This window comes from Rutilus rutilus (genome assembly GCF_951802725.1).
Source record: "Rutilus rutilus genome assembly, chromosome: 17".
In the NCBI taxonomy this organism is placed as follows: domain Eukaryota; kingdom Metazoa; phylum Chordata; class Actinopteri; order Cypriniformes; family Leuciscidae; genus Rutilus; species Rutilus rutilus.
Window position 1 is genome coordinate 19435095 of NC_140230.1, and position 121896 is coordinate 19556990.

Here is a 121896-nt window from a genome sequence, read left to right on the forward strand (position 1 = left end):
TGATTCTCTAAACAATGACTATAGTTCAGCTCAGAGGATGATCCAGCATCCCTCTGTCTGCCTTTTTGTTCCTGTTATATCCTCTGTTCTTGTGTTTGAACATCTTAGAGAGCCAAATATACACACACAGTGATGTGTGATCATGAGTGTGTGTAAATTGTCACCCGTCGTGTCTCGCCTCCACAATAAAATCAGCCCATCTGGGATGCTTGAATATGTGTCTTTCACTGCTGATGAATTGAGTGCAAACACCTGTTGAGTTGCTGAGACAAAGAGACCTGAGGACAGAAGCTGACGTGAACAGCGCCAGAGACTGATACAGAAGAGAAGAGAAGTTGTTAAAGGAGAACTTGGTAACTTTTTTAACTTAATAAAACTGCCTAGAAATCATTTGGATGGTTAAACAACCTGTTCTGGTGATATTGGTGACTTTCCCCGCTCCCCCCAGCATTCCCAGGCGGAAAACCAACCTTGCAACTTGGGGACTAACGTCCCGGCAGCGATATTTTTTTTCACAGGATGGTAGGGGAAGACTCATGAATATTCATTAGGGAAGTCATCCCTGATTGGTCTGATGACCTACCCCTAAACCTACCCGCCACTGGGGGTCTGATGACCTACCCCTAACCCCGCCCTAAACCTACCCGTCACTGGGGTTAAGACCAATCAGGGATGACTTCCCTAATGAATATTCATGAGTCTTCCCCTACCATCCTGTGAAAAAAAAATCGCGTCCCGGCAAGATAGAAATTGGAAGTCTCGTGAGAAGCGAGAACGAGAACGAGCGCGAAACACGAATTTCTTTACAGCAATTCGACATAAACACAAACGCATGTATGATGTATTACCCATAGTTACCCACCTCGGTAAACATAGCTCCACACGATACAGTTGGCTTGCTCCGATCAAAACAAACGCACATGAGCAGCGGTAGAGAGGGGGAGGAGGCCGCCGCAAGTGAGTTTTTTACGACCGTGTTGTGAAATATACGCCCCCCCCCACAGCTGTAGGGGGAGCTCGTGGGGAAAACATGCGACAACAAAAGGGAAAATCAGCGCAGAAGTGACTAGAGTTCGCTAGAGTTGCCGAGTTCTCCTTTAAATAATGTTTGTTTGTTTTTCGCACAAAAAGTATTCTCGTCGCTTCATAACATTAAGGTTGACCCACTGTAGTCACATGGACTTTAAAAAATCTTACGCCAAACTTTTGAACTGTAGTGTAAATGAGACATGTTATTATAAATTATAAACATACAGGTTTTCTTCACATTCAGCATCTCATATATATATATACCATCTGTTTAGACAGGAATCACAACCACATGAACAATACTCAGCGTATCTGCCGCTTGTCTATTCTCATGCGCAGCCGACAGAAACAAGAATGTCATGACAACAGCACAGCCAGTGATCTGTGTTTCTCTAGTCACCCACTTTCACAAATCAGTCAGTCAGAGAATTGTTAATGTGAAAGATTTTTATTATGTGCTACTATACTGAGCAAAGCAGCAGTCAAGGAGTATTTTGTCTATTTAGGAGTTGTTATTCCTTATAAAGTGTTATAGCTTAAATTTAGAAAATTTACAATGAATATTCCTTTTTTGAACATTGCTTTTGGAAGTTGTGGTTGTTCAGACTGGAAGAAATGTAAAGACTGGACATGGAATATTCTTGTTTAAACAGTTGGGGTGTTTTTTTATTTTATTAAAATTTTACAGTCTAACATTTACAAATCAACTGTTCAGCTTTTTTATATATATATAAAATGGTTTAAGAACCTTCCCCAGAAGTCTAAGTGTGTTTATGTGAGTGTAATTGAAGAAATACGGGAAACAGAAGCAAAATAACTGCTCAGTAAGAACAGAATGAGGAAAACAGACACCTGATGAAGCAAGGAGATTAGACAACAGAGATTAGATATGGATGATAATTGGAGGTGTGTGTACGTGCACGCGTGTGTGTATGTGTGTGTTGGAGGAGGTGCTGAAGAAGAAAGAGAGAGAAATAAAGAGAAACTGTGGCAGCCGACTTGCATATATATAGACCAGTCTTTTATCTGCTGCTTTTAATCCTGACATGGTCCACATTCATGATAAAGCTTGAGCTTGCATAACCAAAACAAGAAAATTCATAATCATAACACTAAGCCTTCTGACCACCTCTAAATGTAGAGAGGCTTTGTGCAAACTGAGAGTGAGCAAGAGAAACATGCTTAGCCAAACAAGAATGTGCCAGAAAAATAGAGATCAGGTGTTAAAACACCAAAGCAGACTTTGAATTAATAAGCTAAATGTGTCGTGCCTTTTTTAATGGGGCACCATGTGAGGCAGGACTGCCATTGTTGCCCCCTTAAAAAATGACACATGCCACTTTATTTTCTAAATAAGATATGACAAGAAAAAAAAACTTAAGTTCATGATATAAATGTAAAATGTCATTTTGATAATCTCCATGCATTTCTTCACATGAGTTGCGAATGACATAAAGGTGGGATGTGATGATCAAATTTTCAAAAGTTAGTTTGTGAATGCAAAACACTTTTACCTACAATAATTGTGCAACTTTACATAAATAAATAAGTATATAAAATGAGAAGGGTAAAATTAGATCAAAAAACAAATCTTTCTTTTCATTAGAGGAGAAGAAAAGTTCAAGCATAAGAGAGTAAATGATATATGGTTGAAAAGAACATATGGCTTAAACAAGCTTGAGGACAGTAATAGGTTATGAAAGGAATGAGGTGGAAAACATTAAGAGTGCTTCAAGAACCAAAGAAAGGACACGTGGAGAAAAGATGGAGATAAATGATTTGGAAGAGGCAGAGAAAATGACTGAACGTCTGTGCAGAGAATAGTTCAGTTAACAATTGGCCTAAGAGTTGAAACAGAAGTGTGCGAGTATGTGTGAACATCAGCTTTTGAACGGATTCGTGGTCCTTCATTTGCCCCCCTGTGGAGTAACAGGAGCTCCATTGTGTAGGAGTGTGCCTTCAACCAGAGCCGGGTCCACAATGCAGACCACCTGTATGCTAATGAGGGATCATCCCATTGTCTCCGCAAGAAGAGAACAGCTTGGTGGAGTGTGCCGCAATGAGACCAAGCAGGGAGTTAAATAGGGCGACAGAAGTGTGTATGTGTGCCATAGGGTCAGACTGCTGCGTTTCTAATTGATGACCTCAGATGGAGGTCATAGAAAACAGGCTTTGATTTCAATACAGCTTGCCAGATTTATTTTAAAATAGCTTCTCAGTACATGTGTCCACATGCATGAAACAATGAAGAAATATTCTCATACATTCAGTGAAGATCAAAAGTCTGAGATAACGTTGAAAATCTGTAAAACTGGAATTTGTTGGATTTAAAAAAAAAATCTTTCATTTAATCTCTTAATTCATTTAAATTAAGGATTTTACACCAACTATCATGTTATTAACATGATTCGTATTCTAGAAAATAAAGTGCAAAATTATTTAATTGCAAAATTTAAATACACAGACAGAAACAGAGAGAATATATTTGCAAATGTTGTGTTCACAAAAGGAATATATTCAAAAGTTTCCTTAAAGATTCAGTAGGGCTGCATTAAATTGATCAAAAGTGACAGAAAATACATTTATATTGTTACAAAATATTTTAAATAAATTCTGTTCTAATGACCTTTATATTCATAAAAAATCCTTAAACATTTTTCCAAAAATATTTAGCAACACAACTGTTTTCAACAATGATAAATAATAATACGGAAAGTTTGTTGAGCACCAAATCATCATATTAGAATGATTTCTGAAGGATCATGTGACACTGATGCTGAAAATTCAACTTTGCAATTACAGGAATAAGTCACACTTTACAATAAATGAAAATATTTTAAATTGTAATAATATTTAATATAGTACTGTTAGTAATATATAATAGAACTGCTTGATGATATGGGGAGTGCCAGGCTTTTTCCTTTTCTCTATTTTTGCACTCTGATTATTTAGTTCTCTGTTGATTTTCTCCTACATGAACACCTACTCCGTTCTCCAGGTCATCCATCACTTTTGTTCATTTATATTATGCAACTTCCAAAGTAAATCTATTTTGCTCTCCATTTCTCTCCATCTTTTCATCTCTCCCTCTCAGTGTTTCGCAATAGCAGGTTCTCTGTATGCCCCTGGGTGTATCTTAACGCAACGAAACAGAGATACACTCCCCATTTCCAACCAAACCCCCAACGGCGCTTACACCCATCTTCACCTTTTATCATATTAACCACATAACCATCTTTTCCATATTTGATCATCATTAACCCACCCACTCCAACCATTTCTCCATTTTAGGAGCAAGTGTTACATGCTATTAACAAAAAAGTAATTATATCTTAGTAATTATTGACTTAGGTGGGGCATAGAAACCAAAACATATAAATAGTGTCTGCTGGTGCCCAAAGGGCAGACACAGCTTGAAGCATGTAAAGGTTGACCAAAGTTTGTCAATGTTATTATTGTTGCCAGTTCTTTTGTTGCATAATTATGGAGGTAATTTTGCATTTCAGGCAACTAACAAACAAAGTAAGTGTTCCATGGAGACTCATTCAGCTCAGGATAACAGCTATGGGCTTGTTTCACAATGAGGAATAAATCAATTTTTCATGAGATATTTCATCATTCCCATTTGAAGTTAGAAGCTAATCAAAGCTGGGAATAAATGTCTTTGTTGCACAGACGAGATCTCCTGAGCCCATGAGGATACGCATTAGCAACTTGACAGCTTAAACGCTAAATTAACTCTAAACAGCACTTCATAAGATGTTGTTATTAAATTATCCTTCTTCTCATTTTTCACCGTGAATGCTTTTTTGGGATATCCTGCAAGCAGTTACCTCAAAGTTGCCCTCGCTGAATCACCCCGAGGGCCATTGAAATGGTCACAATGAAGGAGCACTTTTACATACTATAACATTAACAGGACATTAGAGAATTTGTGTTGTACTGGATGCAGGGTTTCCAAGCTGAATGGTGAAGTCGTTTACACCTTGATCTCTTTGTAAACCTGCAGTCCGTTATTCAAATGCGGCCTTTGTTCAGCCACCGCTCTGAACGCTGGATAACTGCCCATTCATACGCATACACACACACACATACACACAAGTGGACAGTATGGCCCAACAAATGCTAAACAGTCTTACACAGATCTATCCACACTTTATAGACAACATCGGCTACTGTGTAGGAGGGAAGTGAGAGAACAAAAAAGACAGTGTGTACTCTAGAGCAAAGAAAAGAGAGAATAAGACTGAGAGGAATTTCAGCTCCTGTCCTAGACTGTGATAGGGCTCAGTGCTCGATGCCAAGCCCGACTGTAAAGGAAAGCCTGCTGTGGGTAGATCTGTTCCTGAACATTTGCTCCGAGCTCTACCTCCTACGCCGATGGAGCTCATAAGCATACTTTATTCTGCAATAAAAACTGTATATCCATAATGTCCCTGTTCACCTGGGCGAAGGTGACGCATTGCTCTCAAAGCAGACGGAAAAGCACCCTCACTCATATACACTCAGCTTTGACTAATCGTCCCAAACTGAAGCCTTCAACAACATGGAGCATGTATGAGCCTGCCCAGCCCTGCCTAGCCCAGCCCAAAATAGTCCGCAGGTAGACACGCTTTCCACCTTATACCCTCAAGTCAAAAAGACCTGGGCAAAAGAGAGGAAAATTGCTTTCCTCTGTGACCCTAATATGAGTATTTAAGGCCTGGATTAGAGGGACCCTCCTGAGGAGGTGGGATGAGGGGGAAAAGCCCTGATGACTGTTAGTGCTGATGACATAATAAGGTTATCAGGTGTAAAAGGGGATTTTGGAGATTACAGTTTTTTTGATTGATACCCAGGAAAAGCGTGCTTTGTTTGTTATTCTACACAATGCATCGTTATGTTTCCAGATTTAATATTTCATAACTGAAAAACACTGCCCACGGTAAATTACTCAACTTGCTGTCATAATGATTAATGCGGAACAGGGTTATATCCAGTAAACAGGTTCACTAGAAATATAGCCATTTCAGACTTGCATTCAGGAAAACCTGAAGAAAAAAAAAAGGCATATAGATTAAAAATATTATTATTAAAAATAAATAAAAGTAAAATGACCAATAAAAAAATGAACAAAATAAGAAATTGGGTTACTTTATAATAAAAACAAATATTTGTATATTTACTTATAATATAAAAAGTTTAGGTATATGCATATAAAGGATGTCAGTTATAGTCAGACAACTAAATTTGAATATTTAAAAATGCTGATTTATTTCAGGTTTTTTTTGTGTTATTATACAGTTGTTGTTATTGTATTGTTGTGGTATATTTTGGTCAACTGAAATAAAGCTGAAATAATACACACACACACACACACACACACACACATATAATGTTGCCTTGGCAATCAGTTAAAGCTCTAAATTACTAACTGGAAATAAATAAACTGAAGCTGAACAAAAAACTGGTAATACAAAAATAACGAAAAAGACAAAGCACAAAATGACAAAAAATAACATCAGAATAGGCTTTCAATAAAAACTACAGTGTATAAATGATACTAAAATAGCACTGATTTACAGTAATTGTCATAATCTGTTCACTTCAATTGACAGCCTGTGCGTAGAGGCGTGTCGACATAAAAAGCCTCCATGTTTTCATTGGCTGCTTGCACTTGAAGGCGTGGCTTATGTAGCTTATTGATAAAGAGGACTGAGCGCACATTTCTTCAGACTTTACCGCGACTGTTTCTGCTTGAGACTCGTATACAAACCTGTTATTCAAGTAAACCGAATCAATAGTGTTTCAACGATTCTTGCACTGCAGTAGTGCACATTTATATTTTCATCTTCAACGTGCAAAACAATCCTTTGCACTCGTATATATTCCTTTGAAGAGCATTAAATCCCGGACTCAATGGATTTTCTGTATCTGGTGTGTGTTGCGGTGAGCGTCAGCGCCTGGTACGCGTCTGCGGAGCGACACAGTGTTTACTGGAACAGCTCGAACGCAAAGTAAGTATTTTACTGCATTCTCCTTTATTTGTGTGAAACCTAGATCCGCTGTTTTCCACCTTTATGTAAATAATTTCCCCTTTATATTATGTAGCTCTTGTTAGTATTCTTCTGTGATATCTGAAATCTCTGTATAGCTATCACAAGTTGTAAAAGCTTGGAGCCTATGTAAACTATAGCCATAAAGTACGCAGTATTATTAAATGAATTACGCAGGCTATATGCACTGCATTAACAGTCTACATAGTTTAAAGTCGGCTATATCTTATTTTATCTGGTGTAGCCTATGCAATGTTTTGTTGCAGTTTCTCGTTATTTGCTCCTACTGTTTTCATTCTGTTAATGAAACGCATAACTCTGACTTTTAACTTGGCAAATCATTACCCTGGTTCGCAAGTTATGTTAGTTCAAGTTGTTTACGCTTTCAGGTTAGTTATCACACACTTCATTGCTTGGATTATTATCTCTGCCTCTAGTCTAACCTTTAATATGTACAGTATTAGTGAATGACATGATAATTACTGTATAAGAGACAGCAGCTGGGAAGAAACCAGACAGATGGACAGACAGATCAGCCTAAATATACATGCACACATGTTAGTTTTACTATTTGTGTGGGCATTTTATTGACAGGGTGTCTTACTAGATGATATTTACCATACTTTATCCTTCACACAAACCTGTAGATGTACATGAAAACGTGCCAAATCTAGCCAAAATTGTACAGATACATACACAAAGCAATAAATAAACAGACATGAGCACACTGGACTAAAATATCTAGTAGTAGCTTGCGCTTTTTATGGGAGGGATCTTGTTACTCTTAGTATGATATTAAGTTGTTACTGATACAGATTACACCGTTACAGCACTTTGATGTGTGTTTCATCAAATGATTGCATTTGTAATCTCTCCTCGTAGTGAAGAAGGACCCCATCAGGAACCTTCCAGAGATCAATATGAATGACAGCAATCAGAGTGATTTATTAGGCTTTTAGCAGGAAACTCAAGAAAATGGGCTTTTGTGGATATCAGAAGCTTGTTGACCGTAAAACAGAACCTTTGGCCATGTGCTGGCATCTTTTTTCCCGCTTCTCAATTGTCATTGGCTTGACTGGATTTTTCACGTACACCATGATAAACCTGTTGTCATAAAAGTTAATTGGTGATAACTGAACTGAATCCGTGCTCACGGTCATGACCCGATTGGAAGTTTTCATGATGTCACAGGTGATTCACACCGTCTGTTGTGATTCAGACGGCTTTCAGTGAGTAATTTATCAGTGTCGTAGTTGCGCAACATGAGTGTACCAGTCTTAACCAGACACGGTCTCAGAAGAGCCTGGCTCAATATCAGCCAGCAGAGAGAGAGATCAAGAGAGAGAAGCAGCAGCTGTTCCTGAAGACAGACAGAAGGAGGAATAGCTTCAAGAAATCATGTAATAGAGACCAAACTCTTTTTAGGTCCTGCTGTGAAAAGAATGAGGTGGAAGAGACAGGGATGGAGTAATAGGAGCTGCTTGGATCTGGGTATAAAAAAGAAGGATTGGTAATTTGAGTTAGAGACTTCTATGGAGATGGAGAAAAAGAGGTGGAGGGGATTATGTGGCAGCAGTCTGGTGCGTTGTCCGGTCCCTAATCCCGACATGGACCACATCCACGGAAAGGGTTGCGTAAGCACAACAAGAAAATTTGTAATAACGAAACGCTAAGCCCTCAGAAAATCTCTACATTAAAAATCTGTGCGGATCTCTACTTTTAAAGCTCTCAGTCTTGCACACATACACAGAGACCATGGCAATGTTGCTCTATTAGCATCGAAAAGGTTAGAAACAAACACCTACACATCAAAACTAGAATTGTAAATATAATCCCTTCTTGTGCTAGTCATAATCTGGCAGGTGTGGTGGGAACTGTGTTTTGTATTTATCCAAGTTAAATCTTTCTCATTAATCTTACATTCTAAGAAAAAGGAAACAATTGCCATTAATCAGGTTTTCGGGTTTCTCCGTTTGCTTTTCTTTCCTTTTAACGACTTCCATCAAAGCCAGTGATTGTTCAATCAGTCTGTGAAACTCAATCAGTTAGTATGTAAGTGCACTAGTCAGGCTCGACTAATCAATGCCAGATAGGTGTTAAATATTAATTGGCGTGATCATCTAATTCTGCCTGTTGTTGCGTAAAAGCGTTTGCACGCAAACAAACACAAACGCACACTAGACTGTTTTTGTACCTGAATGGGTGTGAGTGAACAGTAATGATTTAATCTTCTGCATGTGGCCTTTGGCGAGCTGATGCTCTGGTTTGACGGGTATGTGCGTGAGTCTGCGCCCCGAGGAGACTGGATTTTCAGGTCCGGATTGACATATGGACGTTGTTTTCGCCGATCTGTTTTTGTGCTCGACTCATGCCTACGCTTGCACGCTGAAGGGGAAGTGTACAGTCTCGTCACGTTAGCATCATCAAATCATTACTCTCGACCTGAATCATGTGTTTATTTTCGCATATGTGTTGTCATATGCATTTGTGTTCCCTCGTCAAAGTTTTGCTGGCTCGCATGCAATGTGCGATTAGGGTATATTTAGTAGACTGGGATTCCTTCCAACAAACATGTTGCTATACTTGACCTTTCAGCTGTCCACTCATTGTCCACTGCATTTCCTCTTTGTCCATCCCTTCCTTGCCAGATTCACTTTGTTTGATCTTTTACATGTATCTGAGCATTTAGTGTTGTGTTGTCTTGAGGAGGAGGAGGGGAGCAGACAGATCAGCATTCGTATCCAGACAGATTCCACAGACAGGCTATAAATCTATCTTCTTTACACACACACACACACACACACCCCTGTTCTTTGTTTCTGGCTCATAGATGCACGCAAAAACAGCCGGCTACGTAGGCAGGGCTGTAATCTGTAAAACGGACGGTTCAGCCTCAGATTATACGCAGATGTGTGTAATCTGGCTGAATGACCCATTCACACAGAAATCACTGTATATATTTATAGACCCCAGTGTAATCCAGTGCTGTATAATCCCGATTTACACAGAAATGGATGTGTATGGAAAATATAATCCATAATTCCACAAAGCATTATAGAACGTTTTACCATATACGTAGTTGATTGATTACGAAACCGTAGCTCTTTCCGGATCATATCTGTTGAGTTTTTCCACAGATTAGAGTTCCATTTTAGGGTTTCAACTGGTTAAGTAAGGATGATTAAAAATCGCCAGAAATAATCTGATGTTCCAGTTAAAGTTTTTATGTATATAAATGACCCTGGGCCTGTTTTAACATTTCTTGCTGTGTTTTCCACTCATTTTAACCCTTTAAGCCCCTTATTCTGAGCTCTTCCTCTCTTCTCCTTATCTCCAGCCCAGACTTCCTTACTATTTCTCTTTATATGTCCTTATACCCTCCCTGCTCCATCTTTCCGTCCACTCTTTTTTCCCACACAGCCCCCTTTGTCTATCTTGTTCAGTCCCTGATTACTATTTTGATTATCACTGCCCTGTTGAGTTGGAGTTTTCCTGTTTTTCTGTCTGTAGTCTGCTAGATTGTGTAATTGTCAGTGTAGTAAAGTGTGTGACCTCACAAATGTAAACAAAAGAACCAGAAACTTGTTTCCTGGTGTTACTTATTTACCTCAAGTCAAGTGTTTGCCTTCAGCGTCTTCAGCAGCTCACTGTCGCCACCTACAGAATGCTTACATCACTTAATGATCATTTTTATGTCTCTCAGTGACTATATTGCTTTCAGTTTATTATTTCACAGGTACTTTTTTGTGATAAAGGTGCTGCTGACTTTGAATAAAACTCACAGTATGCTACCAAACAACAAGCTAGTGTATCAACAGGCAATTAGCATCCATTTAAAAGTGAAAGACAAAGGGAGGAGGGGGAAATCAGGCATTTGTAAGGAACGGACTGAGAAAGATAGGACGGGGGATGGGTGACGGGTTAGAGGTCAGATAGAAAGAAAGGAATGTTTCTCCAAAAAATTAGCCTGAATGAAGAGGCCCAGGTTTATAATGTGATTTTAAACAGAATGGGAATAGAAAGAGGGTGGAGAAGATGGAGGAAGGGGGGGTGGAAGATAGAAAGATATATATAAAATATAAATAGATAGGGGTGGAGCAAAAGGACAGTGATGGATTGGGTGAAATTTTGGTTGTCTGCTCTAAACTCACACAAAATGTCACTGAAATAGCCTATATCTGTGTAATCACTGAAGAAAAATGTGAAATCCAGTTACTTGTTAAAACAATGTAATATGGGTTCAATAATTAAAAAAATCTCTAGAAAATGGAAAAGGTAGGCCTACTGGTCATTTGGATATCTGTTAAGTTTACAGACATTTCCTTTAACCCTAAAACACAACATAAAGCAGAGTATAATTCAAAATATAGGTAAAACAGCTGTGATAAAATAGTATGGACAATTCCTTATTAACACAATAAAATGGACCCTAAAGACTAGAGTGTATGTCTATGTGAGACCATCATTATTCTCTGTTGACCTAAAACTTTATTTTTTCATAACTCTAAGTATTAAAACATTGTAACCTCAAGACTTTGTCATATGCAAATCATGATTTGCACATCTGCGATATTTCAATAAATATATTGTGCAGCCCTACCCCCACTCCATCTTGACTTGAAACATGTATCTGTAAACCCCCACCCCCACTTTAACCCCCGCAAACGGGCCGTATTGGATAAGTCCGGTGCTGGTGAATAGCAGCGCTGTGATCCGTGTGCTCAGTGTGATAATCCCTGGTTTGGAAGAGCGGATTAGCTGGCTGGCATTCCGACCCGTTCCGCTACGTCTGGGGTAATTACCAGCATGTAATCGACGGGAATGACAATACGAGAACATACTGCTCGGAAAGAAAGTGAGAGAGCGGTGAGGTTAAAAGGACTTAGTGGTGACTTAGCACCTTGAACCTGTCAGACTTTAACGGGACGAAGGCGCAAGACTGAGACGTCTCTGTATATTATACTTGTAGTGGAGAAAGAAAGCCAGACAGACAAACATAGGCTTGAACAGACAGGTTTTATTACTTGATAGTGTGAGAACAAGCCACTAAAATAGGATCATAATACTTGTCATGACAAGCAGCAGGTCTTAAAGGTTTTCGGTAACCGAGCCCTCAACTCTGTTTGTGTGTGTGTGTGTGTGTGTGTGTGTGTGTCAACTGCTGACAGCGAGCATAGTGCAGTTGGCAGTGAGTACATCTGCTATGAAGCACACAGTTCTGACCGTCTCTCAGTGTGTGTGTGTGTGTGTATGTGTGTCCTGCTGACTGTGTAAGGGTGTGTCTGAAAAATATGACCCTGAACTTTGACATTACTGACCCGCCTGACAGCTTGAAACATTCAGCCAAAAGTGAAAGAGGGGGAGTGCAGACAAACTATTGAGGGGAAAGGGTACAAACGCGTATCTGAGAGCAAGTTAAGCTTTAGTTTTACATATAAAGTAGTTCTTTATGTATTTGAAACTCTGTTATGCTCACCATGGCTGCATTTATTTGACCACAAATGCTTACTTGAGTTATTTCAATTTAAAATAACTGTTTTCTGTTTTAATATATTTTCAGCATCATTACTCCAGTCTTCAGTGTCACATGATCCTTCAGAAATCGTTATAATATGTGGATTTGGTGAACAAGAAAATGTTCTTAATATTATCAATATGCGTTTTCACAGGATTCTTTTAATATGAAGGTCAAAGGAACAGAATTTATTTGAAACACATTTTTTTGTGTAATAGTGTAAAAGTCTTTACAGGTTTTTTTTTTTTTTTAAAGACTGACACTTGCATAAGATGAAGACTCCAAACATATTAGTAGCCTAAAAATGCTCTACATAGAGGAGGCCGGCTCATTCGACCAACCTAATTAGTCTGCGTAAACAAATTACTGAGTGCAACTTTAAACTCAAACTCTTTAAGCCCACACGCAAACATTTAAACACAGGCTCCTCTGTGTCTTGTGATAAACAGATGAGTGATGTGGCCCCCAGGGGCCGCAGGTATAGACACTCCCCTGAAATGTGTGCTGTTTACATGGATCCGTGCCCCTCTTACAACACAGCGTCACTCTCACGCTCGGCCCTTCACAGAGCCAAGTGTCACACGGGAAACAGTGGCCACTGCGGCGTTTGAAGTGACCGCTCGCCAGGAGGAAAAGCATAACAGAGCTGCTCTGGGATTGTTTGAGCTATCAGCGGCTGGCCTTGGATCAGCTCAGAGAGATTAGACAGGCATGGGAATCATAGTGTGAGGGCCCACCAGACCCTTTCAGTATGAAATTAAACTTAGAGATGCACAGATAATCCAATTATATTCTTATAAATGGCCAATTAATGTTCTATACTATTTTGTCAAAATAAATTAAAAATAAAACACTACAAACTAAGTCATTTTAAGTGCTATAAAGAGTATTTTGGCATTACAGCATTATAATGTACAGAAAAAAAATAAAATATATTTGATATTCTTTATTATATTTAAAGAAAACATCACAACATGATATAAAATTAGCTGAATTGGTTAAATATTACATTTAACGTTTCTATAATTATCATAATAAAATCTAACAATATAATAGACCTAATGTTTAGTAATACAATTATTTTCCCCATACATAAATATAATGACGTTTCATGACATTCATCAGGAATATGTTTTATATAGCCAATAACCGATATGGTACCAATATATTGTGCATCTCAAGGCAAACACCTTGTTGACCCCCCCAAAAAAAGAAGAGATTAGACCCGTGCCTTAGGCTGATGTGTGGGGGATGAGTTAATGACACCCAATTTGTGGTGTTGTCTTGATCTTGCCACCAGGTTTCAAACAGCTCCAGATCAGCTGCTTCAAAGAGACTTCAGAGGAAGTGAGACAGGGCAATCAACCACACAGTCTAGTTCCCAAGAAAAACAGAGCGAAACTAAAACCGCCGAAACCGTTCACACTGATTTCTGTTTGAGAATCACTTTGACCATTTATCCACACCATCATGTGTTGATTGGCATATTGAATACACATTAAAAAAACACCGCTTTCCCACACACAGAAAAGTCAGCTGGCTTAGCAAGGCGTACACCCTGTCTTTTGAACACACTGCTGATTAGAAGCCGTGCGAGACTGACTCTAATCTCTGCATTAAGCGGGGCTAATGAGCGCAGTGATGTGTATGTTTACCCCCCGTCTGAATAGACCGCCAGGCTGTTTAGACAGGTCGGCCAATGCTTACTGCAGAGGCACAGTGGGAAAGAGACAGAGATGAAGGGGGTTGAAGTGGACAACAGGGGGCCCGTCAGGAGCCTGTGTGTCTGTCCGTCATTTAACCACGGCTCCTGATGGCAACAACAACAAATACATGTGCCAAAAGGGAGAAAGTAATAGAGCAAAGGGCAAGACGGGGGGGAAAGAGGCCGCCTTGTGTTTTGATGGCGGTTCACGTGAGGGCCGTGTGAGTAAATGTTATGGTAAAGTGATTGGGTTTGATGATATTGGGTATATGGAAATGTATCATTTATAACAGTCACAAAGCTAATCAGCCAATCAGATACTTTATGTGGTTTGAACAGGGGCACTGTATGGTCAAAGCGGGGGTGAGTGACGTTGTGATTTATTCAGATATGTTGCGTTATTCAGAAATGTGAGACAAAATTCACAATAATAAATCAATGACAACATGAAAGCACAACATACTGAAAGGCCTGTGGATTTGTCATTTGTACATCTGGTAACAGCAGCAGGGAAGCTCAGATCAGACGAAAATGAGAAAAGCAAATGAGACGACAATAAAAGGAGAGACAGACAGAGAGGAGGCTGTGAAAACATGTAGAGCCAATTCAGAGAGCCAGTCAGTCTAAGCGGCTCCATCTCTGTTACCAAGAGAACAAGGAAGAGGATTTTAAGATTTTCACAGAAAAAAAAGTTTTAACAAAAAGTATTTTAGAGCTGTCAAAGTAAACATGTTAACATAAAATATGTTATATGTATATATATATTTATAACCCCCTATATGAGGTTTCCCTCAATCATATTTGTGTGACAAAATAAAAAGGGAGATTCAAGTTCATTCTAAAATGTCAAGTGAAATACGTGAGCAGAATAATTTGTAGAATTTTTTAAAACAAAGCAAAATGCTTATGGAAATCTTTAAGAAAAACACAGTTGAACAATTTCCCTAAACACTCCTTCACCCAACGTGACACAAAAATGCAGAGTAGAAAGAAAAGAAACAGAAAAAGGGATTGTACAGGGTGTTTCACCCAAATAAAAGCAGCAGGTGAAGGGTGAACACACGTTACTCACACACGTGCATCAGGGTGTAGCTCTCGCTTTTGCTTTGCACTGATGACGCTTGCCTGGGGCCTTTCGTGTCACTGTTTCTGTTTGTTTGTGAACATCAAGTTTCTTTTTGGAGCCATTTTATTCCTGAGGTGTGTCTGTGTTTTGAAGGTTGACAGCCATTCATGGATTTCTTTTCACTTTTCTTCCAGCTTCCTATGGGATGATTACACCGTGGATGTCCGCATTAATGACTACCTAGACATCATCTGCCCTCACTACGCGCGGGGCGAGATCCCATCCCAGGAGGCCGAGCGGTACGTGCTCTATATGGTGGAGCTGGAGGACTATGAGAACTGCAAGCCGCAGTCCTTCGACCAGCTGCGCTGGGAGTGTTCCAGACCTTTCGCTCCTCACGCTCCAGAGAAGTTCTCGGAGAAGTTCCAGCGCTTCACTCCCTTCACTCTGGGCAAGGAGTTCCGCCAGGGAGAGAGTTACTACTATATTTGTAAGTATCCACGTCTGTATTTGTGAGAGTATGCAAGACTAAAAAGTTAAAATTAAACACACAAAGTGCATGTTGTGTGACCAACAAGTCAAAAAAAAAAAAAAAACATAATGTGCATCATCATGTCATGTGGTGTGACTCCCCAAAACCTAAAAGATATTTATGCATTAATAATTCAGGATATTTGTGAAACAATATTTGTAACCTTTTAAAAACAAATTTAAAAATTTCAATATTTATATGTGCACTAAGCTATTACTTTTTACGCCATATGTCATTAAATTGTACTTTTCCTTGAATTTCAAAACCTTATGAAACCAACGTAAATACAAAATGCTTGTTTTAGCATTTAATAACACATTCAATTATTTATTATTATTTCAATTATGGTACTGCAGATTCCGATTCTAAATTTTCACTCTGTTTTCCACAGCCAAACCTCTTCACCATCATGGACAGGAGTGTTTGAGACTGAAGGTGGATGTTGTTGGACCTCATGGTAAGTCAAATCAGTTCTTGCATTACCAGCTAGACATTTCTGCAATCTTTACTGAATTACAAGGACAACCAAAGCCTTACTTACAGTCCAACTATATCATTTAATGTTCTAGGCTCCAAGAACAAGAAAAAGATAGTTGAGAAGGATGATGAAATGGAAATAAAGGCTGCTGGAGGAGTACACAACCCATCAAACAGGCTTCCAGCAGGTGAGAACTTCTTTTCCTCGCTTTTGGCAGCGTGTCCATTTGCTTTAGAAAAAGATGTGGAATTTTTTTACTTTTCAAGTCGAGGTGTTATAGTGACTTTACGCAAGTTACACGGTCATGAAATGTACTCATCATGCTTCTCCTCTACTTTCAGATGACCCTATTGCCATGATCCCAGTTGTTCAGAGGAGCGTGGGCAGTTCGGGTGTTCGTGTGTCTCCCGTCTCAAGTTTCGTCACGTTGATCTCTATACTCATCTTCCTGCTCCTCCACTGAGCCTGATATAAGAAGACTTTATGGACGCTGGTCCGTTAGGACGCAACAGACTTTAATGCCGGTGCTGGTTACCGGCTCTGAAAGTGGATTTTCTATGAAGAATTTTTATACAAACTGAAGTTTTGGTGCTGGTGTGCAAGTTGCTGAGTGACGTGTTTGCATTTGTGTTCGTGAGAGTGATGTGACCAGAGAAAGGTGTTTTTGAAGAACCTTTTCTCTTTCTTTTTTTTAAGAGTATTTACCGTTCTATAATTCTGTTCCTCCATCAGCTCTTTTTATTTGACTTTTGTAGACCGTATGTGCTCATTTTTCCTGAAAATTCTTCACACATCTATTTACCAATGTGATTCAGAACAAACCTTAAAGTCGGGAGAGCTTGTTTTGTAACCATCAGCTGTAGAACTGGAATTGTGATGACAAGGCAGAACAATAGGCTAGATATTGTGTTTGATAGAGACCTTTGCTCTACTGTACTGATTTGAGCCAAAAGATCACAGGATTTCTCTTAAAGCTGACCCTGACCTGGCACCTTATAAAGAATTGATGTTCGTGCATATAACAGTGTTTGTAAATCTAGAACAGCTATCGAACAGTTTCCTGTGTTTTGGATCTCGTGTTGCTGTAGTTTCAGTTGGTTTCTGTGATGTAATGTGAACACACCCTACAAAATGTACTGGAATTATGTTATAGATGAGATCAGATTTGTTTTCTTTCATAACACAACATTTGGTGTTGAACAGGAATGATCGGTTGTGCTGTTTGTGAGTGAGTGAGCGAGAGAGAGAGAGAGAGAGAGAGAAGCTGGCCTTCTGACAGAGAGCACGACATGCACAAACAATTTAAAGCGGTTCAATGAATTCTTTCAAATAAGTTAAAAGAACAATTTCTTTTTGTAAAAAGTTATTTTGTACTGTATTGGTTTATAAACTTGTAAATAGTTGTGTAAAAATGTACATATTAAGAGTTATATAAAATAAAGACATTTGTTAATTATGAAATTGTGTGGAATGTTTATTTTTAATAAATATTGTTCAATTGATTTAAAGAAAACAAAGTTTTGGAGCAGCACAGAGAGATTCTCTGTGCAATTTGTTTAAAGTTTAACACTGTCAAAACACCCCCATCAAACTTTCTTCCTGTCCTCTTTCGTTCCCTTTTCATCTCTTTTTCATGGTCAGGACTTCACAGCTTTTAACCAAACATTCAGATGGAGTTGAGATGAATGAAAGAAAAGTGGCACTTGGGTGCCAGGACGTAACTGGCACATTTTTCTTGGCACTCTCAATTTTTTTTTTTTTTTTTTTTGACATTTGAAAACATTCAACAGAAGATACATTGGACATCTTTCTCAGCTTTGCCCATTTTTGCACCCCTGGACTTTTAGAACATTTTTTTTTATAATTCTGATAGGAGAATTTTGTCTTTGAAATAAAATAACAATCTCCTTTGTCTTGTTTTGTATTACTCTTTGGTGTTTTTCATAGTTTGCATTTTATATATCCTAAATACAATTAATATTTTCACACGTTTTGCACATTTTGACTAAATGACATAATACATAAAAAATATAAAAATAGATATTTAATTTATTTGATTTTATATACAGTATGTTTCATTTAATCTCAGGCATGCTCAACCATCTTAAAATTACTCCGTTGGAATCCCCTACGCCTCTTATTTCACTACATAACCGGACTCTGGAAGAATGATTTGAAGCTATTTGCAAAATCTCTTCAATGGATGACAGACAAAAATGCCATGAAACTTTACACTTTGGGCTGGACCATCACCCTTACCTTGTGTGTGTGTGTGTGTGTGTGTGTGTGTGTGTGTTGTTCTGTTTTGTTTTTTCTTCAGAATTTTGTATCAACACGAAAAATATATCATCGTTGAAGTATGCCATAAATGTTTGTACTTGAATTCTTTTTAATAAAAAGAAAAAAAAGAAAAGAAAAGAGAAAAAAATAAAATAATAATAAATAAACTACACAACCGGACTACAAAATGACGATCAGGAGCATCGTCCTGAGAATAACCAATCAGAGTGAAGGAAGCTGTTCCACACTGATTACAAACACGGAAACAGAGAAGTGGACGTCAGCGTTGCATGAGTGCTGGATTCATAGGTTTTGTAAATATAATTTATTTGCTTGATTGCACAGCGGTACAGAAGCACAGCTCAGTTTTCGATTTTTCAGTCTATGGATTTTCTGCAGCTGCTATCATGTGCGTGCATCATATTCACCGTCGGGATGTTCACGACGGGATTGTAAGTTACTTCAATTTCTACTACTTCAGGACTTGATATGACAAATCATATTTGACAGTTACCACGTAGCTGAGCAAAAATGTGCACGCATACAGATTTAATAATGTTCGTGTCTAGTGGCATTTCGTGCCTGCCTCTGGTTTTCTGTAAATACTTTGATTAAACAAAGTTCTATATTAAACTTTTATTTATCAACTGTAGTGGTTGCAACTATAATGTTGTCGCGCCTAACAGCTGTTGCCTGCCTTCACCCAAATTCAATAAACGTCTGCGAACATACTATAATTTTTGGTACAACAGCAAACCTTTAGTAACTTGATATTAGCCAACACTGTTATTAGCAAGAAGAGCTCACAATATTAAGATTTTACAATATTAACAATAACTAGTAAATATAGTATTTTGCCTGAAACTATAGTGCATTTTTAACATCTTTATTATGTATATGTTTGTAAGTTGAGCATATAAACATTTTGAGGCTGTGCGGGGCAAATTAATTTCACTATCTGGATAAATTGACAGTGCAAAATATGAAGCATTTAAATAGAATTTGCATAACCTGTTGTATCTGCTATGCCAGGAAGTTATGCTGTCTTCCAAGAAAATATTTCTCACACCGTTTCTGTGTTTGCAGGACAGACTTGAAGAAAATGAAGGCCACACAGTCTTCAGATAACGTTCAGTTTCTGCCCTTCCTTACCACATGCTTAAAGTATGTATTTGCTATTTGACATCAGCCGTTCTTGTTAGTTAGTACAACTTCATGTATGCAATGGTCATCATGCATTGAAATCCATATGCAAGTCCATTCAGTCTGAATGATCATTTTGTGTGTGTGTTTTTAGTAATCTAGGTTGGCTTTACTATGGATTACTGAAGGAAGATGGAACGGTGATCATTGTAAACGTCATTGGGGCATCTTTACAGACCTTATACATCATCACCTACTGTCATTATACCAAAGAGAAGGTTTGTCATTTAGTCATTGTCACGGAATTTAAGACCTCTAGCTTCTTTTTAGCTTCTTCTTTTTCTAATTTAATACAATATTTTAAATAACAGTTTGATTAAAAAGGTGAAATGTAATAATATTGTCTATTACATTAGCAGAATAACAGTTTGACTTTATTTAATATTTTCAATTGCACGATATCAACTGTATATACAACAAACATGATGAATATTTTTCAATGGTATGCTGTACCTGTGTGTGTTTCAGAGGCGAGTGTTCCCACAGACGCTGGCGATGGTGATTGTGCTGTGTGTGGGCTGGGTGTATTTTACTATGGTGATTCCTCCTGGAGAAGCTCAACTCTCTCAGCTGGGTCTCGCTTGCAGTGTGTTCACCATCAGCATGTACCTCTCTCCGCTCACTGATCTTGTGAGTACACACACACACACACACACCTATGCCTATAACCAGCATTAATCATGTTTAAACCACAGTCAGCATGTACCTGCATGCATTTAAAGATAGGGTAGGCAATGTTTTTTATATACACTTTTTATTAAACAGGTTGAAACCTTCTTCACATCCTGATAGCAATCAATAATAGAAGTGGTCTAAATATAAAAAAATTTACATATATCTTCTGAGGAAGTCTCAGGACCAAAACATGTTCGTCCAATCATTGCATTCCGTCTGAATGCAATAATAGGATGTCATACCTGTCTGTCAATGTACACTGGATTTACAATGTATGTACTGACTATACTTTATACTTTACATAAAACTTTACGTAGTGCAGTGGTACATCAGTTAGAGCCAAAGAGACATTCAGGCAAAACAATGCAAACAGGGACAGTGCAAGATGAAAGATAAAAAATATAAAATGTCCAGTGCACATAGAAATACATTGCCTTAAAGCACATAAAGATGAAAAGAACGTATTTAGAAGTCTGATAGCGTATTACCAGGACTGTCAATGACGTGCACGACAGAGTAAATGACAGATTACATTTATGTAAATCTTTACTTATATAGAGTGTTAATTATGTTTTATGTAAATTATTTACTTACGGTATATAAACAATATAACAAAAATAAAAACAAAATATGTGATAAAATAACAAAAAGAATGATAATGAAGAATAAGTCCAGAGAAAAATATAAAAATGACAGGAATACCACCACATAATAATTTTTAAACACTGTTACATAACATTTACTTATAATATTAATAATGAAAAGTTAATAAAGAAACAAACAAACAAAAAAGTGAATAAAAAATACAAACAAAAACAAAAAACAACAATGAATAAGAAAATGAAAATGAAAGAAAATACAAAGTAAAAATAAATACAAAAGTCCCTGACAGCACTTCAGTAAATAAATATACCACATACCAGTACATTATCTTCCTTCAAGCAAAAATGTTTCAATAAGTGCCCACTTCTGTCGAAAAAGGTCTGATTTCAACTGCAAATCTGCTGTAATTTTCTCAAAAAAAAAAAAAAATATATATATATATATATATATATATATATACAACAAAAGGTTGATTTATTTCAAGAATTCAACTTAAAGGTGCTGTATGTAGGATCCAGCGGCCTCTAGCGGTGATGTTTCAGATTGCAACAACAGCGCTCGTGCTCGTGAAAAGCAATAAAGTTACAACTGTAGTCTTTCACATCAGATAACGTTAGAAAATGGTCGGCGTTAGCTGGCGAACTAATGATGTCTAACTTGAGCCAACTAAAGCACAAAATCACAATATATTTTACATGCTTTGAAGTATTGTTAGCTTACCTGTCCAAAAGGATGAAAGCCAACTAGGGTCTGTTTTTATAACTGTTACCTAAAACAAAGCGGAGGTCTCTCCATAATTCAAACGCTCTGCCAATGTTGATCCGTGTTTTCGTCCTGAGTCGATCCGATTGACGTTTGGCCTGACGAGCTTCAGCAGAGACATTTTTTTTTTTTTTTGGAGTTTGTGTTGGAGTCTGTGTTGTGCTGGAGGCAGGTCGTTTTTTGGTGTTATCAGACTCCATGTCGTTAGCTGCAGTGCCGTCGCAATAAACTGTATATATAAAACGGAGAGGCTCGGGAGCGCGCATGCACGTCAGAAAATCCGACCCGGAGACTTCACATAAAAATAGGAATACTGGCCTTCAGAGGTAATAGCAAAACGCGAAAAGTGGATCATTGTAATGTGTGATTACAACCCCTTCACAGACGGGCAATAAAATAAGGATTCATTTTATAAAAAAAGTTACATACAGCACCTTTAACAGGTGAAACTAATATATAGACTCATTACATGCAAAGTGAGATATTTCAAGCCTTTATTTGTTATAATGTTGATGATTATGGCTTACAGCTTATGAAACCCACAAAATAAAAATCCCAGAAAATTAGAATATTACTTGAAATCACACAGTAATTACACAGTAATACCATGGTCATTGAACCAGGTTTTGATTATTTTGGCAGTGTGGGCAGGTGCAAATCCTTCTGGAAAATGAAGTCAGCATCTCCATAAAGCTTGTCTGCTGAAGGAAGCATGAAGCGCTCTGAAAATGTCCTGGTAGACGGCTGCGTTGAGTGGACAGCACAGTGGACCAACACCAAACCAACACAGACTGTGGAAACTTCACACTGGACTTCAAGCATCTTGGATTGTGTGCCTCTTCATTGTGTGACTTTGGTCCACTGTGCTTTATTAAATCCAGAGTCAACGCAGCCGTCTGCCAGGACATTTTCAGAGCACTTCATGCTTCCTTCATTTTCCAGAAGGATTTCCACCTGCCCACACTGCCAAAAGAACCAAAACCTGGTTCAATGACCATGGTATTACTGTGTAATTACTGTGTGATTTCATGTAATATTCTAATTTTCTGGCATTTTGATTTTGTGGGTTTCATAAGCTGTAAGCCATAATCATCAAAATTATAACAAATAAAGGCTTGAAATATCTCAGTTTGCATGTAATTAGTTTCACCTGTTAAGCTGAATTCTTGAAATAAATCAACTTTTTGACGATATTCTAATTTTATGACCAGCACCTGTGTGTGTGTGTGTATATATATATATATATATATATATATATATATATATATATATACTGTATCAGTTTCAGTCTTTGTGTCAATTCTGTCACAGTGGGTTCATGCACCTTCATCCAGTTCACAGTGATTATCTTCCTGGCTGCCATTAATAATATGTAATACAAATAAGTGGGATTTACTAAACTGATCCAAGGGGAAAGCATCAAGCAAAAAAAAAAGATATTGGGTGCATTGATATATCTCTTCCTAAAACATTACTAATTTCCTTTTTAATCCTCATCCAATACACCCAGAATATTCCCAGAATATATGCACATAGTCCCCCACCATCCCTCCAACATTGTGATAATGGCGAATAATAAAACATTTAAACTTATGTAACTGCATGCATCAACAAATATTACATATTAAAAGGTAAACGTTATTGCATACATTTATGTCATCTGTGACACCATGACATATTTCATCAACTCTAAAATAATTGTACATTTGTCCTTATCTTGTTTTTTTGTTTTGTTTTTTTTCAGTAAAATGGTGTGAAGTCTTGTAGTAACATTCCAGCATTCCATCTTTTGTTTATCACTCCATCCATCCTTCTTTTCTGTGCCCTCTCGCAGTCTCCATCTTCCTGTTTTGGATCTTTCCCTCTTCCATATTTATCAGTCCAGCTCTGTCTATCTGTCCTGTGCCCTGTGGTGTATTTCCTGTCATTCTCGTACCTCCTTTTGTTGCTTCCTGTTTTTCCCTCCATCATTCCCTCCTGTCTGCGAGTGTCAATAGCAGCTTGTTATAGGAGAGACAATGCGTGAGTGTAAATAACAAGGTCTGGTTGGAGCTTTGACGCAGTGGTGAGCACATGTGCTCCAGATTTACTGATCCCTGCTGCTGAAGTGGAAGACACCAGTTTGAGTCCTGCCTGCATCATGTTTCAATTCTCTGTGCTTTCTATCAGTAAAAAGTAGCAAAAACATCTTTCTCCTCTCTCAAATTTTTTTCTAAAAACCCATTTGTGTTCTTCATTTCCACTAGTTGGAAATTGTGCGAACGAGGTCTGTGGAGCGCTTGTCTTTTTCCCTGACTGTCGCTACGTTCTTCACATCGACATCATGGACGCTGTATGGCCTCGAGCTCCAAGACTATTATATCATGGTAAGACGATGAAGAGACTGTCCTGAGACAGTGGTTTGAGGTAAAGGAAAAAGTGTCATATTTTTTTGGTTTGTTTTTCAGGTACCCAACACCCCTGGCATCTTTACTAGCCTCATCCGCTTCTTCCTTTTCTGGTGGTTCGGAGCTGTCATTTCAAACAAGCCCTCCTATAAACTCATCCAAATCTGAGAGGAACTCAAACATCTAGTGAAACTGCCACCGTAAATTCAGTGAAGTCAAGACTATTTTCACTTTATCTTTGTCTTTAGTTAAAGGGATAGTTTGGCCAAACATTATATTGCTTTTACCATTTACTCTCATGTTGTTCCAAATCTTTCTTTCATCAGTGGAACATAAAAGAAGAAATAGACATTGGATCTGGCTACCAACATTCTTCAGAATATATTCTTTTGTGTTCCACAGACAAAATAAAGTAATACAGGCTTGGAACAACATGAGGGTAAGTAACTGATGACTTGAACGATGAGAACTTAATTTTTTTTTTATAAAGTGAAATATCTCTTTAATTAAAGGAATGTTACTCCCCGCCCCAAAATAAAAATCTGAATGTACGTATTATTCCAATCCCGTATGACTTTATTTCTTACGGAAGAGGATTAGGGCCAAGCAATAATAAAAAAATAAAACCATCTCGAGATTAAAGTCATTATAATGCGAGATTAAACTCGTTAAAATTCGAGAAAAAAAGTCGAAATACAATCTTGAGAATAAATTCATTACATTTCGAGAATAAAGTCGTTGTGTTTCGAGAAAAAACTCGTTAAATTTCAAGAAAAAAGTCGAAATACAATCTTGAGAATAAACTCGTTACATTTCGAGAATAAAGTCGTTGTGTTTCAAGAAAAAACTCGTTAAATTTCGAGAAAATAACTCGAAATACAATCCTGAGAATAAAGTCGTTGTGTTTCGAGAAAAAAACGAATAATCGTGAGAATAAACTCATTAAATTTCGAGAATAAAGTCTAAATAAAATGTAGAGAATAACGCATTCGATCAGTGTTCATTGCATAGCCTACTGATATCAACCTCATCGAGGTTTCGTGGTTTCCAGGATACCATAAGACGCATTATTAATCGTTGTTGGTTGTGTACGCCTCCATCCACAGAATGTAACGACCGTAACCATCTATACAACCATATAATGGCAATGCCGTACGGTTTTAATTTATCATAGCTGTCCATATGCCAGAGTGCATTTGGGCCAGTCTCCTTCGTCGAAATTCCACACCTTGAGGATCAACAAGTTTAATAATGCGTCTTATGGTATCCTGGGAAACCACGAAACCTCGATGAATTTCATGTTGGACAAAAGCGAGTACATCACGCAAATTGGACAGATTTTTTCTTCTAAAAAGACCTAAAGTTAGCCGACCTAGACCTAAGAATGTTCTCATTGTTACTGAAAGAAAGTCTCAAATATAGCTTGACTAAGTGATCCAACTCTGCCATGTCCTCTATCAGTAGGCTATGCAATGAACACTGATCGAATGCGTTATTCTGTACATTTCATTTCGACTTTTTTTCTCGAAACACAACGACTTTATTCTCGAAATTTAATGAGTTTATTCTCACGATTACTTCGACTTTTTTTCTCGAAATGTAACGAGTTTTTCTCGAAACACAACGACTTTATTCTCGAAATTTAATGAGTTTATTCTCACGATTACTTCGACTTTTTTTCTCGAAATGTAACGAGTTTTTCTCGAAACACAACAACTTTATTCTCGAAATTTAATGAGTTTATTCTCACGATTACTTCGACTTTTTTTCTCGAAATGTAACGAGTTTTTTCTCGAAACACAGCGACTTTATTCTCGAAATTTATTGAGTTTATTCTCAAGATTGTATTTCGAGTTTTTTTTTTTTATTTAACGAGTTTTTTCTCTAAACACAACGACTTTATTCTCGACATTTAATGAGTTTATTCTCAAGATTGTATTTCGAGTTTTTTTTTTTTTTTTTTAACGAGTTTTTTCTCGAAACACAACGACTTTATTCTCGATATTTAATGAGTTTATTCTCAAGATTGTATTTCGACTTTTTTTCTCGAAATTTAACGATTTTAATCTCGCATTATAATGACTTTAATCTCGAGATGGTTTTATTATTTTTATTATTGCTTGGCCCTAATCCTCTTCTGTAATTTCTGCTCACAAAAGAGGACAATGTTTTTCCCCTGCAATTTCAAAGAATTGGGACTGGAGGTTTTAGTTTTTAAAAAGCACCATCTAAGGATCATACTATATAAGTCATCATATCACACACTTTGTTCCAGGTTTTCTGAAGCCATAAGTTTTGTGTTACATTTTAAGACATTGTTACCTAAACTTATTGATCTTAGCTCTTTTTGGGACCTGTTTTTTGAACAGAATGAGTGATCTTTTAATGAATCTAATGATTCGTCTGAATGAGTCATTCTCAAATATGATGGAGCTCACTGGTGTGGAAGATTATCAGACTATCTTATGTATTTTAGATCTATTTTATGATACTTTTATGGCTTGAAAGTTCCTGTACCTATTCTTGGTAGTTGGATGGAAAAGAATTTCCTCAGAATTTCTTTGTCCTGCCTGGAAGAGTCCTCAGAGTTTGAAAGAAAAGAAAGTCATACAGGTTTGGAACAACATGAGGATGAGTAAATAATGACAGACAGTACAGTAATTTCTGGTACATTTTTAAATTCTGTGTGAGTGACAGTTTTCATTTTTTTTGCTTGGTTGATCCTTATTGGGATGAGGATTCTCTAAGTTTGTTTGGCAGTTATTTCTTAGTTAATAAGTGTTGAAATCTGCAAACATGACACACCCCAAACCAAGAGCTCAAACATTTCCTGGTTCAGTCCTTTCTTTTGAAACGATGTGTTAATATTAAGCAGGTGTCTTTTTTATCTTGGGTAGGCTACTTACAGTTCCGAGTGGCCTTTAGGAAAGTGTGGCATTCTGTTACTTAAGTAATACATGTAGTGTTTACAGAATCGCTAATTACTCACAGACTACATTCTTATAGTATCATTCTTAATTGTGTCCAAATGGCAGTTTGGCAGCTATTTAATTTCCTCCAACTCCAAATGAAACTTTATGTGTAGAAACAGACAATTAGTTTGACTGAATGACGTTGGATTAAGAATATCTGTCTCTGAGATTATAGGAAATCTTGCACACATCTGTTTACAGTTCTTGTTTTGTAGTTGAAAGCTCCTTTTCTCTAATCATTCTCACTGTCAGAACACCATATACTTTACAATAAGCCGATGAAAATAAGTATTTAAATAAACAATAACTTTAACACATTCCCCTCCCTCAGAGAACACCAAAGTCACACAAAATCTGATGGCTTTAATCATGCGAGTTGAGGTGACAGGCAGGATATGGAGAAGAATAATTGTCAAATTCACTCAATTACATATTCATAACCCATAAGCTGGTGAGATGAAAATCTTAAGCAGTCGTTGGCTGTTAATGTTGTTTTGCATATTCTCTGGGTCTTACTGTACATCATTCGGTACTTTATTCACAGAAGTCTTTTCAAGTCTCCAAGACTTGGCTTTGTGAATAAAAATGGCCAATATGTTGATTTAAAACATTTAAGCTTTGTTTTATTGTTGTATTGTTTATTGCTTCTGTGTTGTATGATTATGTTTTGTGTTTTACATTAAGCTTAAATGTCTTTGTTTCTTTGTACTATTTTATATGCTATGCAACATTGTATATTATATCAGAGGGGATTTAGAGGGATGTTCTTTCTGGAGTTTCTGGAAAAAAAAAAATATTTGCTCAAATAAATCTTTATATAACATAGCCTTCAATGTTTGGCTGAGACTGAGAGAAGAAGTTATGAGAGCTTAGCAGGGGAATGTGAGAGGATTTTGTTCTGGTCTCAAAGAGGATCAGCACTGATTGTGAGCAATGAAAACTAAAATACGCCGAAAAGCCGAGGCGTAACGCGTACTGACAGACATTTTAATTTCTGTGGGAAATAACAGCACTTTTATCTCCCGCTATTAGGTGTTTGGTTTTGCAGAGCTCTCTGTGTTTTTGAGTGTGTGTGTTGTTTGCTTGTTTGTAGTTTGCCTTGGTTAACATGAGCGAGTGGGAATCGTGTGTTCGCCGTTTCTCAGTGCCTATGGAGTCTTTACATGCTTTTCCTGCCTGCCTCTCAGAGAAAGACATGAAAGGGGAAAAGGATTGGTGATTGTTCATCAGGAGAGTGTGTTTTTGAAAGAATTAGTGATTGGCAAAACTTCTTTTGTGAGAGAAACAATGATGACTATGGCAGTCTCACGCATGAAGACAAAAGCACTTTTTAGTCTTCAGCCATGTTTGTGTAAATGTTAACATGTAAGGAGATTAGTGGTTCTCAAACCAAACTGGGTCACATGTCCATTCTGCTGTGATAGTGAGAGGGTCACAGACAGCAGGGAAAATGAAACAAACCATTTAATCATGTATAGTTTTGACTGTAAATATAAATAAGCTTGTCAAACCTTACAGTAGGTGTGTAGGTGTTTAATGTTTTTGATACCATCTCTTAATTTCACCAAGGCTGCGTTTATTTGATCAAAAGTACATTAAGAACAGTAATACTGTGAAATATTACAATTTAAATGAACTGGTTTCTGTTGTAATATATGCAAAATGCAGTTTATTCCTGTGATCAAAGCATGTATTTTCAGCATCATTACTCCAGTCTTCAGTGTCACATGATCCTCCGGAAATCATTTTTAGATAATTTCTTATTATCAATGTTGAAAACAGTTTTAGCTGATTAAAAAAAAAAAAATCATGATACACTGCCATTCAAAAGTTAAGGGTAATACAGTACTGTTTTTACTGTATTTTTGTACATAAACAGGCTTGGTGAGATTAAGAGACTACTTAAAAAAAAAACTTAATGTGTCCAAACTTTTGGCTGGTAGGCTACTGTATATAATCTATATATTTTAGGAATGGAGAAGGTGCATTTTTTTTAAATAAAATAAAACTTCAATAAAACTGAGTTTTATATAATAATATTTCACATGATTACTGTTTTTACTGTATTTATTTGTAAAGAAAAAAAAAGGGATAGTTCACCCAAAAATGAATAATTCTGTCTTCATTTTTACACACCCTCTTCTAAACCTGTATTGACTTCCATAGTATGAAAACAAAAATACTATGGATGTCATTGGGGACTGAAAACTGTTAGGTTACAAACATTCTTCATAATATCTTCTTTTAATTTAACTTCTTAACATAATAAACTTCTTTTAAACATTCTTCATAATATCTTCTTTCGGACACCCCCTGTTTGAACTGTTAATGCGCATGCGTCGCGTCTGAACGCGTTGTTGTCTTTGGAGCTCCATCGATTTGATTTATAAATCTTGATTTTATTCTTTAAACTTACAACAAACATTTTCTACTTTACCTCACTGAGAAGCACTACTGCTCAACCCTCATAGTTACAACGCGGACTGTTGAGCAGACGCGTCTCAAGCCTATTAGTGATCCAACGCTGGATACTCCTATAGGTTACTCCCGTGGATCACGGCTGAACGCGTCTTCTCAACACTCACTTACAAACATTTTTCGCCTATCGTGCGTCTACTCTACACCCGTACCACTAAAAAGACGGATTATATCTAAAACTTCAGTCATAAATTAGTATTAATATTGATAGCATCACTGGTAGCTTCGTTGCTAACTTACTGTCCATCTGTTAAAATGGCGAATATATCAGATGAAAGTAGTCTACCTTTTGGTGCAGGTGAGGACACATTTGAGCTGCACGCACTGCAGTCTGAGCTGGAAGCTGTTGAGAAACAGATCCACGACCTTTTATTGAGACAAGCCGAGCTGATAGACCGGCGGTTAGCTCTTGAAACATCACGCGCCGATGCACACAAATCAGAGATTAACGTTACTAACCCGCTGACTCCGACTTCGTCTACTCCGTGCGTTTCTCAACATAGGTCCCGAGCGCCGAGGTCGCGATCAGCCATGGTCTCGTTCACTCCGGCTCCAACACGCCACCACGAAGCCTGGGTGGTTCCGCAGCGGAAGACGCGAGTCAGGTCTAGACCAAGACTCTCTCCGACCCTCCCGGTTTTCGAGTTATCCACACAAAACCGCTTCTCCCCTCTTCGCGAAACAGAACGCGATGCTGTGATCATCGGCGATTCCATCATTCGGCACGTACGCGCAACGTTAGGTAAAAGTAAGGTGCACAGTCACTGCTTTCCTGGTGCTCGTGTTTCTGAAATCGCTACTCACGTTCCCGAGATTCTGAACGGTGACGAGCGCGTCGGAACTGTTGTCCTCCACGCGGGAGTGAACGACATCAGGATGCGCCAGACAGAGATTCTGAAGAAAGACTTCAGGAATCTGATCGATACGGTACGCAGCACATCGCCTGAAACAACGATCATAGTGTCAGGACCGCTTCCCACGTACCGACTAGGACATGAAAAGTTTAGCAGATTATTTGCGCTAAATGAATGGTTAATGTCATGGTGCAATGAGCAGAAACTGCTCTTTGTAAATAATTGGAATCTGTTTTGGGAGCGTCCTAGGCTTTTCCGTGCCGATGGCTTACACCCAAGCAGATTCGGAGCAGATCTTCTGTCGGATAACATCTCCAAAATGTTAAATACCTTTTGACTAGTAACCAAAAGTCCAAATCATAGTCTCTGCTGCACCAATTTAACTGATATAAATACTAGTGTAGAATATTGCATAGAAACCGTGTCTATTCCTCGTTTAGTGAGATCAAATAATATATCTACTGCAGGATCTAGGAAAAATCTAATTGTTATTAAAACAGAAAATGTTGCTATTAGTAAACAAAAACAATTTCTAAAGCTAGGTCTTCTAAACATTAGATCACTCACACCTAAGGCAGTTATTGTAAATGAAATAGTCACAGATAATAGCTTCGATGTACTTTGCCTAACTGAAACCTGGCTTAAACCAAATGATTATTTCGGTCTAAATGAGTCTGCTCCTCCTGGATACTCCTATAAGCATGAGCCCCGTCTAATTGGTCGTGGCGGTGGTGTTGCGACAATTTATAGAGATATTCTCAATGTTACTCAGAAAGCGGGTTATAAGTTTATTTCGTTTGAAGTACTTGTACTAAATGTTACGCTCTTAGATGTTAGAAAAACATCCCTATTATCTCTAGCCTTGGCTACCGTATATAGACCGCCTGGGCCTTACGCTGATTTCCTAAAAGAGTTTGCAGATTTTCTCTCAGACCTATTAGTCAATGTCGATAAAGCATTAATTGTTGGAGATTTTAACATACACGTAGATAATCCAAATGATGCGTTAGGGGCTGCGTTTACAGATTTATTAAATTCATTTGGGGTCAAGCAAAACGTCACCGGACCAACTCATCGTCTTAATCATACACTCGATTTAATTATATCACATGGAACCGATCCAACCGATATAGATATTATACCGCAAAGTGATGAAGTCACTGACCATTACATGGTAACTTGCATATTACGTACTGCTGTAATATGTCATGCAGCGCCGCGTTATCAACCAGGCAGAACAATCCTTCCATCCACCATAGATAATTTCTCAAATTGCTTATCCGATCTGTCTCAGCTGCTGCCTGAACCCAAACAAACAGATGAACTAGAAGAACTAACTAGCACTATGAGCACTATTCTCTCTAGAACATTGGATGTTGTTGCACCTATTAGATTAAAAAAGGTCAGAGAGAAAATTAAAGCACCGTGGTACAACAATACCACGCATGTTCTAAAGAGAGAAACCCGTATTTTAGAGCGTAAATGGAAACAAACTAATTTAGAGGTCTTTAGAATCGCGTGGAAAGACAGTATGTCACGTTATAAAAAGGCCCTAAAAGCAGCCAGGGCTGAGCACCTCCGCAAACTAATAGAAAATAACCAAAATAATCCAAGGTTTTTATTTAACACCGTGGCTAGACTAACAAATAAACAGACATCACCCGAACAAAATATCCCATTACAGTTTAGTAGTAATGATTTTATGAAGTTCTTCACTGAGAAAATAGAAAACATCAGAACCACAATTGTAAACGTTCAATCTTCAGTTGCGCCTTATAATTCAGCCTTAATTATCACCCCGCAAGAACAATTACAGTGCTTTACAACTATAGAACAAATAGAGTTAAATAAACTTATCACTTCCTCTAAAACAACAACATGTTTATTAGATCCGATACCAACTAAACTACTGAAAGAAGTGTTACCTGTAGTGGAAGAGCCTCTCCTTAATATTATTAACTCGTCTTTATCTTTAGGTCATGTTCCAAGAACATTTAAACTGGCAGTTATAAAACCTCTCATTAAGAAACCACAATTAGATCATAATAACCTAGCAAATTATAGACCCATTTCAAATCTTCCATTTATGTCTAAAATATTAGAAAAAGTGGTGTCCGCTCAATTGTGTTCTTTCTTGCAAGAAAATGATATCTATGAGAAGTTTCAGTCTGGTTTCAGGCCGCACCATAGCACTGAAACTGCGCTCGTTAAAATCACAAATGATTTACTTTTAGCTTCTGACCAAGGCTGTATCTCAATACTAGTTTTACTTGATCTTAGTGCTGCGTTCGATACTATAGATCACACAATACTCTTAGATCGACTACAAAATTATACTGGTGTTCAAGGACAAGCATTAAGCTGGTTTAGATCATACTTATCTGACCGCTACCATTTTGTCTATTTAAATGGAGAAAAATCGATCATAACTCCAGTAAACTATGGAGTGCCGCAGGGATCTGTGTTAGGCCCTCTATTATTCTCAGTATATATGATGCCACTTGGAAATATTATAAGGAAACATGGAATTAGTTTCCATTGTTATGCTGATGACACTCAAATATATATTTCATCACGGCCAGATGAAAACGATAAATTATCCAAATTGACAGAGTGTGTTAAAGATATAAAAGATTGGATGACGCGTAATTTTCTTTTATTAAATCCAGACAAAACAGAGGTACTACTTATCGGTTCAAAAAACCGCCCACAAAACCTCTCGCAATACAACTTTAATATAGTAGGATGTCCTGTTACTTTATCCTCTACAGTAAAAGACCTGGGTGTTATACTCGATTGCAACCTGTCTTTCAAAAATCATATTTCATATGTTACAAAAACCGCCTTTTTCCACCTTAGAAACATTGCTAAGCTACGTAATATGCTATCAGTTTCTGATGCAGAAAAGTTAGTTCATGCATTCATGACCTCGAGACTAGATTACTGTAATGCTTTATTAGCCGGTTGTCCTGCATCCTCAATTAACAAGCTACAGTTAGTCCAAAATGCCGCCGCTAGAGTTCTTACTAGATCAAGAAAATATGATCATATAACACCGATTTTATCATCACTGCATTGGTTACCTATAAAGTTCCGTATTAATTACAAGGTATTGCTACTGACTTATAAAGCCCTAAACGGCTTAGCTCCAGTCTATTTAACGGATCTTCTATCGCCCTATAATCCATCGCGCTCTTTAAGATCACTAAATTCAAGGCTTTTGGTCATACCTAGGATATCCAGAACCACCAAAGGAGGGAGAGCATTTTCACATTTAGCTCCAAAACTCTGGAATAGCCTTCCTGATACTGTTCGTTGCTCAGACTCGCTCTCCCAGTTTAAAACTAGATTAAAGTCGCATCTCTTCAGCCAGGCATTCATATAATATTTTTAATCTTACAGTCCAAATTACAATCCGGCCTCTAGTTAATAAACGCCAGAGGAGAACTGGCCCCCGACTGAGCCTGGGTTCTCCCAAGGTTTTTTTTTCTCCATTGGGTCACCTGATGGAGTTTTAGGACACTATTAGGTCACTTGATGGAGTTTTTCGGTTCCTTGCCACTGTTGCCTTTGGCTTGCTCAGTTGGGGATATTCTGGATATCTAATTTGATTTTATCAATAAATTCCACTAGAAACAAACCTTGTTGTATTATTTTAATTTAATACTGTGAAGCTGCTTTGATACAATCTGTATTGTGAAAAGCGCTATACAAATATACTTGACTTGACTTGACTTGACTTAATTTCCGCAGAACAAAGAAACTTATATAGGTTTGGAACAGCTTGAGGGTGAAATTAATTTTCATTTTTGGGTGAACTATTTGTTTAAAAAAAGATCTTGCTGACCTTTTGAATGGTATGATCATTTTTTCTATTCAACCGATGACGTTAAAATTGTTGCATATTATAAACAGATTAAACTATTGATTTAAGGGGCATTTTTCTTTTCTTCTCTACGCTTTTGATGCTCTTACACCACTTAATGAAATATCTGGGTCCTGAAGCAAAACCATTTGTGTGTGTGTGTGTGTGTTATACAAATCCATTATTAATTGTTAATAATTATGCCATCAGCATATTTTTTTAATGATACCAATAATTGAAACAAACTTTAAAATAAAAATACATATTTGAGTTGAAAACAGAAAGCAACTTTCATGCACGAACCTGTTGAAATAATCAATTTCCTTATATCAAGGAGATAAAGGAGAAGTCCATAATTTGCAAGAAAATAAATATTGTACCGTCGTCATTTCCCAATATGAAAAATTACGCCCACACCACGACAAGCTCCTCAGGCTGAAACAATTTAGTGTAATTACAGTGTAAACCGTCTCTGTTACACAATAGACAGATACATAAACAGACGGGGGGATGGACGGTCAGGAGTAATGGATGGCCATGTGGAGACGGAAAGACTAGACAACACTCACAATGCTCAAATGTGTGTGTGTGTTGCTGCATGGTGTCCAGTGTTTCTTGATGGGACACTTGTGTGACGGCATCCAGGCAAACGCGTTTATTATGAATCACATCTGATTGATCTCGGACACTTCGCTCCGTTCTCATCACTAACAGCGCAGTAGCTGTGGTGTGGTGTGTACGTGTGGGAGTGTGTATTAGTGTATGTTTAATCAGCGCAACAATGGGAGTCTACTGCAAAACAGGATACCCCTGTTTCCTGCAGCAGAGACTGTCTCTGGGATACACACACAAACATACACACCACCTTAAACCTGTCTAGGTTGCTAACTATGCATTTCCTCAGTGACTTTTTCAGTCATTCAGATGAACACATGATCAATGATTAGTTTTTATGCATGTCAGAACGCATCATAAATTCTGCTCATGAATGAGAATGTCTGATTCTTGAGTACGGAGACAACAGAGACTCTAGAACTAAAAAAAGATGCAAACCATTTTATGTTTCTGGTGTTTCTACCCTGGAAAAGCAATTGTTTAAGCATGTTTCTACTTGATCTAACCCTAAAAGGGACTTTTGTAGGTTTAAACTAGTCAGGTTTAGTCATATTAAAATCCCCAAAACATTTGTTTTTTTGACAATTTGGATGATGGAGTTGAGGAATCATGGCAGTAACACCGACAATATAATTACAATAAAAAAATAAATGATAAAACTGTGTGCTGAGCTTGTGATGAAGGCTGAATTTGATTCTGCCTGTTTAAATTAACCAATGTTTTCAAAAATAAATGATGGTGTAAACCAAAAACAGATGAAACCTTTTGAAAGAGTTGCATTTCATTACATTTTATTGAGGGACATTATTTTGGCATTATTTTTAATTATATGACATTACATTGCATTATATGAAATCTGCAGAAGAAGAAGAAACCTCAGAGAAGTGAAGATAGTTCCAGCATCATGTGTTTGCAGAATTTTGTCCGACATTTTGTAAAACATACATTTTGAAGTGTGACTTAAGATACATCGTGTCGTCTGTGCATCTCAGTGATGATACAAATAAATGTTATAAATGTGCAGAAGGAGCACTTTCAACTTTTGTTTGCTGAACTCTTGAAAAACAGTAGTGTGTGTTTGCTGCATCAGCATGCTGGCGTGTGTCTGTGTGTGTCTGTGTGTGTGCGTGCAAAGTCAGCTCATATGTTTCAGCTTTCAGCAAGTAAAACACACCTGTGAGAGCTCCAGCTGTTGTTTTGAAGAGCCTGAACAAGGGAAGCAGAGACAGAGGAAGAGGAATGTGCTGCTCACCCCTTTTTTCCTTCAGCCCTTCTCCTGTATCACGTTTGTTGTTTACTTTCATCTCATTCACATCTCTTTTTTCCTAACAGCCTTAAGTCTCCTCGTACTTGTTTGCATTTGTCTGCTTCTGTCTTTACGGCAGCACTATAGATGAGTTAACAAAGACGCCAAAAGCACCACAAGTTGTATCAACATGTTTTTAATAGATAGACTCCATTCATCAAATCTTAATAAACATGAAACAGAGAGCAGAAGACAGGCACAGACAGGCAGCACCCCTCTGGCACCTGCTGACCTCTGTCACAGATTTCAGTTTAAACTGAAAGTCTGCTAGTAAAACAGGTTAGGTCAAAGGTCACAGACTGTAATGGTGACCTTGTTTTTCTCCTGTCCAACTGTCTCACCATCTTCTCTGTCTCTCTGTTTCATGTGCAGTTGCTTTAGGCAGGCATTTATGATCAACAGTATGCAGACTCAAGGCATTCAAGCTGCTATTTCAAGCTTTAGCACTCCATCTCCTGAATTCCGCTCTCAAAGCGACTCAACTCTCACTTAGAGCATTTGAGGTGTTTCTCCCAATGCTTCATTTGGTTTCTGAGACCAAGAATGTCTATAGCCTACTTAATATCTGATAGCGTTCCCATTCATTTCAACAGCAGTCGCTCAACACTGTTATACGTTAGGGGGCGCTATTACACACCTTCTGAAAGAGTAACTGAAACGAGCGATCCCATTAAGTAAGCAGATGCATAATGCGAACATCAACATTAAACAGCATCTAAATCAAAACTGATAATGTTACCGAATGAAATGTGGACCCAGGACGAGCTATAGGACTGTGCAAGCTTTGGGAGTGTTGATGGACTCGATCTACTCCATATACGGTAGGCTATGTTTTGATCATCGTACTGAATCCGATTTGGATGTAGGCCTAGTCCTTGACAAAAACGCGATTTTCAGCTTTCTGCTTAAAATGTTGCTTTTTTAATGAAACTTATCCATATTCAAGTGTTGATAAAAAAATAAATAAAAAAATGCATTAAGCTAGAATAAAAAGTTATTTTATTTTTTTAAGACCGGAAATTCATACAGCAAAATATTTTGGGGGCCATGAAAACTGTGAAAATTATTAAAAATGCTGGCGCTGGTGGTGGCTGGCATATTTTTAGAAAAATGCTGGTGGGGAAAGAGTTATAGGCGCTCTCCGAAAATAATTGGGCACCAGTAACATATCTACTATAATATGATTTATATGTTGCCTGCAAAAAAAAAAAAAAGTTCTGTCTTTACAGATGGGCCTAACTTTGAATGGAGAATGGATGCATTTTGCAGCCAGATGGTGTAGTTACGACATCCAGGGCCTGATTTAGGTCACGTTAACCAGCCAAACCTCCACACTTCGGCCTTCATTGGAGTCTTTGAGTCCAGAAAGTTTGACACATTAAGGGTGTTACACCTTTGTACAATGAAATTCTGCAGTTGAAATGCAATCATTTCAAAAGGAATCCCTGCAATCTCATGCGAAGGAACATTTCCCCACTGAAGACAGTAGGCCTGTTTTTTGTTTGTTTTAGTGTTTTAACCCTTTCACGCATAGAGGTCACTACAGTGTACAGTTAATTCAAAAAGCCATTTTCTTGTTTGCATGGGTGTTATTTGCATAGTTGCACATCAACCACTACAATGGGCACACTAGTGCATCCTCCTATACACTGCCACCAAGTGGCGAGTCGTTGTATGGCCCGTAATGTTTCACTAAGCATTCGAGAGAGAATGGCTCCCGTCTCTGTAGATACACTAGTAGCGTAGTGTTGATTGGTGATGCAAAGAGCAAAAATTGACATGAATTGCTTTAGCAGCGGAGTACCTGTACAGCCAAAGAAGCAGAATAGGTCTGAAGGTAGATGTCAGAAAGACTGACAGAAAAATCAAGCAAGAAAAGTGCTCAAGTAATGCCCAAGTTGCTTCTTTTTTCATTGGCCCGGTGGCAAAAGGTGTCCAAATCACCCTGAATTCACCCCTGTACTTCAACCCCTATGGTGTGGGTGGTAGTAAGGAGAAGATCATTTATTATCATTGCCATCCACTGCCAAACCTGTGTACAAAAGTACAAAATAGCTGTACCAGTCGAACGTCATAGATCACAACAGTGTTTCAGACAGATTTTATTTCTTAATTTTCCAAAGATACATTTAATCCTGGTTTTAAAGTTATTCCTCAAACAATAAATTGCTTTATTTAAATGTCGAGTGTTACATCACAGTGTTTATTAAAGATTAGCCTTATATGAGATGAAGCTATTGGCCTATATACTAAATAAGCGAGATCTTTTTTTTTTTCAAAGATCAACTTCAATCAGTCGACAGGACTTGTTTACTGAGGAGGAGGCCTCTGAATGGAGTCAGAGACTCTCTGGACGAGTTTGGCACACTCTGCCATGTTGAGACGTTTGTCATGATCCTCATCTACATCGTCCATCCATTGCTGAGTCACCATTGGGGTTAAGGTCTACCAAGAGAGTGAGAGAGAATTTTCCGTAAGCCCCATATCTCGATTTACATAAATATCATATAATCATGTTTGCTGATTTATCTATGATTTGAGAAAACGTATACAGACCTGGATTGCCCTTCCAAACTCGATCAGCATCATTTCAAAGACCTTCGGCCCGTCCAGAAGGAGGGTCCCACCCTGAGTGTAGAATGTGCAGATCTCATTTCCAATGCTAGGAGGAGGTGGAGGAGTTGCTTCTATAATATCAGAAAGAGAAAGCCAATTAAAATGTTTTAGATCCATAGGAAAAAGAGATCATGACTAAATGACAAGGCAAAGCACTGAAATAAAATGAATTGTGATTAAGACTAGAAAGTAATAGTTCAGTATGATTAGATTAGAGACTCACCCTGAGCGTGGACCACAACAGCCAGCACACACAGGCTCAACACTGCCACCAGCTGGACATAATTTGCCATTGCTGCAGATGCTTTACAAGAACGGGTCTGTCAGTTGAAGAGAGGCTGTAAAAGAAAAGAGAAGAAAATGAGGAATTATTGAGAGCAGCGAGTCATTATGTGGATTTAATTTATATGTGGAAATGTTAGTACATTGCTTTTGCTAGTACATTGGTCCATGAATAATTTTTTTTAAACATTTATTGTAGCTTATGGCTTTTAAATCTCTGTTAACTTACGGTATTAATTAAATAAACACTTCTTTTATTAATTAATTTGATATTGATGTGTAATTCCGCTTTATAAAAAATAATAATTTGTAAATAAATAAATACATTTAACTGATTTTATTTTTTGCATCATGTTTATGTACAACTTTAAAAGTGTGTAGAAAAAAGATAGGCCTACATAAAATTAAATGTTCTCCAGGCAATATTATACTAATTTGAGGTGTTTAATTCATGTCAATTTTTTTATCATAGTGCTTTTCACAATACACATTGTCAAAAATGTGAACATTTTAAAAGATAGTTCACCTTTTTTCTGTCATCACTTATTGTTTCTAACCCATGTTAACTCCTTTTTACTCAGTGGAACATGAAAGGAGAAGTTTGGCAGAATGACAGTCACCATTCTCTTTCTGTATGGAAAAAGATTCTGTCATTCTTCCTAACATCCTTTGTGTTCTACAGAACAGAAGAATGTCTGAAACCTCATGAAGGCGAGGAAATTATAGCCTAACATTTTGAGGTTCATCACCTATAAATATGTAGATATTCATCAGTTTACTTCAATCCTGAACTAGTCAGTGATGATGTTGTAGACATTTAAATTCTATTTTTAAAACAACGCCGATGACAAATTCTTAAAGTGTTACAGTTTAACACAATACTTCTGCAAACTGACCTAACAGGTTAATACAATTATGATATTGTGCAGTGATATGTTATTAATATCTTAAACCAGCATGCAAATGTTAGAGAAATATTATGTTGTTATAGAGTTGATCAAAAAGAAGAAAAAAAAATCAAATAAGCAATAAGGTCACAAATAATTTTCAGAAACGACAAGCATGAGATAAAAAGCTTAAATAAAAAATAACTCTCAGGAGAATGTTCAAATGTATGGCTTGCAGACAACACTGGAGTTTGAAAAGACACCAGAAGGAAACGAACGGTGAAAATGGAAAGAGAGAACAGTTTGTGTTGAGAAAAGTAGACGAGTGCGGGTGCTTCTTACCTGTATCAAGTCTGAAGAGATACTGCCAGCTCTCTGAACAAGGAAATTATAAAAACTAGGCATGTGTGATTTACATATGACCACCTATTTTCACATTTCATAGGAAGAGTGGACACCAAGAGTGGGAGGGAAGAAAAAAAAACAAGTTATGGAGGTGTGGCGTGACTTACTGGTTTGTTGATAGGTTCTTCTTTGTTCCTGATGAATGTCATGGAACATAATGATCTATATCTACACTGTAAAATTTTTGCTGTAGTTATGCAGCTGTTTGCCAGTAACTTACTGTAGATTTAAATTGATGTTATTCACTGGCAACAGTTTGTTCAAAGTTAAATGAACATTAAACATTAACAAGTCTTTGTCTTTACAGAATAAAATGATAAAATAACAATCTAATGCAAAGCATTCTGGGAACCAGAAATCTTCATCAACCTTTTTCTGTTTTTTTCCTTCAGATTTTGGTTCCCAGAATGCTTTGCATGAGGCTGTTATTTTAGTTTTATTCTGTAAAGATAAAGACTTGTTAATGTTTAATGTTCATTTAATTTTGAACAAATTGTTGCCAGTAAATAACATCAATTTAAATCGACAGTAAGTTACTGGCAAGTAGCTGCCAGTAATACTCTAATTTCTACAGATTTTTCTAACAGTGTATCTATCTATATATATATATATATATTTATTTGTTTTTTATTTACTTTTGATGCCAGTGTGAAGGTCATTTTTGAGGACTGCCACATTCATATACATAATGTTGTTGTATGCTGTATGCTTTATGTACTCACACTGGCAGACACACTCTCACATGTAAGTTTCCACTACTGCAGTGCATGAAAATAAACATTGAAATGAGTGAGTTGTACATGTAACCTTAGATCACCTGTGGATTAAACAAAAACTGGACTAACAAGCAGCTTTTTTTACTTTCACTTTAATAACTGACAACAGCCACTATCTATGTGGGACTTTCTGAGTGCCAAACAATTCACATCATACGAAAGAACCTGCTAATAAATGAGAAACTACAGAAATCACAATAAGTGATTTTACCACTATTTAATTTGTTTACGGTTTGCAATTGCCCAGATATGTAGCACACAATTGACTGGGCCTGACCTGATTATATAACTGAATATCTGAGCATAATTTGAAATCCTTGTCAGTTTTGAGTGCAATAGGTTGTAAAGATCACAGGTTTATGTGAGGAATAACTATTTGTTTATCAATAAGTTATGACAACATATGTTTTGACATTGCTTTAACTCATCAAAAAAATTGGTTAAGCAATTTTTTACTTTCAACTATATATAATGCTGTAAACTTCCTTAGGACAGATTCACACAGAATGTGTTTTTGCATTTAAAAACATGAGACGCAGGGCAGTGGAATGGGGAAAAGGCAAGATCTCAAGACGGGGTTTTTTTTTTTTTTTTTATCTTGATTGCTTAACTCTGTGTCATATGCAGGCGCAACAGTCAAACACGTCCATAGAAAGACAATGGAAAAGCAGCACAGTGGAATGCAGAAACGTGTTCTGTGTGAACGGCCCCTTATTCAGAATAAAAATCACGGGGCATGAAAATAATACAAGTGAGAAACATTGATGCTTTATTTCACTTCTGCCATTAGTGTATTTTACAAACATTTTGCCTGTTTTCAAAGGGCCATTTTAAGAAATGCTACATAATATCATCAACATCAATATAAATTCACACAACGAGACCTGAATCTGCAACACTGCACTCAAGTAGCGGAAAACATGGCCAAAACCAGAGCTTTCAGCAACTGTCTTTCTTTATTGCAATAACATATCACGCACTCACACACACGCGCAATAAATACATTTGACGCTCAGCATACAATTCAAAAATGCCCTCTCACATCGACACACACCGACTCACAACTGACAGTTGCACTGTCATAAGCAGCATACACTTCTGAAAAGCAAATTTACCCGCTAAATTGTTGTTGCCATACCCATTCTGCAAAAAAAATTCATAATAATAATAATAATTGATTATGAAAAAAGCCTAAAAAAGTATGAGATGTGTCAAGACTGTTGTGTTTTGAAGATTATTATTTAGGACATTCAAATGGGAGTCGGTTGTATAACATTTGAGCAGGCACCTGTAGGGATCTCACAAAAGCAGGTTTTTTTCACTTTAACTGTCAACCCTGTTTTGGCCCAAACAAACCAAACAGACAAGGTCTCTATGCACAGAACGTGGACTGATACCAATACAGCATGTCCAACCAAGGTTTGACATCTTGGTCGAGTCTCAAAGTAGCAACACAATTCAACGACATCGGGAACTACTTAGAAACATGACACGGTCTCAAATGGATAAGAACTGCAACAGGATCACATGTCAAGACATTTTAACATTCCTGTAAAGAGCACATACATTGTTAATGAATAAATCAAGGTGTATTACTAACTATTAGCACACCCATTTTGGGCGGTTTGCATGCTAACAATGCTGGAAAAGGAGTTTGTAAATAGCGAGGAATCATTTGTTTTCTATAAGAACGTTCTGTCATGAGTGGACCTGAATCATACATGGACTATATTTCCATTGTTTTTGATTTTGTAGCCATGAAAATGAACAATTCCTCATTATTTAATGCTGACCCACATGTTGTTAGCATGCTACATGTTGTTAGCATCCATAACCTTTTTTTAAAGTGTATACTTTGAAATTAAATTTAATCTTAATATAAAATATCATCAGTCAATGCATCATTAGCTATGAAATAAGCTCGTAAACAAAGTCGATAGAAAACGATAAAAGAATATTTGCCTAAAGGTGCTAATTTGGCTAGTTTTAAAGCGATCAGATGTTTCAGTGACTGGCATCGGTGGCACGTGTTTGGATGGTCACTCTTCTTGGCGGGTTCTGCTCTGTACTGCGAATGGCTATTAGCTCCTGTAGCTGCAGAGCCCCTCCGCCAATGAAACAGAAGGCTGGGCAAACAGGGGCGGAGCAATCGACAGTCCCCTCCCACAGCACTCGCAGAGAGTGTGCGTCGTAGAAAGTGAGCCGCCCCTTCTCAAAGTCCAGACACAGTCCGAGGCGAGGTGGCAGGGGGGCGGTGAGAGGGCCAGTAGAAGTGTTAGATGACTTGGGTAGTAAAATCTTGCCCATGCCCATTGTGAGGAAACAGAATGGAGGAGGGGAGTCCTGGGCGTCCTCTGCGCCGCTGTCGTGACCACTGTCTGGATCATACCTAAAGTGAAAATAAAAATAAAAATCATCAATAACATTGCCTTCCTCAGTCAGCTCTAAAGCGTTTAAAAATTCTCTGTTTCTCCTCACCGTGGACTTGCCATGTCTTGTGGAAGATGGAACCACTCCTGCAGTTTTGCTTCAACACCCACTCCCACCTACACACAATGCTTTAAAGGGTTAAGTTCACCCAAAAATAAAAATTGTCCCACAATTTCCTCACCCTCAAGCCATCCTAGGTGTACATTACTTTCTTTACTCTTCCGCCAGAATTTGACTCGTACGGCCGTTAATGGAAGCCAGTGATTATAGTTTATAAAGTTATAAATATGGATATTTTTAATATACACCTAGGATGGCTTGAAGGTGAGTAAATTATGCGATAATTTAAATTTTGGGGTGAAATAACCCTTTAAGGCATAGACATTTTAAAGTTTTTTTGTTTTGTTTTTTTGTATGAATCTATTATTTTTAATATATATATATATATATATATATGAAGAGTTCAGATGCAAAAGCCTCTAAGTGCCATCTGAAATTTTCTTCTAGAATTATCATTTTTATAAAGCTTGTATATTTAAGTTAAGTAATTTCACTTAAATGACAATTAATAGGTAATCTTCATTGCCATTTAAGTGAAATTATTGAACTTAAATATACGAGCTTGATAAAAATGATCATTCTAGAAGAAAATTTCAGATGGCACTTGGAGGCTTTTGCATCTGAATTCTTCATATATATATATATCCAAAAACTTCAGGAAATGGAAAAAAAAAACTATTTTCTTAAAATAATAAAACACTGTGTTGTCAAAGTTGATACTGTGGACTCATGTAGGGTCAGACAAACACAGAGGTGTAAAGTACAGGTTCAGAAAGTCAAAGTCCTCCTCAGTGTTTTGTCCCAATCACCTGGATTTGCTAATAGAGATCGCTAAGACATGTGACCAAATGGGCGGCAACCTCTTCAGAACGCAAAGAATTATGGGTATGTTTGGCCAGGCTGGCATAGCAGGCAAGTGTTCTGGCATGAAAATAATGAAAAATTAGCGTGAAAAACAGAATATAATCCTACAAAATGCAGGCATCTTGAACACTGCGTTCTTCCCTCCATGCAATGAAGTTTGGCGCCTTATGTTTGTGCCGCGGATTCCCAAAATGCTTTGCGTTCACCACTGGGAATATGTCATGATGACGTCACATTAGCAATCCTTATTAGCAGTTTTTCAGCCAGGAGATAGAACTAATTAGTGAAATCAGCTGGTTGAGTTCATGGGTGGAATAAACATATGGCAGGACTTTTACTTTCTTACCCCTGGACTTTACACCTCTGGACATACGAGGTTTGGTCACAAGTTATTTTTTTAATTCTTTTCATTGGTTAAATATTTGCAAAAACCACAGAGAGGTGTACAGGGTGACAAATAGTAATTATTTATAAAAGTAATAATAAAAAAAAGACAAAATATGGAGATTAGAGGTTTCCACCCACCCGACAGTAACGATATTTTATTTTATTAATATATATATAAAGGATTAAAGGATATATAAATAAAGGATATATAAATATATTTAAAGGATTAAAGGTTGAAAAAGTTTAATTCTTGAAAAAAAAGTGAGTAAATTGTATTATTTAATATAACAAAAACATTCAATATTAAAGACAAATATAAAAAAAATATTACAACTGTTTGCAAAATTAGCTGTACACTGCTCAGACATTTGGGGTTGGTAAGATTGTTAATGGTTTTGTTGGAAGTATTTTATGCTCACCAAAGCTGCATTTATTTGATAAAAAAAAACAGTAAAAACAGTCATAGACAGTTAATTACTGTTATAAACAGTAATTCATTCCTGTGATGGCAAAGCTTAATTTTTTTGGCATCATTACTCCAGTCTTCAGTGTCACATGATGCTTCAGAGATCATTCTAATATGCTGATTTGCCTCTCAAGAAAAATGGTTCTTATTATCAATGTTGAAAACACTTGTGCTGCTTAATATTTTTGTGATATGATACATTTTGGGATTCTTTGATAAATAGAAAGAATTTATTTGAAATAGAATGTTTTTGTAACATTATAAATGTATTTAATGTCAATTTTGATCATTTTAATGCATCCTTGCTGAATTAAAAGCAGACCTGCAAACTCCTCAGACTAAAAAAGGTGACAGTGTCTGTCCGGGGGGGGGGGGGATGATGGCATGTTTTTTTTTGCTACATGCCATGGGATTAATCAATGCATGCTGATGAATAATGTATAATAATAATAATAATTAATCTGCATACCCTAGTTTTGCACTGATGTAAAAAGACTGACAGTGACACAATAAGACCTCATGTTAGCAAAATGTTTTAATCTTTTAACTCTTAAAAAAAATAAAAAAAACCTCTTAAAAAAACATGTATGTTCTTTAATGTTTGATTATAATTTTACGGTCTTCACATAGGGATGGGAATTGATAAGATTTTATCAATAATAATGCCACTGACGATTCTGATTATCGATCCAATTCTTTATCGATTCTCTTATCGATTCTTGATAGCACTGTGTGGAAAAATGTGGTCATATGCTTTTTTTTTTTTTTAAACAAGTGGTTTTCTTTATTTTGAAGTTTAAGCTTGAGTTAGCAAACTGTACTTTTTTATATAATTTATGTAATAAATATAACCTTATTGTAAAGTGTTACTGATTAGTTACACCGATTCAGACGTCTCCTGAGTTCACTGTTGGAAAGATTAGTTGTTTTAACCATTCATTAAAATGAATCGGTTCAAAGGAGTCATTAGTTCGCGAATTGGACGTGTCGTGCGCGTTGTGTGATTATGCCAGCAGTTAGGACACTGACATCCAAGATTTGTGTCAACATAAAAACATTTCATCACTGTATAGTTTTATTTCGTTTAATTAAAGTGTTGTTTAAGTCAGCTGAATGTCCAGAACGCTTTTCAGAGAAGATAAGGAAACTTATTTAGCAAAATTCACACCCAGCAGTAATTCAGAAAAAAAGGTCTTTCGACCTTTTACCACGGTGTCGATTTATTTTTGATTAATATGTGCGTGCGAGGGAGAGAGAGCAACACAGCGCCTAGTTTGGAGACGGTGAAGTCGTTTACACAGAGAGTGCGCGCGCGCGACCGGCTCTCTCTCTCTCTCTCTCTCTGCTCGTTCTTTCAGTTAAACATACACCCTGTCACAAACGCAGCCGTTCATCTACATTACTCACCGATCAAATAAGACTTTGGCGGGACAAAAAATCATTTTGGTGGGCGCTAAAATGCAGGAAAATTCATGCGCGAGTTTCCATTAGACTCGCACGGTAGCCAGCCGTCTCATCAAATTGTGAGCTCAGCTCAGTTGACGCTGTGTGCTTCAAGATTCGGACACAAGTCCTAAGATTCCAATTGGTCAAGAGAAAAAGTGCTAAGATTCCGATTGGCCCAGAGAAATGTCAATTATAAGAATTATCCAATAATGTTTCGCAATTCTAGCCTGCATGGCAGTTACTGTGAGAAACAATATACCCCCCCCCCCCCCCCCCCCCCCCGAAAAAAAAACTCTCCGGTTCTACGCGATTCACGTAAATGACCCAATTGACCAAGAAAACGGCGATTGTCGCCGAAAAGCGACAAGTTTGCAGGTATGTAAAAGGATTCATTTTCTGCTGAATGGTAGTGTATGTTCACCTTAACCAGGTAGGATCCAGGCTCCACTGAGCATGCCCAGTAGTGTCGTCCCTGTGTGATAGAAACATCGGCCACAAGGAGGTCAGAGGTGAGGTGACATGAGGTAAGGACCCGATCAGCTGCCTGCAACAGGGTCATCCCAGGGACACTCCGGGCATACGTCTGCCCTTTCCCCAGCGCCACCCGCTCCGCATGCAGGCCCCAGCGCGAATCCAGGCAGAACGACAACACTGAGATTGAGGTTTTCAGGAGGAGAGGAGTGGAGGATAGGGTTGGAAAGGTCAGGTCATAGGGTTAGGGCAGAACACAAAGCGAAAAGAGGATGAGGGAGTGAAACAACATATAAATAGAAGATAGAAAGAAACAGAGAGGGGGGATATGTATGGATAAGCATAAAAGGGAAGAAATGGGATAGGAAATTTGGAGAAAAGAGGGGAAACAAAGAGGACAGCAGGAACATTGTACATATTCCAGGACTCTAGGATTCAGAGGAGATTGAGCAGCTGATATTCCAGTTAAATAGGAATACAAGTCAAAGAGATAACAGCGGAGATAATAGGAACAAAGGCAGGTGGAGAATAACAGGAAGTACAAGGAGAAATAATAAAGAGAGAAGAGCAAAAAAAGAGATGTGTCAAAGAGTTGTGGATAAGCACTGAGAAATATACTAGTGATAAGCAACAGAATTAACTATGAGAGAAAACAAAAAAGAGAATATGATATGCATAAAATACCACAAAACAAGAACAGGTTCAGTTTGATGTAATAGAACTGTGATATGAATGGATCAATTAATGATAGATAGATATACAGTGAATGAATGGATGGATAGATAGATAAATAAATGGATGGATAAATATAGGAATAGAGGATGTAAATTCCAAGTCAACAAAGTAGAATGACTGGAAAAGATGCTAAACAAAAACGAAGCATTCAATATGTGAGAAACTGGGGAGCTTGAGGAAAAACAAATGTCTCTGAATAACTCATATTTTGAAGTGGTTCAAATGCAAGTGTGTTTGTATATTTGTGAGTGGATGTGTCTTACCAGGTGCAGGAGGTGTGTGTAGATACACCTCCTCACTGTACTCCCCAAACCCTGCCTTATTACAGCCTCGAACTCTCAGGACATACACACTGTCCATCTCTAGCTTGTCAATCACTGCACTGGTCCCGCCCACATCATCAAGACGCTGCCAAGTACAGTGTGTGCCATTACTTCCTGAGCTTCCGTCAGACCAGACTCTGCCCCATAATGCTCCAGCTCCGCCCACTTTCCTCTGATACTCCACTGAGTAGTGCCAGGCGGGGGCGGAGTCCTGTGGGAGGCGCCAGCACAAATAGAGCTCGTTATAGGCCAGGGTCTTTTGAGTGTCAATCACAGGAGCCAATGGGGCTGCAGAAGGAAAAAGAGCGGTCGAGTCAAGTAAGACGTGAATTCAGATTGTTACCTTGTTAACCTAGAAAACCAACTCAAGGTATTTACGGATTTTGAAAATGGAGTTTTTATGAAAACCTTGTATAAAGTCCATGCTGCTAAGTGCTGTGAGTTCTCTGGAGACGTCTATTTGAAAGTGTCGAAACGAGGGATCAGCAGATAGAGAGAAATGCTGAAGATGTTCTATTGCTTTTACCAGTCTGAGAAGAAGAAAGATAAAAAATCAAGTAAAACTTAAATGAATATAAAGAAGCTCTCTGTAAACCAATTGACTATGTGTAACATAATCTTCCAACGTTTGTGTGCCTTCAATGGAAACGCACAATAGGCTATTGTGGGTTTCGTATTTCATAAATGAACCGATTCACGCAATCCCGGCAACAAACACCCTCAAACACAGTCTAACCTGTTGTGCGTGACTCTGGCGGCCTGCACAAAGCACGGCTGGTCGGGTTCCTTAAGAAGCTCCTGTGTGTATGTGAGCAGCCCTGCATTTTCCAAAAGACTCTGTTTTTCTGAGAGTTGTGCATTCAGAGCCCCTGCCCGCTGCGCACGAGCCCCCTCCATCAACATGGCCAAAGCCCCCTGACGCTCCGCCAGCACACCACGCAACTCACTCACACACTGATTCAACTGCTCCTTAGCCACTACGCTGTTCACCTGAGCACAGAGGGAAAGAGATTGAGCAGGACAGAAAAAGGGAAGAGCGAAGCTTGACATATCTTTTTAAACATCATAAATATATATATATAAAAAATATATATTTATTTTATAATTAATATATTAAAATGTTTACATAAAATAATATAAATATTACATTAAATCATATTTTAAAATAAATTATTATCATTATTTAATTTTGCATATTTTTCACAATGAATCTTGATCATGCCCCACCATCACATTTGGTCATCATTATTTTTCACAAATAAATTTACACTATAACACCACTGAAAAAACACAGGATACTCCTGGAGAGATAGTGAACTATTATCCGTCTTTAGATTTAATTTCCATATATAAAATAAACATGAAGGCTGCACCAGAAATCGCATACTTCCCTACTATATAGTAGACGAAAAACTGTATGTGACAAACTCATAAAAGAGTAGGCAAAAAGCACCCGGATGACCAACTACTTCCGGCGGGATTCTTAAATGTGCATACTGTGGGCACTTTACTATCCCATGAGGCCACGGAAAAGGATTACATCGCAGTGAAGCGACATACCTGACGCTGATAATGACAACATAGCGAATGTAGTATGTCCAGATGACATTCATACTATATAGAACACACCTTATTAGCGGCCGTGAAGTAATCACTTATTCAAAAGAAGTACCTACTCAAGAGAGTATGCGATTTCGGATGCAGCCTATGTCTTTTTAAATGTAATACATATTTTAATAATTTAATATCTAAATATTTAATTTATTTTAATTTATATTTAAAATATTTACATAAAAATGTATATTAAATCTAAATAAATAATAATAATTTAAAAATAAAGTATTAATATAAATAGTAATAATAATTTGATAATAATTACTTTCCAGAATGAATCTTGGTCAACCCCACCATCACATTTTTTTAAATCACATATTTCAGTTATTATGATATTCAATATTTTGCAATTTCTTCAATTTTTTCATTCTGACTGTTAAAAGTCTATAACACCAAAAAACCACACAAAAAAAACACAGGACATTGACAAAACAACTGCTGGATCCGGTTGAAATCCTGCAACTTCATCCTCGCTCTGTTTTCACACCATTCGTATACTCTAGGGTGAAGTATTTGTCTCATAAACACTCAAAGTATAATTAAAACACCAATGCTGTGTACCTCTGTCTGAGCAATGCCGCTTTCTACTTGGGTGATCTGTGCCTGTATAGAATCCTGATTGCCCAAGATGTAGTTCATTTCCTTGGTGATCTTCTCCTGTGATTTCACAACATGGAGAAAGATGAGTTACGTTAAACACCGACAACACTGTAGAGCTTCTGCTAGCTGCCTAGTCATTGAGGAAATCCTTTCCCTTCTACCCTTGATCACTTAGAGATGTGCAGGGCTAGAGCTTAGAAAGATTAGCCCAAATAACCATTTTATACAGGAAAGAAGGGCATGTTGGGCATTATTACGTTGTTTATAGTCTAAAGATTCAGCTCTATAGAGCATACAAGGAACGGATACCTTTAGAGTTTGGTAAGCCAACGCAATAGGAATGATCTTGTGTCCACTGTGGGCCCGACGGAGTTTACAAAGCGGACACAACAGATGCTGACATGACCTGCAGTAAAACTGTAACCTCTCCTGCTCATGTTCCACACAAACTAATACCTGCAAGTGAGTGAGAGAGAGAGAGAAGATAAATGGACAGGGGAAAAGCCCGAGAGGGGGGGAAATGAGATTAAGGAGAACTTTGGAGACTAATATGTTTATCAAAAATCCTCTGTGTTGACTGCTGTGGAAAAGGACAATATTTTAATGTTATTTGCATGTGGTTGATCTATTTAGTCACTACTCACTATATACTCAATACTTTAGTCAGTGTTTTGTGCTATTTAAAGGACATTTATGTCAAAACAAACTTGTATGTCTTCATGTTTTTGTGACAGACTAGGCCTATATAATGGACAAAAATGTTCTACATAAATATTAATAATGCAAAATAGTGTTTTATTGTTTTGTAATGATGAAATGTGTTTTATTTATTGTAATATTGTTTTATTTTAATATATTTTAAAATGTAATTTATTCATGTGATGGCAAAGCTGACATTTTTAGCATCATTACTCCAGTCTACAGTGTCACATGATCCTTCAGAAATCATTCTAATGTACTGATTTGCTGGTCAAAAAAACATTTCTTATTATCAATGTTGAAAAAAAAAAGTGCTGCTTAATATTTTAAGCAGACACATACTTTTTTTTTTTCAGGATTCTTTGATGAATAGAAAGTTCATAAGAACAGCATTTATTTGAAATATAAATCTTTTTTGTAACATTAAAAATGTCTTTACTGTCACTTTTGATCAATTTAAGGCATCCTCGCTAAATTAAAGTATTAATGTCTTACAACAGCAAAATGGTATATATTGATTTTGAATGGTACATATTCTGTTCAATTGAATTCACATTCAGTTGTATAACGCTTTTCACAATATGTATCGTTTCAAAGTAGCTTTACAGAAAAAAACATGCATCTACATTACATTTTAGAGTGATCTGTTATCAGAGGTGACTGTGTCCAATTAATGTCCATATTTCAGAAATGTACAGTTCTAAGATAATACAAATCACGCAGTTAGCTAACATCATGTATTCATTTTAGGCAGAAACTATAAACTCGAGTAATTAGAGTAATTATTACAAGTTGTGAACATAATGATTACAATATATTGAAAATTTGGCAGTGGTGCTTGTTGACTCAGAGTTGATTCTGAAATATATGGCTGGTACATTTTTTCAAAACACTGAAAAAAAATATATATATATATATATTGGACCCTGGATATATATATATTGGACCCTGGATATATATATGTATATATATATATATATTTTATACATATAAGACCCTGTATATATATATATATATATATATATATATATATATATATACTGTATATTGGACCCTGGATGTAAACACGGTACGATCTGGAGTTAAATGTTTGACTCAATGACTCTCCTTTCTTTGTGTTTGTGGTGATCCTCTCTCAGAAGGGTCCCGTATGCTCTTACCTTGGGTCTGAAGCTGTGTGTGGGCATGATGTGTTCGTGTTGGGCTCGTGGTGTGCCCCAGGGGTGGTACAGTTTGAAGCACTCATTACAGAAGTTGGACCTGCAGTCGGCGCAGCCTTTGGTGGCGTCCAGAGCCTGAGGAGGTTTACAGAACTGGCACATGACTGCCATGCTGCCAAGACTTACTGTCCGCCTGTACCTACACACATGGAGAAAGAGAGACATCGGTCATCTATTGTGCACTGAGGCTAATTTGAAAAGCAAACACGTATGGCTCGGGTTACATGTACGCATGATTGTTTAATTGCATTATATATTTGTATGTGTACTGTGGCCAGCAGGACGAGGCGTGATCATCAAATAACATTAAATAAAACAGTCCAGGCCTGGTCCTCTCTCGATCTCCACTGTCGTCGCTCCTCCTTTTATGCCTCCGCACCTCCGTGAGAGATAAGAGACCGTATCATCAATCACGTCACCGGCCTCGCGCCGTTCTCCCACAGCCCTCTGCCTCGTCCTGCTCGCCACATGTACATCAATTATAGTGTGTGTTTGTTTGTGTGGTGTAAATGTAGCTCAGCTGCCCAAAGACTGCATAAAAACAAAGCATCAGATAGAATCACTTACATTCAGCTTCCTCTCACAACTTCTCTTTTAAAGGAAAAGTTCAACCAACAAATGTTCACCCTCACTGTGTTTTTTACTACACATCTAAGAGGAGAGAACGTTGTATTACCTAACTTTAGAATTAATTCATTAATTGTATTTATTATAGATGTTAAAAGGATGTCTCTATTAATTAAAAAAAATATATATATATATATATATATATATATATATATACATATAATATATATATATTAAATGTCTTTTTAATGTTTTAACTATGACTTTTGCCTCAATAAACTTCTAATTACTGCTTATTAATAGTTAGTAGGGTCGTTGTTAAGTTTAGGTATTTAAGTATTAGGTATATGGATAAGAGTGACTAGAACATTCTTCTCCTTTTGTGAGAAATTAATTTAGGTTTTGAATAACATTTTTGAATTTTGAGTCAAATATTTCTTCTCTTGCTTCTCTTTAGTTATAATTGAGTCTTGTGGTGTTTTAGGGCCAGATTTGCTCATGCACATTTTTACTTTATGGAATGGAGCCATGCAAGCTGTTTACTGGAAGGAAGAAACTAAATATTTTCTCTGCCTTCTCTTGACCTCATTTTGCTATGCCAGTAAGGTGATTTGATTGGTCCACGTAGTGAGACTGCGTGAGAATATTCAAACAACTATCAACCCCTATGGTGATGTGTCTATGAATAGACGCAAGTTCAGAACATCTGATGTATTGTTCAAAACCAGAAGAACAACATTACAGTAAGTTACTGGAATTACATTTCAATGTAGCTCAAGTTAATAAAAGCAGGAATTCTCTGAGGAAGTGTGTGTGTGTGTGCGTGTGTGCGTGTGTGTGTGTGTGTGAGACCTCTCCACTATGCGCTCCAGCGTGAGGTTTCTCAGACAATCTGCAAGCCCTCTCTCTCCCAGCTCCACATCTTTTCCGCAGGTGGGACAGGGGAACAGCATTATCACGGGAGGGGTGTCTTTACGCCTCCGTCCTGGATGTGTTCCACACACTGCACAAAAAGAAGGAGAGATGCAGATAGAAAAAAGCACATTAAAGCTTCTTTAAGCCACTATAAATCTAAGGCAGGAAGAAGAAAGGAAAAGCTAATCAATGCCGAAAGAGAACCGAATCCAGAGGCCCCGTGTGTGCTGACACATTCAGAATCAGCCCATCACGACGGCTGCTACATTTAAACACACACGCACCTGCAAAGTGCTGCAAAGACGCAATACATCTGAATGATACAGTAGCATCTATGAACTTTTGCACAGAGAAAAGTTAGTTAAACTATGCTAAAGTTACATCACGATGTCATAGTTTTTAAATGTAATTTAATCTGGGCCTGGTTTCACAGACAGGGCTTAGATTAAGCCAGTATTAGTCTTTAGTTTAATTAAGACATTTAAGCAGCTTTTATAAATGTGCCTTTAAAAAAAACATTACTGATGTGTATCTTGAGACAAAACAAAACATATTTTCAGATACTGTATGTCAGTGCTAAAGTTGCTTTCAGTTAAAACAGCTCAAACACGCATTTTAGTCTGGGACTAGACTTAAGCCTCGTCTGTGATACTGGGGATAATTAAATCATTTTTTAATAAGTAATTTAATTAAATAAATAAATATATAAATGATTTTGAAATAAATATTATGAAAATACAACCAAATAAATGATTAAACTGCCGTGCCTTATTTTAAGCATTATTAAATATAATTAAATAATCAAATTATTTAAAATAAATAATTGATATGATTCATTTTAATGCCTAAAATAATTAATAAATTATAATTATTAAATGATGATCAAATAAATAATCAAATGGACATGATTAATTGAATTGAGCTGAAATTACGTGATTATGGGAGATTAAAAAGCCCACAAAAATATACAAATACAATTAGTTATCAGGTAAAATGGTAAATAAACTAAAATTCAAAAGTTTGGGTTAGTTAGACTTTTTAAAAGAAAGAAATAGTTGTGTTCATCAAAGAATCCTGAAACAATGTATCTGTTTTCATAAATATCTTAAGCACAACAACTGATAATAATAAGATATTTTTCTTGAACAACAAATCACTCAGCATATTATAATAATTTCTGACGGATCATGTGACCCTGAAGACCGGAGTAATGATGCTGAAAATTCAGCTTTACCCATCACAGGAACAAATGACATTTTAAATATATTAAAATAGAAATTTCACAATATTGCACTTTTTACTGTATTTTGAATCAAATAAATGCAACCTTGGTGAGCAATACATTAAAAAATAATACCATGCCCAAACTTTTAAATGGTAGCGTACAGTTTAGTGGTCAGTATAAAAAAAAATACTTGACTGCAGAACTGACCGAATGATTGACAAATCAGAACCGAGCATCTCAGAGAGCCGTGTAATAAGTTGACAGCACACCTGATTTTGATCTCAGTGTCTATTAAGGAACACACAAACCTGTTCTGATCACCCGGTCTAGGCGGTCTGTTTTGGGTGGAGGTCGACGTGTCTGTCGGGGAGAGCGTGTGTTGGGGCTTGAGGTGGGTGTGTTGGGCTCTGGGGGGAGCTCGGGGGGCGGGTATCCTCTCTGAACCAAGACTTCTGCCGCACAGAGCACACACACGCTGTGCATACATGGCAACACTATCGGCTGCTTCACCATCTCCTCACACACGGGACAGTGCAGCTCTCTCTCTATACTCTTCATATTAGACTAGACAGAGAAAGGGACAGTTTTAACAATATTTACCAGAGGAAAACACGCAATCAAACATGCAAGCACAGACAACACTCTCTCTATATATACATTATCGATTATGTTGATATTTATAGACAGATCATAACCATATATCCAGTTTCAGAGGTAAAGGCTTTAATATATAATATAATATAATATAATATACATCATTCCTGATGTTACATGTGCAGTTTCATGTTTTTGAAGCACCACTGTAAGCTTTATTTTTATTTTAGCCTATACACCAGGGATAGGCAACTCCGGTCCTGGAGGGCCACTGTCCTGCAGAGTTTAGCTCCAACCCTAATTAAACACACCTGAACAAGGCAATCAATGTTTCAGGATTACTAGATAGATACAGGCAGGTGAGTTTTTATCAGGGCTGAAGCTAAACTCTGCAGGACAGTGGCCCTCCAGGACCGAAGTTGCCTATCCCTGCTATACACTGTAAAAAAACACACAAAGATTATTAGAGTGCATTTCACAGGAAAATACAATTTCATTTTTTCTACTTTATAATTTTATATTCAATTCAATGTGTCACAATGTGCAGTTTCTTTGTAAGTATTTGTGAAATTTACCAGACATTTTTACACCATTTTTTTCTTAAATGTATTTGGAGTGTTTTTTTGTTTTGTTTTTTCATTTCAATGACTGAAATTGATTATGGATTGTGCTATGGACTGAGTTTTTTCTAAGGTAAACATTATGGGCATAAGTTGATCAGTATGAACGTGTCATAAAAGTCAGAATATTTGCATATCAGGAAAATTATGTAAATGCCAAAAACAACATACACAAACAGTCTTGTTGTTTATTAAAAGTGTAGTCAATACTTCCTTTCTTTCTAGTTTTGCTTACAAATGTCCCCAGTAATGGAAATAGCCTACTTTTATGGAACATTCAAATCATGAATTCTGCTATGTATTCACACAAATGACTGATATTAGCTACATTTTATCGACAATTGAGATTTACGAGTTTAACTTGTTTCTGTGTTACAAATCTGTTCAAATGTGTTAGTCATCTTTGGTCTTTAACTTGGCTGGAAGTACAAGAAAATCATTCCTCAAACTCGAAAACCTTGATGTTGGCTTCTGTGATACAGACTAAGTTCACGCACATCTTGTTTATTTACATTCCTACCACCGAAGTTTCATATCTGGCATAAGGAAGTTAACATTTGAATCACTTTTTTTTTGTATTTGATCATACTCATAAACAACCATTCATTCTACACCACTGGAATCTAAATTTAAGTCGGTTTCTGGAAGTAAAAATCCCATTCATTTTCTCCACAGGGAAATTGATTTTAAAGGATAACTTATAAATCTTTAAAGACAGACCTGCTGTGAGCTCTGAGGTTGTTAATCGATGGTATGCTTTTGACAAACCGGTTAGTCCATATTATTTCAACTTATTCTTTAAATAATCATGTTTAACAGTGGAATTCCTGCTGAAAAACTACATTACTCTTGATTCCGCAGAGAAATCTACACCGCGAATGACTTCAGTCTTACACTCAAACTAACTCAAACTATATTGTTTCTATACATAATCAACATCTTGTTTTTTGTGTTTGTTTGCTTGACTTGCTTTATTATCTGTTCAGATTTCCTGGACAGAAATTCATCTTTAACGCTGGCATAAAAAAAAAAAATACGTCAGACAATACTGTACATCCACAGTATATATAAATTATATTATATATTATATTAAACCAATGGTTTTATATTTCGTCATTGTTTGTAAATAAATTGTCTTTCGCAGTTGTAGTTATTTCCCTCACTAAAGCTGTTAAATACACAGTCTTGTACCTTTTTGTCCGATTTTCAAAAAGATTTGCCTTACATTAAACTTTGTAAGGTTGTTATTCAGCTTGTGATCAGTATGGTCCATGGCTTATAACTCTTAAACAAAAACTTTTAAAAAATCTCTATGGTAAAAATAAATGGGGAAATATATTTCTAGAACCAGGCTGCTAAAAAATGTAGTCATTAGTCTCCATCATTTAATAAAAAAGAGGGTTTCCCTACTGAAAAAGAAAATGCTGACATGTACAGCTGTCCCAGTCAGGCATGTGCTCAGCTGGTTTGGCTGGTTAGCAGGATGATCTAGAAGCCTGACAAAATCAATTTAAGCTATTTTAAGCTGTTTTATGTTCAGTATCAGGCAATTATTTTCCCCAGAGCTGACAGCGTATACATTTTATTCTGTCAATAAGCCATTGAAATAATTAAATTCTCCAAGCTGTCTTCTGTTCCTCTCTTTTTTACACTGACTTTAGTTTTTTTCCAGACGTTTCCCACAGCTCGCGACCTCAGCCCTCTTGCATCCCCGTCTCTATGGCAACACACATCCTGTCGCGCGACAGCAACTCACTGATAACAAGGCCTTTTCCGCTTCTTATAGATTTTTAAAGGCTCCTCTATTTTTCCTTTACATCTTCTCTAAGAATGTAATCAATTAATATGTAGCATCAGCGTCTGATCTGCATCAATCATGATTCTAAGTTAGACTAAATGCGTCAATCTTGTATTGACGGGGAAAAAAATATTCTGATATTATATTAGGCCTACACGCTTAAGAGCAAATAAATCATTCATAACAGAGGAAAAGCAGCCGTGGCCTACACGCGCTTTAGCAGAAAAAGATGAAAAATATACTCGCTTTCTGCTTACAGGTGTTATTCATATCGAGCAAATATGCTCTCAGTAAAGAATGTGGTTTATCTTATCTAATTGAACAGTTTTTATTTTATTTTATTTTGAATTATTATTATTTTCTTTTTAATGTTAGATTTGGGCATGGAAAACACTCAAATGTCCCATTTAGCCTAAAGCTGACCGTAAACATTGCATTCGTGTGTTAAATAACAGCCGCGTGCAAATGACAGATAACGTGTAAATATGTGGTTTTAATAATGCAAATGTACTTACGCTTATACGCACGAGGGCGTCCATAATGGATGTAAAGGTTTGCAACTCCGCATCTGCCATTGCTGAACTATGCCGATTGTTAGATTAATAGCAAATGAAATAAACGCTATTATCGAGCGTTTTTTTCTACATATAGAATCATTTAAACAACTAACGGTTTATAAGATCAGAACTCCCCGAAATAAAACAAAATGGTTGAACGTGCAAATGAAATTGACGGCTGTTAAACCTTTACGTTATAATATTATTATTTGTGTCTAAGAGAGGTCCAATTTAACGCAATCCATGTTGATTTAGGGGGGTTCCAACAGTGCTTGCTGAGGTCTATTCTGACGGATGTTGAGCCATCCGATGGATGTTGTGAGGTGTTCAGGGGGAGATCAGTAAAGAGCATGCGCGTGGATGCTGAGCTGAGCATGCATGAGAGCCGCTTGGGTGGTTTTTACAGTCTACGGTAGAAAGATGGATATAATATAATATAATATAATATAATATAATATAATATAATATAATATAATATAATATAATATAATATAATATAATATAATATAATATAATATAATATAATATAATTATTGTCGATGAATGTGCTGCACGCTTCTGTCCGCTAGATGGAGCTATAGGGTTAGTGCAGGGGAATTTGCACTTGGCACAGTTTTTAGACGTTAGCAGCGCGTCATCTTTGCCCTGCTGGTCCCGAGACTGAACAGAGAGGAGTTAAACCTGTCTTTACCTTATTGCTGTCCAATATGGGTGAGCTTAGCTTTTACATTAACTATTTCAAACGTTAAAATTTGAGCTGTTCTGTCTGTTATTTTGCACGCATGATCATAAAAAGGGACATATAGTAACGTTACACGGGTGGTCTCGTTAAAAGTTTGTAGCATTGAAACGCAAAATAGGAGCCTGCTGCAGCTCCTCATTTAAATCGCTTTGTGAACATTAACAATAAGTTGAATTGGGGTTTTTTCATCCCTTTGTGTTTCGAACAAAGCAAAAGCAAAAATGTACAGTATGAATGGTGTTTAGCTCACCGCTAACCATTGCTAAACATTTCATATGTTTTCAATTGTCATCGGCATAGTATTCTTAGAAAAGACGAAGGAAGAAGAATAACAATAACTTAATTCAGTGTGCGCTTACTATTAAAAAAAAAAAAAAAAGCAAAACAGTAACTTAAATGAAAAATTGTAGCCTCTCTGATTGTTTCCACACGGAACGTTTTAAAGAGCGTACACTGACGTGTCCAAATTCTTGCACATTTACCTGCTTCATAATAGATCTATAGTACGCTTTTCCCTTTACGTTTATGCTTTTTTGCCTTTCTCTACGTAATTTGACGTTTCTTGTCTGTAAATCAATAGATGACAAAATGTTTATCAATCTGAGTCTTCCTTCGTTCCCAAATTAATTCTTCCGTAATGAACACTAGCCCGTCGCGGAACCAAAATAGACTAATCTGTCAAGAACTGTACGCATACATGTTCTTAATTCTTTCTTAATATATTCAATTCAAATTCATCTCAGAGAAGGATTTTTTTTTTCGCTTGCGAGAATTTGACAAGTTTTAAATAATATTATTTATCAGTATAATACAGAATACTGACTAATAAATAATAAAGTAATAGTATTAGTGCTATTACTGGGCATATTATTCTTTGATTTTTAGACTGATGTTTCCACACACTCACACTTTGTCTTTTGCTTGCCCTTGGTCTCTCTCTCTCTCTCTCTCTCTTTCTCTGTTGTTATAGCGGTGAACACAAGTACATCCCTGGTGTTGTCCAGTCTGCTGTCCGTGCTGGTGTTTGCAGGAATGCAGATGTTCAGTCGGCAGCTGGGCTCTTCAGAGTGGCTGACCATCCTGGGGGGCTTCCTGGGGTCTGTGCTGTTTGTCTGCTCTCTTACAGTATCCTTCTGCTGCTCTGTCATGCATACAGTAGTAGTTTGTCTAACCTTAAGGCTTCATGTTAAGTTTTTGCTCAGTTGGCTTATCTGTTTTCGGTGTTAGTTCTTAACCTGCAATTACAGGCTTTCAATAACCTGGAGAACCTTGTCTTCGGGAAAGGCTTCCAAGCCAAAATCTTCCCAGAGAGTAAGTGCTGCTATTTGTCTGGTGTATCCTCCTCCTCACTTGCATAAAGTTCAAATGAATGAAGAAACACTTACCATTAAAAAGTTAAAAAGCTTTTTTTCAGCAAGGATGCATTAAATGATTTAAAAGTGACAGTAAAGACTTCTTTACAGTAAAGACCGTACTGTCCTTTTGAACTTTCTATTCATCAAAGAATACTGAAAAGTCACAGTTACCACAAAAGCACAACTGTTATCTACATTGATAATAATAAGAAATGTGTATTGAGCAGCAAATCAGCATATTAGAATGATTTGTTGGATCATGTGACACTGAAGACTGGAGTAATGATTCCTGCTTTGCCATCACAGGAATAAATGACATAAATAAATATATATATATATATATATATATATTAAATTAACAAAACAGTTATTTTGAAACTGTAATAATGTTTCAATCTAAATCACAAACTTACAGCAGTGTATATTTAACCAGACGATTTTAATAATGACATTTTAACAATGTACAAATAAACATTTTGATAGACAAATGTAATCAGATTGAATTAAAATCTGAATGATTTTAATGAAGAATTAATATATGTACTTACCTGAAAAATCTTTGTCTCAGTTCTCGTGTGCCTGTGCCTCTCTCTGTTTGCGTCTGGTTTGGTGCATCGTGTGTGCGTGACAACGTGGTGAGTTACTTTTAAAACGTTTAAAAGTTTTTGACTTTGGTTTTCTTTTTCTTTTTTGCTGGGTTTATTCCTCATAAATATAATAATCATATTATGTTGTTTTGGATAATGTTGCACTATATTCTTGATGATCATGAAAACTTGTATTATTATTTTGTGTAATTATAAAATATGAAATGAATTGAATCATTTCATTGTTTATGTATTTATTTAATATATATATTTATGTAATTATATAATTTTCTTGTATAATTTCTGCATAATTTAAACTGAAAAGAAGTACATTGCACAAGTATTTAAACCCTTAACTCAGTACTTAGTTAAAGCATCTTTACAGCCTCAAGTCTTTTTGGGTAAGATGTGACAAGCTTTGCATTTGGCAATTTTCTGCCATTCTTCTCCTCAGATCCTCCCAAGCTCTGTCAGGTAGGATGGGGGCTGACAAAACAGACATTTTCAGGTTTCTCCAGAGATGTTCGATTGGGTTCAAGCCCAACCTCTGGCTGGGCCACTCAAGGACCCTCACAGAGTTGTCCATAAGCCACACTTGCATTGTCTTTGCTGTGTGCTTGGGGTCATTGTCCTTTTGGAACGTGAACCTTCTGCCCAGTCCGAAGTTCTGAATGCTTTGGACCAGGTTTTCATTAAGGCTAACTCTATATTTTGCGGTGTTGATCTTTGCTTCTACCCTGACGAGTCCCTTAGTCCTTGCCACTGAAGAAAACACCCCAACATCATGATGCTGCTACCACCACACTTTATGGTTGGGATGGTATTGTGCAGGTGATGAGCGGTGCCTGTTTTTCTCCATACATGAGGCTTGGAACTGAGGTTCATTAGACCAGAGAATATTGTTTCTCACAGTCTGAGAAAAAAAGTGTTTTCTTATGTGTCTTTACTGAGGAGAGGATTGAGTCTGGCCACTCATATCTGCCATAAAGCCCAGATCGGTGGAGTGTTGCAGTGATGTTTGTCCTTCTGTAGATTTCTCCCATCTCCATATATGATCATGAAGCTATGGTCACCACTCTTATAAAGGCCCGGCCTTCTTCATTAATTTTGGCAAAGAGGCCAGCTCTAGAACTCCTGACTCCTGGTTGTTTCAAACTTCTTCTATTAAGGATTATGGAGGTTACATGCTTTTGTGAACCTTCAATGGAGCAGATTTTTTTTTTGTAGTCTTCCTTCCCCAGATCTATGTCTTGACACAATCCTGTCTCTGAGCTCTACAGGCAGTTCTTTTGACCTCATGGCTTGGTTTTTGCTCCGATTTTGCATTTTCAGCTGGTAGACCTTTTATTGAAAGGTGTGTGCCTTTCCAAATCATACCCATTCAATTGAATTTGCCATAGGTTAACATCTACAAGCGCAATTTGAATGCTCCTGAGCTAAATTCCAAGTGTCCCAGAAAAGGGTATGAATACTTATGCAATGTAATTATTTGCAGTTAAGGTTTAAGTTGTCACAAATCAGTTTTTTGCCTTGTCATTATGGTGTATGGAGTGTAGATTCATGTGGAAAATATAAAAATATAAAAAAATGAAGGGGATTGAATACTTTCACAAGACACACAAACAAACATTATATATATGTCTGAGGTCCAGAGCACTCTGGAGAAGGTTTTCGTCCAGGATATCCCTTTACTTGGCCGCATTCATCTTTCCCTCGATTGCAACCAGTCGTCCTGTCCCTGCAGCTGAAAAACACCCCCACAGCATGATGCTGCCACCACCATGCTTCACTGTTGAGACTGTATTGGACAGGTGATGAGCAGTGCCTGGTTTTCTCCACACATACCGCTTAGAATTAAGGCCAAAAAGTTCTATCTTGGTCTCATCAGACCAGAGAATCTTATTTATCACCATCTTGGAGTCCTTCAGGTGTGCTTTCATGTGTCTTGCACTGAGGAGAGGCTTCCGTCGGGCCACTCTGCCATAAAGCCCCGACTGGTGGATGGCTGCAGTGATGGTTGACTTACTACAACTTTCTCCCATCTCCCGACTGCATCTCTGGAGCTCAGCCACAGTGATCTTTGGGTTCTTCTTTACCTCTCTCACCAAGGCTCTTCTCCCCCGATAGCTCAGTTTGGCCGGACGGCCAGCTCTAGGAAGGGTTCTGGTCGTCCCAAACGTCTTCCATTTAAGGATTATGGAGGCCACTGTGCTCTTAGGAACCTTAAGTGCAGCAGAAAATAGTGAGGGAAAAAAATGACCTTAAATGATTTTAGCAAATGGCTGCAATATAACAGAGTGAAAAATTTAAGGGGGTCTGAATACTTTCCGTACCCACTGTATATATATAAAAAATCAGGTGCACTATTGTCCATTACGGCACTGATGATGTTGTGAATCTAAAACGTTTGGACTTTGCATTTTGCCTCTAAAGTATTTTTTGTAAGAAATCTTCGACTATTATGTGTGTGAGCTCCTCTTGTTGTGGTAATCGATTACCACATAAAAAACGTGACTCATCCCACAGTTTTTAAAAACAAACAAAACATTTTTGACAACCCACTTGACTTTTATAGGCTACCTGTCGAATTGGTCAAATATAACTCATTCAACACTGTTAATTTGTTCTTTCTTTCTCTGTTCTCTCCAATATAGCCTGATCTTCTCTGTCATCGCACTGTACTACATCAACAAAGTGTCAGCAGCTCTTTACCAGGCAGCACCTGCTCCAGCTCCTGCCAAACTCACCAGCAAGGGCAAAAGGAAGAACTGAAGCACTTATGACATCAGCCACCACACCGTTGTATGCTAAAGCTACAAAATCTGATGCGTTTGCCAACAGCAGACTTTTTTTTTATCCATTCCATCCACACTGAAAAATAACTAAACACATTGTCATACCAGTCATAGATGTGTGGTTTTTGGTTCTGTTTACAAAATTGTTTTTGTTTAAGGGGTTTGTTATTAAAAGTTGATAAAAGAATCATGGCCCCTCAGAGAGCTACTCTTGTTTTCCTGTTATTGTCGGCACAATATGAAAATTATTTTTAAAGGCATCCTAATGATCTTATTTTGAATGATTCATTAATGCATATGTACCTTGTATTTTTTTCCGGTGAAACGGCAGACTTCGCCCTAATAACGTATGCTGGACTTTTCCAGTCATCAAGTCCACTTTAACCTGCCGTTTTCTTACATTTGTTGTCAAGCTCACAATCAGTTCATTCAGTCAACCACTGATGGATCAAACTAAGTCCCCAGCATAAACGTCACTGTACATCACAATTTGGAAGAAATTTTTCATTGTGAATTTTCTGTAACAGACAATATGAAAACTGCAGTTGATTTAGGAATAATTATTATTGTAGTGAGTTGTTAGACTCCAGATGACTAACCTGCCAAGTGATTTCAGTGTCCTCCACCCTTTATGTATGCTAAACAGTGCTGGTTTCCTGCCTAAGGCCTCACATTGCATCCTGGGACTCTCAGCTGACTCAGTCAGTCCTGCTACTGACCCCGCACAAAAAACTCATTCATTGTCATCTTTCGACTTCATTTAACCTACTCAGTCCTTAAAGCTCAAACCGCAGATAAGCTTCAAATTAGCATGGAATTAAAAGTATGTGACTCTACCACAGTTGAAGCTCACCCAAATATTTGTAATGCATTTCAAATTAAAACCAGATAGCCTAGTTGTGGTACTGCTGTGATCTGCCAAAATGGTTCTCCCAGGCTATGTAAACATAAGCATTGAATATTCAGAAGGACAAAAAACTAGTGGAAGCCCATTTGTTCAGTTTAGTTATTTTCCATATCAATTCATGTCTTTTCTGGACAGACCAATGCTGTAGTTGTGAAAGTTAATGTTTTTTCACCCTCATGTTGCTTCTTTATAGCATTAATGCATAGATGTTTATCTGTTTTAGCCCTTTGTGGGAAAAAACTGCCAGTTAGACCACTTAAAAAAAAACATCATGTCCTAGCTTGAAAGGAATGTAACGAGAGAATTGTAGTGGCAAAAAATCTCCAGAGATGTACAAAGGATTCAACAATGGTTACTATGACAAAAACAGTCGTGCTTACTCAAAACACCATGTGTCATCCACTCATGACCGTTCTCTCTCTTCCCCTTTTCTCATGTCCTATACTAATAAAGATTCAATTTAGTTTCTGATATTTCACCCAAAGATGACAATTCTATCATCATTTACTCACCTTCAAGTTGTTCCAAACCTGTATGAATTTCTTTCTTCTGCTGAACACAAAAGAAGATATTTAGAAGAATATGGGTAACCACACAGTTGATGGACCCCATTGACTTATGGGAAAAAATATTATGGAAGTCAATGGGGCTCCTCAACTGTTTGGTTGCAGACATTCAGCAGAAGAAATAAATTCATACAGGTTTGGAACAACTTAAGGGTGAGTACATGATGACCAAAATGTCTTTTTTGGGTGAACTACCCCTTTAAAGGTACTTCCTGTGTGCTGGGTAGAGACATCCCTTCATGCCTACTGTGCAGATTGAAACAGGCCATATCTTTGCCAAAAGCGCCGGCCCTTCCCTTAAAAATAATGCCCTGCCAAGTATCCTCTTCTAACATTTGTTCAAAGTGGAGAGTCAGACATGTTGTGTTGTGTCAGACGAGAAGCATTGTGAAAGTTTTGAGTCACACACTTAGGAAATGGTGGATAGGAATTTAAGGGCTGATCCTCCTTGTGAAAACATACTGACCCATACTGAACATTCGTTCAACATGCAAAGGAATGCACTGACCATAAAGTAGCACATATATACACACACACACATATATATAAAAAATTCCACTGGTGCAAAATGCAATAGTGATGGCAACAGTGTTTTTCTGCTTAAAAACAATCTGTCCTTGTGAAAAAGGAGTACACCTTAGCATACTTTTTAAAAGATTATGGAAATAAAGGAATATACTGAAGTGCAAACTGAATGTAATGTTTTGTTATTTGAAATTAAGTGAAAATGTATTATTACATTTATATTAAATAAAATTAGTTTCACTTAAGAATGCTTTTTTGAGGCACTTATAGGACTTGCATACATCTCTATATGTAATATAATTATATTGTCATTTAAATATGATGTACACATAGCATTGTGGAATTTACATGCATTTTTAATCACACATTTGTAATGATGAAACAATAAAAAAAACACTACAGTTAAAATCATAATCAAGAAAGAAAGAAAAATCATAAAATCAACTAAGAATACTTTAAAGCACTACAAAAGATAAAAAAAAAATGTTTTTGCAACAATAAATGAAAATGTAGGCTACCTTAAATAAAAAAAAACGTTTGATTTTCAATTATTTCAAAGTGCAGTGTACACAGTCATGAAAGTATACTCTCTTTAAGTAGCCTACGTTTAAGTGGCCTTTTATTTTAATAATATAATATTATCTGCAGGTACATTTTAAAATATAAGATTTGAAGTAGGCTACGCTACAAGTAGGCTAAGCACACTTCTTTTTCACAAGGGTGGTTTGCTGGTTTTAGCTGGTTTACGATGGTCTAACTGGTTTCACGCGTGACATATTTAAGGTGTGTTTTGTTCCAGCAGAGTTGATTGGAGTGGAATTCCTCGTTCATAAATCTGTAACAGCACCACTGTTAAATTCATTTACATACTCGTGCTTACATTCATTCGCGTTTGTACTGTAAACCCGTCAGCGTTTTCTGTAACGTTAAGCCCTAAACAGTTAACATTTAGGCTACAGTTCCCACCCAACCTCACACTCATCATTCGGGCGGAGCCCCGGTATAAATTCCTGCTCTGCTTGACCAACTCTTGCACAGGACATTCAGTACATTCTTTCATCTCTTCAGGTGACGCTCTGCCTTTTATCACCGTAAGTACGCAAACTTTTACTATTCTGGAACAATTTGACATTTAAATAAAGGCATAGTAGCCTACAACATTGTTTTACTTAGTTACCGACTGATAGCGGTTTTTTAAAAGTTTTTACTTTAGTGTTGTAAGATTTCTCTACTTGTAAAGTGATAGTAATACATAACTTTGAAATACGAACTGCACTTTTTAAATGGTGTGTGTGTGTGTGTGTAGCCTATGCGTGTATGCACAGATTTTATGGCCATCAGTGTCACTTAGGCTACGTAATCTAAACATTAAAATAACTTATTAATTCTGAAATACTTTAAACAATTGCATCAGGATATAGGCCTTCTAATAATAAATGCCTCTTTTTTTAAATGCAACTATTTGGCATGACATCTGGTGGGCATTACTCACACTTTGGCTTATTTCCAAATGGAAAAATCCACTTCTGTTTCCCAATCTGCCCAATGGGAGGAGAACAGTGGCCGTTTGCACAATATGCAGTTTGATTAAGGGATGAGACACAAAAACTAATACATTTTCTCTCACTGTAGACAGTCAAAATGCCGTCTGATCTTGAGAGAGCAATGGAGACTCTGATCACGGTGTTTCACCGTTATGCTGACACAGAGGGTAGCAAAGCATCCCTGAGTCGCAAAGAGCTCAAACTGCTGATGGAGAAAGAGCTGTCTAGCTTTCTGAAGGTACAAATTTCCATCTATCACACCCAAGGCGGGACAACTTTAAACATAGGCTTGGGCCCTGTGATGATCAGGGCCCTCTAATGGTATAGCACGGGCAGGGCCGTACCAAGCATGGGGCGGGACCCAGTGCAAGGTAGTGGAAGCCACCCTCTGGTCCGTTCCCCTCAAGTGCGGCCGTGACGGCTAGCCTAACGCCCTGAGCAAGGGGCCTCTGATATCCATACCGAATCATTCAGATCTTCTTCATAATTTAACTCTTTTTCCATAATCTGTGGAAAGCTACTTCCAATTCTATTATATTGCAAACATGTATCTTTTGTTTCTCCCAGAGTCAGAAGGACCCTGCTGCCATTGACAGGATTATGAAGGATCTGGACTCTAATGGAGACGGAGAAGTGAATTTTGAAGAGTTTGTGTCTCTTGTGGTGGGCCTCTCCATTGCCTGTGAACAGATCTACCAGACGCAAAAGCAGGCAACTTGTGTCAAAAAGAATTAAATAGCCAAACATGAGGGCAAAAAAGAATGTCTGTTTTTCTTTTTCGTCATTTTGTTAATGTTTTTCACTATTAGCCACATGCCTTGAAGTTGTTACTACAGTTACAATGTATGTATGTTTTGCAAAAGATGATGTTTTGTCAGTTTTGTCCAGTGATGTTCAAATTTACTTTAAGTTTTTATAAGTGTCAGCATTGGGCACAAAATGTATTCTCAAAAGTCCTGTAGGTTCCACCATGGAAATAAACACTCAATGATTTTCCAGTTTTTTTTTTTTTTTTTTTTTTTTGCCTCCATACTGTTCAGGGCTTGACTCCAAAATACTCTGCAAAATTATTAAGATATCACATCAGACGTTATTCTGATGAGACTTTTGGAGACAATTTCAAAAGAAAATGCAAACCGCTCTTTATGATTGTCTTAAGGGTGCAGACACATTGGAACTTAAAAACATCTTAGATTGAGTTTGAGAGTATCAAATACAATCTTAACATAGAATATTTTCCAGACATAAGCCTCTGAGAACTTTTGCTTGAATGAATATTTATATAATAAGGATAATTCTACAAAACGGGTTCCATTTTTGTCCTTCATATGCACATTTTCCCATGATTTTAAACATTTGATTAGATATTATCAGCATTAAATTCTCTTTACAAGCACAAGGCTTGTAATATTAAATTACTCGTCAGCTCTGTTATACTTTCTGTAGGCATTTGAGATGATAATGCAATTTATTAACACTACAGGTATAGGCTACCTGAAAGAATTATTAAAAATGTTATATTTATGTACGTTTCTGTTTTGCATTCTGTTTTCTGATGGCTTAACATGGTGACAGAAGAGCTACCAAACAACCTTTGCCTCTCCCAGAAATGACTGAAACTCTAATAGACACACAAATGGCATGATAACAGCAACAGCAACAACAACAACATTTGATAGAAATATTTTATGTAATGGTTATTTTCAACATTAAATGTACAGAGAAATGCAGACTAAGGATGCTCATGTCAAAGGCCATATATACCAAAAAATGCTTAACACATAGTCATATGATTAGCTTAGATCATTACAAACCAATCACCAGAACAATTCACAGTGAAGAAGACTTGAGTGAGATTGATTTTTACTCAACTGTATGATTTAAATATACATGTATCTTTCTATTCAGGAGACTCACTTGGTTGTTGTGGCCAGTGATCTCCCGGACGAGAATTTAACTTAATTTCTACAAAGAGCAACTTGGGAGTCGTGTCAGGAATATGCTGTGCAGCTGAGAAACAGATTCTACGCTCAAAAGACAACAACAGAACATCTATGTGTGATTGAGGTAGTAATAGAAGTAGCCTACTAAAGATTCTACGGTCAAAAGACCACCGCAGAAACAGTGATGGTGTTGGAAGACTATAGAGCCGCCCTCGGGGTGAGGCTGTAATACTCTGAGTTAGTATTAATGATCCTGTGTCAGACCAGCGTACACCTGAGAAGGACGGTGAGAGCATATAGATGCTAAAGACCTGTGTGCTCATGTGTGATTGAGGTAGCGATAGTAGCTTCTTGACGGGACGCCGTCACCTTACTTCAGGGAATTACCTCGAGATACTGTGGTTATTATTTTTAACAACTGGAAGTTGTTTAAATTGTCCGTGGTGAAGTAGTCAGATTAAGTAGGTATATTTGTATTAAGAATTTCCACGACAAACACAACACAACACAGAAATGCCAATCCTTAAGAGCAACACCATTTTCATAACCGGGTCAATCACAGACTTCAACAGTGACTTTGTGAATGTTCAAAGAGCAGCCAATTCAGTCACAGACTGTCTTTATTTTCTCTCCACGCTTCCTTTAAAATTTTCATAAATAATGGGATTCTCGTTGTCTAACACAGTAACAATGAGGGATATCACAAAGGTCTCTACCAATCCACTTATGCCTGATACATCAGTCTGATACGTAAATCAGATGATACATCATTGCCCAATATAAACATTTAAAATATATAAAGATATAGCCTATTTAAATAAACACATTTTATTGCCCTGAAATTAGTTTTAAAACTACAATATGACCAAGAATATGAAAAAGTAAATAAGTTGTTTCTGAATGCTTTCAATTTTGAATAGATAATCATCCCGCCCTCACTTAATCCTCTGTTTACATCAGACATTCAAACACCAAACACAGATTTAACTTTGAACCACAGGCATATCAATATTTAATGCAACCCTGTAATGACATTCATGAATCTCAATATCGTTCTCTTTTTTTTTTCTTTTTTTTGAGTCTATCATTATTGTGTGATTTGTGGAGCATTATAGGCTACTCGCTGTTTTTTTTTTTTTTTTAAGCTCACTCGACATCATGTAGAGAGTGCTTACAAGCTGGTGCTTATTGTAGATACATATACCTGAATTAATTTTACATAATAAAATATAATTTTAGGATCTGTTGATTCAAACAACTTTGGTGGTTTTCAAATGTAGGCTACCCCCTCCCCCCTCCACCGACAATGTGTGGGCGTGTTTGAAATCCGTGTAAACAGTCGCGTTGCCTTGCAACCAGAATGACTCTTAAGGGTGTGTCAGCCACATGAGGTCATTGGGAGCCAGTGCTAACATGGGTTTTTTTTTCTTTTTTTCTCCTCCGTATGATTTGTCTGGACTTAAAATACAAAAATACCTAGACCATAGATCTTCAGTATAATCAGTATATCAATACAATTACAATTATTATTACCATTATTATGCACATATTTATAATGCTTGATATAATACATAATATTACATGATGCACAAACAAAGTGAATGGTACAAGGACACTTTTTTTTCCTTTTCTTTTCTTTTTCTTGTAAAACGGAATTAAAGTGTCTAATGTCTGTCATGTGACCATATAGACCTTATTCACAGCAGCGCCATCTTCGTTTTTTAACAGGAATGAAAGCAAGGTTGTGTGAGGGATAGACGTAGCCTACATCTCTTCAGTGAGTTGCACTGGTGTTGTGTTTTTGGTTTGTTTTGCTGGCGAAACACAGCATTATCTTTCCAAAAAAATTCAGTAGACCAAAAAAAAAAAAAAAAAAGTCCCCAGACAATATTAGCTGTGTAAAATGATAAGTGACCTCAGAGCTTTATACAGCTTCTTACAGCGGATGCCACTGAAAACACGGTAAGTCTATCACAGCCTCGCTTTCATTCGTGGCGCAGCTCTTAATATGGTCTATTATAGTTCAGGAAGTTGATCACTAGATGTCAGCAGTATTCCACACGTCATGAGTTCTTCCATCAACTCGCTCTTCCTCTTCTCTCCTACTTGTAGACAAGTAACCCAACAATTCTCTTTTGTTTTGTTTTTCCTACACAGATAAGATCAAACATGTCGGTAGGCTACATTTATACCGCTGTTTTGCTGAATGTCTATGATGGATTATTTTAAAACTAACGTGCTAAATAACATAAACACATTTGTGTTCCAACATTTTTATGTCAGATAAAGTGACACCAATGATTATATTTTTGCAATTAGTTTTTGTTATTTTCTTTTTTACTTAATTAGGCCCCTATAGTATTATAATTTTTGGTTACAGACGTGTTACAGTGTATTACACATTTTAGTAGCTACTGAGTAATTCAACTTATTAGGGTTTGGAATAAAAATGTTAGTTTATGTTATTCATGTATGCATAATTTACTGTTATTACAGTAAGTACATGTAACAAGGTCACTGTAACTTACACACGGTCACTAAAATAAAGAGTGAACTAGTTTTTCTGTAGAGCTCATGATCTCTCGAGTCAAATCCTCATGGCTATGGCACCTATACATATATAATGGCTCCTATAATGCTCCTTTTTTTGCGTGCATATTTGCTTAGGTGTGTTTGTGCAATAAAAACACCTGAGGTTATGCTTACCTGGCAATGTAGAAGAGCCTGCACTGAACAAAAGATAATTAAATAGAGTACACTTAAAAGCACACACCCTTCTTTTTAATACTCCACAGCCTAAAGGTTTTTCTCAGAGGTTAGAGGTAAAGACTTTGGTGGGGTTTACATTCACTGACATTTACTTTGCTGTTAGTGTTACCGTCTTGGTAATGTTCTGCACACATATAAAAAAAGATTATGTGATGAGAAATAATGGAAGATATATGATAAATATGTTTGGTTAAGTTAATTAGAAAGGGTGTGTCTGTTTATCTGGCTGTTTACTTCGGTCTCCAAAAAGTAGACTATATTACGACACTGGATGATGAGTCAGTGTCTTTGTATTTATGTCATGTATGAAAAGCTTAAGTGAAATTCTGTTGCTCCACAACCGAGCATAAAGATGAGCAGTCATTGTCTAGTATGGTTTTGTGCACCATTGCATGCATTATTGTCTGCAGATGGCTTCATTATTGTTAGCGTTTCTGTGTACTGTGGATAAAGTATTTATGTATATAATATACAATATATAGATTATATAGTCTCCTTTAAAAATGACCATTTTGCAAATATCAGGCATTCTTTGATGTCTGAAGACTAGATTTAGAGAGGATAAGTGTGTCTCTGTTTACTGCAAATATGAAGCTTCGTTTGAAGCTTGTGATTCAAGCCTCCACGAAAATATAGCCAACAACGTCATAGCTACACAATGAGTCTTTCAGCTTTTTCCTAAATGTTGAAGATGAAACATTATTAAAAGAATGTTTAAAGAAAGGGCATGCAGTCACTTCAGAAAAAAAAACATGCAACTATGGCGTTCAGGGTGCATGAGACCATTTAGTTCAGGCTTCCACAATTTTCTACGTGGAAGGAAGGACAATGGGCAACACCCAGAAGAGAGAGCGAAAGAGTCACTCATGTCCTATGTGACTCAGATTCCCCATGCAGTCTGACTTGGGAAATCCCCAATCATTTTTTTGTTTATTTACTATAATCAAATTGCATAACCATAGTAAAACACAGCAGAATATCATATTTGAATCTAAAAAGTGTAACAGATTACATAAGCATGTATTATTTTACGAAGCATGAGACTCATCAGACTGGATTGGGTGTGCTACGAATCCTACATAGCACAAGAATGAATCATTCCTGTCGCTGTGTGTGTGCGTGTGTGTGCTATGGAAAATAAAATCTGTGCTTTAAAAGCAGCAGACGATTCACTCCAACAAAACATCTGCATAACTTCTCTGGAACCACAACACTGAGGTAAGTGCAAGAAAATAAGAAGAGAGAAAGAGAAAAAGAAAGTGCAAATAGAGTTATAAAAATAGGGCAGAAGAAGATTTTAGAAACAGTTCATATGATGGATTTAATGCATGACTCTTGTTATTTAACTCAAGTATTATTTAAAGGGATATATCATTCAAGTTCTGTCATACTCACCATCATGTACAAACCTGTATGAAATTCTTTCTTCTGTGGAACACGGAAGAGGATATTTTTGAAATGTCAATTATTTTTGTCCGTTCAATGAAAGTCAATTGGATCCAACATAAAGAAACGTTGGAACCCCACTGGCTATTATTGTACTGACAAAAACATTCTTCAAAATCTCATTTCATTCAGACCCTTTGTATTTTCACAGTGCCGCTTAAATTGCATTCCTGAGTTGCAGACCATCATTTTGTGGGTATGTCTTGCAGCAAATATAAATGTGTTGTGTTGTTTGTTTTGCATTGGCCATAGACCTTCTTTATGGTGACTTTAGGATGATAAATGTGCATGAAGAGGTTCTGACTGGCATTAGTGAACTTCATGAATCTCTTTCTCACAGACATGTCTAAGCTGGAGAAAGCCATCGTGGCCATAGTGGAGGTGTTTGAGGAGTATGCAGGAACAGATGAGAAGAAGTCCCAGCTCAGTAATGCTGAACTCGGACAGCTTATTAAAGCTCAACTGACCAGTCCTGAATTTAAGGTTAGAATGAGAGAGATGCATAGAAAAAAAAAGATGACGGTTTTGAGAAAGATAGTCATTGGCTGGGAGAAGTGAACACCTCCAACATGTTGCAACACATCAAACCATGTTTACAAAAATAGTTGTGCAATTACTGTGCAGTAAAGGCTTATTATGCAACTTGGCATGAGAAGCATTTACTTCTTGTAACTTACAAGTCGTAACACCCATGATGGAAAATATTCCTGCTCTTCATTCCTGCTCTCATTCCTTTTGCTAACATACTTTTTAGAAACTCATGCCCTTCATCAAATTTTTTTTTTTTTTTTTTTTTGGAGCTATGAGTGGTATGTAAGTAATAACAGGATTGACATTCCTCCCTCTGTCTGTCTCAGGATAAAGTGGATCCAGAGAATATTAAGGAGGTGATGGAAGAACTGGATAAGAACCATGATGGAGAAGTGAACTTCCGTGAATTCAGTCAGTGTATTTCTGGTCTAGCCAGGGCCTACTATATGAAGAAGCATGGCAAAGAAAAGAGCAGAGGGAGGGGCAGAGGGGGTCAGGATAAGTGAACACACACGTCCTTCACACACTTTTCTCACATGCCTCCTATAAGGTCCCAAAGTACCTCTCAGTGTCTCACGCTGTACTTTTTAATGTTGCCAACAATTGTATATGGTGTAAGACAGTATGGCACAATAGAAAATGGTGTTATGACAGAGTTGTGCAAAATGCTTGTCCTCTCTAACGAACAGTAATTACTTATAGATATTTTGCAAAAGTGTAATTTATAGTTCTGTGGACACTAATAAAACCCTCTTGTGATCACTCGTGTACTTCTCACTTTTTTCTCTTCATTTATTTTTTATATGACATAATTACACCAATTATTGCATTTATTATATCTTGAAGGCTAATTATTTTTAAAATCTGCTCAAAATAACTATTTAAATCAATGAGTGCATGTTATATTTTAATATTAAATTATTTGTGTATGTTGGGGGGGGGAATAATATTTTTATATTAGTTATACTATTTATTTACATTATATCACATTTTGGGGGTATAAAAATGTGTCCATTTCTTTTACTGTCTAATGGTTTTTACCCTTTAGACGGGAACAATAGATTTGACAATAGGGATCTCATTTTTTGAGTAAAAAAAACATTATTTTTGAATCATTTTGGAAATTGATATATATGAGTGTCACAGCAAAGGGTCTGAATACTTAGGACCATGTGATATTTCAGTTTTTCTTTTTTAATAAATGTGCAAAAATGTCAACAATTCTGTGTTTTTCTGTCAATATGGGGTGCTGTGTGTACAATAATGAGGAACAAAAATGAACTTAAATGATTTTAGCAAATGGCTGCAATATAACAAAGAGTGAAACATTTAAGGGGGTCTGAATACTTTCCGTACCCACTGTATGCATGTATCCACACATGCACAGGTTCAAGGGTAGACTAGTGTGATTTTGTGCCAATTTTCTTTAGATTTTCTTTAATATTTCCAAAATTATTCAAAAAGAATGTTTTTTTTTTTACTCAAAAAGATGCCTACTATCAAATAAATGAAGCCTACGATTAATCAGATGCAAATAGAAATATAAAACCAGTCCTAATTGAAAGAGAACAAGTTGACAAAAAGATTTAATCCAATATTGGGTGAAAATATAGCATAACAAGTGATTTATAATTGTATAATTGTAGTCCGGGAACACCACAAGTGTAACAAGGTGACAAAACCCCCCTAAAAAATTAAGAAAATTGTCAAAAAACATTTCAGAAGTAGTTATACCATTTGTGAACAGTCACTAAGTTTCAGTCCAAAGCGATAACATTACCTAGTATTTTCGGGAAAAAGAAAATCTTCTCCGGGTCAAAATGACCCGAACAACACATGAGGGTCAAGTCACCTTAATTTAGGCCTATATCACTTTACACAATACAAACTGTTTCAAAGCATCTTCACAGGCCTCAACAGAAAAATAATGAGTGATGAAAACAGAGTTCAATTCTGCTGTAAAAGAGCCCTAAAAAGACAGGTCAGTCAATAAAGATCATCAAATGTGGAAACAAACAGTTCAGTTCAGATATAAAACAGTGATGTTGTCGTCCAGCTCAGTTCTTATCCAATAGTGTCAGTGCATCCAAGACTAAAATATTGCTGAATATTAAAGGGGTGGTATAATGCCCTTTTCACAAGATGTAAAATAAGTCTCAGATGTCCCCAGAGTGTGTATGTGAAGTTTTAGCTCAAAATACCCCACAGATATTTTTATATAGCATGTTAAAATTGTCAATTTTTGAGGGTGAGCAAAAACGCACCGTTTTGTGTCTGTTCCTTTAAATGCAAACGAGTTGCTGCTCCCAGCACAGAGGGCGGAGCTTCAACAGTTTGCACTCACACAGACATGCACTGAAAATTTCAACAACTTTTAGCCTTTTATGTTCAAATCGGATTCAGACAATGATGGAGAGACCCAAGAAGAAGTGGCAACTTGTAGAATGCAACAGGACGTTTCTGAATGGTCAGCTGATGAATTTATGTAGCTTATGTGTAGTTATCTTCTAGTCATTGATTGGCATATTCTGTCTTGATAATCTATAAATCGTGTTCCGGGGGCGGGGTTTATGTCAATTTTAGGGTTGGTGATGTCACTAACCCGGGAGGAATGTTGTGTGGTCCCAACCAGCCGTTTGTTGTAGTCCTTAAAAAGCCATTTCTTTAAAAGCAAATATCTCCCTTTGCTTTGAACTTTGAGCATTGTAATTTTGCAGATGTTGTTTATGCTCAAACAGCAACATTACACACTAACTAAAGTTAGAAAAGTGAAATCATAATCAACCAACCCTTTAAGTGTCCCCAACTAAGCAAGCCAAAGGTGACAGTGGCAAGGAACCCAAACTCCATCTGTGACAGAAATGGAGTAAAAAGCAGGTTCAATTGGGGGACCAGTTCTCATCTGGCCAAATTAACCAACATACTGTGGTTTAATTCCAGGCTGCATCATAAGTCAGATTGTGGATTGGTATCATTCAGAATATTCCATCCAGTTCGTTCTGCTTGAAGATTAGGAAATATCACACCGGCATATGTTGGGGAGGAGTCGAATCTGGCCATAGGGGTCTGTGCAGAGGTCTGCTGCAAGTTTAGTTGAGTTTACTCAATTCAGTTCATCAATAAATACATTTTGTAGTGTATATAAAAATGTTTAAATGCAATAAATATTTTTTTTCCTTGTAATTGGACTTTTTGTACTCTTGTACTCTATGGCAGTTGACCTACTTGCTCCATGCAAACATGAATGCAAACCTGTTCTAATAGGATAATTGCTTTGTAACATTGTTTGGCACAAATGATTCTGTCACACCTCCTTTTTACACATGCTGTCATCCTCTGTGAATGTACAGTAACCTTAAAAAAATTCACAACATGTTTTAGGTAAAGAAGGCCTACCCTATGAAAAAGTCATTTAAAAGTCTGTCTGAAAGAGTCAGAATTTAAATCTTTCTTAAATTTACATCAAATATATGCTATATTTTAATCAAATTCATACAAATAAAAAAAGTTTACACAAAAACAATTACCCTACTATCGTGTATGTATTTCATAAAGGCCTAGATCAAACAGAGGTGTGCTTGACAGGAGGCAGTTTTGTTTGAAGTATCTCATTGACTTATTCAAATTGACGTTTCTGCTGCAGTGCAAAGGCAAATAACTCACCCATTTTGATTATAGGCAATCCAGCTTAGCTGATTGTTGTCAGGCGATCAGTCACTCATATGTCACATTTACAGACCCAAGATGAAATTTGGGGCTGTAATAAAAAAATATAACAGTCAAAGAGAGCAAGATAATAGATTGTTACATAATAGCAGCTTTAGAAGGTGTATTTCAGGAGCAGGTTTAAACCTGTAAGCCAACTGCCACTAATTCTTTTCTCACATTTGTGTAGGCTATACCAAAACGTTACAACATGTAGCCTATACCTGCACAGAGAAAATAAAAATCTATGTGAAATGCCCCCTAATAGTTGACTAAACATTAGTTGACGAGAAGAGGCTTAGTCGACCAATATTTTAGTTGTTTTGTCACTTAAATAAAAACACTCCACAGGAAGTGGCAAAGTCACGCAGTCCGTGGGCACATATAGTTCGGGCAGGAAATCCGAACATTCACCTATCATCCATTGACCTTAAATATGGTTTTGTCATTTGAAACATGTAAGTAACTTGGCCACTCGCTCTAATGTTAACCTAAATAAATGTGCGCAATGGTGGGTCCGAAATCGTGCACTGTCTGTGTAGGTAGGTAGCCTGGCTAACGTCAGACCTCTTTCTCACTGAGACGTGGTCTGGGAACCACATGTTCATTTTCTCGTATTTGAGGCGTGGTTTACGAATGCCCAGAGCCGTTTATTGGGCTCTACGAATGTCTATCAAATGCGTCTGTACGTAGCCAATCGTTTCAATTATACCAGATGACGTATGTAGAGCGACAGAAATTCGATGAGGAAGAAGACGATGGCTGAAGAAGACTAAACTACTTAGAACACTATCTAAGGCTGCATCGAAAGGTAACTTTGCGTCTGATGCCATGTTGGATCCATAAGATATAAACAAACTGCTTCGGTGTGTCGCATAGACGTCATCATCGTCTTGCTGCTCCCTCCCCGTTCTGTGATTGGTCCCCTCACTGAGGCGACAATCTGATCCATGGTATCCAGGCTGCCTAGCAGCATGAATAAAATTGCGCTGCGCTCAAGGCAGCATGGGGAAACCCAGGCTAGTAGGTAGGCCTACTACAATTTGAACTTTATTCCTTTTTATTTATGACAACTATTTCGAATACTAATTCAGACATACAGTTGGCGTACTGTTTTTCGCATACTATATAGTAAGGAAGTAATCGATTTTGGACGCAGCGCAAGTGTTTGTGCGGAGTGTGGCAGCTAAAGCATAGCGCTCTTACTGCATAACATGGAGACGCCAGCGTTTTCCTGATAACAATGGAAACAATCATTTTTGGTCATGCAGATAAGTGTAATACATCATTAGAAATTGTAACTACTTTTATTTTTGTAAACTCACAATAGCAACTAAATGTTGTGCTTTTGTAAAATAAAGAACAGTTTAGTAGTTTAGTTTTTTTTTTTTTTGTGTTCACAGACATTTTAAGCCGCACTATATGTATTATATCAATAAATTCATGAAGCATGCTGCATGGAAACTTCCTGCAGGGACACCTGTCTCTCTGCAGTATATATTGTTTTTCCCAGAGTGCAGTCCCTGTCCTCCACACCTGTATAGCAGTCTAATGTAAGAGCGAACACACCCACATGTTCCTAAACACACAAAGCACACAAACAGCATCTCGATTAGGCTTGTTTACAAAGGACAGATGGCATTTTGCTTGGAAGAAATACTCTGCACCCCACATGAAACCTGGAAAAAAAAATCATAATGTGAGGAAAATTGCACCTAATTAGCACCATAACAGTACAATTGTATTACACTTATAGATTTAAAAGTATATTCTTAGCAAATGCATGAGTGCATTTACAGTGTTGTTGGTGACGAGATTGAGTAGGTATGTCTACTCTTTCGACTTGTAATCTACAGTACATTGCATATTCAATTATTAATGTTATAAAGTCATTAATCTCTTACTGGAAGGTCATTTGCTGTAACTCAATGTCAGAACACACTGGGCCTGCAAGAGACTGATTGTTTAAAATGTGAAGCAGTCTAGGTGATTGCATGAGGTGTACAGGCATGACTTTGAACCGCATTCAAATACTGGCTGGCGGTGACTCATCTTTTGCCCGTTTAGATGCCTGATAACTTGCAGGAAATGATTTCCCTTTGGTGCATTTCCATAAATCAATTATTTAAATGAAGAAGAGAACAAAATTCAGAGCACTAAAGACTTTAGTCTTTTAGTCTTTAAAGACTAAAGATTCAGTCACTGAAGACTTGATCTTTAATTTGCTGTCCCACCCATGTCATTCCTTTGGCATGATTTAGGTGTGGTAACATGGTGACAGTTTCAATTGTTCAACTTCAAGAGCGAACAAAAGAAAAGCCAACAAAACGCAAACAAAGACACTGAACAAAGACAGACAAACATAAGCATAAAAATCATATATGTTCAGAGGTGATAAATATAGGCAAGAGTTTAAAATGTACATTTACATAAATCCATGTAGCAAAAAAGAAAACACCTACAACAACAAAAGTGATTTACCCTAGAAAGACTGTCACTGTAATAATGCTGTAATATAAAGTTTCAGAGCTGCAATGGGAAAAGTATTACATATACAGATCGAACACTGACCGCAGGCTTCTGACTGGAACATGGATTTGCAGAAGTGAATGGAGGTAATTGGTGCACATTATGACTGTTCTAGCAGGGCTACCTTAGGGCTTTTCATATTGAAATAGTAAACCCTGGGTCATTCTAAACCCCGGGTAAACGGAATTCTGGGATATCTTGCTTTACATTTCACACTGTTCATAATTTACCCAGGGTTAACATTTAATCCAGGGTATACTCATAAAATGACGTTTCACATTGTACATTCCTAAACCATGGGTTAACAGTCTTATTTGCATATTTGCGATGTCATTTTCATTGTTTGGATGAACGCAGCACGCGACCTGCTTACATAAAAGCTCATTATGCGTCCTCGTATAATGAATGGACATTTCGGACTATGAAGGTAAGAATGAAACGGTCTCTTCTTCACTCAAATTGTTGCATTTTCGGTTATTTAACATTTTTCCTTTCAAACGCTGAATTTACTATAAAATACAAAGTGTTTCCTTGACTGTCCAAAACACACAAAAGCACACACACACACACACAAAAAAAAAGTGTCTAGCTGTAACATTCTAACACTGCATCGTATCACACTGTACAAGTTTGGCACCACAATGTTAACACCGCAAAGGTTTCATAACCCCGGGTAAAAAACGGTGCTAACCCTCCTTCTAAAATGTGTGTGAAACGTTCCTTTACCCTGGGTTAAAAGCGGTGTTGAAAAAAATGATTCGTTGAATTTAATAAAAAAAAAATATCGTAAGTGGTTGCACACAATTGATTTTAGCTACATTTAAACAAATGCATTAAGTTTAACTTACCGTAATCAATTTTAGTTCAACTTAATGCATTTGTTTAAATGTAGCTAAAATCAAATGTGTGCAACCACTTACGATGTTTTTCTTTATTAAATTCAATTAATTTTTTTTTTCAGTGTAGAAGGATGATAACCTGGGGTTAAGCACAGTGTGAAAAGCCCTATTAAGACTAACAGAGACCCCAGGGCTATTAGTCTCGGAGGGGTTCGACACACCTTCATTTTGCAGACTCTGCAGAGACCTGCTGATTGCATGATCATTTTGCACATGTATTTCTATTAATGCAGAATTAAATGCAAAAAAACTCAAGTTCCAAATGTAGGTGCTTCTACAGTAAAATAAAATTGTGATGCAGACTGTAATCATCATCACACCATGTCTGTTCGTTTTGCCAGATGAGAACTGGTCTCCCGATTGAGCCTGCTTTCTCCCAAGGTTTTTTCTCCATTTCTGTCACATGATGTTTGGGTTCCTTGCCAGTGTCACCTTTGCCTAGTTAGGGACACTTAATATTCTGCAGTGTTATTGACTTGAATGCACTGACACTATTGGATGAGAACTGAACTGTTTATTAAAGCTGCTTTGAAACAATCTGTATTTAAAGCGCTATATAAATGAAGGTGACTTGACAATTTCGGCGTACTTTAGAAACATGCTGACTTTCCCTGTGTAAAAATGGCTCACATGGTATAGCAAGCCAAAAAAACATACATCCTGTGGAAAGTTTAAAATGGGTTGCTGACCTTGCGGTAAGTTTAGTGAGAGATGACTGGATGGTCATAGTTAACTTAGCCAGGGACAATGGTGGAGGTGAGAAACACAGAGAAACCTCAATACCACACTACCTCAATCACACTTTTGGCTGTTCCCTAAATAGCGTGATTGGTAGTCAACTGCTTTCCAAATAGATGATATTTTAGATAAGATGGAATAAATGGTTCATTTCATTTGTTTGGGGGAAAAATTTGTTGCAGGTAAATGTTGCTGAACAAAGGCAATTAAACGGTCCTCATCTGACTTTTTTAAAATTCCATTTGATTAGAATGTTATTCAATATTCTTTATCACCATATAGCGCAGAACAGTTTCAGTTTGTGTCAGTTGACACGGTTACAGTTTGTATTTCCGGCGTGATGCAACAAAATTAGGCTGTTCGTAACCTTGGTGACGCAGCATGATCACATGATACATAAAGGTAATCACACCGTGCTAAACCATGCTCACGTGGAGATATAACTGGAAACGTTCCTCACCATGTGGGGATGCTCTGTGTAATGGGTAGGTGATAGGGCTCAGGTCTTAATAGGATTGTTGTAGTGGAAGTCATATTCTATCGACATCCTCATAATACTGTTAAAATATTTCAATGATTCAATAAACTTCATCAATTCATTGATTCTCCCATTTAGAATCTAATACAAGGCTAATCAGATTTTATTCAATATACTTGATTTATATTTTATATTGATAGATATGTTGCTATGTCTTATGTGTATAATGATACTCTGTACAGTGTGTAACTGTCTCAATCTGATTGCAATGCAGCATTTCATTTCCAGGCAGCCCCATAAGCTGTGCAAAATACAACTAAGCAAAACTTAATTTGACTTTACTTCACTTGAGACAAACTTCATTTTTAGTGTACTCAAGAGCAGAGAAAACATAATGGAAGCACACAAGAGAGTAGAAAACAGCACAGGACAAGATGCTTAAAAGTGGAGGATTTCCTCTGTATATGCCAGTGTGCCAGAGTGGAGAAGCTGGCAGCAGGAAAACATTTTCTTTTATCAGCCCACAGAGAGAGAGAGAGAGAGAGAGAGAGAAAGGGTGAGAGAGGAGGAAACACAGAGAGACAAAGAGAGACATGGGAGGTGGAGGCCAGTGTGAACATTATGTGTGATTTTCCATTCTGATGTACAAAAGAATAGAAGTTAAATAACAAAACACAAAACGTTTCCTACAGGAAATATCAATTCATGCACACAAACACTACCTAGCTAACAAAAATATGTTCTGGGAACGGTTTTCTAACATTCCCATAAAGTTATTTCTGTCATGACAACTCTCGGAGTGTTTGGAATGGTAATGGGTATGACAATGTTGATATGTTTGGTCTAGTAATATCTGCTACGCTGCTGCTGCTGTTGGTTTTTGCTGCTGCTGCTGCTGCAGAGCAAGTAAGACATGCTGCTGCTGTACAAAACAGCATACATGATTTACAATAGCAGATCTTATCAGGTCTAATGATGGTTTGATTCTTAAACCAACCGTTCTTTTGAGTCGGTTCTCAGGAAGTAACCGATCGAGTTGCTTCACTAATTTAACTGAATCGAGTTTAATTTCGGGTTGATGACGCAAAACGCACTGCTAAAGAAGCATGTCCGACTCAAAAAGAACCAACTGAGCCGGTTTAACCAGTGTCGAAGTTTGCCGAGGATTACAGAGGAGCTGATAGTGATGAGTGAGTTTACGATACTATGCCAGCCTGAGGCACATTCTGGAAATATGCTAAAACCAGGAAAAACCTTCTGTTGAGAGATGCATTTTACTATAGTTTATTGTGCATGCAGATTATATTTTATGTCGTATTTGTGAAATCAAGGAGTTTATAAGACTGGGTTATTCTTTCTGTATACTTTAGACATGTAGATCATATCCACGTTTGTGCATCAATGCGTGTTGTAATGTGTGCTGTAGGTGCGAAACTTTTAGGAATCTTATCCAACATATATAGCTCTTCAATATTGGTCAGACGTATCCGACATAAAGGATCCGCAAATGAAACTGTGACCACAAACACCATTAACTTACGTTTACAGGACAATGGTATGCTTATTTTTCAATTGAGAAGTTTTTCAATGCGTACAGATGACACCATTGCCAAAACGTTCCCCATTTACAAGGATCTGCGAAAACGACTAAAAACGCTGTATTCTGCTGCCGGGCCATTAGATGGCGATGAAACATTTAGATTGAACATGTGATACTCATGTGAATGATGTCATTGTTTTCACAGATTAGCACTTTTGTTGTTTACATGGAGGCCGGTTTCAAAAACGTGTACTTTTGAAAGTTTGCGGTTTCAGTTACCCACTTTTTTTATACGCCAAAACGTATAAAACGGTGTAATGTACACAGCCCCTGAAGTGAATGAAAGGCTATAATAAGCAATTTGCGTTCACACAAATAAATTTGAATAAATAAATAAACAAATTATTTGAATGTTTCAATATGCGTTGACACAAATTACTTAATTTGAATGTTTCCTTGATATAACATGACACTGAGTTGTTAGAAAAGAAATGCGTTGTTACATAATTGCTAATGATGTAAGGAACCGGTGAATCGTTATTTTGAACCGGTTCATTGAAACGAACTGTCCGAAAGAACTGGTTCGTGGAAATTAATCAGACTTTACATCATTATACTGTCTGGGGCATAGATATCATATAAAGGCTAGATGTCTTAAGGCGGAGTCACTTCCGGCATCACCGGCGGCCATCTTAGGACAGGGCTCTGTGAATTAAGGTGAGTGAGCAGCACGCACACAAATCCTCTTATCTCGCTGAAATCTGGACGGATTTACAAACGGTTTGGTTTCTTACAAACGTTATTAACGTGGCTATAATTCTGAATGCTTAAACATTTTGAACATAATTATTCATATGTATGCAGTATAATAGCTACATCTCTGACGTTTATAACAAACCAAACCGTTTGAAAATCGGTATAAAATTGAGCAAGTTATGGTTATTTAAAAGTACATGCACCATGTTATGAGTGAGCGAGCACCCTGTCTTAAGATGGCCGCCGTGTGCGGATGTCGAGCTCCATTGGCCAGCAGCGCGGACGAGACATCTAGCCTTTATATGATATCTATGGTCTGGGGAACGTAGAGGGTTTCTGAAAGCGTGCTGCAAGTATTTGAAGGTTGAGTAGCGAGCTCATTGGTTACTGATACAGCAGGAACCAATCAGCTGTGCCTTAAAGAGAATGATGTGATTGCAAGCATATCGAATTAATAAGGACCTATCAGTGTGCCGTCAAGAGAGACAGAACTTTGTATGAAAACGTTATTTTTGAATATTTTAGAGAGTTCAAAAGCATCCAGGTTTTAAATTATTTTAAGAATGTTTTTTTATTTTTTTTTTTTATATGAACGTTAGAAAAAAAACATTAAGGGAATGCTTTCTTTTATCATTTTGCGAGTATTATGGGAATGTTACTTTTGAATGTTCTCTGAACCATCTGAAACAAAGTAGCAAGTAGTAACATTTAAAAACATTAGACAAACATTCAACCAAAATGTTTCAGAAAAACGTTCCATGAATGATGTATTAAATAAAAATTTTATGCTAATGTTTTGATAAAGTTATTAAAGACCAGATCACTTTGAACATGTTCTATTAACATTACTGGAAGAACTTTGTTCATAACTTTGAAAGAACCTTGCCAAGAATGGTCTAATAATGTTCAATGTTAGCTGGATATCTACTTTTTGATTTGTTCATTCAATATTATACAGAAGAAAAGGCCAGAAGGTTTAGTGCAGCTCTCCAGTCTAAAGCAATATGATATTTCACAGAGATGTAAAGTCCCACCGATGCCCCTAAAATTCACACTAATCCAGGCCTCATCACACAAGCACACACACACACACACACACACACACACACACACACACACACGCTCAGCTGTGTGACAGGGTTGGATGCTTCCCTTCATAGGGCTATATTAGAAATATTAGATAACTGTCTGAGTCACACAAGCAGGCCCTCTGTAATTAACTTGTGATGAAAGAAGTCCCTTTGTGCTTCCCTTTGCAGCTGATCGGATGGTAGTGTCTTTTTTTCTTTGGCAATCATATAGTTTGAATTGTTAGGCTGATCTGAATTTATGCAATGATCTCCATATAGTTGGTACTCTGGGAAATGGCTCTCATTGAAGAGAACTACAGGTAGTGATGTTACGTCTGACACCGACGCTCCGAAGCTTGCTTCAAACTCGAACGGTCCTTGCAATGAACCACTGCTTCGGAGCTTGTATCATTACGTCACTAGTCACGTGAAAATGACTTCTGAAGCAAACACACTGGTTCACTCCTGTAGTAAACCACCTGACTGCTTTGACAGCCCAATCCAGTGTTGACAGGTTTGAAACCTGGCGGCTGTATTTCTTATAAAAGTGAAGGTAAAAAAAAACTATAGAAACCATTACAGAAATTCTATTGGATTTAATGGTTTTCATGGGAATTTTATTGGTTGTAATGGGAATTATAGTGGTCTCTGTGGGTCTACTGATATGTGTTGGGTTGTATTGGTGGGGGCATTAAATCCTAATGGAATATGTCCCTAACACACTACAAAAAAGAATAATGTAGTGGTTTAAATGGTAAAAGCCAATGGTTCCTATTTTAATATAAACCATTAGAATTTCTGTGATGGTTTCCAACTTTTTTTTAAGCTGGTCTGATCTTCTGTCCTTGTCTAAAGAAATAATTACACACACACATCATGTTTTATTATCAAGGTGAACACATGAAATTCATCAGTATCTGTAAAATTCACCTACATAACTGAGTTTCACAGCACTAACACTGTTTCAGCTTTGATCGCCTCGGTAAAAACACGTAATAAACGGGGCGTTACTTGCATTTTATGGTTGTCAGCGTTGTTGCATTACATTTACTTCACCAGGAGATGGTGCTGCAATTTCTATCTGAATGAAGCTTCGAGTAATGAACCATTTTCGACACAATTGTATCAGAAAGCAATAATGCTTCGAAACGCTTCATTTGGCCATCACTAACTACAGGCTAAAGGCCTGTTCACACCGGGACGAATTTCGCGCGCGATATTCGCCGACGTTTAACGCCTCGTGACTAAACAAAGGGCGCCAATATGAGTGTGCACACCGGCGCGAAAAACGGCACGCGTAAAAGCGTCATTTTTTAAAAAACTTTTTTTGGTTTGACGCGCCGCGTCAAAAACGATCCGACCAATGAGATTGGCGCTTTTGCTCACGTGTCTGGAGCTTCTGAAGTTACAGTAAAACACAACTTGGGGGCGCGCAAACACAAACGGTCTTGCCGTGCACACGTACGTAACGGCGAAGAAGATATACACCAAGTAGCGTCTACACTGCCGGGAAGAAATAAGACGAGGAAGATGCAAGGCAAGATGAGTGTAGAGCTGCTGGTCTCGGAACATAAAGAACTATATGACAAACGCGACAGCGACTACAAAAATCTTGATAAAAGAGAATTGTTATGGAGTGGTTTCTGTTTTACATTAAGCGCCATCTAATGTCAGGGAATGAATTTGCATGTTCACTCGGCTCATCGTCAGCGAAAATCGCTTGGGTGTGAACACAAAAAACGCATTGAAAAACGCTGGCGAATAACGCGCGCCGATATTCGTCCCGGTGTGTAGGGCCCTTAAAAGAGAAGTGTAGACTAGTTGTCACACTGAATATTTGTCAGGGTAGGGGTTATGTTTAGGCACAAACCTTATGTCACGCTGGGTTGCAAACACGGAAAATATAAGGCAGGATTTAAGCACAGCAGAATATTCTTTAATTCTACAAAACTCAAAATAACACTTCATATACTCAGGAAACAAAACACAGATAAGATAACAACACAAAATAATGAGGAAAACAAAGGGCAACTGAAACACATGAAGATAATCAAAGAAACTCCAAACAGGTGTGACTTAAATCAGCAATCAGGGCAACAAACACGGTAATCAAACAGGCAGGAAAACTAGACTAAACACACAAAACAGAACATAACCCTTCCTTTCAAAACTAAAACAATTATATAAAACGTACTCGGTTACTAACGTAACCTCGGTTCTCTCTAGAAGAGGGAACGAGTACTGCGTTTTATCAAAACGCTACGGGAAAAGTCTCTTTTCACGAAACACTGAAGCAAAAAATTATCCTTTAATTTTCATATATGTAAAACGCGTTGCGGCAGCAGCAGTCAGCTATGGCGAGACGGCTTGCTCGCTCATTGGCTGCTCTGCGGCAACTGCTTAAGCCTATCGAGCGAGGCCTGAGATGACGTCAGGCCAATGAGGGCGCTTCGCGCCCTCCTCGCCACTTCCCGCCGAAACGGGCGTGGCTTACCTCTATAAAAGGAGCTCGAGAAGGCTGATTCACTTGATTTTGATCGCCGAAGCGAACCAGAGTGAACCGTACGCACGGCAGAGAACGCAGTACTCGTTCCCTCTTCTAGAGAGAACCGAGGTTACGTTAGTAACCGAGTACGTTCTCTTACGAGAGTTCTCTCGTACTGCGTTTTATCAAAACGCTACGGGAACCCCTTGCAAAACGCTGTGCGTGCTGGGATAAAAACACTGATCACCGGAAGCTATTTCAGGCACACAGTGCATAATCACCAGATTGACTCACACAGAGTCAGGGAATAAGGGTGGGAGCCTTAATTCCCTATACTGTAGCGTCGTAGAATAGACATGTCCACAGATGCAAGTATAACATCACATAGACAGGGTAGGGAACCTGAACTAATGTGGGAAATGTGGGTCTTACACAGTTCTGCCCAAGATAGTCGGTAGCGCATTGCGCATGGGTTTCAGCGGTCTGACTAGACGGCTGAACAGATTACACCAACAAAAGCTTAGCCTGTAAGGCGGGAACCTCTAGGTTATAAAACCTGATAAATGTAGACGGAGAGGCCCAGCCTGCCGCCGTACATATATCCTGTAGGGAAATCCCGCTGGACCAAGCCCACGAAGAAGCAACGCTTCTTGTAGATTGCGCTCTAACTCCCAACGGGCATGGAATGCCCTTGGCAGTATAAGCCAGCGCTATGGCGTCAACTATCCATCTGGATAGACTTTGTTTCGAAACAGCCATTCCTTTGGAACGTCCGCTGAACGAGACAAAGAGCTGCTCTGTCTGTCTGAAGACAGCAGAGCGGGACATATAAGCTCTTAAAGCCCTAACAGGGCAAAGAAAACTCGAGTCCCCTTCCTCACTCGATGCCGGCAGGGCAGCCAGGGAAATAACCTGAGCCCGAAAAGGCGTGTTGAGGGATTTCGGCACATAGCCGTGCTTAGGTTTGAGTATGACTTTAGAGTCATTAGGACCAAACTCCAAGCATGCCGGGCTCACAGAGAGCGCGTGCAGATCGCCTATGCGCTTCACTGAAGCGAGAGCCATCAAAAACACTGTTTTGAAAGACAAATGTTTGAGGCTAATAGACTGGATAGGCTCGAAAGGGGCACCTTTCATGGCCGCCAGGACCGTAGAAAGGTCCCACATAGGGACTGAAGGAGGTCTGGGTGGATTCAGTCTCCTAGCTCCCCTGAGGAAGCGGATGACTAAATCATTCCTTCCCAGTGACTGACCCAGCGTTGAACCGGAGAACGCTGAAATAGCCGCCACATACACTTTGAGCGTGGAAGGGGATCTGCCCTTATCCAACAGCTCTTGTAGGAAGGAGAGAACCTCCGTTACCTCACATTCGAGGGGTGAAAGGCTCCGAGCTGTACACCAGCCGGAGAAAGCCGACCACTTTGAAGCATAGAGTCGCCTGGTCGACAGCGCTCTAGCCTCCGTGATGGTATTCATGACTCCCTCTGCGAGACCAACGGGTATCCGTTGAGCGCCCACACATGAAGGGACCATAGTTCCAGGTGTGGGTGCCAGATCGAGCCCCTGGCCTGCGAGAGGAGATCTCTCCTCAACGGCACTGGCCATGGAGCGATGTCTGCTAACTGCATCAGAACTGGGAACCATGCCTGGTTCTTCCAGAACGGTGCTACAAGCAGCACTGGGCATTTCGTTTTCCTGACCCGTTCCAACACCTGAGGCAGGAGGGAGATGGGGGAAAAAGCGTATAGCAGGCAGCGCGGCCACTTTTGGGACAGCGCTGTCGGTCTTTGAAAAGAATGCGGGGCAGTGAGCGTTTTCGCGGGACGCGAATAGGTCCACCTCCGCTTTGCCGAATCTCTCCCACAACAGCTGGACTGTTTGTGGGTGTAGAGACCATTCGCCCGTAGGAACGTTGTTCCTGGACAGTCTGTCCGGGCCCACATTCAGCAGCCCGGGCACATGTACTGCTCTCAGCGAGCGCAGGTTGTGCTGAGCCCATAGCAGGAGGCGTTTCGCCAGCCTGTACAGGGGTATGGAATTCAGACCGCCCTGGCGATTTATGTAGGACACCACTGCCATGTTGTCCGAACGGACTATGACGTGTTGGTCCTTGATGTGGGGACAAAAACGCGTCAGCGCGTTGTGCACTGCCAGCATTTCTAGGCAGTTTATGTTTTGGAGCTTTTCCCGTTCTGACCATAGGCCGAAGGACGGTCTGCCCTCGAGCAGCGCTCCCCATCCCGAGGTGGATGCGTCCGTAGACACCATCCTCACCCTCGAGGAAGTCCCCAGGCTTACACCTGATTGGTACCAGTCTTTCGCCATCCAAGGCACCAGGGCTGTGACACAGTCCTGATCGACCTTGAGGCGTAAATGACTGGACACCCACGCTCTGCGCGGAACCCGCGCTTTCAACCAGAACTGCAGCGGGCGCATGCGGAGCAAGCCCAGCCGGAGAACTGACGATGCTGAGGAAATTTTCTGAGCGGGGTGAAAGCGCCGCGGCGGAAAGACATCGCCGCGCGCTGAATGTTCAGCACGCGCTGTGGCGACAGCCGCGCTGTCATAGACTGTGAGTCCAGAACTATACCCAGAAACGGAATCGTTTGGCTGGGGTTCAGTGAACTCTTCGCCCAAATGACCGTGATACCAAGATTCTCGAGGTGATCGAGTAAAATGGCTCTGTGCTCTATGAGCTGAGATCGTGATTGGGCTAGGATCAACCAGTCGTCCAAATAGTTCAGCACTCGCATACCTCTGAGTCTGAGAGGAGCGAGCGCTGCGTCCATGCATTTCGTAAATGTACGAGGTGCCAGGGACAAGCCGAAAGGCAGGACTGTATACTGGTATGTCTGACCCTCGAAGGCGAATCTCAAGAATCGCCTGTGATGTGACGCTATCTGTATTTGAAAATATGCGTCCTTCAGATCTATCGACATGAACCAGTCTTCTCGGCGAACATGCGCGAGAATTTTGCTGGTTGTGAGCATTTTGAAACGGCGTTTCACTAATACTCTGTTCAGTCGTCTGAGATCCCGAATGGGCCTGATACCGCCGTCCTTTTTGGGGACTAGAAAGTATCTGCTGTATATCCCCTGTTCGCTTTGAACTCGGGGAACAAGCTCTATCGCCCCTTTGCTTATCAGTTTTGATATTTCGGCGCGAAGTAGGTGTGCTACATTCAGCGGAACCGAAGTTTCGACGCGCGCTGTGAAGTGCGGAGGGCGTCGACAAAACTGTAGCGAGAAGCCTCTCTTTATAATGCCTAAGACCCAGTCCGAAACCCCTGGAAGCGCTGCCCATGCATCTGCATGGTTGGCTAAGGGCCGGATACAGAGCGCGCTCTGTTCGCCGTGCGACAGAGGTGCTATGGGGCTCACAAACATAGGCGTTATGCCTGCGGCATTTGAGGCGGGGGGCGCGCTTAATACAGCGGGCGGAGCGCTCGCCCTCGACCTTACAACAGTGTTTGGCTGAGTGAGGGGGGGCTGCGCGAGTCCCGTGGGACTCATGTGTGCGAGTAGATGTGGGCTGTGAGCGGGCACATTTACTGCTTGGGGCGCGCTGCTTGTGTAAGCAGCGCGCGCGCTGACAGGTCTCGTTTTTACAGAGAGCCTGTGATCTGATAGACATAGTGTTCGTGGGCACTGAGTAGTGGGCACTTTTACTATGTGGGGAGCGCAATCAACCTGAGTCGATTTTATTTGCGCGAGCCCTAAGTGCAGGGCTGTGCTTGTGTGTAGGGATGGGCACTGAGAAGTGGGCATCGACACTACATTTATAGAACCATCGGCCGTGGCCGGGACACCAGAAATACCGTGAGTAAGTGTGGGCGCGGGAGAGCGGGCACAGTTACTGCAATGAGTGCACTGTCTGTCTGAGCAGAGTGAATGCACACAGGTTTCGTCTTTACAGAAACCACAAGGCATGCAGAACATAGTGTTTGTGGGCACTAGGCAGTGGGCACGTTCACTATGTTGCGTGCGTGATCGACCCGAGTCGAATATATGAGTGCGGGCCCTGTGTGAAGGGCTGTGCTAGTGTGTAGGGATGGGCACTAGCAGTGGGCATCTTCTCTACACATATAGCATCATCGGCCGTGCTCGTGGGCAGCAAAAAACACGTCTGCAGTTGCCTCTCGGGGAACAAACAGAGTGATTTGCATTCGGCGGCCTGGGGTTCGAACCTCCGATCGCCCGCGCGCAAGTCTAAGAATATACCACTGGACCACAGTGAAGATACATTGACAAAGTCAGCGCGAGTATTATCCGCACTGGCGTTTGCTTGTCAGGCATGTACCACGTGCTTGTGGGCAGCAAAAAAAATACATCTGCAGTTGCCTCTCGGGGAACAAACAGAGTGATTTGCATTCGGCGGCATATATATTTTCTGCCGGCCGGCCTGGGGTTCGAACCTCCGATTGCCCGCGTGCAAGTCTAAGAATCTACCACTGGACCACAGTGAAGATACATAGACGGCATGTACCACGTGCTCGTGGCCAGCAAAAAACACGTCTGCAGTTGCCTCTCGGGGAACAAACAGAGTGATTTGCATTTTCAGAACGCCTGCAAATGTGAGAAGAGTGGAAATCGCCCAGATTCAGCGGGGCTGAAAACACTCCATTCTCTTTCGCCAGTGACGCGCGGGAACCGTAGAAACGGTGTTCGGTTGCAGGCAAGCGGGTACTACGCGCTCGCTGGCTGCAAAATGCATCTCTGCAGTCGCCTTCAGGGGGCTTACAGAGCAAAGCATTGGCGGCATAAATATATATGCCGCTAGACCGAGATCCGAACCCCGGTCTCCCGCATGGAGACACTATAATTCCACCACTGAGCCACAGGGGGATACAGGCTTTGAAAGCGGCGTCAACATGTATTCTTCGGCGTTTGCTGGCAGGCAAGCGTGTAACAGACTCACTTTCTGCAATAATATTTCCAGTCGCCGAACAGGGAACTGAGAAATGTGAGAGAAAAGAGTTCAGACCGACCAACGGTGGGACTAAGAACACTCTTTTCTCCTTCGCCGGTGAATGACGCGTGCAGAGGCAGGGTAGCTTTTCTTGTAACGTAAAGAAAAACTAATCCCGCCGTCCGCTTCCAGGAAGGGCAGCCTCGGAAAGGATGCCTGGCGAGTCCTCAGAGTCACCGTAGGCAATTGGCTCGGAGCGAGCGCGAGCGCTGCCTGAGAAGGCGTCTTGAAAAAGACGCAGCTCTTTTAGGGGTGAGTGTTGCAGCGAACACACACACACACACACACAGAAAACAGAGCAATAGCAATAAAGGATATAGGCGTCGGAAAGCGCAGCAGGTACGGCTGCCTGTAGAAGGCGGCGTTGGCCAGCGGCTTCGAGGGCTCGTCCCGCTGAAGTGCTTGCTTCGAACGACGCTTGCTTCCGTGATCCAGCGATGCGTGCGCTTCGCTGAAGAGATTAAAATCAAGTGAATCAGCCTTCTCGAGCTCCTTTTATAGAGGTAAGCCACGCCCGTTTCGGCGGGAAGTGGCGAGGAGGGCGCGAAGCGCCCTCATTGGCCTGACGTCATCTCAGGCCTCGCTCGATAGGCTTAAGCAGTTGCCGCAGAGCAGCCAATGAGCGAGCAAGCCGTCTCGCCATAGCTGACTGCTGCTGCCGCAACGCGTTTTACATATATGAAAATTAAAGGATAATTTTTTGCTTCAGTGTTTCGTGAAAAGAGACTTTTCCCGTAGCGTTTTGATAAAACGCAGTACGAGAGAACTCTCGTAAGAGAACGAAAGAATTCACAAAACAGCAAAAACATAGAAGATAGCATACTAAAGAATCGAACAAATTTTGGCCCAAAAAAAATGTATTAATAAATTGCATATATTTTTTTACATTTAAAACATGTGACAACTTGCCTCAACCTGACCTTTACGAAAAAGGCCTTTTGCAAATTTCTTTGTGTGACAACTTGTCCAGGTCTCTCTTAAAGTCTCTGCTTAAGATATTATGCAAATTAGTGTGAGCTTTAAACATATTTCCACATGTTGTGTTGTGTGACATATAGCAACAAGACTGCTTGTTCATTATGGCAGGAAAAAAAAAACCCATAAATGTGTCTTCTGTTAAACTAACATCTTTTTCCAATTTTGCTTAAAGTTCTCATTAGTGACGCAGATGTCTGTATTTAATATATGAATAGGAAGGGGAGGGATATTTATTTTGTTTGTCATGATGTTTGTGTGTTTTGTATGCTAGCTCAACACAGTATAATAAGTGGCTCATGTCAACTGTAGCCAATCAGAGCAAAGATAATGTCTTTTGACTTGAAGGAAAGTCTTGTTTTCATATCTATACACAATAACTTTCATCTTTATACTTGATATGAAAAGTGAATGAGTTTGTGCACATTTCTTCATAACAACACGCTTATCTTCATAGAAAGGCCAACCTCCGGCCAGAACAAGTATTTCCACCATGTCCTGCTCTCTCATGTTCTCATCCACGCTTGCACACTGTGATACACTGAGAGTTTGAAGCCGACCCTAACTAACACTCGTGGTCAAAATGGCGCCAGGGAGGTCCCACTTACTCAGAGACTGTTTTTGATGGTGACTCATGAGGAAACTGGCCACAGAGTGCATGCGATTTAATCATGAGCTCTTGTTTGTCTTCTCCCAGCTGCTGCATCAAACTTGCCATTGCATGAACACATAGATGTGCATGTGTGTATGTTTCTCACTCATTTAAAGGAACAGATCACCCATGAAAATTCTTTATCAACTCTTTCTTACAGTCCCAAACCTGTATGACTTTCTTCTGCAAAACATAAAAGAAGATATTTTAAAGAATGGTGATCGAGTAGATGATGACAAAACTGCTGTTTTTGCCGTTTTAATTGCTGACTATCCCTTTAAGGGAAATAAACAGCGCACCAAAAAAAAGTTAAATGCATTAACGTGCACAAAGAACAACTGTGGTAAAAAAAAAAAAAAAACTGAAATTCTACTCCAATGAGTCACCAAACACAGAGGTTAAATAAGGCAAGTCCTCTCCTCCGCCTCCTTTCCCCCCCTCCTTTCTCCCTCCCTGACTTCTCTTATTTCTATAGCTCTGTCTTCAAATCGGTCACTGGTCCTGAAATACCAGTACTTTTGAATGCTTTTCACATGGACTTTTTACTATGTCGGTTTGACATGCAATGTCCCTCCCCTTTTCCCTTTTTCTCTCTATTCCCATCTATTTCTTTAATCACTTTTTCAGCAGTGCGTTGCTATTAATAAAAGCTGCAGCTAGTGTACAAGCCCACACTTCCGCATCACAGCTGTAAAACAAGATACACATTGCTCCAACACGATCTCATGAAAGTGCGTATCTATAGCACGAATTATATTTCTCGTATCATTTATACGCCAAAACGAGTTTTTGCGTTCAAATGATACGCACTGTAAACCCCTTGGGTAGGATTAGGGATGAGGAGGGCGTGCATATTACACGCCATAGAGTGCGTATCATATGCACGCGAAAACTGCGTATCATATGTAGCCTACACAAAAACTCATTTTGGCGTATGATACGAGAAATATCATTCGTGCTATACGCACTTTCATGCCATCTAGTAGCATTCATTCAAATCAGAATGAATACAGTATTCCTTATTTCTCCTCTTATATAGTATTTTGTGTGACTAGTTTTGTATGGCTGTGCACTGTCAGAAAAAAAAGTACATTATTGTCTCTTTAGGAGTACAACATCTTGTTATTAGGGCAATACCCACAAAGGAATACATTTGTACCTTATATACTCCTAAGGTGTTGATATCAGTACCTTAAAGGGATAGTGCAGATTGCAGTGTTGTGTAGCCTAGGCTACTCGAGACTCGGACTCGGTCTCGAGACCATATTTTAATGGTCTCGGTCTTGTCATGGACTCGTGAGCATTTTGACTCGGAATTGACTCGTACTCGAACATATTAGGACTCGGGCTTATTCCCGAGTCCACTCGAGTCCCATTCAAAATATTTCATGATTGTTAGCCTACTGTATGTTAATATTTCTTTAAATTGTTGTTTGATTGAAACGTCCAATGATTGCTGACTTTCTTGTGCGCAACTGCGCATGACTTGAGACTAACGTTCGCGCCACGCAAATGCAGCAGGAGCCTGGTCAGATGTGATGTGGAGCCTCTAGCTCAACTATGTATTGAAAATGTCTGCCTTATCATCCATAATTCAGTTTGCATATAAGAGCTACACAGACTTCGTGTGCAGTAGGACGCGCGACTGAGTCGAATTCGCGTCCACCGAGCCGCGCTAAACGCCCCGGACGCGCGTAAACGCGTCTTTACATTGACTTAACATTGAAATCACTCGCGCCTGACGCGCTATTCGCGTTTGAAAGGGACTACTTTTTTTGTCCAACTGCCATCCGCCTGTGTTGATCCCGCTTTCCAGAAAGTCACATGCTATTCGTCTCAACTGTGTTATTTTAATATTTACAACGTAGGACAAAAGTGTCACAGAGAAAAACAAATCTCGTTTAATTAAATAATAAAATGAATACAGATACGATGATCATGTGCATGTGCCCTCCATAACTAAACGTTAATCAGATTGAGCTATAATGTTGTTTGGATTTTCCACAGATCTATTGGATCATATGGTCTTATTATCTTATACACTGGTTTACTACAGTAAAAAGGTTTTCGACTAGTGTGTAGATTTTATTTTTACCCTGCATCAAAATGCAACATGCAGTGAGATGAAACAAGCATTAAATGATCCGCTGCTGTTACAAAATGTTATGAGATGGTGGCGCTAAAACACAAAGCGGCTGAACACAGAACTCTTAACACTAAACATTAACAATAGGCAGGACCATACTAATATAGCCTACTAAGCCTACTTATTACTTGGCTTGATTGAATTCCAATGTAGAATGCGGTCTGTTATTTCTTGATATTTCTTGATAACAGTCCGCTGCGAAGTATAATAACACACCGTTGCCATGAAAAACAGAGCGTTGCTATGGATGCAGACGCAGTTGGAAGCAATATAATAGTTTTTAAATCAATAAGCTCCTTTTTAAATCAATATTTTGCGTCAAATTATTGATTTATTTGGTAGGTATGTAATAAGCGGGATAATGTATTGCGAGGCGGTTGTTATAGTGAATACAACCCCTGACAGGCTGATTCAAGTCCCGATCAGCCTGTCGGGGTTGTATTCGCTATAACAACCGCCTCGCTATACATTATCCCTTACATATTTCTCTCTATTATTTGTATTGTAATGTGGACAAGAGCACTCACTGATTGTAATAATTGTAAGTAATAATTGTAATAAAATTACCTTTACACCACCTACTATGTGGCCTTTATACCATTACAGTGTACATGATTCCATGGTATATTTGATTTACTGTTTGAGTATGGTGCCAATTTTATTGTTACCACCAAATATTTAACATATTCTTGAAGATATCTTTAGGTCTGGTTTTTTAGACCCAACCTTAGGTTATCCAACCTCTCGTGCTCGGTCTCGACTCGACCCGGACTCGACTCTCTCTGGTCTCGGTCTCGACTCGGACTCGACTCTCTTTGGTCTCGGTCTCGACTCGGACTCGACCCTCTCTGGTCTCGGTCTTGACTCGGACTCGAGTGAGCTGGTCTCGACTACAACACTGGCAGATTGTAAAGAACTGTTTTTGTTCATTCAATGAAAGTCAATGGGGTCCAAAACAACATTGGCCGTCACTAACTTTCACTGTATCTAAAAAAAAAAAAAAAAGAAAGTCATACAATTTTGGAACAACATGAGGGTGAGTAAATTATGACCTAATTTTCATTTTTAGATGTACTGTCCCTTTAAGACTCTAAAATGCACTCTCTTTAGGGGTAGATTAGGTACAAAGGTGTACATTTGAGGATACTGTCCCGGTGACAATACTTTTTTTGCACTTCAATAGACTAATCCTGTGCATTTAAACCATGCATGGCTGGTTAAGACTGCTGGAGCAACTCCATTATGATTGCAACATAACTTCAAGCAGTATATTCATGACATCTTTTTCTGATTAATGACACATACAGTGTGCGATTTCATTACCTAATGGTTTAAACTTGTGCCCTTTAGCTGTGAAAAATTTGATTTTGCCAATTGCATAAATCCACCCTTTATGTTAAGAATGTGTCTTAAGAACTAGTCTGACCAACTAGCAGTTAGACATGGGGTAATCAGTCTTACTTTTCAGATTAAAATTAGACCAATCTATGTTTTTATGTAAAAGTTATTATACCAGTCGTAAAGAAAAAAATATGGACATGGTCATTTTGATGAATACATCTGTATTCGTTTAGCTAAAGACTTCGTCACATTTTCATTCAACTTGAGCAGTTTTGTATACCAGCAAACATGCATTGGCATGCATAAACGAGTAGCCCATAAAAAAAAGTTTCTACATAACTTTTAACATACTCACTTTTAGATACAATTTCTGCATTATAAGATTATTTCAGTGATTCCAATTTCGCTAAAGTGGTTCTCAGATATGCCCATCTTACACTGACCGTCAGGGGAAGGTATTGACAATGGATTTGTCCAAAGGCTCAAGTATAAGCTTTGTATTTGCAGGAGCTGGTTTAACCAGTTGAGTTAGAGACTTTACAAGGACAAGAAATGCCAAACACACCTGCTTCATTTTTTACAAGCTCAATGTAAACAAGAGTTTCAATGGTTTAAGGTAGTGAACAATGAGAGAGCATATAGGGCAGAGTAAAAGAGAGAGGGATGTGAATGTAGGTGTGTTTGTGGTTAAAGGGTTGGGATGGTGGGAGGGTGAATTCGGGGGGTGTGGCATTTTACTGCATATAACAGTCAGTCTGTCCCTTCAGTCCTCACTCGCTTGGTCTCCTTTTCTTTTACTTCTTGCTCACCGTGAACTTCTGCTACACCATGTCAGGTAAGCGACTTTATTTTACTATCTGCTTAAAGTGAACTAAGTGTAATGTAGTGCACTGCTGCTGTATTTAATGTGTTAAGCGTTCTTGCAACCTTTATTTTCTGATATTGATTTGAAGGCTAGTTCAGTATTTTGTTATATGTTTTTCAACCATTAATTTATTGGTAGATATGTCTTTTGTCAATTTTACCATTTTCGTAGTTAGTGGTGGATAAAATGTCAAAATCGAGTAGATCTCTTTCTTTCCTTCTTTCTTTCTATCTTTCACTTCTGTCTTAATTAAAGGGTAAGTGCAGGGTGTTGGCCGTGATCAGAACTGTCGTTTTTAATCCCCCCTTTTCTGAAAACTCCCACTCTGTAGACAATTACAGGTCCATCCCTTCTCTCCTCCTTCTTATGTTTGACTCCAGAGGGGTGTAACTTTAACCGTTTGTTATGCTGTTGCTGGGCGTGACATTTCATATATGCGTATTTTTGACATCTCCACTACTAATAATTTTGGATGTTGTGGATACATAGCCTTTGTTTGATTATTGTTATTAATGGCGCACCTATTTTGTATCACTCTAATTTCACAGAAACTCAGCAAGCGATGGCTCAGCTGATTGCAGTCTTTCACAAATACTCAGGAAAAGAGGGAGACAAGCTCACTCTGAGCAAAGGCGAGCTGAAGGACCTGCTCACCGTAGAGCTAGGAGACATATTTACAGTGAGTCTCTACATAATCGTTTCATTGTCCATTTAAAATATAATTACTCTTTTCATTATGACCTAAATCGCTCCTTTCTATAATGACATTTTTTTTTTATTATTAAATAAATAACATTATTTAAAAATAAATAAGATTCATTCTTTTGTATTAATTCTCATAATGAATATATTTTGAGCTAATAAATATGGGCCGTTTGATTCATCACTGCACTGATCGTGTCTCTGACTGCGCTTTTGTGTGTTTGTTAAAGAAATCCCAAGACAAGACAGCTCTGGACAAGATATTTAAGGATCTGGATGCAAATGCTGATGGTGCTGTGGACTTTCAGGAGTATGTCACCATGATTGCCTGCATCACTATGCTTTGCAATGAATTTTTTGCTAAGAGTAAATAACTTTGTCCTTACAGAAAGGTTTTGTCTGTAAAGTTATGGTACATCTGAAAAAAAAAAAAAGAATAAATGTTTTGAATGTTTTGAATTAAAACTGTATTCTTACAATATGTGAGTGTGAGTGTGAGTGTTCTTTAACTGTAAATGTATGTTTATTGTGTTTGTGGCTGCAGTTTAATTAAATGGTTAAATTCTATGGATATATTAAAACTATGCTTCGTTTTCATATGGAAACGTTCACTTTCCATTGACACTGCTAACATAACATACTTACAATGAATTGTAAAATTACACTATAAAATAACAGTGACACATATATGGACTGATCATTTCCTAGGAAATGTGAAAACAATACTATCTTCAGACAAAACAATGGCATGTTTTAAGATATGTCAGTGCAAGTTGCTTTAAGTTCAGACAGCTCACACATGCATTTTAGTCTGGGTCACAGACTTTGTGCATCATTCCTGAATCCCAGCCCATTGTCTCTGAACACTGACTGCTATGTGATCTGCTGCTGTTGAGAACAATGCCAGGGAATGCTGAAGCCAAACTCATGTCTTTCTCCCACTCCCCTATAGCGGCCTCAAAAAATGTGATTGTGACCCTCTGTATCTGTACTTGTATTCTTGTGGTCACTACCTTTCATTGTTCTAAACAATGCTAAAGAAATTTGTTTCAATAATGGAAGATTAGTGAGCTTATTATATTGTATTATATTATATTAATTATATTATATTATATTATATTATATTATATTATATGGGTGATGTAGGCTATTCCCTTCTGTTTATCTCCTTTTCAGTATGTCATGTTAATTGGTTTAGAACTGCACAAATATTATGCAAGTGTTCAGTGACTCATTTGAATGAATGAGGCACTTATATAGCGCTTTACTATATACTACTTCACATCCAAATTATCATATCAGGATTCTCCCTCAACCACCACCAGTGTGCAGCAACCACCTGAATGATGTGACGGCAGCCACAGAACAGCGGTGCCAGTGTGCTCACACCAGCTATAGGTGGAGAGGAGAGAGAGTGATAGAGCCAATTCAAATGAGGGGGATTATTAGGAGGCCATGATTGATAAAGGCCAATTAAGAGATTTTGACCAGGACACCGGGGTTGCACCCTTACTCTTTCGAGAAGTGCCATGGGATTTTTAATGACCACAGAGAGTTGGGACCTCAGTGTATGCCTCAACCGAAGGACAGTGCTTGTGCAGTATAGTGTCCCCATCACTATACTGGGGCATTAGGAACCACACAGACCACAGGGTGAGCAGCACCCCCTGCTGGCCTCACTAACACCTGTTCCAGCAGCAACCTTTCCCGGGAGGTCTCCCATCCAGAAAGTCTACTGACCAGGCTCAACCCTGCTTACTGTAGCTTCAGTGGGCAACCAGTCGGAAGAACATTTAAAAGGTCTAATAATAATATTCATAAGTGACGTTGCTTCAAATGTGGCACATGCAGAGCCCCTTTGCATCCTGATGAAAAGGACAACGAGTGTGTCGTCTGCCTGGGTGAAGCTCACAGAGACAAGCTTATGGAAGTAAAATAATGCCAAATGTTTTTGAAACAAAAAAGCCTGTTGAATTGCACTACTTGAAAAAAATAGGCATTGCATTAACCATGCTTGCATTTTAATGCATTGTATTTTTAGGGCTTGCATTTTTATGGGCTGAAATTAAACATGGTTGAATATTTAAGCTGTGAATATTTCAATTAAAAACATTTCAAACAAATTTTCATTATTAAAAATTCAATAATCCATATTCACCTTTCATATTTAACTTCCAAAATATTCAAACTGTTTAAAAATTAACAACCTATAATATTCAACAGGCAATTTTCGATCCATTTTATTTCGCTTTGAAAATTCGCTTCCACAAATTCAGTGGTTCAAATTCGACAGAAAATACTACGTTGACATCCAGGAACTGCAGGAAAAGCAGTAGATTACCGAGCATACTCTCCATCTGCTGTTAGTCAACCTCACCAGCAGGGGGTGCAAAAGCGCGTGTTGTTGACGAAGACCAGCAACAGTTAGAGCAATTCATTCATAAAACTCATTTACAGAAATGTAAGGGTATTTGTAATTATTATGACGGCTGTTTTATGTTAAATTCAGTGTCTTCACTGTTACTTTTCCTGTGTAGCCTACATGCATCTTTCTTTACCATGAACGAGATTATAATGTTATTCCCCCGATGCGGATGTACAGATCCAATGTTACATTTTTGAGGTTGACATATATTTCTCTTGGTTGTTTAGCCTTAACTTTATATTGTGGCAATGTGCTGCATGCAGACTATTAGGGTTTCCCTCAATACTTCAGGATTCCCCTGCTGGGCATATAAAAGCTTAAAGTAGCTTAATGGACTAATTACAGTGATATAAAAGACCAAACTCGCAGGCAAGCAGATGGACTCAGAATAACGCGCAAAGCTTAATGCTGAGCGTTTCCCAGTGATAGGCCGTTTCTCAATACCAAGTACGCAAACTTCGGACTTGAGTCCTTGGTAGTTCGGACTTGACAAGTTCGACTCAGGAGAACGAACTCCCGAGGACGGGAGGACGCAAGTCCGATAATTCTGCAAATGGAACAGCGGCGTAGGCCTACTTGATAGCGTCACTCAACTCGCTCTGGCTACTCCGGTTATCTCTTTATATATATTTAGGCTACAATAAAACAAAATATGTTATAAACCACCACTCTGCCTCTTTTCATTTTCATTTAAAAAAATCTTAAACATATTAATGGCCACACAAATGTGGTTCAGGCAACGCAATTGATTATCTTCACTGCATATGTAACAACACGAAATATAAAACACAACCCTGACTCTTTTTGTTTTCATTTTAAAAATATGATACATAAAAAACATTATAATATTGATCATTAAAACTGACATTTAGCAAAAAGAGACAGGGTTATGTCATTTTATTTTATTATATATACAGTGACGAGAATGTAGGCAACAAATAAAATGTATAAAAATGTATAATAAAATATTTTATATGTTTTATATATATAAAATAAAATGACATAACCTTTTTTGTTAAATGTCAGTTTTAATGATCAAAAATAGCCATTATAAAAGTATAAGTAGCCTAAAAGGTATAAGAAGCTAGCAAACGATTCAGTCAAACATAAGACAGCTCTCTAGGCTACAACGTTAAAGTTAAATAGACTAAATATATAAAGCTATGAAACTTCACTTTGCCCTCAGCCAAAACGTTTTGCCAGGGAACAAATTATAGATTAATGAGACAAATAAAATAAATAAATCGCCCGTTAGATATACACAAGACAATTTATATCTCATGTTAAACCACTAGACTAGAGACATCCGAGCCAGCGGCAAACGTCAGCAGCACTAGCCGAGGAAAGGCTGTTCTCGGCGGGGTACATGAGCGCCGAGCGTCCGATTGCCTGGATCTCACAACTCCGAAAACGTCAGATCAAATTTTCAAATAGGCGCTATCTTTATAAATAAACCAAAGATTTTAGCTTTAAACAACTACATTCTCGCCTGAAATACTCTTAAAACTACATTTCGTGACACAATAACAGCAGTATTTTTAAATTACGCGGGGTTTCTCCTCTGCTATTGACGCTTGCTGGTTGGTGTGAGATGCATTCTGGGATAGCTGGCTGTCTCAAGTCCGCACAAGTCACCTCTCGATGCATCCTCGGTAAAAGGGGCGGATCAAGAACACATCCGGGGATTTGAACTGGACTTGGCTAGATGTGAACCTAATAAGGCAAGAAGTTTCACTCTCAGTACACTTCCGGCTTCTGAAATGGTTGCAGTTTCACTTTGATTCCATATGAGGGCGCTCACAGGACGAGTGCAGAATGAATGGAGGTCTATGGCAGTATACCCATCAAAATCCACTTTTCTCAGGATATAATTTTTTGTCTAGTAATTTGAATATTGTATTCGAAAGGAGATGCAAAGAAATTACACATTGCTGGGTGTTAGATTTTTTAGAGTCACTTATTTGCTTTAAAAAGTCTTTTAAAGTGTCAATGATGTCATACACATCGTACAACCAGAGATACTGCTTTACGGCAATCCTTCAGTCACTTTGGTGCTTTTGCGCTGAAGGATTCAAATTTAAGAATCTATTTCAAATATGCTTCCTTACATAACATCACGGTAAAGAATATTGTATTAAGTGTTTAAGGGTAAGATAATGATTCTGCTCAGCAAAGTTGCCTTTCCTGTTTTCTCCTTATTGTCTGTAAATGGCTCTTGAAGCCTCAGTTTCACTCAGACTGATTGGATTAGCACGCAAATGATTCACTGAGAATCTCACCTTTTGTTCTGCAAATGGCTTTCGGACCCAAATGGCTCTTGGAGCCTTATGCTGATTAAATTGAGACTGCCGGTCTGGGGCGGGTTCCTTAACCTGTATACTCATTTACATGCTTTGTTTGAATTTGTCTCCACCTTCAAAAGCCCCTCCTCCTAAAATGCCTATAAGACACCATGTAAATTTATATACTTTAGATTATGTTGGAAGCACCGCAGCCGCGCTCAAATAAAGAAACTCTTCTGTTTCCCTTTGGATTTTTGAAATTTATTCAAATAAATTGAAGTTTGCTATTGAAGTTAAAAACGTATGCCAATGAATCTGTATGCAACTTTAGAGACGGTCCCTAAATGTGCGAATGTTCAATGTCAAGGCAATTTTACATTTAGTAATTTAGCAGATGCTTTTATCCAAAGCGATTTACAGTTAAACTAACAGTAGGAAGACAACAATATGCAAGTGCTATGACTCTTCCCAGTTTAAGCTAATGCAGTACACGTAGGCATACTCTGATATATACATAAAGAGAGAGAGAGAGGGAGAGGGAGAGAGAGAGAGAGAGAGAGAGAGAGAGAGAGAGAATAGAATAGAAGAGAAAGTGTTAGTATTGATCAAGTGTTGATTTTATGCCAGTATATCACGAAACGCTCAGCATGAAACTTTGCGCGTTAAGTTCATATTCTGAGTCCATCTGCTTGCCTGTAGCCTATAACCTACAGCCTACATCCCCAATAAGGTGCGAGTTTGGTCTTTCATATCACTGTATTAGTCCATTAAGCATACTTAAGCGTTAAGCGTTTTGTCCCGGCGGAAGGGGAATCCTTGAGAATGAGGTATTGAGGGAAACCGATTATAATCCCGTTCATAGTAGAGAAAGCTGAAAACATGTAGGCTATACAGGGAAAGTAACAATGAAGTTATTGAATGAAACATAAACACAGCTTTTGTGTGTTTATCATCTTTTCCGCATATGTACTGACACAGATAATCATTTTCATTTTATGAATGAATGGCTTGATCTAACTGTCTGTTGCATGATCTTCGTCAACAACACGCGCTTTTGCACCCCCTGCTGGTGAGGTTGACTAACAGCAGATGGAGTATGCTCGGTAATCTACTGCTTTTCCTGCAGTTCCTGGATGTCAACGTTGAATTTACCAGCGAATTTGCAAAGCGAAATAAAATGGACCGAAAATTGCCTGTTGAATATTTATAGGTTCACAGCTTAAATATTCAACCATGTTGAATTTCAGCCCATAAAAATGCAAGCCCTAAAAATACAATGCATTAAAATGCAAGCATTTTTCCAAGTAGTGCAATTCAACAGGCTTTTTTGTTTCAAAAACATTTGCCATTATTTTACTTCCGTACAAGCTGCTCTCATTGCGAAAGCATGCCTCTCTCAGCTCTCCGCTCTCGGATTGCATTCTTTTCAGAGCGCGTCTCCGCCCCTCACGCCTTCCCGTTTCCTTTCTCCCACGAGCCTTGGATAAAGAGACAGCGGAGCCAGAGGGTTGAGCAACTGGATGTTAGAGAGCTCACGTCGGCTCAGACCCCGTGTGCCTCACTTTCTCCACAGAGAGAGATTTCGCCTGTGCTTTTTACCCGTCTGATGCGAGCGGTCTCGTCTCATTCGGTGGATCCGTAGAGGATCTTCACGATGACTCTGTGTCATTGGCAGCTTCGGACGCGGAGGATTGGTCTGGCTCAGTGGATGACCCCACCCCCTTGCCGTCTAGAGAATGCAGCGACGCCAGAGCTGGACTGGACGCCGAGCTGATCTGTGTCCTGTCTAAAGCTGTTGAAGAGCTCTGTCTCAACTGGGCTGCCCTTGAGGAGCCTAAAAGCAGCCTCCTGGACGATTGGTTCCTGCCGGGGCTCCAACAGGCCCCTCGTCAGCGATCTGCACCGTTCTTCCCTGAAGTTCACAAAGAACTTACAAAGTCATGGCACGCCCCCTACTCTGCCTGCCTACGCACTTCTATTTCCGCCACACTCTCGACCATCGATAGCACTGTGGAGAGGGGATATGAGAAGCTGCCCCCCCTAGAGGAAGCCGTGGCTGTGAACCCTTGGCTACCCACTGCTATTGGATGGAAATCCAAGGTGGCTCATCCATCTAAGCCATGCAGGATGACTTACGCCTACGCGTCCTCTGGCCGGGCGGGATTCGCCCTCCACACCATAGCGGTCCTCCAGGTGTTCCAGGCAAAGCTCCTTCGGTCTATGGATGAGTCTGGACCGGACACAACCGCATTTTGCAACCTCAGCAGCGCTACGGACCTGACCCTGTGCGCCACAAAAGCCACCGCCCATGGTATTGGAATAGCCATGGCCAGTTTGGTGGTACTGGAGCACCACTTATGACTTAATCTGACTGAGATCAAGGACTCGGGTAGAACCACCTTCCTCGACTCAAACCAATTTCCTCCACTGGTCTCTTCGGCCCCGCGGTGGACGGCTTCGCTGAGCGCTTCACGACAGCACAGAAAGCATTGCAGGCTATGCAACACTTCTTGCCTAAGTGTACGCTAAAGACTATAGCGGAGCCAGGCCTAAGTTGAGGACAGTTCCCCAAACTGTCCCAAGACAATGAACTGTAAGAGGTTCAACCAGGCGCTCAGGTAAAGTTATAAAGTCCGTGATAGGTGCTCTTGGGGTAGGGAAAAACATCCAAAGAAACAAAAAACAGGTCCCAGGCACTCAGTCAAATTTAAATGAGGAGAAGGATAAAGTTAAAAAGCCTTTATTTAGTATGGCTTAAATCATTTTAAAAATACACGAGCCAACATGTTTCGACCAACAAATGGTCTTCTTCAGGGCAAAGTAACACAGAGAATGAGAATAACACCACATTATAAGTTAAGTACCACCCATAATCAGAGAAAATTCAATTAACCTAATAAGGCCTAATACAATCAATTAACCCAATAAGGCAATCAGGTCTACAGGATAGGGAAAACCAACATAATGAGCAACACAGCAGGTGAAAATAACACGGAACCAATAAAGAAAAAATAAAGAAAAATATCTCCAAAGAAATCTCCCTCAAAGTAGGTTATCTGGAGAGGAAAATAAGACAAGTATCATGTATTGACCATAAACAAAGAAATAAGTACAAGGCAAAACCAACATATAGGGGCATAGAAAACATATCATAAAAAGCACTTAAACTCTATGTCCTCTCGTGTCTCAGCCAAGCCTTCATTTGGGCTATATCTGCATCCAGGAATGAGATCCTCTGACTGGGGGACAGTGAGTTCTCAACTAATTGGAATTAAATTCCCACAGATCTGTGTTCCTCAGCCATTTGAAATGCCTGGGACTCAGAATCAACATAGCCAAGAGCTCACTGTCCCCCAGTCAGAGGATCTCATTCCTGGATGCAGATATAGCCCAAATGAAGGCTTGGCTGAGACACGAGAGCGCCCAGACTTTTTAGCAGCTTGCAACCTCTTTCAGAGTAGGGGCCCGTCTCCCCCTCAGAACCTTTGAAAGGATGCTAGGCCTCATGGCCTTCACATCGGCAGTACTTCCGCTGGGTCTGCTACAAATGCGCCCCTTGCAGTACTGGCTGAAACCCCAGGTCCCTTTCCGAGCGTGGCGCAATGATAAGCGGAATCATGGAACTTGCCGTCATGCAGATGGATCTAATAATGTTTATGGATGAGTGGTATGAAGCAGGTCGCGATTGCTAATGAGAGACAGATATCAGTGCCACACGCGAGTCCCGCGGATATAAAGGAATAAGGACATTTCATTCTACCAAACTACCCGCAAGTGCTGAATTACTATTCATACAGGTCAGTTTATTTGATGAATTAACCTTATGAGGTAACGCAGCGCTGTTTCACTTTGTCTACTATCATGCAGTTATTTGTTGGCTATATGAGACTAGCTGTAAGCTAGATCAACATTAGAATAACATACTGATCATATTCTAACATTTCATCATGTTGAGCTATATAACATTGATTAGTTTTATGTACATTTGCTCACCTGTATAATAAAGTACATGCAAGAGCTCTGTCAAGTCCAAGTTTGCTGTGGAGCTCTCGGCATCTCGGAAACGCCACTCAGATATTGATCCTCGTTTTAATACTACTTTTGTCTGCTTGCCATGGTCCATAATGTTTGAACGAAAGAACAACAGCGTGAACGTGCCACTAGACGTAATGCAGTTGTCCACGTCTGTCGCCATGGTTACTATGGCAGTACAAGCGGAAACCAGGGATAACACGGATATTATGTCTTTGGCAGGCGACAAGACAGTGAAGGGATGGGCACTATTTAAAATTGTGAATTTCTCTGAATTTACAAATTCTTAGAAACATTTAGGATAATTTAAGTACACAATTGAAAGAAATATATAACACTGTGCAAGTGTTTTTTTACATATTGTGCCTTTAACGCGTAAAAAATATTTAACGCATTTAACGCAGCATCCGTTTTTTTCTGTCATCTTTTGGCTAGCGTTACATTATATGATCACTTTCTTCTTCATGCAAATGCTTTTAAACCATTCAAGCGCGTTAAGACAAAAGAGAACGCGCTGTCTATGAATGTCCTGCTGACACACACACAAGACGCACAGAAAGACGCGCACCAGAATTGACTTCTCTTTCACACTTGAACGAATAATAACACACAATTATGCCAAAATGTCTGTTTTGTTGAGTATCCTCATAAAAGCAGTCTTAAATTAGTTAAATAAAGTCTTAAATGAATGTAAGGAGTTGTGAGAAAATGGGATGCGTGTGAGATCCACATGTGCAGCAGTGAAAGCAGAATCAAAGAACACAGGTAATAAGGGTTTAATAAGGATTCATCTATATTGAATTTATAATTTATGCAGTGAAGGCTGTAAAGTGTTTGATAACTTTATTCAATTTCTGTGTATTTCGTATACAGACAGAAGGGCACAGGTAAATATGACATTTAAAGCTGGGACCGAGATGAGTCTTGTGCATGTTACCCACTTGGGTCCCACATAGTACCAAGTCCAATCCTCCATGAAATCCATCTGGGCAATTAACATGGGGCCATTATAATGGAACCCGCGGACAATCCTACATAATCCTATATATAATCCCACATACAAATGTTGGCTGGGTTATGGACTTTGTTGTCCATTTGATTGTTTTAACCCTCAGACGGTCCTCGGTCATTTCTGACCGAAACATTTTCTGTTTTGAATTTCTAAAAATCACAGCTTCATCGGAATGTTATGAAACTTGGTGACTTTTATGGCATTAGGTATGTGAATACAAAAAATTTTTTAGGTCATGATCCGAGCATGCTAAGTGGTCGTAAAAAAAATAGTGACGATTTTGGTCTTCGGTCAAAAATGACCAACCCATAGGAAATGAATGGGAAATTGACAAAAAAAAAATTTCTCCGAATTTTTGTGTGTACAATCTACAAATCGGCCACAATCCTAAAAAAAAGTACACCGCTGTAAAGGGGTGACACTCTACAACATCAAGAGTGCAAAACAGACACACACACCCACACACACACACACATACAAACACACTTTTATACACATACACACCAATAAATTTTGATTACAAAAAATCTGTTTTGAATTTTTAAAAATCACAGCTTCATCGGAATGTTACTAAACTTGGTGACTTGTATGGCATTAGGTATGTGCACACACAAAAATAGGTCATGATTCGAGCATGCTAAGTGGTCGTAAAAAAAATAGTCACACTTTGGTCTTCGGTCAAAAATGACCCCCATAGGAAATGAATGGGAAATTGAGAAAAATTTTACATAAAGTGTTTTAATTGAATGAATTGCATTTTTTGTTACAAATTCTGTAAAAAAAAAATAAGTAAATGTGTCCATAAACAGCTGGGGAATTCACATGCCTCTCCATAGAGAACTGTAGATGCCATCTAGTGGTTACACCATGGTTCTACGCTTTCTCTCCATACTCTCACCAGATGGTGCTAATCTGCTTCAAACATTTTTTTTTTTTTGAAGGCCTAGACTCTATATTAAACTAAAATACTGCATAAATAAAAAATAAAAAAATACATATATTTATATAATTTTTTTTATTAATTTCAATGGCAAAAATAGACCATAAATTATGCATAAATATGAATAAATTCAATAAAATGATCTCAAAATTCAAAATTAAAAAGAATAAATATTATAGAACAAAAATACTTTTTTTACTGGGATGGAGGAAGTTTCATTTTTATCTTCACTTCTGACCGGGAAGGCCCAGGATGTGACTCCGAAACGAAGACCGTCTGAGGGTTAAGTTCACTTAAATTAAAAGTTGCAATATTTTTTGGAGCGTAATAACATGTTAAAATTGATAGCTTTCAATTACACTGTAATGTTGAATGGCGATAATTAATGTTTAAAAAATCATTGAAGACATCAGTAGCTGTATACTGGCCTTCATTCATAAAAAGATGCCATTAAACAATTATTTAAAATATACTGTCTTTATTGTTTCTACATTAATTTAGAGATTAACTGTGAAATAATTATATTATAAAATATATTTAAAAAAATAAGCTATCTTGTGCAATTACAACAAAATTATTCTAATATAAAAACACAAATGCACTGAGTGAACAAACATATAGGTGAGATTTGCAATGGTAATTGAGCAATGTTTATAAATTAATAAAAGCCTTAATTAAATATGTCATCATGTAGAAATTACTGATTCCTAGACTTTCAATGGATGGACCAAAAAAAAGAAGATAATATTAAAAATATCTATATGACAGTAGGCGGTTCTTCCCTATGGTATTGAAAATCTATACATTTCAAGGTATCGTATTAAAGTGTTATCGGGACAACACTAGTGTAGGGTGCCACAAATTTGTTAACATTTTCAAAGTGTGCCGTGACTGAAATAACTAATACAGAGAGACTGAGAAGGAGTTTTTATCCTCCGGAAATCTGGCTATTAAATTAGTACACTTGATGAGTCTGAAGAACTTTTAAGCCACGTAAAAACACATACATTACATACAGATACAGACATTATCATATTTTTATTTTATTTTTATTCTTGTTTTTCTATATGTATTATTGTTGGATTTCTTTTTCTTTTTATCTTATTGTTGTTAGTATTTTTGTAAACAAACTAGGGGAAAAGCATTTCACTACATTACATCTCATGTATATGTATGTGACAAATAATAAAGAATCTTGAATAAACCGCCAGGGCGGACTCAGGTTGAGACCTCTGTAAAGGCAGAAGCCTCCTCTTATGGGCACAAGGCAACCTGCGCTCGCTGAGAGCGACGCACGTGCCAGGCAAACTGAACCAGGGAGCGAACATGCAGCTGTCCCCAGGAGAATGGACCCTTCATCCCCAGACGGTTCAAATGATCTTGAGTATTTTCTGAGTATTTTCGACCTCTTCGCCTCTGAAGACAACTCTCACTGCCCAATATTCATCTCAAAAGGATTTTTTTGTATTCCCCACGAATTGCCCAGCCTCCTTCTTTACATTTTTCCCCAAGTCGCGCTCCTCCTTCAGGTCATCAAACGGATCAGGGAGGGCGGACACGTAGTCCTTCTAGTGACCTCTCTCTGGTGGACCCAACCTTGGTTCCCTGAGTTGATTCAGCTGCTGACAGCAGCCCCATGGCTGATATCCCTGAGGAAAGACCTTCTTTCCTAGGCGAACAGGTTGATTTGGCACCCCGTCCCACACTATGGGCCCTCCATGTGTGGCCCCTCGGCGGGGGCTCCCAGCAAGAGTCCTAAACACCCTTTGTGAGGCTAGAGCGCCGTCCACGAGACGCCTCTATGCCCTTAAGTGGTCCATCTTCTCCAGCTGGTGCTCAGCCCGGAGCCAAGACCCTGCATTTTGTGAAGTACCGCTGGTACTTTCAATTCTACAAGAGCTACTGGACGCGGGTTGCACCCCCTCCACGCTCAAAGTCTACATGGCGGCCATTGCAGCTTTCTATGCTCCCTTGGCCGGCCAATCGTTGGGTAAAAGCGACTTTATTGTTCGCTTCCTGAAGGGGGCAAGGAGGCTCAACCTGCCTTGAGTTTGGACTCTAAAGTCGCCCTCAAGCCCAAGTCGGCTACATGCCCAAAGTGCTTTTGACTGTGCACAAGTAATTTTGCTTTCTGCTCTTCACACGTCGGAAGACGAGCAACAATTACACCTGCTCTGCCCGGTATGTGCCCTAAGAGCATATTTAGAGTGCTCCGCACAGTTCAGACAGTCGGAGCAGCTCTTCGTGAGCTTCGGCGGCCACACCAAACTTGCTTCTGGTCACGAAGCAATGATTATCCCACTGGTTAGTTGATCCTATCGCTATAGTTTACGCTTCAATGGGTCTCCAATGCCCCATCGGCGTCAGAGTACACTCCACCAGAGGCATGGCCTCCTCCTGAGTGTGGTCCAGTGGGGTGTCTATTGGTGATATATGTGCGGCAGCCAGCTGGTCCTCGCTGTCCAACTTCACCAGATTTTATAACCTGGAAGTCCCTGCGCTACAGGCACATATCCTCTCTGTATAGTTGGAGCTGGCCTCTGAACGAGCCCGGCCCACCATTACTCTTGGAGGGTCCAACCAATCTCTGAACCCTCTTCAGGGCACGATTGCCTCATTGGCCCTACTGCCCTGCGGGCCCTTGTCCAAGTATGCCAGGCGTCGTTCTGCTTGAACATAGCACGGCATGATTGGATTGGTTCCCCATCACGTCTAGCAGACACAAGACGAAGTGACCGTTTGAAAAGGAAAGACTCGGTTACTAACGTAACCTCGGTTCCCTGAGATAAGGGTATTGCGTATACGGCGTTCATTGTTTCAGTCGATTTAACCTGAATCATATGGCAAAATTAGCTGCTTTTATAGGCAGATGTCCCCCCTTCTGGCGGGATCTGCGCTCGGATCGGCGGGCTGTGCAACGATTGGTTCGCGCAGTTACGTCACTCCGCCATAGGTTCGTGCAGTTCCCACTGACCAGCCAATAAGCGTGCGTGTAGATCACTGCACTGTTATGGCTGTGAAGTAGCACTGCGTTATTTTATAAAAGGCTTCAGTAATCAGAGAAAAGGGAGTTTTCCCCATCGCGTCTAGCAGATGCAATACTCGTTCCCTTATCTCAGGGAACCGAGGTTACGTTAGTAACCGAGTCGTTAGCATGTTAGAGTCAAAATAATTTTTCATGAAATTGTATTTTTTTCTTTTAAATATTCCCATCATTCTCTTTTATTGTTGTTATTATAATGTTGAAATGATGTTCCAAAACAAAAACAACTGTTATTGTCCGTCCCTCCTTGTAATATTAAGCTAACACCAAAGTTTTATTATACGTTTTAGCTTTAACCACTGATGGAGTGTTTTTTAACACATTTTGTTTTTTCTAAGTGCTGTTCCCAATTCAGTGATCACAAGTTGCAAATAATTACATTAATCTTCACTGCAGCTCATGGAATGCAATATTTCAACTAAATGTCTCCATCTTGTGGTGGCCCTCATAAGGGATCTTTAAACTGCTACGTTGGCACTCAGAGCCATAAGGAATGAACTTTATCTCATGTTCAGAACTTTAATCTCAAAGAATGAATTTGTTGTTATAACATTCAAAAGTTGTATTCATTTCTATTTCAGGTCACTCACTATATTTGTGTCTATCTATGTTTTATGCAAACGTTATTACCAGTCTAAACAGTCTAAAAGAAAACAAATTATGGGCTTTGTCATTTAGATGAAAACAGGTGATATCTGTATGCATTTTGCAAAAGAATACTTTACATTTTCATTCAACTTGTGCAGTTTTGTATACCAGCAAACATGTATTAGCGAGTATGCCTTAAAATTATTTCACAACTGGAGTTTCAACATAATTACTATTAGATTTAATTTCTGTAGTATAAGATTATTTCAGTGATTCCTGTTTCACTAAAGTGGTTCTCAGATACGCCAGTCAGAGGCAAGTATTGATTTGCCCAAAGGCTCAAGTATAAGGTTTTGTCAGTTTATTTGCAGGAGCTGGTTTAACCAGAGTTAGAGACTTTACAAGGACAAGAGATGTCAAACACACCTGCTTCATTTTTTGCAAACTAGGCAAACAAGAGTTTCAATGGTTTAAGGGGATGAACAACAAGAGAGCATATAGGGCAGAGTAAAAGAGAGAGGGATGTGAATGTAGGTGTGTTTGTGGTTAAAGGGTTGGGATGGTGGGAGGGTGAATTCGGGGGGTGTGGCATTTTACTGCATATAACACTCAATCTGTCCCTTCAGTCCTCACTCGCTTGGTCTCCTTTTCTTTTACTTCTTGCTCACCGTGAACTTCTGCTACACCATGTCACGTAAGAGACTTTATATTTTTTTACTATCTGCTGCCTTACCAGTGATACTAAGTGAACTAATGATCTGCACTCTAATGTAGTGCACTACTGCTGTATTTGATGGGTTAAGCATTCTTGCAGCCTTCATTTTCTGATATTGAGTTACTGGCTATAGTTTAGTTTAGGGTACAAAGGGGCTAAAGGCACATCTTAAGAGAAATTCGCTTTTCACTACTCTAGTGTTTGATTGCAGAACAAAAAAAGGTTTTATTTAACATGGATGGAGTAACCGATTTTGTGTGAAATTAAATCATAAAAGTGGTTTATTTGTTTGTTTGTTTGTTTGTTTGTTTGTTTGTTTAAAAATCGTATGAATAAATATGAGGTGGCAAAGTGTGCCTTTTGCGGTAGCATGGAGGCATGGAAGAGGAAGCATGCTGGTGGTGGATAAAATGTCAAAATCGGGTAGATCTCTTTCCTTCCTTCTTTCTTTCTATCTTTCACTTCTGTCTTAATTAAAGGGTAAGTGCAGGGTGTTGGCCGTGATCAAAACTGTCGTTTTTAATCCCCCCTTTTCTGAAAACTCCCACTCTGTAGACAATTACAGGTCCATCCCTTCTCTCCTCCTTCTTATGTTTGACTCCAGAGGGGTGTAACTTTTAACTGTTTGTTATTTACATTTATTCATTTAGCTGACGCTTTTATCCAAAGCGACTTACAATTGCTATATATGTCAGAGGTCGCACGCCTCTGGAGCAACTAGGGGTTAAGTGTCTTGCTCAGGGACACATTGGTGTCTCACAGTGGATTCGAACCCAGGTCTCTCACACCAAAGGCATGTGTCTTATCCATTGCGCCACACCACCCCATGTTATGCTGTTGCTGGACGTGACGTTTCTTGTATGTTCTTGTATTTTGGATGTTGTGGACAGATAGCCTTTGTTTGATTATTGTTATTAATGACGCACCTATTTTGTATCACTCTAATTTCACAGAAACTCAGAAAGCGATGGCTCAGCTGATTGCAGTCTTTCACAAATACTCAGGAAAAGAGGGAGACAAGCTCACTCTGACCAAAGGCGAGCTGAAGGACCTGCTCACCGCAGAGCTAGGAGACATATTTACAGTGAGTCTCTGAGTATTTGTTTCATACATTGAACATTTGAAATATAATTTTTCTTTTCATTATGATATTTTTGAAAAAGTTAGGTATTAAAATGGCTCCTTTCTATAATTTTCTTTAAATATATATATATATATTTACTTTTAAATTAAATTAAGGTTCATTCTTTTGTATTAATTCTCATAATGAATATATTTTGAGCTAATAAATATGGGCCGTTTGATTCATCACTGCACTGATCGTGTCTCTGACTGCGCTTTTGTGTGTTTGTTAAAGAAATCCCAAGACAAGGCAGCTCTGGACAAGATATTTAAGGATCTGGATGCAAATGCTGATGGTGTTGTGGACTTTCAGGAGTACGTCACCCTGATTTCCTGCATCACTATGCTTTGCAATGAATCCTTTAAAAAGAGTAAATAACTTTGTCCGGTTGTACTTTATTTTACAGTACGTGCACTTGAAAGTACTGGGTAATAAGGTTAATATAACTACATGGGTTAAGGTTAGGTTTTAGGAATAGGTTCAGGGTTAGTAGTTACTTGCCATTTCTATAATGAGTACATGCACATGGGCAACAGGACTGTAAAATAAAGTGCTACATTTTGTCCTTACAGATATTTTTTGACTGTAAAGGTATGGTACATCTGGAAAAAAAAAGAATAAAGTTTTTTTTAATGTTTTGAATTAACTTACAAAATGTGGATGTGAGTGTTCTTCTCTGGAAATGTGTGTTTGTGGCTGCAGTTTAATTAAACTGTTAAATCCTAGGGATATATTCAAATGCTTCATTTTATATGGAAACATTCACCTTCCATTGACAATGCTAACATAACATACTTACAATGAATTGTCAAATTACACTCTAAAATTACAGTGACACATATTTACATTTTCATTTTGTGTTTCATTCATTTTCAATTTTCATTTTATGCATATGGACTGATCATTTCAGGAAATGTGAAAACAATACCACACCACACCAAAGGGGGGCTCACAAGCATTGATTATCGTGAGAGAGATGTATATTTTGGTAGACATCATGCTATGAAGAGTTCATAGATCAGACTTCTTAAACCTTTAGGCCCGGTTTCACAGACAGGGTTTAGATTAAGCTGGGATACGGCTTATAAACGTGGAAAAAAAAAAAACATTACTGGCGTACATCTTAAGACAAAACAATGGCACTGACATATTTTAAGATATGTCAGTGCACGTTGCTTTCAGTTCAGATAACTCAAACATGCATTTTAGTCTGGGAATAGCTTAAGCCTCTGTTAAACCAGCCAACAGTCTTTGTGCATCATTCCTGAATCCCAGCCCATTGCTTTGAGCGTGAGCAGCTGCTTAACCGTGCTGTCCACCTTCACCACCATCCCATATTTGACAGAAAGAGACCTAATTTGGTCTTAAACACCAGAGGTGAAAGGCAAAACAAAACAACTGTTATTTTCTCTCCCTGCATAAAATATTAAGCTAACACCAAAGTTGTATTATTGATTTTAACCACTGAGATACATATATATATAAATATACATACATACACACACATACACATATTGTATGAATTGTTTATATATATATAATCACTCCATAATAGAGATTTATATGTATATATATACATCTCTATTATGGAGTGTTTTAGTGTAACTGGTTCATTGTCTGCGTTGTGAGTTTTCTCTGGATTAAAATAAAATAAACGTACAACAAGGGTTGACCATTCATTTACTCTGATACTGAGATAAAAAACAGTCTTGTACAATGTTTGCCTTCCTTCGCCATTTACATTTCTCTCCCATGCAAACACAATGCAGAAAGGGAAGAGGAGAGGATTTAACAACATGAATAACAACAACAAAAAAAAAAAAACATACCTGAACTTAAACAATGTGTGCTTTCTCCCTCAACATTTCTATAAAATAAATTTCAGCTGCAATGGAATTAGCATGTGCTTCAAAACTTAGATGACAGAAAATTCATTAAACTTAAAGCGGAAGCATAAAAAAAATCAAACATACATGAAAAATAATGTCATAAATATGATTTATAAGAAGAATGTAAGTATAAAAGTGATTTTAAAGGCAAAAATGAAATTAATCAGAGTGTATTAGAAATATACCTCTCCCATGCAAACACAATTAATGCAAAAAAGGAAAGAGCAGGAGCAAAGACAGGAAATTAAGATTAACACAGTGCAGTCAGGAAATAAAGGGGAAGATGCACACATATGGTCACTTCATGTATACATTTAAACATTTTTGTGTAATTCGATATATTAAACGCGTTGGAAACTTTTCCTTCGTCGAAGCAGAGATCAGGAGACGTTGGGATATCTTTCAAGCAGAAGTTACTCTTTATTGAGAACTCGCTGTGCATCGCTGTAGTCATCAAGTCTAAACTAAGGAACTTTACATTGCAATTTATATACATTTAGGGGGAGGGATTTACATAGAGGTGGATACACTTGGAACAAAGCATGTAAATGAAGTATACAGGTTTAGGAACCTGCCCTAGACTGTAGTGTTACCAATCCTAATCCAATCATCATAACTATTCAAATGTATAGATGCTAATCCAATCAGCCTAACTATTCAACGACTGGGGCTCGGGCTCCAAGAGCCATTAAGGCCAAAGTGAGAGTCTCAGACACAATTAAATGTAACCTCGTTGAATGGTCACAGGAAATAGACATGGAGTATATTGAGTTGAATATGTCACTATCTCCTCATATGTCTTTCATTGTCATTTGTTTATATCGACCACCATCAACCAATAACATATTTTATGAGCATCTCCATAATATTCTTAAGCAATGTGATGGTAAAAAGGAGTTAATATTAATGGGCGACTTTAATATAAACTGGGACAAAAAAACAGAGACAAAAAAACTTAAAGAGATAACAAGCAAATTCAATCTCTCAAGGTCCAACAAGAATAACCAACTCCTCCCAGACACAAATTGATCTGATATTTACAAACAGGCCTGCAGAGAGAATATGAGACGCTATCTGAGAGATAGCATATTATATCGCATAATATGCTGACTGGTCTGTCCGACCATAATATCACACTGCTAAGGAAACTAACCAGAAAACTCTACCAAAGTTGTACATTCTACCAAAAGAAATCATTTCTATGAGGAAATTCCTAAAAATGAAATGATAAACTTGGAAAAAGCTATTAACCAAATTGACTGGTCTGACTTTCTAACCAGCAGGGATACTGAGATTAGCTGCAGAATAATTTTTTTCTACTGTTACCGAGATAAGAGCAGCTTTCACAAGAAAGGTGAAACGTAAACATGGAGAAAAGACCACCTTACCATGGCTAAATGACACTCTCTGGCAACAAATGAAAGAAAGAGATTCTGCTTTAAAGAGGGCTCTAAAATCAGGGCATAGTAGCGATCGGCTTACCTTTACAACTCTCCGAAATAAGGTTTTAAGGAATTTAAGAAAGGCTAAGGCAGAGTTTTTTTTTATCAGAATCATTAACGAAGCACAGGGAAATGGGAAACTTATTTGGAGAAAACTTAATAAATTAACTGGTAGGAATAAAGAACAAAGGATAACTTTACCTGATAAACTCAAAGTGAATGGAATCCTGACCCAAGATAATGATATGATAGCAAGTACATTTAATGATTTAGAAAATAGTCAGAGAGCTGTCTCAAGGTATCCCAACTCATTGATAAAGCTAAACCTATTTTTAAAATAAAGGAAATATCTGAATCAGAGGTTATCAAAATTATAACCTCACTAAGGAATTCAAAAGCAAAGGATTCATATGGTTTGGATACCACATTTTTAAAATCACACAGGGACGCACTTGCTTGCCCCATTGCACATCTGATCAACCTGTCAGTTAGGCAAAGTACTTTTCCAAACTCCTGGAAAACAGCAGTATCTCCGAAGTCTGGTGATAAAACAATGGTGTCAAATTATAGACCCATTAGTATTCTATCAGTGATATCCAAGGTGGCAGAAAAATGGGTAGCAGAACAGCTGAAAAACAATCTAAACTTGGGCCACATGACTTTACACCCAATGCAATTTGGATTTCGCATAAACCACTCTACAGAGACAGCTAACTGTTTTCTCCTTGAAAACATAAAGTCAAAATTAGATGAGGGTGGTATAGTAGGTGCAGTGTTTCTGGACCTTAAGAAGGCTTTTGACACTGTGAATCACCAGACACTATTATCAAAATGATCTTTTTTTAATTTCTCGGATGAGGCCATGAAATGGATGGAGTCCTACTTAACTGACAGGAAACAGAGCGTACATATTGGTAATTCTTATTCTTCATACCTCGACTGTAATATTGGTGTACCCCAGGGGTCAGTATTGGGCCCTATCTTGTTTAGCCTGTACATTAATGACTTACCTTCAGTTTGTCAGTCTGTTAATATACAAATGTATGCAGATGATACAGTTCTTTATTTGCATACTAAGAACAAACAACAGGTTGCATCTAAATTAACTGAAGCACTGGTACGTGTTTCTGACTGGCTAAAAATGTCAGATCTGCATCTTAACATTAACAAAACAGTTTATAAATCCACAAGTGCACAGCAGGCTGATGTTTTTAATGAAGGAGAAAAACTCATGGTTGTGTCCGATTTTAAATACCTCTGCATTATTTTAGACTCTAATTTAACTTTTAAAAAGCATGCTAAAAGGGTGGCTAATGCCATCAGATATAATCTGGCTAATTTCAGACACATAAGGCCATATCTAACCACAGAGGCAGCCAAACTTTTTATGCATGCCATGATTTTTTCTCATATCATACTGTTTCACAAGCTGGTCCCAAGCAAACATGACAACTCTTAAACCAATAGAAACCCTTTATAAGCTAACTTACTAGATCAAAAACCTATCAGCTATCACCATTGCCATATCACTACAAAATACAACTTATTCAATTTTGAGAGTTTCTTACAGTTTCAAGATGCCTGCCTCATTTTCAAAGTATTACATGGGCTTGCACCTCCACCATTGGGTGAATTTATACAACAAAAGAACAGCAGTGGCAGGGCAACTAGGGCAGCCACTAGGGGAGACTGTGTTGTACAGTATAGACGTAGTAAGTTTGGCCAAACAGTCTTCTCAGTACGGGCCTCAAATTATTGGAACAGCCTCCCTACTGAACTTAGAGAAAGCACCATCTATCTATCATTTAAACTCACACTCAAGAGATGGATTAAAAATAATCAAAACTGCAATCATCAATAGTTGGTTTACCTTATCTTAGGTACTGCCCTTCTTTGTATTGTACTAATTTTATTATTTGTTCAATTCTC

At 38.4% G+C, this 121896-nt stretch overlaps 9 protein-coding genes across 9 annotated transcripts; 7 read left to right on the forward strand and 2 right to left on the reverse strand.

Moving 5' to 3' along the window:
- Window positions 1-6741: 6741 nt before the first annotated feature.
- efna1b (ephrin-A1b) lies at window positions 6742-17182 on the forward strand. Its single transcript, XM_084385619.1, has 5 exons — window positions 6742-7025; window positions 15545-15840; window positions 16274-16339; window positions 16452-16547; window positions 16702-17182. The coding sequence occupies exons 1-5, from the start codon at window positions 6928-6930 to the stop codon at window positions 16821-16823; spliced, it is 678 nt and encodes a 225-aa protein (XP_084241745.1). The 5' UTR covers window positions 6742-6927; the 3' UTR covers window positions 16824-17182.
- Window positions 17183-18854: 1672 nt separating this feature from the next.
- slc50a1 (solute carrier family 50 member 1) lies at window positions 18855-25123 on the forward strand. The gene is made up of 6 exons (XM_084385208.1): window positions 18855-19092; window positions 19727-19804; window positions 19938-20061; window positions 20312-20473; window positions 24130-24249; window positions 24331-25123. The coding sequence occupies exons 1-6, from the start codon at window positions 19025-19027 to the stop codon at window positions 24436-24438; spliced, it is 660 nt and encodes a 219-aa protein (XP_084241334.1). The 5' UTR covers window positions 18855-19024; the 3' UTR covers window positions 24439-25123.
- A 12751-nt stretch (window positions 25124-37874) lies between these two features.
- On the reverse strand, window positions 37875-40598 carry LOC311275827 (uncharacterized protein). Its single transcript, XM_084385079.1, has 4 exons — window positions 40488-40598; window positions 39200-39314; window positions 38917-39047; window positions 37875-38805 (listed from the first exon to the last, which is right to left on the reverse strand). Exons 2-4 carry the CDS (start codon window positions 39267-39269, stop codon window positions 38671-38673), a joined length of 336 nt encoding a protein of 111 aa, XP_084241205.1. The 5' UTR covers window positions 39270-39314; window positions 40488-40598; the 3' UTR covers window positions 37875-38670.
- A 1078-nt stretch (window positions 40599-41676) lies between these two features.
- trim46a (tripartite motif containing 46a) lies at window positions 41677-59246 on the reverse strand. Its single transcript, XM_084435306.1, has 12 exons — window positions 58876-59246; window positions 55657-55912; window positions 54061-54211; window positions 52582-52780; window positions 51032-51178; window positions 50684-50779; window positions 49245-49498; window positions 48917-49038; window positions 48449-48796; window positions 47401-47630; window positions 43805-43872; window positions 41677-43715 (listed from the first exon to the last, which is right to left on the reverse strand). The coding sequence occupies exons 1-12, from the start codon at window positions 58933-58935 to the stop codon at window positions 43331-43333; spliced, it is 2316 nt and encodes a 771-aa protein (XP_084291432.1). The 5' UTR covers window positions 58936-59246; the 3' UTR covers window positions 41677-43330.
- A 228-nt stretch (window positions 59247-59474) lies between these two features.
- On the forward strand, window positions 59475-64583 carry krtcap2 (keratinocyte associated protein 2). Its single transcript, XM_084435307.1, has 5 exons — window positions 59475-59628; window positions 60630-60784; window positions 60907-60970; window positions 61583-61649; window positions 64256-64583. The coding sequence occupies exons 1-5, from the start codon at window positions 59625-59627 to the stop codon at window positions 64371-64373; spliced, it is 408 nt and encodes a 135-aa protein (XP_084291433.1). The 5' UTR covers window positions 59475-59624; the 3' UTR covers window positions 64374-64583.
- A 2570-nt stretch (window positions 64584-67153) lies between these two features.
- s100a10b (S100 calcium binding protein A10b) lies at window positions 67154-68936 on the forward strand. Its single transcript, XM_084435309.1, has 3 exons — window positions 67154-67485; window positions 68027-68176; window positions 68506-68936. Exons 2-3 carry the CDS (start codon window positions 68036-68038, stop codon window positions 68671-68673), a joined length of 309 nt encoding a protein of 102 aa, XP_084291435.1. The 5' UTR covers window positions 67154-67485; window positions 68027-68035; the 3' UTR covers window positions 68674-68936.
- Window positions 68937-73491: 4555 nt separating this feature from the next.
- On the forward strand, window positions 73492-75391 carry s100w (S100 calcium binding protein W). The gene is made up of 4 exons (XM_084435308.1): window positions 73492-73868; window positions 74248-74292; window positions 74437-74579; window positions 74954-75391. The coding sequence occupies exons 3-4, from the start codon at window positions 74439-74441 to the stop codon at window positions 75131-75133; spliced, it is 321 nt and encodes a 106-aa protein (XP_084291434.1). The 5' UTR covers window positions 73492-73868; window positions 74248-74292; window positions 74437-74438; the 3' UTR covers window positions 75134-75391.
- A 24051-nt stretch (window positions 75392-99442) lies between these two features.
- LOC311276166 (ictacalcin-like) lies at window positions 99443-100957 on the forward strand. Its single transcript, XM_084385707.1, has 3 exons — window positions 99443-99744; window positions 100323-100453; window positions 100707-100957. The coding sequence occupies exons 1-3, from the start codon at window positions 99738-99740 to the stop codon at window positions 100848-100850; spliced, it is 282 nt and encodes a 93-aa protein (XP_084241833.1). The 5' UTR covers window positions 99443-99737; the 3' UTR covers window positions 100851-100957.
- A 14428-nt stretch (window positions 100958-115385) lies between these two features.
- On the forward strand, window positions 115386-117361 carry LOC311275850 (ictacalcin-like). Its single transcript, XM_084385116.1, has 3 exons — window positions 115386-115492; window positions 116467-116597; window positions 116871-117361. The coding sequence occupies exons 1-3, from the start codon at window positions 115486-115488 to the stop codon at window positions 117012-117014; spliced, it is 282 nt and encodes a 93-aa protein (XP_084241242.1). The 5' UTR covers window positions 115386-115485; the 3' UTR covers window positions 117015-117361.
- Window positions 117362-121896: the final 4535 nt, after the last annotated feature.

Excerpts from the sequence above, each read along its gene's own strand:
- trim46a (XM_084435306.1), bottom strand. The coding sequence starts at position 58,935 with ATGGCAGATGCGGAGTTGCAAACCTTTACATCCATTATGGACGCCCTC. Across the intron at positions 52,781-54,060 it reads CTGGAGCGCATAGTGGAGAG|GTACAGGCGGACAGTAAGTC; the intron begins GTCTCACACACA and ends CCATGTGTGTAG. Across the intron at positions 51,179-52,581 it reads CACACAGCTTCAGACCCAAG|GTATTAGTTTGTGTGGAACA; the intron begins GTAAGAGCATAC and ends ACTCACTTGCAG.
- slc50a1 (XM_084385208.1), top strand. The coding sequence starts at position 19,025 with ATGGATTTTCTGCAGCTGCTATCATGTGCGTGCATCATATTCACCGTC. Across the intron at positions 19,093-19,726 it reads GGGATGTTCACGACGGGATT|GACAGACTTGAAGAAAATGA; the intron begins GTAAGTTACTTC and ends CTGTGTTTGCAG. Across the intron at positions 24,250-24,330 it reads TCCAAGACTATTATATCATG|GTACCCAACACCCCTGGCAT; the intron begins GTAAGACGATGA and ends TTTGTTTTTCAG.
- efna1b (XM_084385619.1), top strand. The coding sequence starts at position 6,928 with ATGGATTTTCTGTATCTGGTGTGTGTTGCGGTGAGCGTCAGCGCCTGG. Across the intron at positions 15,841-16,273 it reads AGAGAGTTACTACTATATTT|CCAAACCTCTTCACCATCAT; the intron begins GTAAGTATCCAC and ends TGTTTTCCACAG. Across the intron at positions 16,548-16,701 it reads ATCAAACAGGCTTCCAGCAG|ATGACCCTATTGCCATGATC; the intron begins GTGAGAACTTCT and ends CTCTACTTTCAG.
- krtcap2 (XM_084435307.1), top strand. Across the intron at positions 60,785-60,906 it reads TGTTTGTCTGCTCTCTTACA|GCTTTCAATAACCTGGAGAA; the intron begins GTATCCTTCTGC and ends CTGCAATTACAG. Across the intron at positions 60,971-61,582 it reads AGCCAAAATCTTCCCAGAGA|TTCTCGTGTGCCTGTGCCTC; the intron begins GTAAGTGCTGCT and ends TCTTTGTCTCAG.
- s100w (XM_084435308.1), top strand. The coding sequence starts at position 74,439 with ATGTCTAAGCTGGAGAAAGCCATCGTGGCCATAGTGGAGGTGTTTGAG. Across the intron at positions 74,580-74,953 it reads TGACCAGTCCTGAATTTAAG|GATAAAGTGGATCCAGAGAA; the intron begins GTTAGAATGAGA and ends TGTCTGTCTCAG.
- LOC311275850 (XM_084385116.1), top strand. Across the intron at positions 116,598-116,870 it reads AGCTAGGAGACATATTTACA|AAATCCCAAGACAAGGCAGC; the intron begins GTGAGTCTCTGA and ends TGTTTGTTAAAG.
- LOC311275827 (XM_084385079.1), bottom strand. The coding sequence starts at position 39,269 with ATGGCAAATTATGTCCAGCTGGTGGCAGTGTTGAGCCTGTGTGTGCTG. Across the intron at positions 39,048-39,199 it reads TGTTGTGGTCCACGCTCAGG|AAGCAACTCCTCCACCTCCT; the intron begins GTGAGTCTCTAA and ends CTGATATTATAG. Across the intron at positions 38,806-38,916 it reads AGTTTGGAAGGGCAATCCAG|ACCTTAACCCCAATGGTGAC; the intron begins GTCTGTATACGT and ends CTCTCTTGGTAG.
- s100a10b (XM_084435309.1), top strand. The coding sequence starts at position 68,036 with ATGCCGTCTGATCTTGAGAGAGCAATGGAGACTCTGATCACGGTGTTT. Across the intron at positions 68,177-68,505 it reads AGCTGTCTAGCTTTCTGAAG|AGTCAGAAGGACCCTGCTGC; the intron begins GTACAAATTTCC and ends TGTTTCTCCCAG.
- LOC311276166 (XM_084385707.1), top strand. Across the intron at positions 100,454-100,706 it reads AGCTAGGAGACATATTTACA|AAATCCCAAGACAAGACAGC; the intron begins GTGAGTCTCTAC and ends TGTTTGTTAAAG.